At 48.9% G+C, this 134,670-nt stretch overlaps 2 protein-coding genes across 6 annotated transcripts; one reads left to right on the top strand and one right to left on the bottom strand.

The window, feature by feature from the left end:
* Nucleotides 1–25,802: 25,802 nt before the first annotated feature.
* Emp2 (epithelial membrane protein 2) lies at nucleotides 25,803–118,719 on the top strand. 3 transcript variants are annotated; one of them, XR_013344267.1, is made up of 8 exons: nucleotides 25,803–25,946; nucleotides 45,037–45,185; nucleotides 45,652–45,742; nucleotides 48,358–48,504; nucleotides 50,066–50,162; nucleotides 112,639–112,750; nucleotides 115,427–115,553; nucleotides 118,198–118,719. XR_013344267.1 is itself a non-coding variant. In XM_077802353.1 (7 exons), exons 2-6 carry the CDS (start codon nucleotides 45,108–45,110, stop codon nucleotides 112,706–112,708), a joined length of 483 nt encoding a protein of 160 aa, XP_077658479.1. In that variant the 5' UTR covers nucleotides 25,803–25,946; nucleotides 45,037–45,107; the 3' UTR covers nucleotides 112,709–112,750; nucleotides 118,198–118,719. The 3 variants fall into 3 exon arrangements, 2 of the variants coding, with proteins under 2 accessions (XP_077658479.1, XP_026235807.2); XM_077802353.1 differs by lacking the exon at nucleotides 115,427–115,553; XM_026380022.2 differs by lacking the exons at nucleotides 112,639–112,750; nucleotides 115,427–115,553; nucleotides 118,198–118,719 and having other exon boundaries at nucleotides 25,805–25,946; nucleotides 50,066–52,535.
* Nucleotides 77,140–107,843, bottom strand: Atf7ip2 (activating transcription factor 7 interacting protein 2). Of its 3 annotated transcripts, none has more exons than XM_026380025.2 (10): nucleotides 107,696–107,843; nucleotides 105,312–105,436; nucleotides 101,381–101,515; nucleotides 98,993–99,091; nucleotides 96,334–96,494; nucleotides 85,203–85,276; nucleotides 83,986–84,047; nucleotides 83,234–83,300; nucleotides 78,134–78,219; nucleotides 77,140–77,553 (listed from the first exon to the last, which is right to left on the bottom strand). In XM_026380025.2, the coding sequence occupies exons 1-10, from the start codon at nucleotides 107,841–107,843 to the stop codon at nucleotides 77,140–77,142; spliced, it is 1,371 nt and encodes a 456-aa protein (XP_026235810.1). The 3 variants fall into 3 exon arrangements, with proteins under 3 accessions (XP_026235810.1, XP_026235808.2, XP_026235809.2); XM_026380023.2 differs by having other exon boundaries at nucleotides 107,045–107,843; XM_026380024.2 differs by lacking the exon at nucleotides 83,234–83,300 and having other exon boundaries at nucleotides 77,476–77,553; nucleotides 107,045–107,843.
* Nucleotides 118,720–134,670: the final 15,951 nt, after the last annotated feature.

Here is a 134,670-nt window from a genome sequence, read left to right on the forward strand (position 1 = left end):
CAGAGGACACCTCTTTTTGCGGAGCTCCTTGAGGGAATCGATACAAACGGGAGCTGCTGGGGGCCAACTTCCCTGGCGACGGAAAGCGGTACTTAAACCCGATTTTGAAAACGGCATTTGAAGTTAGCAAAGGGGAATGAATCCTTCAAGCACCGAGACCATCGGCTACACATCTGGAGGAATATGAAGTCAGGTCCCTTCTCATATCACAAAGAAATTCTTGTTCAAGGAAAGAAAGAAGTGTTCAAAGCTAACTGTAGGGAGGTAAAATGCAAGGCAATATTTTTTTCACAAATCTGAGCATGGCCCCCGCTTTCCTTAGCAGCCACAGAATCCAGAAGCCACCAGTGGAACACATTTGCAGACTGACTATATGTCACTGGCTACACAGTGACACCACAGGAATCAGGAAGGCCGCCCGAGACGGGGAGAAGATGTCTGCAGTTTTCGTAAGGGACAGATGTAAACACCTTTGATTACAAAGGGGTCTTTGACCATCAGTCAGATAAAAGGAGAAGCCACTCAAGTGCCCACTGGGCCAAAGACAGGTACCAGAGACTCAGAGAGAGACTGATCCAAAGAAGCACCCGAGGAAAGATGTGAGGCAGAGTCTGCTGATGCAAGTGCTCTGCCCTGGCCTCGGAGCTGTGAGCTGTCTCCTCTTTACCCCACCACCCAGCCCTGAGTACTTCAGTGTGGCAGCAGGAAGCTGTCGAGAGGACGGGAGCTGGCCTGCCTCCCTCCTGGGTCCTTGTGCCTAAACCAGCTCCAGGGTCAGCCCCCAGACAGTGTCCAGGGTCCCCTTTGTCCTCTACTCCACCCCAGTCCAGGGCATGGCCAGGGAAGCTCTTGGTTGCCTGAGCTTGGGGGGGGCCTAAGAGGAAGACTCTGCACATACAGGTGTGAAGTCACAGCAGCTGTCTTCCCGCCCAGTGGCCAGACGCCTTCCTCCTCAAAGCTGTGGTTCCTCAAGGCCAGATCCCCAGCACCCGAGGAGCACCCGAGGAGTGGTTGATCACTGAACCTGACAACCGCAGGATGGCTGCCGGGCGGGGCGGGGCGGGCGGGGCGGGAGCTGTCCTCCTTCATGATCAGCCCTGGGCAGGTCCTTCCTCCTCTCTGGCCCCGTTTCCTCATTCTTCCAACTCGGGGGGACACAAGGGGCCCTCCCAGCTCTGAACTCCAGGCCCTTTCAGCGCAGCCACGCCAGCTCCTCCTGGCCCCTGACCGTGGCGCCCTCCGTGGTCCTTCCTTCCTGTCTCTGCCAGGGGCGGGCGGAGGTGACAGTGCCCTTGACCACGGCGACTAGGTTCAACATGCTGTGGGTTTCTTCCATCTTGGAATTCCAAGTTCCTTGTATCATTCGCTGGGGACGAAGGACCCCAGACTGAGCGGCTTGGGCATCAGAAATTCAGCTCCATAGTGGTGGAGGTTGCAAGTCCAAGGTCAAGGTCAAGGTATCCCAGGGCCGGTGCCTTCTGTGGTCTCCGTCCTCGGCTGGTAGACGCCATCTGCTCCCTGTGTCTTCACATGTTGTCCCTCTGTGTGTGCCGGCCTAGTGTCCTCTGCCCCTAAGGACGTCGCAGTGGATGGAGCTCACACCGATGGCCCTTTTTAACCACTTAGGCTCTCAGACCCCAGCTCCTAGTGCACTCGTACTGTGAGGTTCTGGGGGTTGGAGCTCCAGCATCTGGACATAAGGGGGACACGGCTCAGCTCATAACACTCCTCAGAGAGGACAGCTTCCCGTCCCCTGCACCCCTCATGGGGCTGGGCAGCCTCAACAGAGAACTTCAGATGATTTTTGTTGGAAATAAAAGTCGGGAGGGCACCAGAGGTGGGGGAGCCCGAAGGTTAGGGCCCAGGCTCACCCAACAGCACTCAGCAGGGGCCCAGCCTCCCCTGTGGCCCACGGCGGTGTCCACAGCCGAGGTCCACAGCCGAGTCCATGGCCAGGTAAACCGAAATCGCCTCCTCATCCTAGGCAGGTGCTGCCCCGGAGGACGCTCAGGAGGCTTCCCGGGAAGGTGCTGTAAGGAGGACAGCAGGTCACGGAGGCCAGGCAAGGGGTTTTCCAGCAGGTCCCAGCTGGTCAGCAGGAGAGGGTGTGTCTTGTGAAGGGGGCTCCAGGCAGCGTCCACTTCAAAGCTCAGTCAGCAGAGGCAGGAGGAGCTCAGACTTCACCTGAGAGCCTGGGCAGTCAGGGATGGATGTCACCCAGGGGGTGGAGCTCTGTGAGCCCGGTGGGTCTGTACCAGGTGGGTGGGACAGCCAGGAGCTGAGCTGTCACCAGCTTGCTCTGGGTTCCCGTTCCCCGCAGGGCCTCGAACTCACAATCTCACGCGCAGCCCAGTCTTCCCGTCCCTCTGGGCAGCTGGGGGCCTCCTCTCCCGTATCGTTCAGCGGGACCCTGCACTGTTCCGCCTCCCACCCCTAGTCTTGAACAATCACTTTGCAAATATGGTTCTGAGCAGTGTGGGGAAGGCCACTTCCTGACCAACCCCAGCAAGGACCGTGTGGGCACCGTGGGGCTCCCCTGGCTGGTGGCCTGTGCCCAGCAGAGGGTCTCCTCCGGCTGAGCCTGCAGAGGGTTGGGGAGGACCCAGGGTGCAGCAGGAGGCCACGGGACACTCAAAGGAGGCTACGTGGAGGGCACTTGTGACTCAGAACGCCCTTGCTTCAAGCTGCTTTGGCTGATAACAACAGGATAACGTTTACTGTGTGCTCTACAGAATTAGTTCACGTCCCCTTCCCGGCAAGCCCAGGCGACGGGAGCTATTCTCTGCTGTATTTTACAGGAGAGGAGGGTCTAAGTCACTTGCCCAAGGTCATGGATGAATGGCTTGGATCAGGAAAGGGAGCATTTTGCTGAGTAGAAGAGAGGAAATCTACCTCTGGCTCAGAGATGGTGACGTGGTCAGATTCTGGTCAATTGCTTCATAAAAACAAGAGAGTACAAACTGGCACCTCCACTCTTTCTTCACAAACTTTTGAACATTAAGAATTAGATGCCAAAGATGATTTTGCCGTAGGACAGGCCTATAATTCCAGCAACTCGGGAGGCTGAGGCAGGAGGATCCCAAATTCAAAGGCAGCCTCAGCCATGGCAAGGCACAAAGCAACTCAGTGAGACCCTGTCTCTAAAGACAATGCAAAATAGGGCTGGGGATGTGGCTCAGTGGTCAAGTGCCCCTGAGTTCACCCCCCAAACAACAAAACAAAACAAGTGCAGCGTCCTGGGCTCATTTCACAGAGGTTCCCATTCGGGGTCCTCCCTGAGGCCCAGCAACCTGGGTTCCACCGAGTTTCTCTCACCCCCGGGTTTCTCTCCTGGTGACCCTGGGACCACACTTTGGGAAACATCGCCTCACCCCTGGTCACTGAGGTGGCTCACACTGGACCACGTCCAAGGAGGCTGAGTCTGGTCCTTGGTCCCGGGGTCTGTCCTGACGCCCTGGATTCAGACATCTCCAGTGCTGAGCTGGGGCATCCGTCCCCAGTGTCGCCTGGCTCCCACATCTGGGTTTCTGGGCCTGGGAGCCCCAGGACTGCCCAGCCCCTCCCTAGGGCGTCGGAAGGGGCCTGTCTGAGTAGAACCTGTTTCCCTGCTGGTCGCACAGGTTTGGACGAAACAGACCTCAGGGTGGGGCGGGCTTTAGAGGGAATTAGCCTGGGGTCACCCAGGGACCCAGCTGGGCCGCCCACCTCAGCCCTCCACCACCCCACCCCAAAGGGCGGGTTGGTGATGGAGAACAGAGCCTGGCCGACAAGCACTGGGCTTCCCAGCCGGCGACCAGGCAGCTACACGGACAGCAAGCCAGGAGACAGGCCCTTCACGGTCGGACCCACATGGCCTCTGTAAGGAGGAATCTGACTGGGCCTGGAAAGAGGGGCCATCCTGGATCCAAGCTCACCCAGGACCAGAGCTGCCGGAACCTGCTCCAACACTCAGAGTCCTGACCAATGCTGGGCCTTGGAGGAAGGCCCTGGGCGACTTCCTGAGATACCCCAGGGGGGTGCTCAGCCGCCCGTCACAGGAGAGCAAGAGCGGGCTGTCCCAAGTGGGAGAAGGGCCTCCCCGCACCCGGCACGTGGCCACCCAGCACCCGGCACGTGGCTGATTGTAGCTTAGAGGTGCTCTAGACACCTAGGTTCCGGGAAAGAAGGATGTGGCGTGGTCCATGGGCAGGTTTCGTGCTGACTGCGTGGACCGTGGTGATATTCTGGGATACGGCGGGTTCCAGAAAACAGCATTAAAATCAGTCTCACCTGTTTATCTTTTTGGTGTTCCCACTGGGAACTATCGAGTATGTGGCCGGCCTTTTCCTTCTGGGAGACACCGTGCCCTTCTCCCTTTCCAGACGGCCCTTGAGATCCGAGGGCCACGTGTCCCAGCCGTGACCCTCCCCCCTGCAACTGCAAACTGGGGCGGGGGCTCGCTGCATTGGCGTCCTGAGTCCTGAGCCCCAGTCAGGAAAGAAAGAAGAGAAAGAAAAGAAAAAGAAAGGTATCCCCAGCCGCCCCTCGCCCGGCCCCTGGCGGCTGGTAACCATGGCCACGGGAAGGGAACTGTCTTCGTCTCTAGGGCTGCTGTCACAAGTCACCACCATCCAAGTGGCACTGGTGACACTGTTCCATCCAGCATGGGGACCTACCTGAGTACAGCAGAGAAGGCCCTCTTCCACGTGACCTGTGACGAACGAGCAGATGGAAAGAGGCCCCTCAAGGGCACGGCCACTGGACGAGGTTTGTGCCAAGGCTCCCGGTGCCCAGCAGGTCCCTCCCAGGAGGCCTGGAGGCCAGCGCTGCCCCTGCCCGTGAGCAGGAAGCCAGGAGGCTCAAGGGACAGCGCCTCAGCTCTGGGGCTGCCAGGCAGTGGGGTCTGAGACCTGTCCCCACGAGGCCCCCCATGGCTCAGCTGGCTGCCCGAGGACATGGGAGCCACATGAAAGGGCTGGCTAGTCACCAGCTGTCGGGGACCTCCTGGATCACCACCCCCCACAGGGACAGGAGCCCGGCCACCAAGGCACCTCCTGCAGCACGTCCTCCATCAGAGCCGGGCGCCGGCCGAGGGAGCCTGGCCCAGTGGGCCAGACGGGCGGGTTTCATCTGGGAGGTCAGCATGACCCGGGCTGACCGGGACCCGCCTGCCCCGGGGCATTGGGCTTCTTAGGGAGAGCAAGGGGAGAGGCCATGTGCCCTGGGACCACAGTCTGCACACCAGGGCTGGGCACCCCAGATCCCAGGGAGGTACGCAGAGAGCGGGCTTCCACCTGAGCCCCAGCGAGCCTGAGGGAGCGTGGTCTCGCCAGGACCCTCGTCGACAGTTTGTCTTCATGATTCACCAAGGGTCTCAGGTGCAAATCAGAATCCACTCTGACTGGTTTAAACAGAAAAGGAATTTTCTTGAAAAAAATGTTAGGTAGCTCTCTGAATTCAGGGCCAGGAGACAGAAAACGGTGTTTGCTTGATAAGAACTAGAGGTCTCCACCAAGCACCCCGTGGGGGGATGTTTAGCCAACGTGCAACACTGGTGTCCCCAAAGATCCACCTGTCTCTACCACCAGGTCCACCAAGACAAGAGGGTGCGCGAGGGAACGGCCTACTCCTCACGGAAGTCTCACAGGCCACGTCCGATCCGTGATCAGCGGGGGCTGGGAAACGGAGCTGACCTCTACATTCACAGGTCACCCCATGGCCGAGAGGGGAAATCTCCAGAATTGGAAAGATGTTCCAGGTTGGCGGGTGACCACAAATAGGAGAGATGCCCCCAGCACTCCACTCATGAGAAAACAGAGAGGCTGAGTAACTTTCCCAAAGGCCGCTCAGCAGAAATGGTGGGGCTTAGATTCAAGGCCAGTCACCTAGATATGGAGCTGGGGTCCCTGTGGAAAGCAGGGTGTGTCCAGGTGGAGACTGAGGGAGGTGGCAGGTCCTGTCAGGTGGAGAGCGTGTGACCGGAGGCCCAGAATGAGAGGCAGGTGCTTGGAGGATGGGGGGGGGGGGGCGTGAGGCCAGCAGGGAGGAGCCAGCCCCTGCAGCTGCAGTAGATGCTGGCTGGTACCCACTGGTCAGGCCGGTCCACTGTCCAGGACTGCCTGGTTGGGGTCCCCAGGGCAGCAGGCACTGAAGGGGGCCGGCGGCTCTGTGTGTGGCCTGCTCCCAGCTCCCAGCCCCGTGCCCCACGGGACCCAGCAGCCCTCTGGGAAGGGGACGTCCTGGAGTCGGCTGACACTGATGGTCAACAGGGACATTCCAAACCTGGAGGGATCAGGGCCCTGCAGACCAGGCTTCAGGCTCCCGAGGCCTCGCTGGCCAGCCCAGCTGTGGACACAGGAGTTCTTAAAAGACCTCTGAGTGCCTGCTGTGTGCACGTGGGGGCAGGGGCATTCCTGACCCCGCCCCCACAAACCGAGTGGCCCCGCCCACGGGAAGCAGGCAGTTTCATCCCCCCTCCTCTCCTCCAGGGCTGGGAGGGGCGGGGCGGGGCGATCTGAGCTGCCATCTCCCCAGTGCTGGGCAGGGACAGTATCGCCACCCCACCCCTGCATGCCTGGGGGACCGAAGCCAGCTGTCCCTAGGCTGGGCCAGAGACTTGAGGCCCTCAACAGCTCTCCTGGGTCCCGAGTGGCATTCCTGGAGGCTGGAATCCACACGGGGAAGGTACAAGACAAATATCTCCAGAAAGGTTTAGTGACTAGGCCCAGGTGGCACTGTGGTGACAGGGGTGGAGCTGGCAAAGCTGCTCCTGACCCAGAGAAGCTTCTCTAGAACTGGGAGGGCCCAGGGCACAGGTGCAGGGCCGGAAGGACACACCTCAGCCAAGTGGCCTCGGGTGGCCTTGGGCCAGAGGAGCTTCCCACTCCTGGCCCCCAGGCCCCTGTCAGGGGACACAGATGACCTCAGGCTATTGTCCTGGTGGCCCCCAGTGCTCCATCGTGTGGCCTCTGGGCAGGGTTGGGGCCCTGAAGGCAGCCAGCATCCAGGTGCTGGTATCCAGAGGGTGCCCCGCGTCCCTCCAGCTGTGCGTCCAACACTCTGGGTCACCAAGCTGAGCGCGGCCTCCAGAGGAAGGGTCAGAACCCGCGTGGCCCTTAGCCTCTGCCGGGACCTGCAGACCCAGGTGTTTGCTGCCTGCTGGGAAGTGCTGGTCGTGGGGGCAGTAATCAAAACCGCCAGACGCTCCCCACCCAGATGGCTGCGGGAGCCTGGAGCTGGGAGGCTGCCGCCCGTGGGGGACGCCCTGGGACCTGTCCCGCTACTGGCCTGGCCTCCTTCCCTTTAGCTCGATCTTTGGTTTCTCTTTTATTTTGGTCCTGGGGATTGAGCCCTGGGCACTTTACCACCAGCCTCACCCCCAAGCCTTTCTGATTTGGGGCAGAGTCTCACTAGGGGTATTGCTCAATTGCTGGGGCTGCCTGCGTCTGCAGTCCTTCTGCCTCTGCTGCTGATGGCTGGGGTTCCCGCGGGCATGTGCCACCTTGCCCGGCTATCTTTGTCTCTCTGAGCTCAGACCTCCTGAGGCACGGGGTCACCTGCCAGAGCTGGGGGACGGGGAGTGAGTGTGGTCCTGCTGAAGTCTGGTGGTCCCCGGCGTCCCTCGGTGGACCTGGGGAGCCTGGGGGTGCGGAGGGGCTGCCCCAGGAGGCAGCTGGCTCTGGGGCTCGAGGCCGGCAGCGTCTGTTCTCCCAGGTGCTGTCCTGGGCTCCAGACTGACAGGGCAGCAGAGGGGAGGAAGCCGGGAACTTGGGAGTGACCGAGGCAGATGGAGGAGGCCTGTGGGAAACACAGCAGGTGGCTGCCGTGCGGAGCCATGGGGCAGCGGAGCCACTGCAGGCAGGGCACCGAGCAGCTCTGGGGGCTTTGGACCAGGAGGGTGGGTGGGCACAGTGCCCCTTGGAGAAGCCTCTCTGGTCACTCACCTGGCCCCGCTGGCCTGCACTCCTCTCCTTGGCCAGGTGCTCTCTGGTCAGGACTCTGCAGCTCTCCTGTCTGGAGCAGGTGGAGGGGTACCATGTCCCCACAAACTCAGCACCAAACACCTGGCTCCTCAGCTCCCAGCCCCGCGGGCCAGAAGCCCAGGCAGGGGTGAGCTCGGGTCTCTGCCTGGTCTCACAAGGCTCACCACGCGGCGGTCACTGGGCTGGCCTCTTCCCCGGGGCTCTGGGGAGAAGCTGTTCCCAAATTCAGATTGTCAGCAGAGCCCTGTCACCTGTCCCCATGGGTCTGAGGACCCCACTTCCTGGCTGGCTGTCAGGGCGCCTCTGTTCCTGGAATTCTCCTGATGTCTTCTCCGGGGGCTCCTCCGCCTCCAGAGTCACCAGGGAGGGTCCTGCCCAGGGTGCTCTCTCTGCCGCTCTTTGGCACTGGGGTCCCACCATGTTGCCCAGGCTGGCCGTGAACCCCTGGCTCTGCCTGTCGCTCAAATCGCAGGGACTCCAGAGTGAGTGGTCCCCGACTTCTCCTTCTGCCACCAGCCAGAGAAGACAAGTCTTTATTTTTAAAAATCGCCGTCTAAACTGTGTGTATGTGTCCCGGTCCTCTGAGGGGCAGGCGGTGGAGTCCAGCTGATCACTCGGGTGGTGTGTTTCTGGGGCCAGGAGGCTCCCCACGGCCCCGCGCTCCCCACGGCCCCGCGCTCCCCACGGCCCTGCGCTCCCCACGGCCCTCTGTGCGGTCAGGGCTTCGCCGTGCGGTCATCGACCTCCTGCACAACTCCTGACTGCCCAGCTATGTCCTGTGACCCTCGGCTCCCAACTGGCCTCCCCTCTGAGCCCCCTGGGCTCTGGCCCCGTTCCACCCCTTACTTCTAAACTGGGGTGCGGGTAGGTCCACCCCCTTTTAGTGGACTCACCGTCCACCCGTCCACTGTCCCATGGTTTTCGCCCAGGGAGGCGCCAGTCGCTGGAGTGACGGGTCCCACCCTGCTCTGGGGATGGCCCAGGCGAGTCTCGGGGTCCTTCTCACCATCCTGCCTGCCGCTGTCGGCCACTGTCCCCCAGATGTGCACGGTGGCTTCATCGAAGCCTCCTTTCCAGAGCTGAGCCTGCTTGGGCTTCTGGGGTCTGGGCTTGGGGCTCCGCCTGGCCCACTAGCTGGCCACAGGACCCTGGACCAGTCACACCTTTCCCTGGGCCTCGGTTTCCCTACGTGTACACTGGGAGATGGGACTTTGCGAGCTGAGAATCACCCAGGGCAGCTTTTAGAAAATACCAGTGGCCCAGGCTTCATGGTCCAGGGCAGGGCCCAGACAGGGGCTCATCACCGTCTCCCCAAGTGACAGGGCCACGGCGGGAGCAAAACCCAGGCCGGAGCCTCCGTGAGGCAGCAGGGCTCAGCCCTGGCTGCACCTGAGGGTCCCTGGGAGGTTCTCCCCTAAGGACTTGGACCAGGGCCCCTCTCCAGGGCCCCCCTAAGTTGCCAGAGGTGGGGTCCTGGTCCCTGCAGCTCCCACAAGATCCCAGGTGGATGACGACTCCCTGCTTCCTGTCACAGGGTGGGCCGGGATAAGAAGATTCCAGGTGAAGGAGAAGGGTGGGCCCTGGTCTTCCCCGGGAGTCCCAAAGGGTCCAGAGGCCTGGGTTACAGCCTTTGAGCCTGTAGATGCCTGTTTCTGGCTCTTGGACCAGAGGTGGATCGCGGCCCACTTCCAAGGGCTGGGGTTGCAGACGATCTTGCCCCTGGGCGTCTCCAAGGTGTCCCAAACTGCCACCAACCAGAAACTCTGGGAAGCCCCCGGGGCCAGGCAGAGCGGCCTCATCAATCCTCGAATCCTCCAGCCACAGCCTGGGGGCCTCCTAACTCCTCAGGATCTCAGCCTCTGGCTCTCAGCTTGACCCTGGAAGCCAGGCCCAGCCCTGTCCACACTGGGCCACCCGGCCACCCCTCATTCTGCACCATTTCCTTCCAAACAAAAGGCTTCCCCTTGGAGCAGATTACAGTGTGGTGGCAGCCCGGGGCAGGCAGGGCCGGATTTCTGCCTTGGCCACTCCCGGAGGTGGGAAGGGGGCCAGAGGACAGGGCTGGGCCGGGCTGAGGGCCGGTGGCTCCTGGCCTCCTGGGGGGAGTCCAGGCCAGGCAGCTTGGGCTCTCTGTCCAGGGAACCTGAGGGTCAGGAGTTTCCTTTCTTTCTAGGAATAAAACAGCCCTGCAGGTGAGCTGGCCCTGACCTGACCCCGACCCTGAGCGGCAGGCCCTGTAGGGCCCCAGGAGCACCTCTCCAGGTTCGCCCTGAGTGCCCGGGCCTGGCCAATGCTCAGGAAGTGTTGGAAGATGGACAGAAGAAACCCACAGAGCACTGCAAAGCCTGAAGGGCATGCCAGACGCTGGCGGGCCTGGAAATGACCCATCCCCGGCCCGAAGGGCATACTCCATCAGGATCCTACGTGCTCTCTCCAGGGGAAGTCAAGTCTGCAGGGACCCCGCTGAGCAGCAGGAGTGCTCTGTGGTACCGATGAGCAATGAAGGCACAGAGAGGTCAAGGCCCGGCAAGGTCACACAGCCCTAGGACCGAGCCCAGCTGGCTGCCTGCACTGTGTGCCTACGGAGAAACAGGGGCCGAACGCCCACTGCTCAGCTGGGTCACACCAGGAAGGGAAGTCCACCTGGGGACACTGTGGTGGCCCCGGCCTGGGGGCAAGAAGGCTGAGGACGGGGCAGGGGGACAAGGGGTCCCCGCGGAATCTTTAGGGAAGCAGCAGACTCCACAGTGAGGAAGATGCCAAGCCCCAGGTCTAGGCCCTCTTCTCACACCCAGGCTCAGTGTCCTCAAAGTGTCACCGTCTCATCTCCATCTCCGTGGGGCAAGAGGCAGGAGCATCACAAGTTCAGAGCCAGCCTCAGCCGCCTAGTGAGGGACTGAGTATGTGGCTCAGTGGGCGAGCACCCACCCTGTGTTCCCTCCCTGGTGTCAGGAAATACTGCGTTCCTGGGGCTGGGGCTGGGCTCCGCGGTGGAGCCAGCACCCGCGAGGCCCTGGGTTCCATCCTCAGCAGCGCATAGAAATAAATCCATGAGGTAAAGGCGTGTGTCCAGCTCCAACTAAGAAAGCCACCTTCCTGTAGTCCCAGGAACGATGCTATTTATGACTCTAGTCTGGGACGTGTCACAGAGGTTTGGGGTCGGGGAGGCTCGGACCCAGGGACAGGACCGGAGTCACCGTCAGACCAGGGAGACCGGGCCACGTGGCGCGCACAGCTGTGGCTACAGCTGGCTGGACATCTGGTCCCTCTCTGCCACGCATTCTTCTTGGCCATCCATGTGGATGTGGGGGAGGTCCAACAAGGGGCCAGGCCTTGCCCTGGCCACGGAGGAGCCTGTGACCCACCAGACCATCTGCAGCCCCAGGAAACCAGGGCGAGGGGGCAGGCAGCCAGCCTGTGGGTCCCTCCACGGCCTGCCAGGCGCATAGCTCAGGGCTGGGAGCCCCAGCAGCACTGTGGTCCTCAGAGGGCTCTGCCTGCCCCTGCCTCGCCGGCTCACCCCACTCCCTACCACTTTTCCACTCCACAGTCCAGCCACCTTCCACCCCTCAGCAGGCCAGCCTGTTCTCACCCCAGGACATTTGCACTTGCTGCTTCTTCCACGTGGAGCATGTAACTCTAGACCCCTCTGTCCACGGTGCCTCCTCCTGGTCATCACAGCTTCCGCCAGGGAGAGGCCTTCCTGCTGCCCGTGGAGCCCTGGGCAGGTCAGGGTCTACCTCACCTCCAGCTGCACTTTCTTTGCAGCTACGCGTTGCCAGCTCTAGGGGTCTGGCCAACTTATCTGCTACGGTCCTTTTGTCCGTCTCCCTGTGAGGGAGTGACAGAAGCCTGCACAGGGCCCTTCTGGGTGTCCCGCCTCACTGCCTCCCTGGGCCAAGCAGAGCTCCTGACACTTGGCTGGTGCCAAACACACACAAAACCACAAAAAAGTTAGTCTGAGTGGACCAACGGGATGCGGGGGTGCACCCGCCGCAGATGGTCCTCCTGGGTGGGGGCACCACAGAGAGGGAGCTCTGTCCTGGCTCCGGATGTCGGGTGAGGCCCGGGGAGAGGAGAGGAGGCTGCACACAGCTCACCAGCCCGGCCTCCCTTCCCTGGGGCAGAGCTAACTTCTCCGGGCCCCTGGGTGCTGGGCAGGAACCTGGGCTTTGGGGGAGAACCCTGTGAGCAGGGCAGGGAGGGAGCCCACTGTGAAGCCCCCTCCCCCCCTCCCCCAGCATCCGGGAAAGTCCTGGCCTCTCTTCCCGGGAGACCCTCACTGGGGACGACGTGCCTCTGAAGGCCTGGGGCCCTGGCAGCGGGAGGGGCGGACGAGCCCGGGCCTGCGTCTGCCGGTCCCAACGGTCCCAGCTGGCCTGTGGGTGGTGCGGTCCGACGGGTCGGGCGAGTGCCGGGCGTGGGCGGTGAGCGTGCCAGCGACACCCCTGCCCCCAACACGGGAGGCTCTCCTGGGGGACCTGGCCTCCCACCCTGTCTGCAGTCCATCAGCGCTGACCCCGTGAGGCCAGCCCAGGAGACGTGGAGACCCGCACCTCTCCAGGACCAGGGCGGGCGGGCGCAGGCACCCGAGCTGGCTCCCAGGGGTGCCACCCTTGGGGTGGAGGAGGGAGCGCTCTGGGCTGGAAAGGCACAGCCCGGAGGCCAGGTCTTGGGCTGAGATGGTGGATGAGGCTGGAGAGAAGCCTCCAGGGCGGAGCAGCGAGTTGGGGGGGTCATTAAGGAGGAGGAGCCCCCAGACCCTAGAGTCTGGCTCTGGCCACCGGCTTCATTACCTGAACCTCGGTTCCCCAAGCTGTCGAGTGGAGATCACCGTCTGCTTCCCGCAGGTCTTCAGCACGTAGTAGGTGCTCACTCATCAGCCCAGGGCCAGGAGCTGGGGAGGCTGAGGGCAGACCCAGCCCAGGACTCTTCCTAAGTTCCACTGGAAGGCTGGCGGGCAGTGGCTCCGCGAAGGTGTCAAAGGCTGGCTCTAGCTAATGAGAGAAGGACTAATGGGGTCCCCACCTGGGGACATTCACACTTCACCAGTGGCAGCCTGAGAAGTCAGTCCTCGCGGAGCCTGGGTGGTGGTGTAGCAGGCAGATGGATGGGGCACAAGGGACTTGCTGAGAGGCCCTGGGGGCATCTGTTGGCGTTGGACACAGAGGAAGGAGGGGATTCAAGTCCCTGAGCAAATTTCCTTGGGGACCCTCTGCCCTGGGGACTCTTTGTTGTCCGCGAGGGACAGCATTAGCAGATGTGCCAGGAGGTTGTGGCTGTGCCCCAGAGGCCCGCGTTCACCGTCCACGTGGTCTGTCCTCGAGGCTTGTCCTAGAGTAGGGTCTGGACGGGATCGCCCAGGCTGTGTCTCGGCACCTTGGACCTTTCAGAGGTTGGTTAATGTGACCTTCAGGCCGACCTTGACCCCAAGACTGTTCTGCAGGGAAGCATCATGGGAACACAGCCCCACGGGCGTTTACAGGCCGCCGTGGTCCAGGCTGAGCAGCCGCAGAGCTAAAGGTCTTTGCTCCCCGGCTCCTTACAGAAAAAGACGGCTGACCCTTAATTTCACTGCACTAGAAGGAAGAAGGAAAAACATGTGTTTTTAACTTAAATTTATATGAAAATGGTTTCCCCTGTTTTTGAGGGGAGGGAGGCTGGGGTGGAACCCAGGGGCATGTTAAGCACATATTAAACCACTGAGCCACGGTCCAGCCCTAAAGTGGACTCTGAGCACCGCAGAGAAAGCCAGAAGGTTGTCTGAATGGGAGGAAGCTGCAAAAATAAACAGAGCCAGAGCAGACCATTGTTCCAGTCCTATCTGGAGGCCGCTGCCTGACCAGCCCCTGCACCAGCCCCTGGACCAGCCCCTCGACCAGCCCCTGGACAGAGCCCCGTGGCTCTCCCTGGAGAGGAGACAGTCGGGTTCCCCGTCACTTGACAGCGATCAACGTAGCCCCTGCCACGTGCCAACCGTCCCCTCTACGTGCCAACCATCCCCTCTACGTGCCAACCGTCCCCTCCTTAGATCTGATTATATTTTATTCTGCACAACATTTAAAAATTTGTTTAAAAAAAAAGATTCTGATGATTTAAAAAGAAAAAAAAAGTTGAATCCAACCGGAATAAGGGAAAATCTGTGAAAATCAGGAAAAGTGCTTGGTTCTCACCTGTGCTGGCCCCTGAGCTGCCACATGACCTTGAGTGGACCAGGCCCCTCCTCTGGACCTGCTCCTTCCACATCGCCTGGTCACGGTCACCTGGGCTCCGCCCGCCACTTCCCCAGAGAGGAGGACTCAGTGAGGTGGGGGGCCATGTGTGCATCTCTACCAGGCGCCCTCTCGCCCTCCCCAGGGAGCGCCTTGGCTGTGGACACCGTGGTCCCTTCTCTCACCTCTCCAGCTTCCCTGTCTGTCTGCAGCTCCTGCCCACGGCTCCTGCCCATGGCTCCTGCCCATGGCTCCTGCCCACAGCTCCTGCCCACGGCCTCCTGCCCACAGCCCCCTGCCCACAGCTCCTGCCCACGGCCTCCTGCCTACAGCCTCCTGCCCATGGCTGCTGCCCACGGCCCCCTGCCCACGGCTCCTGCTCCGGGTGGGGGCAGTGTGGTGAGCAGGGAGGAGAGCCACAGGGACCCCACCTCAGGTGGCCTCACCAGCAGGACGGGGCGGGGGACGAGGGTGAGGAGCTGGGAAGGGAGGGCTCAGGAGCCATCTTGGAAATCACGAAACAGAGCCTGTCGGTCCTCCATCTTTCCCACAGTCTCACTCTCCGGCTCTCGGGATGATCACAGTCATGGGACTGACGTCGACAGGAGCGAGGCGTGGGCCCGGGGACCTCGGCAGACGGCCTGTGTGCTGTGATGACCTGAGGCCAGCGGAGGGGACCCCGGTGCCTTTGGAAGAGGTGGAGCCACTCCCTGGAGAGCTTGGCGCTGACCTCTTCACCGGGGCCTTACCGCCTGCGCTGGGGACTTCAGCTGCCAGTTCTCAGTGTGATCCTACACCACAGTTGGTGCCCTTCTAGAATCTTCTCTGTCTTCAAGGACCACCTGTCTCCCAAGTTGAAAATCACGTCTCCTGAGAGGCCGTCCATGGCATCCCAAGTCCCTTCCTCCCTCAGACCCTGAGCTGTCCCGTCTGTAAACACCCTCTCCTGGTCTTCCGGTCACCGTCTGACACGTTCACACCTTTGTCCTTCCCTGCCCCTGAGTAGTGGTGGCCGTGACTGTGTCTGTGTGCTCTTGACTTATCCGTCCTGGCTCCTTCACCAGGCTGCCCCCTGCTAGGGAACAAGGACCACGTCGTCCATCCCTGTGCCCCAGCCTTAACCCGGAGCCGGGCTGGAGGCTCTCGGTGGCTGAAGGGAGGAATGAGGGCAGCGGTGGCAGGTGAGTCACCCGGTGACTCTGGTTCAGTAAGTCTGGGCAGGGCCTGGGAATCGGCATTTCCACGAGATTCCAGAGATGCCGAGGCTGTGGGCCGGGGACCACCCTTTGAGGAGCAATGACCTGGGGGAGGTCTGTCCTGCCGATCCTCCGCCCCAACACGCAGGGTCTCCTTTCCCATTGCTCAGAAGTGAGGGAGGGTCACTGAAACCCAAAAAGGGTTGACGAAGGAGGAGGGGAAACTGCAAGGAGCACGGAACCGAGGGGGCTCCAGGACAGAGCTGCACAGCCCCAGGCCCCAGGGTGGCAGGCCCCGGGGACCCGTCTGTCAGGCCCTGGGACTCAGCACAGCTGGGCCGGGCTTCTGCCCAGGGTCTCTCCCGGGAGGGGGGGGCTGTCGCAGGGCTGCAGATGCCATCCCTCACCTCCTCTCCAAGCCCCGGGCTCCACGCACACCCAGTTGGCACCCTTGGCCTGGCTGCTCCGGTAGGTGAGCTTCTACTGTCTCAGGGACAGCTCCGTCCCCCTCTGCACCCGAGGACTCACCAAGGTCCTCTCTGCACCTGACAGATGCAGCCAGAGGTCCAGGAGCTTTACCAGCTAATGATACCCCCCGGGGTCCCCTGTGAGCCTGGGTGGTCCTCTATGGGCCAAGGGACCCTACCAGGTGCCAGGTCACCGTTCAGCCTGGGGTCAGCACGTTCCATCTTGGATGAGTTCCCAGTCACGTTTTCCTAGAGGACTAAAGCAGAGTTTCTCAGCATGTGTCTGTCCCCCATCACAACCACTGTGCCGGGGAGCAGAGCTTTCTAGATACGCAGACTCCTGGGCTGCACCCCAGACCTACTCTCGGGCGCCTTTGGGAGAGGACTCCAGGTGACCGCGGGTTCATTTACGGGTGCAGAAGCGCCTACATTTGCGTCCTCCTCCGTCTCCATAGCTCTCATGTCCCTTGGGTGAGCTCCATTATGTCTCCTTTGATCACAGCGGCAGTAGCCCCCCTCCGGAAGCCAGAGAGGCAGAGGACATTCACGCGGCTCCGCACGTGACCAGGTGTTCCGGGACCTCCTGTCACCTGGATGCTCTTCTGACCAACCGTCCATTATCAAAATGCGGCCAGCCCACGGTTGCCCAGAAAACCCATCTTTATGGCCTGAATGGAGGCCCGGGTCTCCAGGGTCCAGTCCCCCCTCAGCTTCTGCTTCTAAGAAACATGCGCATCAGCAGCCGGGCCCCGGGCCACGCCAGCCCTCCACATCTGGCCCCGACAGGTGCCCACTCCATCTGGACCCGGGCTCTCCAGACCCCTGTAAGTAGGTCCTCTCTGTGGACGTCCCCCACCCCAGGGCCCTCCAGACCCCTTGGGTCCTCCTTCTAGCATCCTCCTAGTTCTTTCTATTAGGGGTTGCCCGCCCAGCGCCCTGGGACGGCTCTGTGTGCTGGCTGTCCCTCTGAGCCGTCCACAGCACCCCCACCTCAGGGTCCTGCCTTAGTGAGCAGTGACGGCCAGCCCAGTGGTCTGCACCCACCAGCCGTCAACTCCGGGAGGCAGGAGCCAGCTCGTCACTGCTCGGTGCCCGTCAGAGCTCAGGAGCAGGCCCCCAGGGACCTCAGCTGAGCCGCGGGGTCCTTCATGACTGGCTGGAAGCCACACAGTCACCTCCTCCTTACTCCGTGGTTGACCAGACACTGACGACTGTGAACCCCTCCACGGACCGAGTGCCAAGGAATTGGCAGACACGTTGAAACCTCCCGCACCTCCAGGGCCTCCGGTCAATCAGTCAGTCAACCAATCAGCCACTATTTATTGATTCCAATGCTCCTGCGCCCGGTTGCTAGTTTGGGCACCCGGCTCCCAGCCAAGGGTCAGGGGTGACTTCCGCCCAGGGACTGCTCCCTAAGCCATGAGCCTGGCTTGGGGTTGTGTCTTCTCTCCTTATTTGCACAGGCCGCGTGTCCTGCGGGAGCCACCTCTAACCCTGGCTTTGAGGGGGAACCTTTCCCTGTTTCATGAAGCACCGTGGAGACCTCATAAAGCACCCACTGTGCGTCGGACGCTGGTAGACCCCGCCTCTGCTGCCAGGAGGCTGGGTTCTGTTAGGGAAGACAGGCCAGGAGAGAGAAGTGTATACACGAGGAGCCTAACAAGTACACTGCAGAGTGGGAACAGGTCACCCAGGAGCTGGTGTGTTGGAAGCGTGGTCCCCAGTGTGGCCACGTTAGGTGGTGGTGGGACCTTGCGGGGAGCCCAACGGAAGGTCATAGGGTGCTGCCCAGAAGGGACAGGTCAGTGCTCATGGGACCCCAGTCAGTTTCTATGAGAAGGTTGTTATAAACTGAGCCAGGCTCCTTCCCACACCCTGGCTTCATGGGGCCTTTGCCAGAGCGGAGCTGATACTGGCACCAGGCCCTGCCCCGGGAGCTTACAGAAAAACCTTGTTTCTCCCTCCCTCCTTCCCTCCTTCCTGCCTTTCTTCCTTTCTTGTTTTGAGACCTCTTTTCTTCCTAAGTTATCTGGCCTCAAGTATTTCATTACAGTAACAACAACAAAAGACCAAAAAAAAAAAAAAAAAAAAAAGCAAGTGTTAAGGAAGAGAAGTCCCCTGACTGAATTCCTATTCTGTGTGGGCTGCTGGAGGCAGAAGCCAGAATCTGGAGGCCAAGCCTGTCTCTTCCGGGACACCAATCTGTCAGGGAAAAATGAACAGGGAGGAATGGGCAAGAGCAAACAAAATGGCTGGGTCCAGAAGGATTTTAATGTCACCTGGGGACGGAATTCCAGACTGTCAAAGGGAGTCTAGTTTGGCCAAGAATTTCTAGGTCTCAGCCTGATCCCGTGGCTCATGCCTACAATCCCGTGGCTCAAAAGGCTGAGGCAGGAGGATCACAAGTTGAAACCAGCCTCAGCAACTTAGCAACTTGGTGAGACCCTGTCTCTAAATAAAGTAAAAAAAAAAAAAAAAAGGTTGGGGATGTGGCTCAGTGGTTAAGTCCCCTGAGTTCAGTCCCCACCAAAAATAAATAAATAAATGCAAAAGAATTTCTGGGTCCTCTCTGTTAATCCTGGAATTCTGAACTGAGGGGTCCTGGGGGGGCTCCCAGGGGAAAGGGCAGTGTCCTTACTTCCTCAGACCAAAGGTTTTACAGACTCGCGGGTCAGGCTGGGTTCTGAGGCTGGATTTGCCCAGTTGGCCCAGAGGTTGCTTGTTTGAGGGGCTATTTCCGTGGCCTTTTAGCCTGAGAGACAACTCACCCACACAGATACCCAGGAATCTCGGAAAGAAAAACACCACACCTACCCGTGTCAAGCAGGATAACAAGTAGAACAGGGTTCGTTAGTAAGTTCCATGAGATGAAGAGGTTGGGACAAGTTGGTTCCCTGCCTCAGAGCCGCAGCGGACGGCTCACAGGAGACCCACACTCAGTGGACCTTAAGTGAGGGACTGGAAAAATATCATTTTCCTGAGCAATTGTTTGGCACAAAGGAAGGAAGGGGAGGATTTTGTTATGAAAAATTAAAAATATTTAGAGAAGTACAAAGGATGGCCTCATAGGCCGCAGGTACAGTATTTAGGATAGAGCTGAGATCCCGGGCACCGGGGGTCCACCCAGGGGACATTACTGACCACAGGGACGCTCTTCCCACCCCTCCTATTCCGCCTTTCCCGGCCTCCACCCTCCCGGCCTCCACCCTCCCGGCGTGCTGGGGAACGCCTGAGGCCCTCCTCCTGTCAGCCCTGGGGTCCCCACGTTTGGGTGGTGGTGAGGTGGAGGAGGAGGGCAGACCCCCACTTCCTGTTTGCCCTCTGACCGTCTTTCAGGAACATTCCCACTGGAGAGCCTGGGGCTGAGCTCTGTGGTGCCCTCGGTCCTGATGAGACCAGGAGCCCGTGGTGAGAGGCCACAAGTTCGGGGTCCCCGAGGACACACGCTCCCAGGCCAGGCTGGCCCTGGACCTGCCCCGGGTCTTTCCTATTCAGGTGACTTTGTCACACGGATGGCCTCAGAGGACAAGGAGGAGCCCCGACAGGATCCGGGCGGCTTCTCCGGGGCCTGGGAATTCTGTGCTCCTGGACTCTGGTCACTAGTCTGTCCTGAGTCCAGGGAACCATGTTTATGCTGTCATCATGCTTCCTCCTCCTCCTCCTCCTCCTCGCTCTTCTCTTGGCTGAATTTTTAGACTTTATGGAAAAAGCGACAATTGATAGCTGAGACCAAGCCTCCAAATCTGTCCCACCCCGGGCCACTGGGCCACCTTCCCCTCCCCCACGCGAGGACCTCAGTCGGGCACTCTGCTCCAAGCCCTCGCGCTCTGGGGTGCTGGGTTCTCAGGGCGCTCTGGGGTGCCGGGTTCTCAGGGCGCAGTGGGGTGCCGGGTTCTCCGGGCGCAGTGGGGTGCCGGGTTCTCAGGGCGCTCTGGGGTGCCGGGTTCTCCGGGCGCAGTGGGGTGCCGGGTTCTCAGGGCGCTCTGGGGTGCCGGGTTCTCAGGGCACAGTGGGGTGCCGGGTTCTCAGGGCGCTCTGGGGTGCCGGGTTCTCAGGGTGCAGTGGGGTGCCGGGTTCTCAGGGTGCAGTGGGGTGCCGGGTTCTCAGGGTGCAGTGGGGTGCCGGGTTCTCAGGGCGCTCTGGGGTGCCGGGTTCTCAGGGCGCAGTGGGGTGCCGGGTTCTCAGGGCGCTCTGGGGTGATGGGTTCTCAGGGCGCAGTGGGGTGCGGGGTTCTCAGGGCGCAGTGGGGTGCCGGGTTCTCAGGGCGCTCTGGGGTGATGGGTTCTCAGGGCGCAGTGGGGTGCGGGGTTCTCAGGGCGCAGTGGGGTGCCGGGTTCTCAGGGCGCAGTGGGGTGCCGGGTTCTCAGGGTGCTCTGGGGTGATGGGTTCTCAGGGCGCAGTGGGGTGCCGGGTTCTCAGGGCGCAGTGGGGTGCCGGGTTCTCAGGGTGCTCTGGGGTGCCGGGTTCTCAGGGTGCCCTGGGGTGATGGGTTCTCAGGGTGCTCTGGGGTGATGGGTTCTCAGGGCGCAGTGGGGTGCCGGGTTCTCAGGGCGCAGTGGGGTGCCGGGTTCTCAGGGTGCTCTGGGGTGATGGGTTCTCAGGGCGCAGTGGGGTGCCGGGTTCTCAGGGTGCTCTGGGGTGCCGGGTTCTCAGGGTGCTCTGGGGTGCCGGGTTCTCAGGGTGCTCTGGGGTGATGGGTTCTCAGGGTGCTCTGGGGTGATGGGTTCTCAGGGCGCAGTGGGGTGCCGGGTTCTCAGGGCGCAGTGGGGTGCCGGGTTCTCAGGGTGCTCTGGGGTGATGGGTTCTCAGGGCGCAGTGGGGTGCCGGGTTCTCAGGGCGCAGTGGGGTGCCGGGTTCTCAGGGCTTCTGGGGTGATGGGTTCTCAGGGTGCAGTGGGGGCAGGGGAGCCGCCCCGGGACACAAAGTGAGAGAAGCGGGATCCTTGGCGGAGGCCGGGCAGCCGCAGGTGGGGACCGACAGTGTGGGGGCCTTCTCCTGTCTGCAGAGGTTTCCTGGCCGCGGTTGTGGGTGGCCATTCTATCAGTGACAGAGGAGGCTGAAGAGTCGGATCCTAAACTTCGGCTCTGTCCCCGACTCAGGGAAGGAAGCAGGGACCAGGTGTGAGCCGGGGACACCAGGGTTTCTTGTGTGGCTGGAAACCCCCGTCTCCGTCCCGCCTCAGCCCGCTCTGTGGGCCCAGGAGAGCCCCTGCCTCAGGCCCTGCTCTGGGGGGCAGATCTCCCTTTCCCACGCCACAGAGACTCAGGGGCTGCCGAGGGTCTCTCCTGGGGCCGTGGGCAGAAGCGCGGCTGGCTGGGGCGGCTGGATGGGAGTTTGGCCCAGCGCTGGGCTTCCTGCGGCTTCCACACCTGGGTCTCCCAGGAGCCCTCATGGGAGGACCCTGCTGCCGGTGTCTCTGGAAGAGGGGCCAAGAGCCAGGGCCGGGAGGCCTTCAGGAGTTCCTTACCCCGACCTCCAGGAGCGCGAGGCTGTGGGCCCACCTCAGACGGTGCTGGATCCTGGGAGATGAACCCTGTGCCAGGATTAGGGGAGAGTCTTGTTCTTGGTCTCCTGGTTGGCTTTGCCCCTGACACGAGAGCGGGCAGAGGCTTTGACTAACTGGTGCGTGGTCCTCATCAGCCTCCCTCTTCCCTGAGGCCAGGAACACTCCAGATAGAGCCTGCTCCATCAGCCTGTGTCCTGGAATAAAGAGGCTACAGGCACATGGTCCCATCAACCCACAGTCCACATACACCAGGAGCCAGATGTGTCAGCACTTGTAAGCCACCAGATGTGGGGACCACTTTCTACCACAGATAACCCAGCCCCGAGGCTACAGCTAGAACCTGCCCCCCCCCATTTAAGGCACCAAGGTTGATTCTAAGTTTGCATGTTAGTTATCCACTGCTGCGTAACAAATGACCCCACAATTTAGCAGCTGACAGCAGCTCACACTTACTGTCTCACAGCTTCTGTGGGCAGGAGTCTAGGCACGGCTTAGCTGGGTCCTTGCCTCGGGTTTCCCACAGGCTCTGGTCCAGGTGTTGGCCAGAGCTGGGGTCTCATCCGAAGGCTCCACCGGGGAAGGCCACGCTTCGAGCTCACCTGGCTCGCTGGTGTTGGCAGCAGTGGTGGAGCAGGCTGTGGGGCTGCAGGCTGCAGCTCCTGGAGGTGCTGGCTGGAGTGACCCTTGACTCTGTATCACGTGGTTCTCTAACAAGGCAGATGCTCCACGCAGACACGCAATCCTACAAGGCTCCAGAGAGTCGGGCAGTGACCCCGAAGTCACAGAGTCACCGTGCTGTGGAGCATCACTACGAAGGTGAGAGCTCATGACTTCAGTCTGGGCATTAAAGCAAGGTGTTAGGTGCAGCCCCTAGTTGTTCGCTCCTTCCCAAGGGAGTGCGACTTCACCAGGGCATGAGTACAGGGGGCAGGGCCATCACACCAGCCCCTCCCCAGACTGTTAGCAAAGGGAATGGCCCTGGATGGAAGTCAGTAGACCCCCGGGGCCCGTCAGGAGTCACCGACCACGGACCTGAGGTTGGTGGCGTTCATATCTGATCCGTGCCCACGATGACCTGTAGACTTTGATCATATTTTCTTTACTTCTCCATCCTTCTTTTTTTAAGTATGTTTTTTAGTTGTTGAGAGACACTTATTTTATTTATGTCTTTCTGTGTGGTGCTGAGCATCGAACCCAGTGCCTCACACATGCCAGGCAAGTGCGCTACCGCGGAGCCCAGCCCAGCCCCTCCCCATCCTTCCTGACAAGAACCCACACTGTCTCCCGCAGGATTTATCCTGCTACAACTCGGAGATCTGTCACGCTGTCCCAGGCCTGGATGACTCCATCATTTCTTCTGAGAACAGAAACATAAGAAAAGCCGACAGGATCAGCGAGGTCAAAGTGGCAGAACTCTGAAAGGTGCTAGACAGAAGCACACTCAGAGATCTCTGCACCCTCAATCATCTTCTTTCCCCAAACCTAAGCCAACGCCCCCCAGCCCCAGCCTTCTCCATGGCTCCACACCTTCAAATGCACACTGTCTCCAAGTAAGACGACCCTTCTATCAGTCAGCTCTGGCTGTGTAACAAACAGCCATGAAACCTCGGGGCACACAGCAAGAAGCACGTGCTTCCCACTCACCTGTCTGTAGCTCAGCGGGAGCAATTCTGTGCCCCAGACAGAGGTTCTGCAGGCCAGGGCTTCCCACAAGGCCAGGCCCTCCCAGCCCGGTGGAGCTCTGCTGTCTGTGCCTTTCATTTCCGGGGACCAGTGGCTACCAGCTGTGTGTTCTGCTCATGGAAACGGCCATGGTGCCAGAGGGCAGCCCACCGCCCAAGTGCCTTCGCCGTCTTTGTGTGTGTGTCACGGCCCAGTGGCCGAACTGAGTCACATGGCCAGGTTCAAGATCAAGGGGGTGGGGGATGGGCTCTGTCCTCCAGGCGGCTCTGGCTAGGATGGGGACGGGCTGAGGTTTGGGGGCCAGAACCCCATCCGGCACACTTTTATCTCCCCCACACCAGGGGGAGGTTTCAAGTTTATTATTATGGAAACATCTGGAGCAGGGATCCAAGGTGGTGTTCGGAGGTCTCTGCCTCCAGTCTCACTGGAGAGACAGGAACATGTTTAAAGAGAAAATAAGGGAAACAGGGAGGGGCAATGGGTCTGCTCCTTCCTTCACCTGGTCCTGGGGAGGCCCAGGTGTGTGGGCAGGTGCTTCCCTGTGAAGGACACACCCCACCAGCAGGAGGCCCCGGGGCCCAGGGCCAGGAGCAGTGGCCGGCTCTGAGTCACCGAGCAGAGCACCTTCCCCTCCGACAACAGGAGGAAGAGTCCTCTGTGGCGCTTCTACACCTCCCTGATGTGCCTTTTCACAGATCGCACACCTCAGGCGACAGGACGCGTCTCACCGATGCCCTTTTATTGGGATGATGTTTCTATTTGTGAGTTTCTCTTCTCTTTCTGATGGATAGCCCTGGTTTCCTTGGCAAGACCGGATTTCCTTTTAAATAAATCTATTAAAATAAACAGTTGACTTCCAGAGAAACAGAGCAGACAGTAAGCGGCTCAGGCGGCAGGTTGTCAGGCGGTCATCCAGGTGCCCGTCCACACTGGGTCACTGGCGCAGGGCCTTTGGGCAGGTGGCCTTGCAGATGCCTCAGTTTCTTCATGGATAAAACCAGGGTGAGTCCTTCAGCATGGCTCTTGTGCTACGTTGAAGGTGATACTTATCAAGGAGCCAGCACTCAGTAGGCGCTCAGCACATGGCAGAAGCCCACCTACTCTCTCTCCACCTGGACTTTCCCTTTGGGTTGTCCAGGTGGCCACCGACAGGCAGGAACCACTGTCCAAGCAGGTCCATGTTCAAATTCACACCTTCCTGCACCTCTTCAGACCCAAAGAATCTCACTTGGGGGACGAGAGTCCATGCAATTAAAAGGGACCTGGCAAATGAGACCCCAGACTAACTGAGCAAGCTCAGGGCCGGCAAGGTGGGATGTCCCTTTGGAGGGGGTCTCAAATCCCCCAGGATTTCTAGTTTCGACCCAGTGAGGCCCGCCCACCAACGCTCCTCAAGGATTAGAAAGAGATGCTCATCAGAGAATCTACACAGTGTCCCGGCCAGACCACACTCTTATGCAATAAATCGTATTTCTTTTCTTTTTTGTTTTAAAGATTTTTAAAAAATATCAATTTTTTTCCAAGTAGTTGGACACAATACCTTTATTTTTTTAAATTTATTTTTATGGGGTGCTGAGGATCAAACCCAGGGCCTCACATGTGCTAGAGGTGTGCTCTATCGCTGAGCCACAACCCCGCCTCAATAAGTCGCATTTCTTAAGAAGGCGTTCTGATTCCCTTGGCAGCAGCATGAACGAGTTGCCTGTGTGCCTGAGTTTGTCCAAATAACATCAACCCATGACATTCTCAATGTGCTGCAATATGTCCTGACCCAGCTTTGGAAGTTTTTCAATTTTTAAAATACGCCTTTCAACACACACGATGGAGCTCGGACCCCCCCTCTGGCCTCCTTCCTCATCCTCCCCAGAGCCTCCCAGGCCACCAGCCCTCGACTTCCAGATGGGGAAACTGAGGCTGGAAACAAAGGCAGTTTTTTGATGTCATTTTCAGGGGTGGGTCCAAAACATGGGGCGTGATTTTTCGTGACGTGTGTGTGTGTGTGTGTGTGTGTGTGTGTGTGTGTGTTGGCGCCCCGAGTGAATGGAGGAGAGTGGAGACACCTTCAGACTCATTCCTGGACCTCCGCCTGAGACAGTAACGATGCTTAACCTTCAGAGCCGAACTCGGAGCCGGGCAGGTGGTGCCTGTGAACTCCCCATCATGAGCTCTTCCAGCTACACACGGCGCAAGGAAGGGATTCTGCTGACTCCCATTTCCAGAAAGGGCAACCGAGGCAGGTGAGATGGAGAAGGAGTCCCCTGCCCCGGGGCGCGGTGGCGACGCTGGTAATTCCAGGAGGATCGAGAGTTCGAGACCAGCCCGGGTACTTTGGCCAGGCTTCTTAAAATAAAGAAACGGAAAGGTCTGGGATGTCCCTCAGTGGTGGCGCCCCCCGGGATTCCGCCCCCAGAACCAAGGGAACAAGTTCACCAAGTTCCAAAAGCGCGGGACGAGGGATGCCAAAGAAGGCGCCGGATTCCAGGGGATTCCGGGACTCCCCACCCGAAGGAAGGGAAGAAAAGGGGAGAAGCCCGAGGACCGAGGGCGGGCGACCTGCGGGAGGGCGCCGCCCGGACGTCCAGCGCCCGGAGCTGTCCCTTCTCGCGGTCCCGGCCGCAGAGCCCCGACTCCGCCCCAAACTTGGCCGCAGCGTGCCCGGGAGGCGGCGGGGCCGGGGGCGCGGCCCGGCCGGCCCTCCCCTCGGGTCCCCCCGCCTCCCGAGGTCCCGCCCACTGGCTCCCGGGCCCTGACATCACCGCGGGAGGCGGCCTGGAAGGAGGGGGCCGCGAGAGGAGGCTCGGCGCGGCGCCGAGGGAGGAGGGCGGCGCGCGTCCAGCCCAGAGCTTCAAAACCGCGCGGCCGCCTCCCCTCGCGCCCAGCCCGCGCGTCCGTCCAGCCGCCAGCGCCGCCGCCAGCGTCCGGTGAGTGGGTGCCCCCGGGGACCGCGAGCAGGGCGCGGGTGACCCCGGGGCTGCGGGCCGCGTGCGCCCTGGGCCGCCGGCGCGATCGTCCTCTTTAGGGACCGAGAAAGGCCCGGGGACGGGTGGGGGGCAGGGAGGAGCCGGGAGCGCCCGGGGGCCTGAGGTCCACTACTGCCCCGGACCCGCCCGGCTGGCCACCCCGGACAGCTGCCTTCGCCTTTGCGCCGAGGCGGGCGGGAAAAGTTCGGGGAGGAGTCAGGGCGGCGCCCCTCACCCCCGCCAGCCTCAGCCCGGAGTCCGGGGCACTCCCCACGCCCCGGGTGGGACCCCAGCGCGCGACCCAGCCGCCAGGAGCCGGGCGGGGCACGACGGCGCCGGGCGGAGTCGGCGTCCTCGCGGGCTGCGCGCCCCTGCGGCCCCGGCGCGGCCCTGTCGCGCCCCCCGGCGGCCGGGATCGACGTCCTGGGGACCGTGGCGGTGGCGGAGGCTGTGACCCTTCTCTCCGCTGGTCCACCACCCCAGGGTTGAAGGGCTGTAGGGGGAGTGCCCTGCCCGTGGATTCCAGCGGAGGGGAGGCTAGAACTCGGGTGTGGACCCTACGTCCCCCAGATCCAGAGACTTAAACACCCCACGGAGAGCTCTGAGGTCGTCGTGTGGGGGTGACACGGAACCCGGGGGCCCCAGGGAGCCCCTACAGAGCCAGGCTTCCCTCCAGGACCCAGCTTTGGGGAGGCAACTAGCCCCGCAGCGCTGTCCCCTCCCAAGCGGTGGGTGCCCGGGTGAGAGGCTCGGAGACCTCAGAAGTCCCAGCCCGCCGCCGTGTGGTTCCACGTCCGGCCCGGAGCGCGCAGATTCCTAGTTAAGGAAAGTGGATGACGTCGGCGGCTCGGAGCGCGGCCTCTTGTTTGTGGGGTGCAGGATATCTGTTGGGGAGGATGACAAAGTTTTGGGTGTAGACAGAGGTAATGGTCACACAACTTTGTAGGCGTGTTTCAAGCCGATTGGACACCAACACGGGGTTAAGATATTTACTGCATGTTTTACCACCACGAGGGGGGGGGAGCGACACCTGAGGCCACACCTCGGCACTTGAGCCCCATAGAAATTCCAGGACCGAGGCGGCGTCGGTGGCCACCTGTCCCTGGAACTTTGCCTCCAGATGGGGAAGGGATGGAGGACGAGGAAGGCGCAGTTTGCCCAGGAGTCAGCCGGGCAGAGCGGAGGTGAGCGGTGGGCTGCGCCTGCCCCCTCCCCTGCCCCTCCCGGCTTCCTGGTGAGGCGCGCCCTGCGCTGTCCCCAGGAGCCTCTCTGCCGCAGGTGGCGAAGCCTGGCCAAGCAGTGACTCAGGGCCAGGAGCCCCACCTGCCTCCCCTCCAGCCCCCCTCTTTCCGGCCTGGCCAGGCCTTGGTGTGCGTGGGAACGGGGTGGGGTGCGGGGAACAGGGCGCAGATATCCGCAGGCGCTCGCGGGTAGATGCCCAGCCCACAGCCCCGGCAGGGCGTGGGGTGGCAGGGAGGCGCGGAACCTGTTTTCCCACCGCCCCCAGAAGAGGCTGGAGGCCGAGGCAGAGCAGGCCACGGCGCCTGGAGCCTCTTCTGTCCCTCAGGAGGAGAACTGGGTGAGCCTGCCGTCCAGGGAAGGGTGTTTGTGTTGGAAGCCCTGTAGGTGGCCAGCGGGGCCCGGAGGGAGGGCCAGGAAGCCGGAGCGAAGGGGTTGAGCTCGGGGCTGCGGCCCCACCCACAGGGGAGGGCCCCCCTCAGGCTGGCGCTGCCCCAGATTGGGCCTCTTAATTGTAAATACAAGGTGCATCCATTAAGCACCCCACACACACCAGGAATCACACCCTGGTTTCTTTTTCCGGCTTGCAGTATCTTAACGCGGGACCTCCACCCGGGCCTGTGACAGCACAGGTAGTTCAGCACAGGTAGTTCTGGATCTCCAGCACAGGTAGTTCACCTGGAGGACCAGTGTTTTTCCACCCAGGCCTAGATGCGGCCTCCCCACCCTGTCCTCTGCTCTGTGCCTCCCTGGCCGGTGGGGCCCAGGGAAGTCCCATTCTTTGTCATGACCACACTCGAGTAGACATGGCCAGAAAGGGAAACCTGTCAGACAAACACACATGAACACTTGGCCGGCCAGAGGCCTGGCCTCAGACTGCCCACTAGGTGTGGAGGTGTGTTTGGGAGGCGGGAATCCAGTACCCTGGGGGGGGCAGCTCAGGGAGCGTGGGGGGGGCAACACCTGGCTCACGCCCAGCTCTTGGCCAAGTGGGGCCTGGACACAGGCTTTAGCCCTGGGGGAGGGGAGCCACGGGGAGCCCCCGAGGGTGGAGGTGGTGGCTCATCACCCAAAGGTGGGCTGGGGTCCCAGGTACTGGCCCTGGGGAGAGTGTGTGTGTGTGTGACAGTGACAGGGTTTGGGAGAGTAGGTGACCGACGGCGGCTGGATTGGGGGAAAGGGCAGTTGGCATCCTAGGAAGAACTGGCGCTGGTGGCTTCCGCTTGTCTCCGGAAGGCATGGGGCTAGGTGTGGGGTAGCGCGACCAGGGGGCTCCCTCCGGCCCCCGCCAGCGGCCGGGGACTCTGGCTCTGTGCAGGAGTTGCCCAGAGGGTGCCGTTTGGGCAGGGCTCTGGCGGGAATCGGGAATCAGATGCATCTGGCTCTTGTTAGGCCAGGCCCAGGGGCTTGTCTAAAAATATCAGAGGCAGCGCTGCCACCCAACCAGAGTGGAGCCCGGCTGTAACCCGATGCCCAGGGCGGGGGCTGGCGGTGACACCAGGCCTGCCGTGTTCCAGAGTCCCTGGGACTCCTCCTGGCAGCCCAGCCAGGGACGGGGCAGCGCAGGAAGGGAGAGGAAGCATTCAGGGCAGCCATGGGCTGGGGGACATCAGGACCTTAGGAAGTCCCAGTCTGGTGGCTGGGGACCCTCAGAAGTGGAATGAGCTGTGCGGCATCCACGGGGAGTTGGCAGCAGACCCAGGGCCAGATCTGGGTGTAGGGCTCACCCAGCTGAGGAGCCCAGAGGCTGGGGAGGGTCGGGGGATCCCAGCCCTAGGTCCCCAGGGTGAGCGACCCATCTGTCCAGGCTGCTGACACCCTAGGGGAATGGCGGGCAAAGAGCTACGATGGGTGCGAGAACCTGAATTCCTGGCCCTTACCTTTCTTGGGAAGCCGGGCTTCAGTTGACCTCTGGGGACCAAGGGGAGGAGGGGCTGCTCCAGGTCCTGCCCTCCATGGACAGGCTGGACGACATCAGCTTCTAGAAGCTTCCTGGGACTCTGGGTCCAGAACGGAGGGAGGCATCACCAAGTGACGTTGGTATGATATTTGCCCTCAGAAACCTGGGACATAAAGTAGCTCTCACCATGCAGGACGTCGAGACGGCCAAGAGTCCCTCCCTACGCAGGGCTCCTGGTCTGAACTCAAGGACTTTCCTATAGCAGAGTCCCTCGCTTGAGATATTTTTTTTCTTATGTGCTAATCACAAACTTCTCCGGTGAACTGTGTTTCCTTAGAAGGAAAAAAATTTAAATATTTTTTTCAGTTAGTAAATATGATCCCAAGGATCTCATTAATCTTATTTTTTAAAAAATTTTTTTGGAGGTAATAAGGATTGAACTCAGGGGCACTCAACCACTGAGCCACATCCTCAGCCCTTTTTTGTATTTTATTTAGAGACAGGGTCTCACTGAGTTGCTCAGCGCCTCACCATTGCTGAGGCTGGCTTTGAACTTGCGATCCTCCTGCCTCAGCCTCCCGAGCTGCTGGGATGACAGGCCTGTGCCATCTCACCAGGCTTCATCAATCTTATTTTAATGAATGTTTCCCAAGGGGTGTCATTATTGGTGGCACCCAAGATGATTTTTAAAGGTCTGCAGTGGAACATTAAAAAAGAATAGATTAATTAACGTATTTTTCTTGATAGACATTTGAGAAAGACATGTAAACCGCACACAAACCCTGGGTTTCACAAATACTCCTGCTTAAGTTCCAGTGAATGCTGAGGTTTTACACTTGACATTTTTAAGTATTTGAAGAATTTCCTTAATAGGCACAAGGGAGACGGTTTCTAATGAGGACTGGAATGTACACATTTCATACCTTCTACCATGGGTCTGATCTGGAAAGATCTTTAGCTCCCCACTCCAGCTCCCCTCTCCCCACCCCAGCTCCCTTCTCCCCAGAGGCCCCAGGGGTCAGCTCCAGACGGAGACCGGCGGCTTGGCTTAGCTTCTGAGAGTCTCTGTGATGCAGGTCACCCTCTGCCCCCTGGCCCTCGCTGCTGCCCTGAGGGTCAGAGGAGATGACATACCCATGTCAGCAGGTGGAAGTGGCTCGAGGACCTGTGGTCTGCAGGCGGAGAGGCTGGCCGGCCCACTTTGGTCTTGAAGGAGACTCTAACCATCAAAGCAGGACTTCCCTGTCTTCAAAGGAAGGTGTAGTGCAGTAAAGGGCTGATGAGCATCAGATGAGCGCTCCAGGACCGGGCCACCACGCGCGGTTTCAGGGAAGCCAGCACGACACTCCTGCAGCCTTTAGACAGGGTGGGAGGAGCCCTTAGTCTCCCTGCCCCAGCACGGTGGGGATTCCAGGGAGAGCCACCTCATAACTATGAAAACACGCTTCACCATGGGTGCCAGTATGGAAACAGCTGTGTGGCCTTACTGAGCTAAAAAAGTCGTCAACTGTGCATGAAAAGGCACTATTTATATAAAAATGGACCTTCCTGCCTCGCACGCCTTGTGTGTGTGCGAGGAACAGTGCTTGGAAGGGTGGCCGGTAGAGGAGCGTGGTTGCCTCTGGTGAGAGCCAGGGGTGCCCAGTGGGTGAGGGGACTCCCGTCCTGTCTAGGACAGGAGACTGTGCCTGAGTCCCCTCTGTGCCAGACCCCACTGAAGAAGCCGCTCCTCCCAGCCTGGGGACATGCCAGCTTTCCCAGGGTGGTGGGCCGACCTTTAGACGTGAGTGTGGCCGGGGCAGGCGGATGGATCGTGAGGTGGAGGCTCTGTGGACAGGACCAGTAGGGACAGGCGAGGGTCCCATGGACGGTCCCCTAGGAACCTCACGAGGTCCACAAATGTTAACCCTGGTCTGGAGAGGAGGGGCAAAGTGGGCTCCCTTGGCTGTGTCCATGGGGTGCTGTGAGGTCCAGGGGGAGGCCTCTGGGAGACCACTGGGAACGGGAGTCCAGGGCCTCAGAGGGAATGCGAGGACCCAGGGAGACCTGGCTCACGCGGTTTTAAGTCGGTGTTTCAGGGAGGAGGAGGTGACGTTGTACCGTCGGAGCCTCTCCGTAGCAGAGCAGTTTCCCGGCCGCGGGCGGGACCTGGGTGGGAGAGGACAGCGCCCCCGTGGGGCAGACCCTTCTCACCCCTGCTCTAGGGCTGCGCGAGCCGCGCTCCCACGCCACAGCGCGCAGGGCCCGAGTGGGACTGGAAGCCGAGGCCCCTGGACTCTGTTGGATATGGCTCCTGTGATTCCCAGAAAACATCAGCGTCTTCCTCTCCTCCGGATAATCCTGGTCTCTGGGGCCCAGAATATTCCTTCACTACGGAAGTTCTGGTGGGCATCCTGCCTGTCCTTCCTGCAAAGTCGGCGGTCTCAGCCCTCGAAGGTCCTGGGGGACGCGATGATACGGACCCCGCTTTCCCCGTGCCTCTGTCCCTTTATGAAGACACGGAGATCCTCACATGATGTGATTTTTTTTGAGTCAAATGTGGCAAGGGGACCACATTGAGTCCTCTTATTAATGTGGAAGGTGTCCTGACCGCCAGGTGGATGGTCAGGAGCCTGAGATCTGAAAAAGGCCCCCCGTGACAGTCCTCAGTGAATGCCACCACAGGCCGCGGCGGCCCTCTGCCTTGGTGTCTCTGGATTCGTGTCTTCTCTTTACTGTGGCCACCGTCTTGGCCCAGGCCACCTCCGTCTTTTGCATTGACAACTGCGCCAGCTCCGTGGCCACTGTCCCTCCAGCCACCCTGTCCTGCCGACCACTTCCTACCAGGGGGACGGTGCAGAGGGCAAGCCCCACCTGGTGACTCTCGCTCAGCTCACTAAAGACTCCTGGGTGGTCTCAGTCACTCCTGAAGTGAAGAAGGAAAAGAAGACCCGGGTCTTCACCATCTGCCCCGGCGTCCTTGCTGGCTGCCCATCCGGTGGCCGGGAGCTTGACCAAGCGCCAGTCCCAGCCCCCACCTGCGAGGAAGGACGGCAGACTCTCACGGGCCGGGTGGGGTCCTGCGGTCCCCGGGCCCAGGGTCTGGCTGCTCTGGGCTCCCCCCGCCCCCCCTTGGCCTTCGGGCTGCGGCCGGCCTCAGTTGGTCCAGCTCTAGCGCCCCGCCCGCGGCTGCCTCCTTCCTTCCTTCCTCTCCCTGCCCAGGCTCGACCTCTCGTGAGTGAGCTCTCCTTCCAGAGTCCCTCCGATTCCCTGGGGAAGCTTCCTGACCCCAGGTCCCTTCAGAGCTGCACACTGGCCACGAGGTCCCACGGTATGTGAGGTGGCAGGGGCCGGCAGGCACAGGGACCGGGCGTGGGTCACTGCTGAGCTGGCCATCGCAGCCCCAGGCACCCAGCCTTCAGCAGCCCTGGGGGAGGGGTCCAGAAGGCCACTTGCCTCCGTGAGCTGGGACCGGGCTGCAGGTTGGCCGGGAGAGAGGGGTCAGGGCGGCCGTGTCCTCTCCCTGCAGTAGCCCCTGCAGCTGAAGGTATTTGGAACTCATTTCTGGAGGCCAGACCGTGTGAAAAGCCTGAAGTGACATCCACCGTGGTACTGGGACACGGCGGGCCAGCAGGGCCTCTGCTCAGCGTTAGGGCCCCAAATCGGGGCAGGTTGGGAAGCAGCAAGGCCCCGCGGGGACGAGCTCAGGGACACTGAGGGACGCTGACGGGCGCTGGACGCTGAGGAATAGCGCAGGTGTCAGTGGCTCTACGGACGCCGTGCCTTTCAGCTGAGATGCCCAGGGAGGACTCCTGTCGGTGAGCGGTGGGAGGGGGAGCCGGGCCTGGGGCTGCCTTTCTTCCCAGGTCAGAAGGGCCCCCTGGGCCGGCTCACCTCCCTGACCTGAGCGTCTCTGCTGTCCCCAAGCCCTCAGTGAGGGGGCAACCCACCGGGCAGAGTAAGTCGGGGAAGTGCAGAGGAGCAGAACCAACCGCATGTGACGCCGCAGTCCCCTCATCCAAGGCTGGCTCTGAGACACCTGGAGTCTCAGACGGCACGGAGCCCTGTGGCCAAGCACAGGAGCGGCCATGGTGGGCCTGGTAGATAAGAAGGCTACTGAGAAACTCACGGGCAGGTGGCACATACCCAGCGGATACACTAGACGGAGGCTGATTCACGTCTCAGGCGGGACGCAGGGGATGGCTTGAGATGGGTCACACCACTCAGGACAGTTCATGATGTAGACCTCGTGGGTGGTTTATTTCTGGAATTTTCCACTTCATATTTTTGGGCTTTTTGACTTCAAGTAAGTGAAGCTGGGGGTGAAACTGTGGGCTAACGGGGTGGAGAGGGGGGAGGGGGAGGGAGGTAGAGAGAGATTTATTTTAAGGAACTGGCTTGTGTGACTATGGAGGCTGCCAAAGGCAAAATCTGCAGGGCAGGCCAGCAGGCTGGAGATCCAGGGAAGAGCCAGTGCTGAAGTCCAAGTCTGAAGGCCATTTGTGACTCTTCTTGCTTAAGAAAGCGACTTCTGATTTAGCCAGGTCTTCGACTGATGAGATGTGGCCCACCCCCTTAGGAAGGACTCTGCTGGACTCAAAGCCCAGCAACTCAGATGCAAATCTCATCCCAATCTCCTTCCAGAAGCCCTGGGGCCAGCAAGCAGACCCTGACCAGGACTAGGGGAACAGACCAGGATCTCTTTCCGGTCACTCCCTTTTCAATTCAAAGGGGAAATCTCAGGGCTGGGTTGGGGCTGGGTTGGGGCTGGGTTGGGGCCCAGCGGTAGAGCACTGGCCTAGCACAGGCGAGGCCCTGGGTCCGGTCCTCAGCACCACATAAAAATAAATAAATAAGTGTATTGTGTCCAACTACGACTCTATATACAATAAAATAAAGGTCTCGTGTCCAACTACAATTAAGAAATAGATATTTAAAAAATAAATAAAGAGGAGATCTCGGTCTGGGGCTGATGAGCCCTTAGAACGTCCCGAACTCGTGCGAGACCCTATTTCAGCAAAGAAGTGGAGAGCTGGCCTTGGCCTCCAGCAGCTGGAGCTGGAATGCGTAGCGCTGTCTCTGTCCCTGGTCATGGCGGGCGCTGGCTTCCCTCCCAGTTGTGGGGTAGGTCTCCTTTTAGAAATCGTCAGTTTGATCACTTGTCTGTTGGGGGAGGGCTGAACCCGGGGTGCTGAGCCCCTGAGCCCCCACCCCCTGCGCAGCCCGTGAGTGAGGTGAGCTTTGCCCTGAGGGGCTCTGGGTCTGATGGACCCTGCTGCTCCACGTGGCAGTCAGGCTGGGTGACCAGCCACCCCAGAAGGTGACCCTGGAGGGCCTTTGGGCTGGACTCTTGGGTGGGCTCCTGACTCTGCTGGGCTCACTCGGGCTGTGGTCAGCGGGCGAGTCAGCAGGGCCACCGTGGGTCTCCCCGAGGCCAGCTGGGGTTCCTGGGCGGGGATGTGAGTGACCCCTGTCTGTCTGCTGGCGGGTCAGGGTGGCGCTGGCCTTGCAGAAGGACTTGGGAGGAGGGTGTTTCCTCCTTTCGGTTTCCGGGACCGGTTTGTGGAGTGGGATTCTTCTTCCTAAGCGGGAGGAGGAGCCTGGCTACATCTCTCTGCTCCTCCGTGTGCCCGGTTCCTTCCGTCTTCCTCCAGCAACATCCGCGGGGCTGGGAGGACGAGCTGCAGGGATGTGCAAGTCCCCGACCCCCCGCTCGGGGTCACAGCCCCCCCAGGAGACGCCTGCAGCCTGGCTTCAGCCCACAGGGGACACTGAGAGGTGTCAGGGCGCCAGCTCATCTCACTGAGCTGTCCCACCCCGTGCCTCTCCTGGTCTCTCTGGAGGTGGAGGTGGCCGGAGGGGGCTTCTCTGCCCTCGTGGCTTTTCTCCCCAGCCCCTCCCCCCCTCGGCCTCTCTCCCTGGTAGCTTCTCAGCTGCCAGTGGCTCCATCTGCCCCCCGCAGCCGTCCCAGCTCCCGTGTTCTCCCGAGGGACGCTCCTGGCCCTGCTGCGCCTGCTGCCCATGGCCTGCACCCATTTCCGCCATGGCCCTCCTGAGGGGTCTCAAACCAAACCAAGTCTTCCCCTGGCCCCCAGGTGTGCCTCTCGCCCACCTGGTGCAGACGTGGAGGACCTCCAGGGTCCTTGGGCACCCGCCTCTCACCAGCCCGTGGACGCTCTGCCTGGGGGAGCTCTGTCCCCTGCCCGGTTCCCACCTGGGCCAGGCCTGCGCCCTTTCTCTCCAGGGCGCCCCGGCTCCCCAGCTGTGCTCCTCCTGCTGCAGAATGGTCCCCATAGAAGCGGGTCTTGGTCAGTCCTGCCTAAGAACCCTCCTCAGGGTTCACGTCCACCCTGTGCTTCCCGCCCGGGAGGTCCTGGCTGGCCTGCCTGGCCCAGCACCCCCCTCGCCTGCGGCTGCTCTGTCCTCCCAGGGCTCTGCTGCCCCTTCCTCTGCTCCGCCCGCCCAGGGCCAGCCACACCACAGGTGCCGCCCTGCGCGGTGGCCAAGGCCCGTCGGCTGTTCACACACCGTCCTCCACACGCCCAGCCGCTCCAGGGCCACAGTGTGCCCTGCCCCTCTGGGTGTCCCTGGGGCCTGCTCCTGGTGCTCAGTGACTGTCCCTGGCATGAACAACTGCTCCATTTTTAAAGAATGAGCAACAGTTAGTGGTTGGAAGGCTGAGGCCGAGTCCCTGCCTGCCACCAGTGAAGTGGCTAATGGGAACATGTCTGTCACTGTGACCCTACAAAGTGAGCCACCACAGCCGTGCCTGTCCTTACGAGAGGCCCGTGACCCCTCCGAGGGACGTCTGTTCTACACCCAGTGGTGGGAAGAGCTCTCAGCCGGAGGACGGGGCGTGACCGTCACCCTCTGCCCCCTTTGTCCCCGGGGGGCTTCAAAGCCGACCCAGGACCAGGCCTGGGGGAATGGCAGGAAGCTGTGGCCAGCATCTGAAGCCCCAGGTGGACCAGGACTTGGGTGGATCCCACATTAGGCCTTAAGGTGACAGGACCCCAGAAGGGAAGGGAAATCAGGCTGAAGCTGGACGGCCTGATGGTTTGGGGGTGGACGCCTGGGCTCAGATCCCAGCCCCAGCCTTTGTTGGCAGGTGGCCTCTGGGTCGTGTCCCAACTCCCTGGCCTCACTTACTCTACCTGTGAGATGGGGCTGACCCCAGCCTACATCAGAGTTGGGTCGGGGGGCACACCCGGGGCAGTCATCCTGGCTGTCCTTAGAGTGGACATCCTGGTTCTCACTGTCCCGTGGCTCAGACCCGCCACTGTGCAGACAGATTCTGACAGAGTCGTCCTCCCTGGCTTCTGCCCTGGAGCACTGCCAGATCCCACTGTCCCGCCCGGGCCGTTTCCGGACAGAACCAGCGGTTGGCCCTGTGCCCGGAGCCCTGGCCACAGTGAGCACCAAGCTGGGCCGCCCAGGGCGCAGGGGCTTCCGCTGTCCGGGGGCATCTCGGAAGCCTGGATGTTCCTGGCTGGCAGGTGTCCAGACACCGGGGAAAGAGGCTGCGCTGACCTCTGCCTTCCTGAAAATAGAGGCCAAAGCCACTGTCCCCTCGGAGCGCAGGGGCAGTGGGAGGGGCCTGGGCTCCGGCCAGCCTGGGGTCGAAGCACCAGCCCCACGGTGGCCCTTGGAATCCCGCTGGCTGCCGGGTGACCGCACGGCTGCCCGCCTTCCCCAGGGGCCGTGCCAGGGCTGCTGGGCGCTTTGCGCGAGCCCCGGGGGGGAGGGACCCGGGGGACTGGGGGGGACCCGGGGGACTGGGGGGGACCGCTTCAGTTGGAGGACGGCCCCACCCCCAGACGGTCTGGATAGAAGGCTGCAGCCTCGAGATCGTCCTTTGCCTGCGGTTCCCTGGAGGGTCAGCAGAGGCTGAGAACCGGTGGCTCCAGCAGGAGGAAGAGGTCTTCGTGACCAGGGGGTGGACGGGGACCCTGGACGGCCTGGGCGAGGCCCTGAGGCCTCCCTTCCACCCACAAGGCCCTGGTGGACTTGTCGCCCCACCGATGACAGACTGGATATTGCCCCTGGGAGTGGGAGGGCCAGCGAGTCACGGTGGACAGACTTGTGCTTCCCCACACCCAGGCACAACGGCTCGGCGCATGCGCGCCCGCGTTTCCAGCACAGTGGACAGTGGACGAGGCCCGCAGGGCCGCACCTCCGCCTAGGACATAATCAAGCTCTGGTTAGCCAGCCCTTGGGGTACTGACCACCACCCTGTCAGCTGTTAGAACTCCAAAGTCACTGAGTCCCCAATACTCCTTGTGTGTGTGTGTGCGCGCGTGCGCAGAATTTCCATAGCTCCACGGAGACTCCCAGGGCCTCGCCCCTTCCTGCTGCCGGTTATTCCTCCTCCTCGGCCTTTCGCCGCTTCTCCTACTGTGGTCCCCAATTTCTTTTCCTAAAATAAAATATCCACCGGGCAAGGTGGTGCACACCTGAGACCCCAGCTACCTGGGAGGCTGAGGCAGGAGGATTGCAAAATCAAGCCAACGTGGGCGACTTAGAGAGGCCTCGTCTTGAAATGAAAAATAAAAAGTAAAGAGGGCTTGGGTGTAGCTCAGGGTGCTGGGGGCTCCGGTTTCAATCGCCAACACCACCCAAACCAAGCTGAACTAAACCCCCGCGGCTCCAACGCCCTGCTTTGTAGGCTGGTTTGTGGGATTGTTTTATGGGTGTTTCACAGACCTCGAGAACTTGGCTTCAGTCCTGGAATGTACCCAGTCGGAGCACCCAGGTGATTTACTGCACCCAGTGAGCTCCGTGCAGAAGGGAACACACTGTGATAAATAAAAACCGCGGCCATGCCACCATGTCTGGACAGCTCTTTTAAAAAAGATTTTATTTTTTAGTTGTAATTGGACACAATACCTTTATTTTATTTATTTACTTTTATGTGGTGCTGAGGACTGAACCCAGAGCCTCACACGTGCTAGGTGAGCGCTGTACCGCTGAGCCTGCCCCAGCCCTGGAGAGCTCTTTTCAATGATCAAGTGAAACCCTGTTCACAATCCATAATCCATAATCCACCCCAATCTCCAAGTGACTGGAGAAGGGCTTCAGCCTGGCCAGGGAGCTGAAGGATGAAGAGTGCAGGAAACCCTATTTTGGGTGCCAGGGAAGGGTGAAGTGCAGTTCTTAATCAGGCCGGGGCTTGATTCGCCCAGTTCCACCTCAACTTGAGCTGCTGGCGGGTGCAGGAAGAAGCCGCCCTCATAAACCCTCCTGCCTGGTGCGAAGGTCAAGAGCAGTCAGCCACAGGAGATGGCAAAGTGGTGACCTGACGCCTTGTGTCCTCCGGCCTGCTTTTCATCAGTCAAGCGCGTGAGTATGAAAGGGAGGGCAGCCAGTGTCCAGGGTTTGGAACTGCAAAGCCAGGGGTTGGAGTCCAGCTCTGCCCACGTTGGCCATCCCTGGAAGGCTCTGGGAGCCTAGTTCCTCATCTGTAAAACGTGGCTAATGACCCCTTGCTCTGCTGGCCCCATCCAGCTGACATAAAGACCCATGCAGGACACACCGGGTAGACCGCAGCTGGACCTTTAATCGTGACGCGTCTCGCCCTCCTGGGGGGTGCCCCTCCGGGCTCCGTCCCCCGGCTGTGCTTCACCTCCTGCTTGTCTGGAGTCAGGCCAGCCCAGGACCGAATCTGCCTGTCCTCCCTGAAGAGTGCCATGTGTGGACTGCTTGTCCTCATTGTCCAGGGTCAGTAGCAGCTGCTGAGGCTGCACGCGGCCGAGGGCCGGGGAGGGCAGAGTCTGGAGAGGGAGTGGCTGGAAAATGAGCACCACAAAGGCAAATCTAACCCATGAGCTTGGAACCGACACCGGGCATGTGCTTTGCACCTGGGATTCTGCCACAGAAGGCGGAAGGAGAAAAAAAACTGAGGCAGAGCTTAGAAAGAAACATGGGAGAGAGATGGAGCCACAGAGAGGGGAAGAAGAACATTAAGAAGAGAGAGAAAGACAACAGAAATGGTCTAGAAAAAGGATTTGTCAGAAGAGTGACAAACAGCACACTGTTTGGCTCTGCGGTGTACATGTTTACATGGGGATGACCGAGGGGACAACGACTGACCTTCTGGGTAGAGACGGAATGGGATAATGGGAGAGGAGACGGGAATAAATGGCAGTAAAAGAGAAAAACTCTTCCCTAAGCAGGAAGATACCGATAACAACTAGAAAACACAAGAGCACAGACGCTGCCTGGAAGTACCGGGGGTGGGGGGTGGCCGGAAGGGAGAGTGATGATTTAGAGGAGTGCGACCGAGGTGGGGCAGAGGCTGTGGGTTTTCATCGCACGCCTTTTGGTTCTGTTTATCTTTTTTATTTTTTTTAAACCATCACATTATTATACAGGACAAAACGTATGTTAAATCGCTGCGATCAAAACAGCAACAACAACGACCACTGCAGGCTGGGGACACAGCTCAGCTGGTAGAGGGCTTGCCTTGCTCGCACAAGGCCCTGGGTTCAATCCCCAGCACCCCCAAAATCCAAGCAACCAAAACAAACAACCCCACTGCAATCACAGGATTCTGGTTACTAGACAGGAACTGGGAACGTTCCCCTCGTCGGTCCCCTGACTTGAGGCAGGTGAACGCCCAGGCTCAGGAGGCCTCTTTAGAAGAACATTCCATCCAGCCCCTGGGGAAATGGTGAAGGGAAAAACAGTGTGGCTCAGACAGAGGCTTTGGGAAATGGCGGTGGATGTCTGACAGATTGTCGGGAGCCTTCCGAGGGGCTCCATCGAGATCCAAGCGGATTTCTAGGCCTGGTCCTGTCCCTGCTTTGCCGTGGGACGGGATCCAGTCTCGGCGCTCCCTGGCCTCAGTTCTCGCTTCTGGACCATCAGGGCCTTGAGTTGTCCAGAGGCCTTTGCCGTGCGACCTTTCTGTAACTGTAATGGCAGCCTCTGCACAGCGGGCGAGGCAGAAGACAGAGGGGAGACAGACCATAAATCAGCAGAAGAGCAAGATGACTTCCGACTGGCAACTCCTCCCAGAAAAAGGAACTCGGGGCAGGGGCCGGTGCTGCAGGGAGGAGTGGCAGCTTCCCGTGGGTGCTCCGAGGCTCTTTTCTTGGGAGGGATGTTTGAATTGAGACCCAGACTACGTGAGAGTGTGAGCTGGGGGAAAGGAGAGACTGCCCAAGGGACGTGGCCAATGTGGCTCAGTGGGAGAGCCCTGAGGCCCTGAGGAAATGGGGCGGGACAGAACTCAGCATCGTGTTTGTTGAAGGGAAGATGAGTTTGAGGTCAAGGAGTAATTCTGATGTCACCCTGGGCTCAGTGGGCCGTCTCCATCCAACATGGAGCCCAGGGTCTCCAGAGAGGACAGGGGGTGCTGTGGGGGTGCTGTAGCCAGGGGACAGAATCACCTCCGAGGAAACCAGAGGATGTTAAGGATCAGACGGGACGTCCAGGCTCCTCCACCCGCCCGCCCATGTCGTGTGTGAGCTGGCCCGGGACTCGGTGCCCCCTGAAGACCTCCAAAGGTCAAGGTCAAGCTGGCCCAGGACTCGGTGCCCCCTGAAGACCTCCAAAGGTCAAGGTCAAGCTGGCCCGGGACTTGGTGCCCCCTGAAGACCTCCAAAGGTCAAGGTCAAGCTGGCCCGGGACTCGGTGCCCCCTGAAGACCTCCAAAGGTCGGCTGAGGTGGCACTGATGGGGTCCTGGATGCACTATATGAAATGGACATTTACACTAAGGTAGAACAGCTTTCATGCGCGGACTCTGCTCCCGCTCCCTGCCCAGGGGTCCGCCGGGGTGCTCTGACCCAGTGTGGGGGAATGAGGACGCTCCCGGGGCAGGTGGCAGAACTAAATGGCGTCCACGGGCAGCCAGGGTGGTGGAGCGGGCACTGCCCCACAACAGAACCCCAGGCAGCCACTCCAAGGACGCGGTGGACTCGCCCCGTCTCCGTGGGGTTGTCATCAGAGGAGAAAGGAGGGAGCCTGGGGTTCGAGGTCAACCTCAGGAGGCCAGGGCCCGGAAGTGTTACTCGGGTGCTGCTCCCTTCACGCGGAAACCGGAGGGGGAGGGAATTAAACGTTCCTCCTAACGAGCGTCTCTGGAAGGCTGCGTGGGAAACTGGAGGGTGGTGACCTCGAGGAAGGGACTGGGGGACTGGCCAGGGGAGGTGGTGGGGCCAGGAGACTCACTTGCATCGAGACGCAGGAGTAAAGAGACACTTTTATTCCCTCTTACAGACTGGTGGTGTCTTCTCAATTTATAAGTGATTTCTCCCGCAGTTTGGGGTCAGGTCACCAGCAGTGTCCTGGGTTGACAGTTCTGTCACTGGTCTGCACCCCGGCTCTTTGTGTTTGTTTATTTATTGACTTACTTACTGGAGCGCTGAGTTCCAGATGTGATCCTGGGAGAATTCTAAGTGGGTGACGTCGACTTCTCTGTGCCCTGATTTTCGCGGGCACCCAATGGTCCAAAACCATCTCAAGTCCCCCTTCCACATATGGACCCCAGACCTCCCCTTAGGCTGGACTCAGACCTTACTTGACCTCTAATGAGAACTTACCCTTTTTCTCTGCAGGAACCTATTCCTGGTGTCTGAGATTTCCAACCAAAATCATTCCCAGGGATCAAGGCAGTACCTCCCAGCATCCAGCATTTGAGAACCACCCTCAGGGTTTTTGCTAACACTGAGGTCCCCCTCTTTTTATTAACATAATATTTTTCTTTAATGACTCACTTTAAAACTTGAATAAAATTGTTTTGAAGTGTCACTTTATATCATTACTATAAACCTATTACTATAAAAAGAAAGAACCTTGAAAATAAATACAATAAACTAAAAAATGTTATCAAATTCTAGTTACAAACTATGGTCTAACAAAGCTCTGTCTTTTCTTTTGAAAAAACAAGATTGGTGTGACAGACAGACTGGCACTGTTTCTTGGTGTAGTCAGGAGCATTGGGAGGGGACTTTCTCATCGTGTGCTTGAATGCCCCCTGTCAATGCACCATTCAGGATAATCCTTGTAACATTTGGATTTCATGCTTGGGGAAAGAGTGGGTTAAAGCCTCTTTTCCTTTTCTAGAAAGTTTTGGTTTTGTGTCCATATGCTTTTGTGTTGTCTAAGCTGGACAGTGTATAAAGCTATCATCATCCAGGAGTTTATGGCCAGAAGAACTTGGCCTTTTGACATTCCAGCCCATATTTAAGTGACATGGCCTTTAGATGGTTTGTGAGCTTTTTTCCAAGGGTCAGAAATGCATCTATTTGGAGGCAGCGTACGATGGCAACTGGGAATGACGCAGGCTTGAACAAAGGGGAATTTGTCCATTTGAAAAGAATTGGAAGAATCTCTGAGCTGGCTCACTGGGTCCTTCCAACTGGTGGTGCACAGCATGGCCGGGGCCTCCCAGACCCAGGGGGCAGCCACGTAGCTCCTGGCTCATTCCGGAGAGTCCTGGGTCTCTGGGAGTAGCCCCTGTGTGAGTCCAGGAGCCTCAGTGAGTTCCAGGAGGGGGTAACAGAGGGAGAGTGGTCATGGTCCGAGGGAAGAGCTGGCAGAGAGGCGGTGGGGGGGCTCCCGCAGTGGTTCCTGCATGTTCACCGGAGAAGGGAGAGAAAGGTAGCCAGAGAAGGGCCGTCTTAAATGACCCTATTTTGGAAATGAAAGTTCCATGGAGAGGGTCTTTGCGTGGTCTCAGAAGAGCTCCCCATCTTTCAACAGGCATGAACCCTGAAACATGCTGAATGAGAGAAGAGGCCACATATCGTGACTCCATTTATATGAAATGTCCACAGCAAGCAGATCCTTAGAGACAGAAAGCAGAGTGGGAGGGGAAAAGGAGGAGTGACTGCTTAAAAGGTGCCAAGTTTCCGTTAGGATGATGAATGTTCTAGAACCGGAGGGGGTGATGGATTACTAAGCATCACTAAGGGCAGGTTTTATAATGTGTGTGTTTTACCACAAAAAAAAAAATTATCTCCCCCTGAAATGACTGTTGAATTACAAAAGAAAATGTGCAATGAGTGATCACAACCAACCAGAGTCGGCACCATCTATCATGAGCCCGTCTGACACCGTGCTCCCTGGTGGGGTACACAGGGGACATTGCCTATGAAGTGTCTGTCCTGCCAGGAAAACAACCCCACGGACCATGGGGACACCTCAAAGGCACGTTCGCCAGGCATTTTCCATGACAATGGCCAGCAGTCTTCTATCGCTGTCATGAGAAGAAAAGAAAGTACCATTCCAGCCTAAAGGAGACTAAAGAGTCTTGAGGGCAAAATGCAACCCACCATCTTAGACTGGATCCTGGGCCAGGAAAAGAAGCTACATGAAATATTATTGGGATAATTAGAGAAGTCTGAATAGACTGTGAGGTAACAGCGTTGTATCATGTTAAATTTCATAGTTGTGGTTATCGTACTGTGGCTATCTGAGAAAATGGACTCGCTTTTTAATTTTTTTAATTTTTAGTTGTTGATGAACCTTCATTTTTATTCATTTTTATGTGGATTGAATCCACTTGGGAGGCAAGTGCTCCACCACTGAGCCACGATCCCAGCCCCTGGACTTGTTTTTTTTTTTTTTTTCATTTGTATAATTTGTTTTATTGGACTTGCTTTTGAGAACTGCACTGAAGTATTTAGAGAAAGAGGTTTGGTTTAGACAAGTGGTGGGCAAAAAAATATGTGTGTGTACATGTACATATGTTTTATTCCATTTAAAATCGGGCAAAAATTTTATCATGGTCAAAGCAAGGTCTGATTTTTAACTATTTTTAATTGATCTTATGTTCTATCAGATTTGATAATAGAATCTGATTACAAATTACAGGAATGAAAGAAGAATGACCCCTGTTGATTTTGGGGTTGACGTGACATCTTCACTTGACATTTGGCTTTTGTTGAGCAAGCCGATGGTCATGTTTGTAAAACTGTTCAGACTTCGTCAACATTCCCCAGTGGGACTTTTAACCCCTGATATGGAAATCGCTCTTTTCAATGCGCTCTCCCCACATCACCTAGGTTTATTTTCCCCGTCTTTTATCGTGAACCAGCCCAGCTCCGACGACAAGTTCTCACGCGTTACGGCCTTTGGTCCCCTTTGAGAAGGATCCAGTGTCGCCTGTGGGTTGAGAACAGCCCGAGGTCTTTTGCCAGGTCTCCAATTTCGTTTTGCAATCACTTCCTGTTGTATATTATTCAGATTGTCTTACCAGAATTAAAAAAAAAAAAGCCACCCTGGGATCTCAGTGGCTTAACATTCAAAGGCTTATTTCTCAGCCGCAGTCCCTGTCCAGGGTGTGAGGCTTCAGCACACCACAGCTGCGCTGTCCCCAGCTACTCCCTGGGGGAGGGAGCACAGAGGCTTCCCACAGAAATGACCTTTGGCCCCAACCTAGCTGCAAAGGAGTCTGGGAAATGTAGTCTCCTGGTGTGCTCAGAGAGAGGGAAGAGAAATGGCAGCTGTGGGTCACACAGGGCTTTTGTATGTTACGGGCCAATGTTGTTCAAATGGTATTAAGAGGAGGGATGTCTGAGTGGGGACTGATTTCAGAAGTGGCCAGATCCTCAAGGACTATTTTCCTACCGCGATCATTCTGCTTTTTCCTAAGCAGGGCCTGTGGGAGTGAGTGCTCACCGAGTTTCTGGGACAGAGGGGTGGGGAACAGCGTTTAACACGCAGAGCCCCTCCTGCCTGACCTGTGCCGCGGTCGGCTCAGCCGCAGCTGAAGCACCCTTCAGAATTAGAGATTCTGACTGGTCCCCGCCTCCCTGTGGCACCAGGAACTCTCTGCTGCTGGGTCTAACAGGGGACAGCTCCTCCTGCCACCTTTGGTCCAGTGTACCCCGGGCGAGGAAAGATGACAGAACTGGCTTGATTGTCCTAAGACCCCACTGAACTGTATTGCTGCGTGACAAATCTGAATCTGTCCCCCCCTCCTTAGCGCACCCTGCTTGGGCTTCTCCGTGACCCTCTCCGTGACCCTTGGCCGCCCGCCTGCCCTGCTCGGCCACCATGCTGGTGCTCCTTGCCTTCATCATCATCTTCCACATCACCTCCGCAGCCCTGCTGTTTGTGGCCACCATCGACAACGTAAGTCCCCTCCCCGCCCGCTTGGAGCCCGGGCCAACATCCAGTGCCCTCAGTGCTCTGAGGCCCCCGGTGCCCTCCGTTGGCTTGATGGCAGTTTGGAGGCGTCCTCCCTGCCCCGTGGCCCCGAGCCCAGGCATGGAGACTCTGGCCTCAGCATGGGGCTTCTGGAGCATCCATGTTCAGGTTTGATTGGCAGGGCCTGGAGGACACGACCCCGTTCTCTCCTCGATTCCCCCTTGGCCCTGCTGAGCCTTTGCAGAGGTCCTGGGAATTCGGATCTCCTGCGGACCCGGTTCCGTTCAGCACTGCCGGGGCTTTCCTGTGTGTTGTGCCTGGCTTAGCAACATCCCGGCCTCTGTCTGGATGCCAGCAGCACCTCTGCCCTTACTTGGAACAATTGAAAATGTCCTAGTAGGAGGTGCAAGGAAGCGCCTCTCTGACTGCCCGTTTCCCTGTCTCGCTGCAGGCCTGGTGGGTGGGAGAGGATTTCTATGCCGACGTCTGGAGAGTGTGCACAAATGGCACCAACTGTACGGAAATCGGTGACCACTTTGAAGGTGAGCGTGGATGGTGGGAGCTGGCCCAGGAGGCACAGTGGAGAGGAACCTGTGCCCCTGCGGAGGCCGGCAGGGGGTCTGTTCACGCCCAGCACAGGGGGAGGGGGACCCGCCCTGCTGAGCTGGGCCTCTCCTCTTCTGCTTCCCGCCTTCCCCTTCCTGCAGCCTCAGCCCGTCTTGGTCCCCTCTGCCTCTTCCTGGTCCACGCCTGGCCCCGTCCCCTATCGCAGCCACCCACTGTGGCAGAAACCCAGAGCACTTCTGCCCCTTGGGCCGGTCACCGGTGTTCGAGGACCCCAGTGCCCTCAGCCACCCTCACCTCTGTGTATGCATGGGATTAAACTCGGGACTCCACCCCCGAGCTACAGCCTGGGCCTTTTTATTTTGCATTTTGAGACAAGGTCTTGCCAAGTTGCTGAGGCTCACCTTGAACTTGTGATCCTGCTGCCTCAGCCCCCTCCCTGTCACTGGGCTAACAGGGGCGGGCCACCACACCCGCTACACGTCCGTTTAAATGAGCTCAAATATGAAAAAGGGCTTTGGAGATACAGAAAACTACATTTTAAAATTTAATTCTGTGGTGTTGGGATTGAATCCAGGCCCTGGTGCATACGAAGCATACCCCCCAGCGCTGAGCTGCACCCCCACCCTGAAAACCGCACCCCAGCCGCCGTCTCTCACTCATTGTGAAGGGCAGCTGTCCCGGTAGAACCAAGTCAAGATGCGCTTTGGGATCCCCCGTATCTGACAAAATACAGGACGCCCTGTTACGTCGGTGTTTCAGATAAACAGTGAATCCTTTTTTCTTATGAGCATGTCCCACGTATGACATGAGACAGTCTCAGCCTAGGATCAGTCACTGTTTATCGACACTCAGGTTCACCTGGGCACCCTCTTTTGGTGCTGACAACTGATTTCTGGTTTGGGAGCAGGGGATGCTTCTCTCTGGGTCCCAGGGTCTCACTGTGCACGAAGAGCAGCATCAAGGGCTGGGGCTGGGGCTCCGTGGTGAAGTGCTTGCCTGGGGACAGCACCCACGTTCACATCACTGCAGCAGAGATACCAGTGGCCGGCGTGGTTCCCCAGCTCCGCCCCGAGCAGGGCCTGAGCCCTTTATGCACAGCCTCGCCAGGCGGGAACCATAGGGAAACTGAGGCCGAGAACAGTTGTGTTGCCGGAAGTGGCCCAGCCTGAAGCAGTCGATGGAGCCGGGACTCCTTCTAGACATGACCATGACCAACAGCCAACCACACGGAGCCGTCAGTGCCACCTCTCTCCCGCTCTGTTTGTCACGCTGAACCTCAGCACAGGGACCGCCATTCTTCCTACCTGGCAAACCCAGTTGTGGCCAGTGTGTGCCCACGTCCCAAGCAAGCCTGTGTCACTTGCTGGTCTGTCACAGCCTGTGGGACCACTTGCTGTGGTTGTCCCTAAGGCAGTGGTCAGGGAACTGCTGGCCAAGCTCAGCTGAGGCCGGTTTTGGAGTGGCCCTCAGAGCTGAGATGGGTTCTTACATTTGTAAAGAGCAGTTAAAAAGAACAAGAACCCCAAACCAGAACAGAACAGAGAATAAGGTCCGCGAGCCGGTGGGCTTCACTGTCTGGCTCCTGCTTCATGAGGGCCCACTTTGTGACCCAGGGCGCTTTCTGTCTCTGCCCCTGACCCAGCCAGCATCACCCACAGGAGCCGGAAAAGGCTGCCCTGAAAACCAGAGGGAATCCAGCCTGCCGACACCCTCCCTCTGCAAGCTCTGAGCCGGCGTCTGGTTCTTTCTGGTTCAAACCAGAATAAAACCCAGCCCCACCCCAGGTCCCTAGTAGCTGCAGGGCCCTGGGGCCAGGACCCTTGAGCACAGCATGGCTTGCAGATGCCCAGGTCCCCTCTATAAAGTGGTGCTGTCTGCAGAGATGTCACCTGCACACGGCCTCCTGCGCTTCAGGTCACCTCTGGATTCCTTGAGACCTGAGTCGGTGCCCGCGGGTCACCTGGTTGGTGTGGGCTCCGCGTGGTGCCAGGGCCAGGCAGGTCCAAGGCTGGCCCTCTGACGCCCTCGGGCTGTTTTTCCTGAGTACTCTCCACCTGTGGTTGTCGGGTCCCCGTCCAGAGGACTCTGTCTGTCCGAGGCCTGTCCTCCCGGCACCGGAACCTCTCACCCTGTTAAAGCTGGTCTCAGAGAAAGGATCCCCCTCTTTTCCCTCGTGGGGATCCCGATGCTCGTCCTCTCTCGGGTGCCTCGGGGGCACACTGGGTCCTCGGAGCGCTGTCAGGAGCTCCTTACGCAGTCCCCGGGCCCGAAGAGCACCCTCCCAGGCCCCGGCCTGGCCTCTTGAATCGCATCGTCCAGGGTGATGTGACGATGGCACTTTAAGCCCCCTGCGAGCCGCAGGTGGGAGCCGTGCCCCAGCCCGGGGCCTGCACAGGGGCTCCTCCTCCACCTCCCAGATAAGGGCGTCGGGGCCTCCCGTCAGGGGTGCGTGTGGCTGTCGGGGAGGGGTCGGGGGGCTCCCTGCTGCCCCTGGGCCCAGATGCCCAGGCGCATCCTGGGAGACGGCTGGGCGGCTCTCTTGGTGGCTGTGGGTCGCGTCCTCAGCCTGGCCCTCGGCCTCTGCCCACAGGCTATGCCACGCTGCAGGCGGTGCAGGCCGCCATGATCCTGTCCACCACCCTCTGCTGCATCGCCTTCCTCATCTTCCTGCTCCAGCTCTTCCGCCTCAAGCAGGGAGCGAGGTTCGTGCTGACCTCCATCATCCAGCTGCTGTCGTGTGAGTGAGGGCGGGCAGCGGTCCCCTCCGGTCCCCGGGGCAGTGTGTATGGAGAGCGTGGTTAGTTGGGGTCAGGGAAGGCCCCCCAAAGGCACTAAGTTGAGCGGGGGCCTGTCAGGGTGCAGGAGCCGTTGTCACCCCTGTGCTGTGTTGGGGCAGCTGGGAGGGGACAGCGCGCTGGCCGGGGAGCAGTGTGGCCAGTGGGGAGGGGAGGTGTGGGAGGTGGGCCAGCGGGGGTCCAGACCCGTGGGGTCCTGTAGGCCATGGACAGCACTTGGGGTCTTCATCCTAAGCTGGCGGGAGCCACCAGCAGAGTTTAGGCTGGTCGGTGGCAGAAGTGCCCACCTTGGGCCAAGCCCCTGCTGCCCGCTGGAGGTAAGAGGTGACCGCCTGGTCCCTGTCCTGGAGGAACTTAGAGAAGGTGGAGGGCGCACAGCACTTCTTGTACCTATGAAGTTTAGCAAGACAGAAAGTGGATGGAGACGTCCACTCCACGACGTGACCATTCATTGTTATAAGCTGCCCAGAGGAGTCTGGGCCCTGGATGGACAGTCCCACAAAGACAGCCTGGCCGGACCAGGGCAGGGTCCTAAGGACAATCAGGGAGCTTAGCCTCCCGTTGGCACTGACCTCTGTGAATGTCATCAAGTGTTCAGCCACGATTCTGTGGCTGTGCCTGAGAGAAAGTCCAATTATCAGTGACTTTAGCCATAAAGACAGTCATAACAGTAGCCCGTAGGTTCCAAGTGCCAGAGCTGGTTTGATGGCTCACAGCATCAAGCACCCCGTCTCTTCCCATCCTTCTAGTCTGTCACCTTCAGACTGTGAGTGACAGCCTCTTCATGGCCCCCAAAGGGCTACTGTGAGTCCAGACACTTCATCCTGATCTAACAGTATCTAAGGCATTCAGCAGGGGAGAAGGAAAACAATCACAATATGCTTTTCCCTCCTTCATCTCTTCTCAGGGGCTAACATCTTTCACTGATGAATTTTCTCTGGCCAGAACTAGGGTCACATACAGTTGTGTCCATGAACTTTAGCTAGTGAACTGGGGTGACAGATAATCTGGCCTGCCCTGTGTCTGTGTAAATAAAGTTTTATTGGAACACAGCCACTCCCGTTTTTTAATGTGCTCTCCCTGGCTGCCACTATGCTCCGGCCAGAGTCGAGCAGTGGTGACTCCTCCAGCCCTTGAAAGCCTGAACTATTTACTTCGTGGCCCTTTGCAGGACAAGTTTGCTGGCCTCTGGCTTAGACCAAGAGTGACGTGACCTCTGGACTGGGTTCTTGGCTGCCCACACAAAACAGGTTCCAGCTAGTAAGCAATGTGGCTTTAGGGTAGACGGCAATATTGTGCTGTGAGCCAGGCAGGTGGCGCATTCAGGAGGCTGAGGCAGGAGGATCGCAAGCTCAAGGCCAGCCTCAGCAACTTAGCAAGACCCTGTCGAAATAGAAATATGAAAAGGGATGGGGATGAGGCTCATCCCTCCTGTGCGCAGCTCCCGCGGCTCCCGGAGCGCGGTGGACGTGGTTCACGGAGCCCCCGCTTTCTTTCTGGCAGGTCTGTGTGTGATGATCGCGGCGGCCATCTACACAGACCGGCGCCAGGACCTTCACGACAGCAACCCGCATTACTACTCCCTGACGTCGGAGGGCAGGTACGGCTACGCCTTCATCCTGGCCTGGGTGGCCTTCGCCTTCACCTTCATCAGCGGCATCATGTACCTGATTCTGAGGAAGCGCAAGTAGCCCCAGGCGCCCGCACCCTCCCTGCACCTCAGAGTCCACACTCAGATAACCGTTTTGTAGATAATCGTTTTTTTGTGGTTTTTCTAGCAAACATATTGTTTCCTTTAAAAGCCAAAAAAAGAAAAAAAAAAAAAAGAGAGAGAGAGAGAGAGGGAGAGAGAGAGAAGCGTTTTTGCATTCTTGGGATGAGAGAGGAGACTGGCATTCCGACTGGCATTCAGAACTGCTGCCCACCCAAAAGCCCGAGCAAGACAAAGGCCCATCCAGCTGCGGGGACCAGGAAAGGTGGCGGGTGCTTCTGAAGCAGGGCAGGGAGGGGTGTCGTGAGGGAGGAGGCAGCCTCCTCAGCTTCCTCCCAAAAGGGCCAGGCGGGGGGCGACCTTAACGTTGAGCCCGAGCCCCGGGTGAGAACCGCATGGGGCTGGCGTTCTGTCTGTGGTGAGCCGCCCCCGCCTCCTGGAGCAGGCTGGGCCGCAGCCCAGAGCTGCTGACAGCGTCTCTGCTTGCCTCAGGGACAGGGGTCCGGAACTGGGTGTCAGATTAAGGCAAAGAATCGCTGCAGAAAGTTCCTTAGGGCATCTTCAAATGCAGACTGGGGACACCCCAGCCCGGCAGAGCCAGTGTCCAGCAGACGGCCTGCCAGCTGCATTTCTAGTGGGCTCCCAGAGCCGGGTGGCAGAGCCTCTTGGACGTGTCAGTGGCCTGGTCATGTCAGATGGCCCCACCGAGGCCAGACCTCAGCCCCCGGCCCCTCTTGGTTCTCACCCTGGGCCACGGAGCTCCTCTCCCAGCCCCAACACCTCTAGAGGCTGTGCAGCCTCTTCCCCAGCCTCCCTTCCTGTCCTGCATTCTGAGGCTGGCGAGCCTCCCTGACCCCTGCCTGGAGCTCAGAGGACCCGCCACTGTTGGATCCTTCATTCATGCGTTCGTCCACATAAGTGACAGCACGCTTGCCACGCGGCAGGCGCAGGGGACTCACAGGGTCGTCATCTGGTGGAGCCGGTTACAGGCCGTGACGGAGCGGCAGACGACTGAGGAGCTCGGTGCCCACCTGTCCTGACAGCCCCGGGCGGTCAGCTCCCTCTGAACATAGCGCCCCTTGACTCCGACACGTGGGGCTCTGCCCAGTACCTGTCTGCGTTGTGGCCGGAGGACTCTTCCATGGAGGGTCGGGGTCCCCAGCCAGCAAGGGGCGCATCCCCCAGGGCCATAGTCCCCAGGCTTCCAGGGCAGGGGGCGGGGAGTGAGCCCTCCTGGTGATTCCGAGCGCGTCCTGGGGTCGTCATGGAGCACGTCCCAGGCAGGAGCCCAACCTCGTACCTCAGCCTCCTCCTCCTCTTGTGTTTGAGCACCCCCCCCCCCCCGGGAGGTGACCCTGGGGTGGCCTAGGGGATCGAGGGCTGTTTAAATACCTTGGCCCTGACCGGGTGGTCTGCCATCAGCCCAGCGGAGGTGGAGCCGGGGAGACGTCCCGAGTGAGCACCTTCAGGGTCACCCAGGTCCCTTCTGTGCAGAGCAGCGTCTCCACTCATTCGCGGGTTTCCACAGTTGGACTAAGTGCTTCCTGTGTTCCAGGCCCGGGGGGCTCCCGGGTGGAGTTTGCCGTCTCTGAAGCAGGACCCACTCTCTGTGGAGGGGTCACCGTCAGCCAGTGCCACGGGCCAGAGACAGGACGATGTCCCCTGCTGACCCCACGGAAAAGGGTCACCAGGCTCACCGTGGGCAAGGACGCGAGCCGCACCCCTGGGGGCGGCAGGATGCTGGAGGAGGAGGCTGGGTCTGGGCGCCCTCCCCTAGGCTTCCTCCCCAGGTGGCTTTTCTAGAACTTTCTGATATTCACAACATAAAGAATCAGAATTCCTTAGAAGCAGAGCTGTAGAAGGCCCAACCCCCATGCAAGGCATGAATCCCCCCACAAAATAACTCTGGGGCCACAGAGTGCCTGTCACCCCTGATCTGGAGCAGCCCGGGGTCTCTGTGACACGACTGTGGTGAGGCGTGTGGGAAGTCGGGAGGGTGCGGGCGGCTGCCCCTCGTCCTCCCGCAGGCAGACAAACCCACCTGGTGCTCCTCGTCATTGGCTCAGAACCACCACCAAATTAGCTGGACATCCAAGAAGCAAATATCAGGACCAAATCTGCTCCTGTGTTGGAAGGAATGTAGTCTGCGCATCTTATGACGTTTTTATAAAGTACTGTAATTCTTTCATGGGGGGCACGTGATGGGGACAGACTAACTTGTTTTGTTATTTGCATTAAAATTATTTTGGGTCTCTGTTCAAACGAGTTTGGAGCTTGCTTGGCGCGTCACCCTGCGGGACGTCTGAATGCAGGAGAGTGGGGCTCCCTGTACCCGCCCCCTGCCGCGGGTCGTGCCTGTGTGTGGCCAGGCTGACCCAAGGATGCCCCGCCGTACCCCACGGTGAAGACCCAAGGCGGCGGCCTCCTGCGTGGGGAGTCCATCACTAAACTCGCTGATAATTTACAGGTTACTCACCAAAGAGCACCTCGGGCCATTTTGTCCATGGGAAGGCGCCGGTGATGGGGAGGTTCCAGGGGAAGGCTGAGAGGTTACTGAAGAAGCTTGCTTTGGGGACACATGTGAATTTAGGGCAGTTAGAGACTTTCTGCTTACTGTGCCTTTAAAATAGTCCATTTTCTATGTTTTGTATAATCTGAAACTGTGCGTGAAAAATAAAATTTAAAACGAATTGCTCAGAGCCACAGACTCGGATGTTCCCTGGCGTGATGATATCTAGGGTCAAGATGCCGCCTCGGAGCGGCGGGGTCGGTGGGTGTCTCCTGAAGGTGAGAGCGCTGGGCTTCTTACAGCAAGCCGCTGATGACAGACGGCCATCAGGAGGTCACCTCCACTCCTCCTGCTCTCTCAGGGCTGGCGTGGTGGCCACCTCTGCAGGGCACAGGATCCCACGCCCCTGCCTGGCGGGTGATCTCCAGCACCGTCTTGAGCAAGTGGGAAATACATGATGGGTCCTGTTCTCTAGTTTACGTTAATAAAGACCTTGGCTTTAAAGGGTGGGTCAGGATGGAGATCAGATCATCGCGCCAGAGCACGCTCTGCCGAAAGCTGCAGGGTCCAGCCCGAGAGACCAAGGGCGCGTGCACAGGGCCTTTCATGTCCTTCCTCGCTCTCCCCCCCTCCACCTCCAAGATCTCTGTAATCTTTAAGGGAAGCCAAAGGCAGCCAGAGCGCTGTCTCTGGGGGACCCCTGTTTCCTGGCCTCCACATGGCTGTGACCTGAAGTTCCCAGGGGGATACTGTCCACGTTCTTTGTTTCTGTCTTCTGCTGCTGGCTGGGACCCAGAGCCTCCAGCACGCGGAGCCGCGCCCACCTCTGAGACACACCGTGCCCTGGTTTATCTGGTGTTGGTTTTGTTTTCTTGGATGCATGTGGCAGATGGGTGCTGGTCCCTGCAGAAGCCTGAGTTTCATGCCTCTGTCATTCATTCACCAAGTATGTGTGTAGCTGTGTGGATGCGCACTGCGCTGGGCGCTAGGTGCTTCATGACAACCCTGGTCTCTGGCCTGATCTCCACGTCTGAGACTCAACTCCAGCACCCAGAGCTAGTGTCTGGTGGCTGCGCCCGGCTCCTGTTCCTTCTCCGTCGCTCCCACACTTGGCCGGAGCCGGGAGTGAGACCCACTCTATCAACCCGAGGCCAGAGATGGAGGGAGGGAAACCTGTGGGAGGAGCCTGCGACGGCCTTTCACAGGGGACGTCCCGTGTGCTGATCTTATCCAGGACACAGACGAGAGCCCGACTGGCCGGATCTGCCCGGCCGCCTGTTTCTTTGACCCATGAACTGGACATGGCCTTTGCATTTCTAAGTGGTTGGGGGAAGGTGAAAAGAAGAGTGCTTGGTGCCTGTGGAAGGGTCTGAAGTTCTGATTTCAGTGTCCATAAAGTGTTATTGGAAACAGCCACGCCCACTTGTGCTGAGCGTGCGTGCTGGGGCCTGCCCGCCTGGGTGGGCGAGTTGCTCTAGCAACCACATGGCCTAACAGGCCGAAAATCCTGCCTGGACCTTCCCAGAGCTTCCCTGACCCTTGAGTTGAATTCACCTGTCCTTCAAAGCTTCCCGTCATGAGGTCACGAATCTGCAGCAATGAAGATGGCGGGTCCCAGGCAGAAATGGCTCAGCAAAGCCACATTCTGTTTCCGTTTTGCTTAATAGCGAACCACTGGGTCCAAGATCTGCTCCTTGTAGGATCTCTGCTGTGTTTTCACAATTTCTCCTGATGCAACGACACCCACAAGTTCATGGTGGGTATAAAATAAAAAGGGAAAGCTAAGCCAAGTCAAAACCTCCACCCGGGGCCAGGCCCAGCCCACCACCTGGTCCTGTGGATGGAGTCCCTTCAGGACACACCCACACCTGCTCACTTCCACAGTGTTCACGGTTCCGGAGAGGAGACAGAGTGTGTGAGCCACAAAACCTCAAATACCCCAGACAGCACAGGAGCAGGAGACACCACTGCCCCTGATGGTGGTGTCTGGGACTCGGCGTTGACACCCATCCCCGTCCACCTCCTCAGACCTGCAGCCCATGAAGGCTCCTGGGAGTTAGTCTTTGTTAATTTAACCCGTTACCAGAACACCGCTAGGTGATTTTTAAGGATCTCAGTTTATCAATTCTGAGTCATGTGATCTTTGTGCCTTTTTTGGTGACTGTTCAAGAGAGACTTACAGTTTAGGACAGGACCTCGGCGTGAGTCCACTGCACAGTGTGCCCTCTGTGTTGGTGAGTTTTGAGTCCTGGAATCTGTCGATAATGATGGAGAATATTCAGAAACAACAATCGCATCTGTACTAAACATGCTGGGCTTTTTCTTCTTGTCATTACTTCCTAAACAAAGTAGTATAACAACTGATTTCCCGGTGTTCAGTGCTGTGAGCATCTAGAGAGGAGTCGAGGCCTGCAGGTGGCTGTGCACAGGCTGTATGCAAGCACGGTGCCATTTCCTACGTGGGAACCGTCCCCCAGGTACCAAGGGACAACGGTACTCACAGGAGAAAAGGTGTTTCCGGTACCAACTCCCTTTGAAGTCACTGTAAGTAGACGACATCGTGGAGAGTACATCTCACCATCTTCTTTAGAATTTCTTCCTTGTAGCAACTCACACTGACCCCTGGGGACACGACGACATTCCAGCTGAGAGTCCTCTGGTCTTCAGCGTGGCTGGCCTCTCCCCACTGGACGTCAATGGCACATCCCCTGCCACACTTGTGGCCACCCAAACTGTCCCCAGGGTGGATGAGTGCCAGGACTCCTGTGCCCCCTGACGAGGGGGCCCTCGGGGGCTGCTGGAACTGGGCAGCCAACGGCTCTCATCCCCAGGGAACAACAGGAGGAAGGTGCACAGCGTCCCCAGCGATGGCCCTGGGCATCTGAACCCGGGAGAAGGGCCCGGGTTTCCCCATCCCACGCTGAAGGGGCCAGGGGACCAGGAAGAGGCTGCTCCGTGTTCGGGAAGTGTCCTTTCAGCGGGGGTGTGGACACAGGTGGGCCGCTTCACCAGCAGATTTGGGGCCGGGGCAGGAGGAGCAGGTGAATTGCCACCACCTGGCGCTGCCTCATCAGGTAGGAGGCGTGCCACTAAGGTAGAGCCTGGCAGGAGAGCTGGCCCCAGGCTGGGGTATTTCTGAAGCCCTCCTCTCTCCCGTGCCCTGTCTACCAGCCTCAGACCATGATCTTCCAGCCCGAGAAGAGAACCCTGAAAGCCAGAAACTTCAGACCAGGTGTGGACCTTAAGGAGCTGTCCTCCCAGAACCTCAGGACCTCCACTCCCTGGCAAATCCTGCCCACTAAGCTGCCTCTCCATTGTGTTGGGGAAATGCCTAGCAAATGTGGCCCCATAATTTCCTGCTGTGTGACCTGAGACAAATTACATGGCTTCTCTGGGCCTCAGCTTCCTGGATCACCATGGCAGCATCTGCAGGGGCAGTCTGCCCGTGCTCACGGAAGGCTGTTCATCTTTCATCACTGGCAAGTCCCCTACGGGTAAGTGGCAGATTCCAGGCTAAGACTTGGATTTGCTGACTTCAGATCCTGGGTTTCCACATGGCCACACGCTGGAACCACTGGGAAGCTCGCAATTCCCAGGTTCCAGAGGTGAGATTGGATTTGTCTGGGAAGCAGCTTGGGCAACAGAGCTGTGAAGTGAGATTCAGGTGGTTCTAACACACAGCCGGCATGGAGAGCCCGTCCCACTCCACGTTCCAACCTGAGGACAGTCCAGTGAGTCAGGGGCGGGCCGCGTCTCCCCTCCGGGCCTGGTTCCTGCAGTGGGCACAACGCCCTCCAGGTCAGCCCGTGGCAGCTGGTGTCGGACCCCCTTGTTCTTGTGGCTGCGAACATCCCATCGCAGGGATGGACCCCATTCTCTCCGCCCACCTTCGATGCACAGGTAGGTCATTTCCGCCTCCGACTGCACTTACACAAAGGTGTGCGAAGGAGTGAGACTCCTAGAGACAGAGCAGGGTGGAGTGGCCACGGGCGGAGGGAGCTGGGCAGGAGTGAGGGCTTCCAGAGACCTGCTGTTCACGGTCCTGCTGGAGTCAACTGTCCGGCACACGTGACATTTTATTAAAATATTTTATTTTCACGGTGCAGGTGGACACCATCTCTCTATTTCATGTTTATGTGGTGCTGAGGATGGAACCCGGTGCCTCCGCCTGCCAGGCCAGCGCTCTCCCGCTGAGCCTCACCCCAGCCAGCCCAACAGTTTTAAGAGTTAGATTTCGTGGTGTGTGTGTGTGTGTGTGTGTGTGTGTGTGTGTGAGAGAGAGAGAGAGAGAGAGAGAGAGAGAGGGGTGGGGGGACAGAGAGAGACAGAGACACAGAGACAGACAGACAGACAGACACTAGGGTTTTCTAAAACGACAAGTTCAGGAAAGCGCTCAAGCCACCACCAGTGGGCTTCCTGGAGGAAGTGGCAGCTAGTCTTCCCCCGGGAGGCGATGGCAGGGGGAGGCGAGGGGACGGGCAGGTGCGGTGGTGGGTGGTGCCCCGGGCACGTGGGGCGCTGGCGGGGTCTCCTGGGGGTTAACGGGGAGCCAGGCGGCTGCGGGGAGTCGGAAGGGTCTGGAGCCCGCGCTGGAGGCCAGAGCCGCCATCCTGGGCTCCCAGCCCAGCGCCACCTCCTTCCTGCAGGAGGCCGGTGCCGCGGGTGACCCCCTGGGGCAGCGGGTGACCGGCGGGCAGGACGCGCTTTCTCCTGCTCCCTCTCCTTGTGCCTGGGTCTTTGTGGTTCGGTGGCCGGGGACACGCTGTTACAGCGCGGGCCTGGACACTGGAATCCCCTGGGACGTGTCGGGGACGAGGTTCCAGGGTCACCCATGCTGCATGAATCCTCCAGAGCTGGGCCCTGGAACCGGCCACCTGAACAAGTCCCCCAGGTGCCGGAGGAGGGGATCTGCCAGTGGCGACTGGGAACCTTGGTGGGCCACCAAGTGTGCAATCGAGGCCAGTCCCCCAATGAGGGGTGGCCCGGACTGCTCCTCTCCCTGAATGATGAGCCCAGTGGTCTTCAGAGGAGGTGGGAAAGGACCTCGTCCAGCTGAGAACGCCACCTCACAGTTCAGGGATTTCCAAAGGTCACGCTGGTTTCCTGGGTAGGTCACCTTCGGCCACTAGCCACCAGGCCACCTTCCCTTTGGAGAATGCACCTCCCTCCCTGGGAGCCATCCCCTAGGGCAAAGTCTGGCAGTGACTGGAGCCAGGCTCCCAGGGACTAGAGGGACCTCAGGGGCCGACTCCGCTGCAGTTAGACCCTCAGCAGCTGCATCCTGTCTGGCTCCTCCTGGGCCGCCTTTGGTGGCTGCCTTTGGTGCCCCTGTCCCATCCTGACCCTGATCTAGCAGAGGTTCTGTGGGTCACTCTGTCCTTCCTGTGAATCCCTTTCCTGGCCATCTGACAACTCTGAAGATTCTTTCTCTTAATCTAAGTCTGCATCTTGCCGCCACCTTCTGGAGACTTTCATCCTGTGAGGAGAGGGGAGGGCAAAGTGCTGGGTGCTGAGTATTTGGGGGAGGTAAACCCATCCCGAGGAAACTTCCCAGGTTCGTCCAGGACAACCGAAGCTGATGGCTTCTACGCTCTTGGTGAGATTTGAGGTTTTCCCACTTGTGATGGATGTTCACCTTAAACAAATTGGTTTTATTGGTTTTAATCTGTCATTCGATTCCAATCTGGGGACTTGATGAATGGGTGCCTGAAGAAGGGAACAGTGTGCCTGTTGATAAGATCCACTATCAAGGACTTTCATTTCAAGTAGAACCCAGGCTCTGGGATCAGCAGGGAAGAGCTTGGGACTTCAAGTCTGACCTGCAAGGCAATTCTAGTGAAGACGTGTGACTCAAGAGCCCAAGGCAGCGGAGACCCACATGGAAGCCTGGGAAGGAAGGTCACATTATGTTCTGATAGTAGCTAAAATACTTGGCACATTTGCACAGTATCTTATTTAGCAGTTTTGTGCAAATCTCTTCTTCCAACATTGAAAAGGACAAGAGCATGTTTAAGTCAACTGCAGAAATTACCAGAGGCACCACTGCCACCTGGTGGCCACAGATTGTTGGTTCAGGACTGGATAAAATTTGGTAACGTGGAGTTCAGTTACATGCGCCAACCCCCTCCACATTTGGGTCTTGCTGTAGCGCTGAAGTATAACACCAGAGAAGCACGTCCAGGCGAGTGGAGGTGGAGAGTGGAAGCTTTATTAAGGGATAGCAGAGGGCTGGGATTGTGGCCCAGCGGTAGAGTGCTCACCTGGCACCGGTGGGACCCAGGTTCAATCCTCAGCACCACATGAAAATAAAGGCATTGTGTTGTGTCCGTCTACACCTAAAAACAAATACTTAGAAAAAAGGATAGCAGAAAAGATTCCTCCCAGAGCAGAAGGGGACCCAGAAGGATAAAGGAGAGGTCTTCCCTTTTTTGTGTCTGAGGTCCTGGGTTTCCCTCTGTCCTGCAGTGAGAGAAGGCAGGTGGGGAGGCCAGAAGGTGGGACACAGAGGGGACTGGAGGAGTAGTCTGGGCAGGAAGGACCTGGGGTGGTTTGATTAGCACCTCCCTGTTTACGGGGAGCTGCTTCATTAACAGTTTCTTAGGATGGGCTTCGGGCCTCGGGGACATCAACATTTCAATTTCCCCTGGTGCTCTTCTGGTTTCCTGGGCTCCATTCTCCGTAATGGTCTCCATTTTCTTTATCTTACTCGATATTAGACCGGATTTACCTAACTACACTAACTACCTGTCTTTAAGTCTGGCTTCATTGTTCCCTGATCTTGACTTGAGATGTGTACATTTCTTTTTCAATTATATATATTTCTGTTTTCAATTAAATTCTCAATTTAGTTTGGCCAGAAAAATGTGCCTGTCTCCCTGCTGATGGTAGACTAGGCTGGACTTGATCATTTGCTACTATTACAGAACGTCCCCTTGCCATCACTCACCCAGCCCCACGGATCACTCACTTAGGAACTGCTCCTTCACGCTCAAGCCCCATGCTTTCTTGTAGGGGAATTAAAACTCTGCACCACACACCACAGTCCATTTGCTTGGGTCCTTCCCAGCTTGGCCATTTGCATCGTTATGGTTCATGTATGAGGTGTCCCCCAAAAGCTGATGTGTGGGAGACATGAGTTGAGAGGTGCAGTCTTTGGGTCGTGACAGACTCAACCTAATCAGTGCCTTGATGCCCTGTTGGGGATTAACTGGGTGGTCATTGCAGGCAGGCAGGGTGTGGCTGGGGGAGGAGGGTCACTGGGGTGGCTTTGGATGTATATTTTGTTCCTGGTGAGGAGCTCTCTCTTTGCTCCCCAGTGCCAGGTTCTGAGCTGTTTTCCCTCACCTGGGGTTCTTCTGCCTCACCTGGGGCTCTTCTGCCTCACCTGGGGCTCTTCTGCCTCACCTGGGGTTCTTCTGCCTCACCTGGGGCTCAGGCAGTGGAGTCAGCCATCTCTGGACTGAAACCTTGGGCCCCTAGTAAACTTTTCTACCTCTAAAATTGTTGTTGTCAGGTCTTCTGGTCACAGCAGTGAAAAAGTGATTAAACCATGCACTGATGATACTCCCTGGAGCCTGATCCACAGAAACCGTGGGGAGTTATGAACAGTTTTAAGCTGGGTGCTATGGTGCAAATCTGTAATCCCAGCGACTCAGGAGGCTGAGGCAGGAGAATCTCAAGTTCAAGGCCAGTCTCAGCAACTTAGCAAGACCCTGTCTGAAACAATACAAAGGGTTGGGGATGTAGTTCAGTGGTAGAGTACTTTCCTAGCATATGTCAGGCCCTGGGTTCCATACGCCAGTGCAAGAGGAAAAAACAAATCTGGTGTGTAGAAAGACCGTCTTCACAGATAAGACGTCACGTACCTCCGTTAAAGAATTTCCATCGCTGCTTTTGCCCCAGTGGATCAGTCAGAGCATCTCTAGATAAACCCCTCAATATCAGCCTTATCCATTCAACTTACTGCAATCTTGACAAAATTTTATTTCACTGTCATTGACAAATGGTTATCCCTCCCACCATCCCCAGCCCTAATTTTGAAAGTATAGGAGACTGTTCCTTTCAAAGACTCGAGAAAGATACTCCATGCTGGTATATGGGTCATTGTTTCACTGTCTACATGGAAGGGTTCTGCTTGTTGACCAGTGTCCATCCACATAGCTTATCTGCTGAGATCTTTGCCCATCTGCTGGGATTCCTGTGATCACCATCTCTTTTGACTTTTCCTAAGTTTTTTTGATGTCTGGGGCCCTGTGGGTGAGGCCCTTCACCCCAATGTGGCTCTACCACCTAAAGGGTCCATATTGTAGGTGCCTTATCCCCAACAGTCTTATAAGGGCAAGGGTAGGACTGACTGAATGGATCTGTATGCTCTTTAGGGCTCTTTCTTTTCAAGTTTAATCCTGGACTTGTGGAGGGGTGGAGTGGACAGCCACTGCTCCGACTGCCTCCTGCTGTCAGCCTCAGGTCAGGCTCAGCCCAAGCCCTGGTGCTGGCACATCTCATGGAGGGAAGGCCCTTGGGAGGACTGGTGGAGTTCTGCACCTTCCTTATTGGAAGGGTGGACACCTCCAGGGTGGAGAGTCCAGCCATGCCCAGGAGGCCCACCTCCATGGAACAGGGAGTCCGGGCCTAGGGTCAGCGCTTTACACTCCTTGTCCATCTCCTGGGTCTTCTCTGTGTGTCTCTTCGGCACCTGCCATTGGCTTTAGGGCCCATCTGGATAATCCAGGATGATCCTGAGACCCCTAACTTAATTACACCCATGAAGACCCTTTGTCCAAATCAGGGCACCTTCACAGTCTAGCTCATGGACACATCTTTCAGGGGTGGAAGAGGATACAGATAAATGGTGAGAGGTCTCAGAGAAAGCTTCTTGTGATTGGCCAGAAATCGTGCACATTTTTAGAACAGTGTTCCCTTCCACTGTCCCATTTCCAGTCCCTGTCTAAGCGACGTCTCTTCCATCCTTCAGAATCAGGTGTAGGAGTGGCCCCATCATCACCACCACCAGGTGGCAGCCAAGAACACAGTCAGCATAGGTCCTACTAAGGCACAAGTTCAAGGTCTCAGCTCCTGAACTGATATCCAGTTTCCCAGAGAAGGACAGAGGATAGGGTTACGCTTCTCTGGGTATTTGCAGTGATATATCACTTAATAGACAGAATATGTCATACACAGTGGTGCATGCCTGTAGTCCCAACGACTACAGAGGCTGAAAAAGGAGGGTCACAAGTTTGAAGCCAGCCTGGGCAATTTGGAAAATGCTGTCTCAAAATAAAGAATAAAAGCTGGGCATGGTGGTGCACAGCTGTAATCCCCGTGGCTTGGGAGGCTGAGACAGGAGGATCATGACTTCAAAGCCAGCCTCAGCAACAGTGAGGCGCGAAGCAACTCAGTAAGACCCTGTCTCCAATAAAATACAAAATTGGGCTGAGGATGTGGCTCAGTAGTTGAGTGCCCCTGAGTTCAATCCCTGGCACCCACCCCCACTCACTCCCCCCAAAAAGAAAGAAAGAATAAAAATGGCTGGGGATGAGCTTAGTGGGAGAGCTCCTACCTGCGTGGCACCTCCTTCCCCACTCTTGGGTAGCAGGACCCAGCATTCCTAGAGGGCACTCCCACATTTCACACAATCCTGGCGGGAACGTGAATCACATTATCCCATCCCACAGCAAGTCGCTAGTCAAGGACAGACAAGAGGGAAAGTCCATCAACAGAGAATTTCGACTGTAGGTAAGTCCCCACGGATTATCTGGTATCTTTGGAGGGGAGCATTCCAAAGAGACTCTGCTCAGATTTTCTTTTCTTTCTGGGAATTAGCCATGGATTTCCTATAAAACATTCCCCAACACACTTGCTGGCAATCAAAGGGCCCTCCCTGGTACAATATGCTTTAGGTTAACAGTTGGTTTTGGTGGTCAATTCTAGCTAAGGCCAGGTCAGAAGTCAAGAATCCTTCGTTACTCATCATCCTAAATGGATTATGTAAGAAACTGACTTTATTCAAATCTTTACATCTATTACATAAATCACAATGTTAAAATATAGCCAAAATATATCCCTGGATTATTTCTAAAGCTGAGAGTCTTTGTAAAAATGGCAAGAGGAAGAAGTGAATCATGAATGCCTGAAGCTGCAGAGGTGTTTTTAAAAGTCGGTCTAAGACATGTCGGTGTTTTAAACATCCCCAGGGGGTTCAAGGTGGTGGATTAGAGGAAGGCTGTATTTCCAGGTGTTCTGTGCTTTGCAACTCAAACAGTGAGAGTACCGCATCTCAAGAGGTGTGACACCGTAAGTTCACAGGGTAGGGGCTGCTGCTGAGCTGAACCCAGTCAAGAGACAGTGCACCCCAAACTAACTACCAACGAGATCCCAAGTAGGAATGGCTACGGAGGCCCTGCATTTCCACTTGTGGACATCCATTCCTACAGCAAAACCAGAGAGGACTGACAGACGTGGGCACCTCACCCGAGAGGAATCTCAATCTGGATCACACCCCTACCCCTTTAGAATATTCAGAGCTGGTAAATGAAGAACAGTCACAGCATGTGCACCCTACACCCTCCACTGAGTACAGCACAATTCCCAGATCTCCAAGAAGGATCCTCCTCTTTGAGACCTACAGGGAAAATGGAATCTCAAGCCCTGACACAATATAAACTGTATCAAAATACACGAACCATCACCCAAGAACTAGCAAAGAAACTTACACTACAAAACCCATCGGAGCCAGGTGCGGTGGTGCTCGCCTGTAATCCCAGAGGCTTGGGAGGTTGAGGCAGGAGGATCGTGAGTTCAAAGTCAGCCTCAGCAAAAGTGAGGTGCTAAGCAACTCAGTGAGACCCGGCCTCTAAATAAAATGAAAACCAGGGTTTTAGGGGTGATGCGGGCTGAGGATGTGGTTCAGTGGCTGAGTGACCCAGTTTAATCCCTGGTACAAAAAAAATTTAAATATGTTGAAAAATTCACAAAAACCTGGTTTTTTTTTTCATTTTTGTGACCAAAAGAGCTGATAAGAACAATTTTAGAGGAAAAGTTCATCTGGGGCTCACAGCTTCAGAGGTCTCAGTCCATAGGCCACCAAGTCCATCGCTCTGGCTCCAGTTGAGGTAGAACATCTGGGCAGAAGGACAGAGTCAGGAAAGCAGCTCAGGCCGTGGCAAAAGAAAGACGGACAGGCTCTGCTTCAGGGAGAAAGCGAAGCCCTCGAGGCACAGCAGGCCTCCTCGGGCCACAGCTGCCTGCTCCCGTTGCCCTAGTTGACCCCATCAGTGGGTCAGTGCAGGGCCTGGCCACACCTCTCAGGACCGTCTCACACATGAGCTTTTCCGTGACACCTCCTATCTGAACCAGGACCACCTGATAACACAAGGTGACGTGACACCCTAAAGCCCACCAGTCACCACCAGTGGCTCCAAAGAGACTGAAGTGGTAAAACACCAGATAAAGAATTCAAAAGAATAACTGTAAAAGGATCAATAAATTCCAAGAGAACACTGAAAAACTGCATGAATTAAGGAAGTCAGTACAGGATAGGAATGAGAAATTCAATGAGGAGAAAGAGACTGATAAGAACCAAACAGAAATCTTGGAAAAGAAAGACACAAAAACATCAAATAAAACGTCAGTTGAGGGGCGGGGTGCTGGGGCTCAGTGGTAGACGCTCGCCTAGCATGTGTGAGGCACTGGGCTTGATCCCTGGCACCACATAAAATAAAAACAAATAATAAAATAAGGTATTGTGTCCATCTGCAACTGTGTGTGTGTGTGTGTGTGTGTGTGTGTGTGTGTGTTAGAAAAAGAAAGTTTTTTAAAAAGTCAGTTCAAAGTCTCTCTAAGAGAGTAGACGATGGTGAAGACAGAATCTCAGAGCTAAAAGACACAGTGGCTGGCCCTGAACATTCAGACAGCATTAAAGAAAAGAAACTAAGTAACCATGACCAGAAGGTTCAAGAATTCTGTGAAAACACAGAGACACCAAGTTTAAGAATCACTGGAGGGGCTGGGGTTATGGTTCAGCGGTAGAACACTCGCCTCACATGTGCAAGGTCCTGGGTTCAATCCTCTGCACCACATAAAAATAAATAAAAGTTATTGTGTACAACTACCAAAAAGTAAATATTAAAAAAAAAAAGAATCACTGGAGCCGGGTGCGGTGGTGCACGACCGTAATCCCAGCGGTTCAGGAGGTTGAGGCAGGAGGATGGCGAGTTCAAAGCCAGCCTCAGCAACAGCGAGGAGCTAAGCAACTCAGTGAGACCCTGTCTCTAAATACAATACAACATAGGGCTGGGGATGTGCCTCAGTGGTTGAGTGGCCCTGAGTTCAATCCCCAGTACCCCCCTCGCCCTCCAAAAAAAAGAATCAATGGAATCAAAGAGAGTTGAGATGTAGGCTAATGACATGGATGGTCTCTTCAAGGAAATAAAGAAAATTTTTCAAAACTTGGAGTGAGATGGACGTCCAGATGTAGGAAGCATTCAGAACCCCGAATAGACAAGGTAGGGAAAGAGCCTCTCCAAGTCCTATTACAGTTTCAATGTCTAATGTACAGAACAAGAATAGGGTTCTAAGAGACTCAAGAGAAAAATGTCAGGTCACATTTAGAGCAGCAAATTAGAATTACTTCTGAATTCTCTACACAAACACTAAAATCCAGGAAGGCTTCAAATAACCGTCAACCAAGACTGCTGCTATTTCTTCAGAATCAAAGAAGAAATAAAACCTTCCAAGATAAACAGAAACTGAAAGAATTAAAGACTACTAAGCTGATACTACAGAAAATCCGTAGAATCCATAGAAGAAATAAAACCATCCCAAAGCACACAGATGAACAAATCTCATTTGAAGAGCAACTAAACAAATGAGAAAGGGACCAAATTAAACATTACAAGTAAATCAAAATGGCAGGAATTAATAAACATCACTCTATAGTAACACTGAACCCAAATGATCTCAATTCTCCAATCAAAAGAGACGGACAAAATGTATTTACAAACAACCAGGAGTGGACTTCTACTAACAAAGCAGACTTCATGCCAAAGTTAATCAGAAGAGGCAAAGAAGATCACTTCATAAGAGTAAAGGGAATGATCCAACAAAAGACATAACAAATGTAAATGTTTATGCCCCAAATGTCGGTGTACCTAATCATATAAGACAGACCCTCCTCAACAAAAGGACTCAAATAGACCACAGTACAATGATACAGGTGATTTCAACATGCCTCTCTTACTGATTCTCTTTTCATCCCACAGTGTATTTTAAAATAATTTTTAGATATGATATTTTATCCATTAATAGTACAGTCATCTACAGTACAGTCATCTCCTCTTATCCTAAGGGATGAGATATATATGTAAGTTTTAACAAACATATCCAAAATACCATTATACTATGCTAGTTAGTTTTCTGTTACTATAACAAAATACCACAGATAATCAACTTAAAAGGAAGAAAGTTTCATTTTGGCTTATACTTTTGGAGTTTTCAGGCCAAGTTTGATTGGCCCTGTTGCTTTTTAGCCTGTAGAGAGGAGTGTATCATGGCAAGGGTACATGGCATCAAAAGCCACTCACCTCACGGTGGCTGGGAAACAAACTGGGAGAGGGAGAGATCGGGGTCCCACAATTCCCTTCAAGGACATGCTTCCCATCACCTAAGACGTCCCACTAGACCCCATCTCCTAAGAGTTTCCACTGTCTCTCAATAGCACCAAGTTTGGGGCTAAGCCTTTAATATATGAGCCTTTGGGGAACATTCCAGATGCAAACTGTAGCACATACCTAAAAAGATCGATAATGATTTCTTAAAATCTATGATCCTTAAACACAAAACAAATACCTATTCAATGTTCAGATCTCCCCAACTGTCTCACACAAGTCTTACCAGGTTGTTGGAATCAAGATCTAAACAAAATCCTTTTTGCTTTATGCTTTTAGTATATAAGTCTCTTATGGTGTTTAAAAATGTTTACAAAAGTCCCTTCCCTTTTTATTTGTTGAGAAACTGAGTGATTTATTATATAGAATTTCACACACTCTGGATTTGACTGAGTCCCTGAGCTGTCGTGTAGAGTGCCCCTCTAGCCCCCATGTCACCTGTACACCTGTCGTTACATCTATTTTTTTAAGAGAGAGAGAAAGAGAGAGAGAGAGAGAGAGAGAGAGAGAGAGAGAGAGAGAGAGAGAGAGTTTTTTAATATTTATTTTTTGGTTTTCGGTGGACGCGACATCTTTGTTTTATTTGTATGTGGTGCTGAGGATGGAACCCAGTGGCCCGCGCATGCCGGGAGAGCTTGCTACCACTTGAACCCTCCCAGCCCCCTGTAGTTACATCTAAAGGCCTGCCAGGAGCCAGGATCAGGTGTAATCAGGGGTGAGGGGTACTGAGGACAGAACTTAACCCCTGAGCTATAGCCCCTGTCCTTTTTATTTATATTTCTTATATTTTGAGACAGAGACTTTCTCACTAAGTTGCTGAGGACGACTCCCTGCACACGGGGACCAGGCCAGACTTGACATCTCGGGGTACATGGAACTTCCCTTCAGAAAGGCACAAGAGGCTGCACACCTCACCGGGAGAGACCTGGCTGCAAGGTCACAAACAATCAGGGATGAGCTCCTGGGACCCACCAGAAATCCAGTAGGTATCTGAGCACAGTCGAGGACTTTCCCAACATGTGCTAGTGTGACCACCACCTCCACACCCACGGAAACTCAGAGGGAAGCATCCTCTGAAGGTGCCAGATCCTGATGAGACCAAACCAGGAAGACTCAATGAGGAATCTCACCACCTCAAAAAGCTCAACACAGAAAACCAAAAATAGTTCTCATGTCATCTTGATCTGACAGATGGTTTTTCATATTGAATCTACAGGGGTTCCCTAATTATTCAATACTATAGTCCTCAATCAAATACAATATATTTCTCCTGATGTTTTAAAGCATTAAGGAGAATCATTCAATCAATCAATCAATCAATAAATAAATAAATAAATAAATAAATAAATAAAAGTTGCTGGCTTCGGCCTTGTGATCCTCCAGCTCCCATCTCCCGAGTGGCTGGAATCGTGGCATGCAACCCCACACCCAGCCAGATGGAACATTTTGGCAAAACTACTTTGTCATTGGTGCTACATGGTTTTTACTACATCACCCTGATTAACTAAAGAGATGACATTGAAATAATTATATAGCTTAGATAACTAGATTACTTATGTGAAAAAAAACTCCCAACACATTTCTTTTTAATAAATTGAGGCCAGACGACAAATGCTGTCTGCAGAATTCTAGTGGGAATATTGACCATATGCCACGTTATACCCAGCTGAGCACAACCCAGAGCAGGGTGGTGAAGGTGTTTGAGACACACGGCTTATGGGAGAATAAAATACTGGTCTCCCCTAATCAAAAGGAGAAAAGTGAGGAATAGAAGGAAAAATGGTGAGGACAGACACTGGGTAAAATGCCAGGAAATCACACAAGATGCCCACCGGAAACAGTCATGATTATCTGTTTTTGTTTGTTTTTTGAAAGTGGGTCTAAAACTCTATATGGCCATGTATCTAGGGTAAGGAAATTGAAGTCGAGGCATGCTATCCTTTTCTTGTTTGGAAAGATGACAGAAGTATTGAAAAACTTTGGACAATGTTGGAAAAATGTCAATATTAAAATATTATGAATAAAACTATATGTCACAGGTCTGCAGCACAATAATTGTGTAGCTAGTGGGGGCTTGGGAAGTTATCTCAAGTTTAGATGAAAGGAGGTTGGCATGAGCTGGATTTTTTTTACTGTATTTATATGGGTTTATTATTAAGCTCAATTGCTTTAAAGGTCAACAGCTACTCTGATGTTCAGAATAGGATTTCTGAAGAGGTCATGTGTTGGAATTTTTTTTAAAAAATTTTGTTCGAATGAATTCTACATGACAATAGAATGCATTTTGACACTGTGTACACAAGTGGAGTCACACCAGTAGTGTGATCATACATGGATATAGCATAATAATGTCTGTCCATTCTACTGTCCTTCCCATCTCCACAGCCCCACCCTCCCCTCTGCACAATCCAAAGTTCCTTCATTCTTCACGACTCCACTTCATTATGGTTCAGCATCCACTTATAAACATTTGGCCTTTAGTTTTTTGGGACTGGTTCATTTCACTTAGCATATTTCCTAGTTCCATGCATTTACCTGCAAATGCCATAATTTCACTCTTCTTTAAGGCTGAGTAATATTCGATTGTGTATATGTACCACATTTTCTTTATCCATTCTTCTGTTGAAGGGCATCTAAGTGGGTTCCATAGTTTAACTACTGTGAATTGAGCTGCTACAAACATTGATGTGACTATGTCACTGTGGTATGTTTATTTTAAATCCTTTGAGGAGTGGGAGAGCTGGGTCAAATGGTGTTTCCATTCTAATTTTTCTGAAGAATTTCCACACTGCTTTTCAGAGTGGCTGCACCAATTTGCAGTCCCACCAGCAATGTATTAAATGTACCTTTTCCCCGACATCCTTGCCAACACTTATTGTTGCTTGTATTCTTGATAATTGCCATTCTGACTGGAGTGAGATGAAATCTTAGAGTATCTGTTTTGATTTGCATTTCTCTAATTGCTAAAGATGATGAACATTTTTCATGTTTGTTGATCAATTTTGTTTCTTCTGTGAAGTGTCTGTTCAGTTCTTTAGCCCATTTATTATTTGTTTTTTTGGGTGTTTTTTTTTTTTGTGTGTGTGTGTGTGAGTGTGTGTTAAGTTTTTTGAGTTCTTCATATATCCTGGAGATCAGTGTTCTATCTGAGGTGCATTTGGCAAAGACTTTCTCCCATTCTGTAGAACCTCTCTGTTGTTTCCTTTGCTGAGAAGAAGTTTTTAGTTTGAATCCATCCCATTTATTGATTCTTGATTTTAGTTCTTGTGCTTCAGGAGTCTTGTTGGGAAGTCAGGTCCTAAGCCGACATGGTGAAGATTTGGGCCTACTTTTTCTTCTATTAGGCGCAGGGTCTCTCTGGTCTAATGCCTAAGTCTTTGATCCACTTTGAGTTGAGGTTCATGCAGGGTGAGATGAGCTGGGATTTGTTAAAGGTGAGGGGTGCTGTCAACATTGAGCTTTACCTGGTGTTCATTAACTCAAGCTCAGAAGTTTTATTTTGGTCTTAGAAATTGCAGCTGCTCTGTTCACCATAAGGTCATGGCCTTGCAGACTTGGCTGGGTTCAAAAGGTCACATTCCCCTGGCCAGTGCAAAGACCCACATTCCCAGGCTGCAGCTCCAAGGTGCCCAAGTCCTGACCCTTTAATGGCCTCGATTCCATTAGGAGATGCTCTTTTAATGCCACGAAGGCCACAGACAATATTGCTAAAAACTTTACAAGGAAGTGTCTGTTCTGCCCCAAAGGAACCACATGGCATCACGCAGACCAGAAGTGGAGGTGGGTGAGGGAAGGGGCCAGTTATCCATGAAGGAAAGCTGGCAACTGTCCCCAAGGAAGTGGCAGGGGAAGGAGGAGGAAGATGCATCCAAGAGGGTCAGTCCCCAGAAGCTGAAATGGTGAGGACCCCAGAGCACAGCAGAGGGGAGCAGGACCACAGCGACCTTCTAGAGGTTAGAGGCCTGGGAGGGGACGACACAGGGCGGGGACTGAGGGCCTCAGAAGACATCACAGAGACCACACCACTCCCAGAGCACCCGCAGGCGTTGGCACCAGTGTCCTTCAGCCACTCCCAGAAGGGGTCTGCATCTTGTAGCACCAGGAAGTGGCCAAGGACAGTGCCCTCCTCTGGCTTCCTGACACCAGGCTCCTGCCACCTTCCTCCCCCCCCCCCCAGGCTCTGCCACAAACTCTTGGTGTTTTAAGAGGTTGTAATCTAGATTGGGCTGAGTTGGCAACTCTGATGTCCATAATGGTTCCTGCCACCCACCCCTCCCATACCTCAAGTCTCTTACAACTTTCTGGAAACGCTCTTTTGATATGGCTTTTCCTGACAACTTTCTCCTGGATTTCACACTGGGCCCTGAGACTCTGGAGAACAGTGATGATTAAGAACCCCTCCCTCCATCCTAGTGCTCAGGAAGTGGCTGGCTGCACTTAGGGGAGACTGAGATCAATTTGGTGACCTGTGACAAGGCCAGACGCAGACCCTCCAATTACCCAGATTTCCATCCCACAAATGATAAGTCTGTCCACTGGCCAGTCCAGACAAACCGCCTGCTGACAGGCCTCTGAACATTGGCCGACCCTTGAATTTCAGTGAGAATTGGGTCTTTAACCAAGCAGTGGACTATGGGGTCCCTCCCCATAGCCTGAGTGGAAACCTTTTTTTTCCAAGTGCTGAACCGCCCACGCCGCAGGCCAGTTATCTCTAGACTTCTCTTCTCCCTGTTAGAGAAAGCCCTTCCAGCCCTTTATCCGAGCGCCTCGCAGACCTTGTGGTGTGGCCTCTCCCTGTCACACTGAGTACTTTTTAATAGGTTCTCTTCTTACCTGAGGCTAGATTTGATTTTTGACAGAAAACATGGGATTTTATTTTATCAATCCTTCCGCTTTTGTATGTGTTTGGAAATTTCCATAATGAAAAGTTTTATGTAATATATGTTGACATTTGAGGAAAGTCACTAGAAGAACAGAGAAACAACCAAATCGCTCAGATAAGCAGAATTCCAGCAGAAGGAAGGCAAAGAGAAAAATGAGCCATCAAAAAGGCTTATTTAAGGGCTGGAGATGTGGCTCAGCGGTAGCGCGCTCGCCTGGCATGCGTGCGGCCCGGGTTCGATCCTCAGCACCACATACCAACAAAGATGTTGTGTCCGCCGAGAACTAAAAAATAAATATTAAAAATTCTCTCTATCTCTCTCTCACTCTCTTTAAAAAAAAAACAAAAAACAAAAAGGGTAATAAATACAAAAAATACGAATACTGTGGCTCCAGTCTCCGTGCTGCACACTCCAGCCACCTCCATAAACAGACACTCAGGATCCATCCTATTGGACTGAAATAAATGAAATGTGAAGCAGACCCTAAGAACCTCAGTTTCCAAATCACGTTCTGACTCCTCCAATTCTGATGTAATTTTTATGTTTTGTAATTTTTGAGGGTTGAAAGTTGTGTCCACAATCCAGTTGTGCTTGGACAGTGGGCTAGTTTGTTGAGAAGTCAAAGAAAACCCCTGGAGACAGCATGTGAGTTAGGATTTATTGAAAAATATGGGAAGGTCCGGACAGCACCAGCATGCCTCGCGATGCCACTGCAGAAAGTCCAGTGGTGACAGGACAGACCAACAGCACCTTTGCTGTCACGGTGAATGCCAGAAACAGTGCTTCCATCCCGGATGGCACTCTGTTCAGTGGTGGGCAGCTGGACAAGTGTCACTCATCCTGTGCACTGTGTCCTCAACTCCACACAGTGACCACAGGGTAGGGCTTTATAAGCTAGGCCACAGAAGCAGTGATGGCATCAATTTGCTTTGTTCCCTGTGTGAGCAGCAGTCCTGCTATGCGTGCAAGACAGCAGCTTTCTGCAGACAGCACCAATTTGCCCTCATTCCCAGCACACGTGAGCGAGCCAGTGTCTTTCTTTTCTTTTTTTTTTTTTAATTTTTAATATTTATTTTTTCTCGGGGACACAACATCTTTGTTGGTATGTGGTGCTGAGGATCGAACCCGGGCCGCACGCATGCCAGGCGAGCGCGCTACCGCTGGAGCCACATTCCCAGCCCCAAGCCAGTGTCTTTCAAGATAATATTTATCTGGAAAATTGCACCAGGCTTGCTTTCCCCATCCCCTTAAGTTGGCTCGGTTCTTGAAAACAGAGATGGGGATGGTGTTTTACTGTCCTCCTTTTCTTGAGAAATGGCTTACTGACTTTAGAGATCTGACTAAATAAATTCTCTCATCTTAGTTGAGGAGACGCATTCAGAAAGGTAAAGCCACCAGTACCAGTAAGTCAGCAAGACCTTGTCTCAAACTAAAATATAAAAAGGGCCGGGGATGTGGCTCAGTGGTAAATTGTCCCTGCTTAGATCCCCTGTACTAAAAAGAAAGGTAAAGCCACCTTCTTATGGATACATATTAAATGATACTAGGAAAACTGGAAACCAGCTCTCCCAACCCAAACTGACACCCCAGCCCCCCCGAACCCGTGAGTCCCAATTTATCAACAGCAGGACATTACTTCAGGGGATTAATATCCCATTTGGTCACTCCTATGTGCAAGCCAAAAAAGTTGACGTCACAGAAGTGCAAAGTAGAATAGTAGTTACTAGAGTTGAGGAAGGGAACAGGGAGGAGAGGGCTTGGACAGAACACCAGAATACTCTGTAGCCAGTAGGATGACGATTCTTCACAACCTACTATACATTTTTATAAAGAAATAGAAGGGAGGATTGCCAAGGTTCCCATCACAAAGAAATGTATAAATTGTTAATTATCCTGATTTGATTATTGCACATTATATGCATGCGTCAAATTATGCTGAATCCCATATATGTACAATTATTATGCAATTAAAATTAAAAAAAAAAAACAAACACAAGTCTTGAGAAGATCCAGAATTTCTGGATCACCTTACAATTAAAGACCAGTGTTGGGGAGGGTGTACTCCATGCTGTTAGTAGAATGGGGTGGTGGAGCTCTGAGGGCCATTTGTCAGGACCCTATAGACACATGCATTGTAAGAGTCTTGAAGGAAATACATTAACCCGCTAACAGTGATTACCTCCTCTGCAAGGAGAGAGAGTTGGTGGTAAAAAGAAATTTTTGATTTGTAAGTGCCTTGTTTATACTTTTCTACTGGGAATTTGTTTACATAGTTTTGAAGGATATTTTTTATTTCCATGGATATCTGAGTGACACATCTGGTGACCACCTTGTCACAGTGAATTAGCAGTTAGGAAACAAGGTACTTCTAACCCTTAGTCGCTGTTTTCTATGCTTGCTTTCATTGTCATGACTGGTTTTCATCACTTACCCATAAGGACTTGCTTGTCCGTGGTATTTCATATTATCTCACTGTTGCAATTTTCCTCTAATTCGGTCTTGAGGTCTCCCCCAAGGGACAGTGGCTAAACCCCAGCCCTGGCCTCAGCGGCCCACAGAGGTACCTGTAGATTTTTGCTGTGCCGTTCACAGGAAATGGCTTCCTCCTAGAGACAGCCTGGTGCCTAAATGTCTGGACTGGTTTAGATCTGGAATGTCCCGTCCCTGAAGGCCTGGTCCCCAAACCATGCGCTACTGGGAAGTGGTGGAACCTTTAGGAGATGTGCCCTAATGAAGGAAGTGAGGTCACTGATAGTGACAGGAAGGGGACAGCGGGCCCATGCGGTGAGCAGTGTCCTCTGCCATGTGCTTCCACCATCATGACGTCTTGTCATAGGCCCAAAACAGTGGAGAAGGACCATGGACAAAAACCCTCAAAACTATAAAAAAGGGAAGACTGACTGTGTCTCAAAGTTTTAAGGCATTCTGTCATAGCCACCAAGAGCTGACTGGCAGTGTCCAAACCGTGACCAAGGGTCCCTCTCCCAGGCATCCTACGGCTCTTGTCTGACCTGCTTGGATTCTTACCATGAGACTTGGTCTCTGGGTGAGCCCTGACTGGGCAGAGGGACACTCTGTGGTGTCCATCTAGTCCCCACAGGTGAGGCACAGGTGCAGCACAGCCACAGGAGAAATGAGAAGCACTTTATTACTTATAGGTCTACAAGACAAGAGGGGTGACTGTGGGGCTAGTGTGAAATGCAGAGTCTATAGGGTGCTCCACCAGTGACCGGGGAGCAAGAAAGCAAACGAGCCACACATCAGAGGCCCTCAAGGGGACCTACTTAGGTAAATGTACTGGACCCCGTTAAATACGTGAGGCCCAAAGGTCCTTTGCTCTGACTCCCAAGCACTGGCAGTCTGGATCTCTCACTGGCCCTTGTGGTCACCCTCTTCTCTTGTGGACCTGTGAGTAATAAAATGCTTCTCATTTCTCCCATGGCTGTGCTCCCTCCTCCGCGCCTCACCTGCCAGGTACACCTGAGGGAGCCGCAAAGAGCTCGTCTGGAGAGCGGCTCAGTCTGTGCCTGACACCACTCCAATCAGACACATGGCCGAGCACGGAGCTGCCCCCGCTATGCCTATTCCTCGAGTGGCTACAGTCTGCTCTAGGAGCTGCAGGCAGCAAAAGATGTTTCACTCACCCACCTTTCACTGAGGACAAATGACAGGTTTGCTTCCCTAGTTCACCTTGTGAACCAGGGCTTTCCACGCAGACCCAAGGCAGCGGAGACAGTGTGCGCTCTGCTGGGTCCACCTAGTCCCCACAGGAAGCACATGTACCCCAGAACCAAGAACTAGATTTGAATTCCAGCCCCACTTACTCTTTGGAACTTGGTGACCTTGGGAAAGTCTTATAAGCTCCTTGGGCCTACTTCCCCATCTTTAAAATCTATTAAAAGTATTTTATTAAAAGCATTATTTGTTAAAAGCATTATTTTATTAAATGTACTAAAATGCATTATTAAAGTATTGCTTCATTGTGAGGCAGAATGCCAAGGTCCTTGTGAATTATGCCTGCCTGGTTCCCAAGCCCAGATCTCTGGGACTCCCGGGGATTCCCTGAGCCATTCCCCGAGCCAGGTGAGTCGTGTTTGATGCTGGCTTATGTTTCCTCCTGTAACTTGATGGAGGAAAGAGCTTCCCACTAATCTGCAAGCCCAGGTGGCACCTTGTGGGGTGACTGTGCTGGCTGGCAGGACTTCCTTGCCCTGGGGCTGGCTACCTTCTGGTGCCACTGACAGCTGAGAGTTTTGTCCCTGCCTCTGCAAAAGGCAAGAAATACCAACGCTGTCTGAGCCACTCACATTCAGATGTCTGCTTCCACATCAGCCTCCCTGCTGGTCCTGAAGCCTGCCTGACGCTCTCTGCTGGAGCCTGCACACCTCACTTTCCAGATGGCCTGCTGCAGGGGCATGCAGTTTCACGTTGGCGAAGGGCGCCAGAAGCTTGATAGGGCGTCAAGTCTTTGGGCTTCGCTTACCAGCGAGCATCTAGTCTACCTGAGGGTGACAAATTCACTTGGGGCGAGCTCCTCTTTCTGTGCTGCAGGACCTCCTTTGCTGCCGAGTTCTATACGGACCTCTCAGGGAGCAGCTCGTCCAGGGAGATCCACTTCAGAATATGGCTCTTTTTACTGTAATGTTTTGTTAAGACACAGGCAACTGAAAAAAATAACAAGATATCACTGAAGATGTGCAGTCATCCACAAAATGCCAAGGAAACCATAACCTGCTCAGGTTTCCCATACAAAGTCCTAGCAATGGAACCCACAGGCCCTCCATTTTTGAGATGGGGCCTTGCTAAGTTCTCCAGGCTGGCCTGAAACCTGTGATTCTCCTGCCTCAGCCTCCTGCCCTGTTCAGTTATATACTTTTGGAACTTTTGATTATTTGCCAGGAAAGAATGCCTCTCTTTCAGACAATCTTTTATTTTCCTGTTTTCCCAACATCCCGGTTATTAGCTGTCCACAAAGTCGGTCTCCCTTGAGCCTGAATTCCACGTCTCAAGTCTGTTCTCTCGCTCCATCTCAGGGGTGCTTGGGGACAAGCACAAGGAGACCTAGCCATTAGGGCTTTAGTGTTATGTCCTCTGAGTAGTAAGGGCAGCATTTTGGGAATCAGCAAATTAAAGCCTTAGTCTGCAGTGGACAACTCCACAACTGAACCAGTGTAGACAATATTTTTTTTATAAGAGATGTTGTAAGATTTTGTGTACACAGCACACAATGTTTAACACATTTTATGTATATAAGTATACAAATACACTTAGGGAAAACCTCCAGGCTATTTCTCCAAATGACTAACATAGTCAATAAAATAAAATAAAATAGAAGGGGCAAATTTATAGCCCTTAGAATTTAAACAGAATGGAAAGACATTTATTTTTTATGAAACTTTAGCGGGGATATGCCCCAAGGATGATCTGGCCTCAATAAAGGGCCAATTTTTTCTGTACCTAAAATGACCCAAGCAAATCATCAGACTTAGTGGTCAACAGTGGAAATGGTGGTCACTTGTGCTATAGAGCTCCACTCTCCAAAGGACTTGTTCCTAACACACCTTAGCAAAATAGGTCCACCATAGTGTATGTTTGAGAACACATACAAAGAACACACTGAATGCAAATAAAAAAATTAGTGAAGCTATAAGCCACTTACAAATACATGAGAACTGTCCCCATACAAAAGGGTTCACAATCTGAAATGGCCATTTAAAATGGCAAATAGTGTTAAGGGTAACATTGTAAACCAACTCAAATATGGGGGAAAATATGTACTATACAACATAAAGTTTTTGAAGATTTTTCTTTTAGGTAAGATTTGTAGAAAACCTAGGGACAGATTTTATGTCAGAAAATGGTCCATATCGCCCAAAAATGTCTTTCGACTGGATAGTAAAATAATACTTGTCAGAAGTCAATAACTGAGACAGAGTACAGGCCATTGGGAGTGGAAAAGCTTTGATTCCTCCAATTTTCTTCCAAATCAACTTGTTAGCTGAGTTCCCGTGGCACAGGAAGAGGTGGTAGCTCTCCACAGGAGCACACCTAGGGTCGACTTCGCTGATGTTCCAAGTCAGGGCGATGCCCATGGGTCTCCGCACACGCTTCACTTTGAGCTCTGGCTTCTGGGGAGGGAGTGTGTTCTGGATTTTGTCCACCAGTTCAGGGAGCAGTGGTGGTGGTTCTGGGAGAGGTGGCAGGTGCTCAAAGGAATCAAAATCCTAAAAGCATATTTGTAAAAAAGTTTAGCAAGCCAGTTGGCTGGGAACTGACTATTTTAAAGTGGTCTACTGCAGCTGTTCAAATATATATTTCCCATTCTTCACTCCTTTTATCGAAATAACAAACAGGATATTTCAAGAATATGTGAGGCTGAATCCAGGCTGTTTAAGCATGAGGCTCTTTTGCAGCTAAGATGTCTACATTCTGGAATATCACTGATCCAGAATGGGATAGGTCTCAAACATTCTGGATAAATATCACATCTTATTTCCAAATTGTTTCCAAACACTGAACTGATTTACATGAAAGTATTAGTATGAGAAAACCAATTAGCCTCAACCCTTTTCAACAATGGCTATGACAAAACAATTCTTTCTTAATTTGTTAGATGAAAAAAGGATTTTAATATCTATAGTTTCTGTAAAATTTAACTAAATTATTTTAACTAAGTAAATAAGTAGACTCATGATAGCACAAATCTAAGTTGAAATGTGAGCCACATGTTTCTTCAAGAGTAAAACAGATACTTCCCACTCAATTTGGAAGGAAAGTCCCTGACAGGGCATTTTATATTAGTACCTCAGCTGTATTTTCTGCCACTGGGATTATTTCTTTTGAATTTAAAGCAGCTTTCGAAGGTGACTCCCGGGTAGGTGCTGGAATTTCTGTGAATAACACAAGGTTTAAAAGAAGAAATATTTAGGTTGGTTGGTAGAAAATCTGCTTGATATACGTGAGGCCCTGGGTTCAAGCCCCAGCAATATTGCCCCCCTACACCAAGTGAAGTTTATAACTGAGTGAGTAGATCAGAAGGAGAGAGCTTCCCTCACATGTGTAGGACCTGGGTTTGATCCCCAGAATTACAAGAAAAAAAAATTTAACTTCAATAATCAATTCCATGGCTTTTAAGCAGTTTACATTTTAGGTGGTAAATATGAATTAAAATTATAAAACTGTGAAATATGAAGAGACTTCTGATATAAGTTCAGGATTCAAAAGTACCAATATAATTTTCCATTGACAAATATTTTCAATATATATTTTTTTGACACGAGGTCTTGCTATGTATGAAGCTCAGGCTGAATCTGGACTTGGGGGCTCAAATGCTCTTCCCACCATCAGCAACCGCCTCCGCAAAACGGAGCTCACCATCACACCCAGCTTCAAAACATCCCTCCTGGGACGCCTGCTATGTGCCTGGAGGCGGGTACATTTCCACAGGGGAGAGGGATGGCCGTTACGTGATGTTGGACAAAGATGTCTGCAAACCTAGAGCTCTTTGTGAACACTGAGTATGTAAGGCCCACCAGGCCTGAGGATCCAAATTAAAAGATCTCAGAGGCTGGGATGAGAAGAATCTCTACCAATGAGGTCTGTGTTGAACTGAAAGAAATCAGATATAAACTGTGGAAGGGAGAAAGGGGGAGGAGAGGAAGAAGAGGGCGGGAGGGGACTGAGGAGATGGGGTGGAGGGAAGGGTGTGAGAGTGGATGAGAACACCTGGGGGAGTGGAAGAAAAGGAGCCATGCTGGAGCACTAGGGCGGCGTGACGCAAAGTTCCAAGAGTTTTGACCACTTAGGTCTGCTGTTTCCAGTGGTATAATTGTGTAATATACTTAATGAATCCTCCAAATGAAATCAGTATTTTCTTTTAATTTAAAGAATAAAATTCTGCACTACATTTCAAAGTTCATTTATCAATCCCTTCTTTTTACTGGTGTTAAAAACCTTTCAGGAACAGGTAATGGCTTTATGGTCTGAATGCTAAGTGAGTCTGTACAGACTTTACACTGACTTAATTAAACAGAACTGGATTTGTGAGAACATGATCTGCAGATTGTCAACAGGTCAGAGGTGAAGCAACCGCCTTAAATTTCCAAGGAAACAACTTAACAAAAAGACAAGATTCTAAGAAACATAACTTACCATGCATAATACCACTTCCTTCAGGAAAATAAGTCAACAAATCCTTAGCAAATTAAAACAGACTCTCAACTTTGTGTAGATAAAAAACAAAAAGGACTGTTATCCCAATCCCGCTGATGTCCCAAGTGATACCAGTATTGATGTCTTATACTCTCCAGCTTTTATTCTTATCATGAAAAACTATAATGGTATCTGGACACAACATCTTTGTTTGTATGTGGTGCTGAGGATCAAACCTGGGCCGCACGCATGCCAGGCGAGTGCGCTACTCCTTGAGCCACATCCCCAGCCACATTATTACTTACACTGTAAGAATTATTTTTAGGGCTGGGGATGTGGCTCAAGCGGTAGCCCGCTCGCCTGGCATGCGTGCAGCCCGGGTTCGATCCTCAGCACCACGTACCAACAAAGATGTTGTGTCCACTGAAAACCAAAAAAAAAAAATCAAAAGAATTATTTTTAAAGCTTCTACTTTACACTGAAATGACCAATTGAGAAATATAGTTTTACAAAGAGTAAAATCTATCCATTTTAAGCAATAAACAAATAAACCATCACCAAAATCAAGACACAATACTGTATTACTCAAACACCCAAAGGTTCCCTCAGTAACCCTTCCCCCGCCTTCTTGTTGTGGTTTTAGGGATGGAACCCAGGGCCTTGTGCATGCTAGGCAAGCACTCTACCAACTGAGCTACAGCCCAGCCCCTGGCATCCCTTCTCAAACCTCCACCCACACCTGTTCCCATGAAACCACTGGTTGGTGTCACTGAACACCAGGTTTCGGGCCAGTCGTGGGGGTGTACAGCTGTAACACCAGCTATTCATGAGGCTGAGGCAGGAAGATCACAAGCAAGTTCAAAGCCAGACTAATTGAGATCATGTCTCTAAATAAAATAAAAAGGGCTGGGGCTAGGGATGAAGCACAGTGATAGAGCACTTGCCTAGCATCTGTGAGGCTCTGGGTTCCATCTCCACCACCAACTAAACAAGAAAAAAACTAAGGTTGCCTTTTCTAACACACATAAATTGAATTACCATAGCAAATAGGATTCTTTTAACCCAGCCTGGTTTTTCTGAAACTTATACACTAGTAACACATCAATATTTTGTTTGTTTTTGGTTCAGTGTTCAGTTGTATGGATGTGAACTCTTATTTGTGCATTCATCTGTCGATGGATTTGGGCTGATTCTAGTTCTAGGCAATATGAATAAAGCTCCTGTGATAACTTGTGTGGATGTAGGTTTTTGTTTCTCTTGGCAAATAGGTGAAAGAATGGATTAACAGAGTCATGATAATACTATAGTTGGTCAAGAAACTGCCTGACTACTTCTTAGTATACTTGCTTACCCACAGCATCTATGGTAAAAGTATTTAATTGTTCATCATTTTAGACCTTTTATGTTTTCTAATATGCACATTTAATCCTAATAATTTCCCCTGTCAGCATTGTTTAGCTGTATTGCATACATTCTAATATGCTATCTTTTAATTTTCATCCAGTTCAGAACATTTTATAATATTCCTTTAAGGTTTCTTCTTTTACTCATAGGTTTGAGAAGTCTGTTTAGTTTCCAAATATTCAGGGATTTTCCAGCTACATTTCCATTATAGATTACTCATTTACGTCTTATTTATTTTATGATCCAGAATCTGATCTCTTATTGCATGTTACATACACTTAAAAGAATGAGGGTTTGATCATATATTCTAGACCAACCTGGGAAACACAGCAAGATCCTGTCTCAAAATAAAGTCACAGATCTGTAAAAGGCCAGGAAGTATCTCTGTGATTGAGGAGTTATTTACCTGGCATGTGTGAGGCCCTGCGTCCCGGCTACCAGTACCCCTGCACACACAGAGAATGTGTATTTCTGGTTTGGGTTAAATATTCTAGAAATGTTGACAGTTTAGATTTCTCTAAAGCCTTACTTTCTTTCTACATATTGATTACTGAGGACTGTTGAAATCTCTAATTATTACTGTTCATTTTCTATTTATGCTTTGTTCCTCTGCAGTTCTGGCAAGGGGTGTGCAGTACTCAGTGATCAGCAGCCTTCTTCCTCATTCACTGGTAACAGCCCTTACCTACTTGCCCGTAACAGCAGCACCACCCCAGCTTTCTTAGGACTAGCCCTTCCATGCTCTCCCACGGCTCACCCTCCACCCTCTTACCTCTAACCGATCGGTGTGTTTATATACAAACTGCATCTCTCATGACTCCCATAGATGAGTCCTTTGTTATTTAGTCTGACAGCATTTGCTTTCTCATAGAGTGTGTAGACCATTTATTATCAACAGAGCTTTAAATCTACCATTCTGCCTTCTCTTCTTTTTTAATCTTGTTTATTCTTTGTACGCTTTTTTTTGTAGCTTCTCTTACTTTAGAACTCGATCTCCACTGTTGGGTTATTTGCTCTGCTACTCTAGGCATTACCATATGTTAAATCATAATCCATCTTTGAGTAACACGGTTCCACTCACATAGTGCTGGGCCTTCACCCAGCACCCCCGCACGCCTCTAGCGGTCTTTTGCGCTGTGGTTATCGTACATTAACCTTGGCATATATGACAGAACTCCACAAACTGGTGTTCCATTTCTTAGCATAGCTCCACTTTCCATCTCATATCATTTTCTTTTTACTTGGAGAATTTTATTTCTCATAGTGAAAATCTGTTGGCCACATATTTTAGTCAACTTGGGCTGGGGCTGGGCCTCAGTGGTAGAGGGCTCGCCTGGCAAGTGTGAGGCACTAGGTTCGATCCTCAGCACCACATATAAATAAATAAAATAATGTACTGTGTCCATCTATAAATGAACACACACACACACACACCACACACAAACTTTATTTTCCTTCAATTTTTGAAAGATATATGCTAGATACAGAATTTCAAGTGGACAGTGATTTTCCCCAGTCTTTTAATGATGCCATTTGATTTTATTTAGAGACAGGGTCTTACTGTGTTGCTTGGCACCTCATTTTGCTGAGACTGGCTTTGAACGCTTAATCTCCTGTCTCAGCCTCGAGCGGCTGGGAACACAGACCTGTGTCACTGCGCTCAGTGGTATGCTTTTCTTGATGTTTATCTTCTTTGGAACTTCCTGGGCTTATGACTCATGCTTACTAAAATAACACTAATTCCCAGCCCCAGATTCACTTTTTTTTTTGCTTAAGCTGGAGAAAAAGGGCACTGCTGTCCCTCTCCCTAAGTTTCTCCCTTCATTTCCTGTTGTGTTATGTCTTTTCAACCCCTGCTATCAGGGTTAGGGAAAAGGTATGTGCCATGAGGAGAAGAGATCCATAATGGCCCCAAACAACGCAGATGTCTTTCAAAGGGTGGATGGATGAACAAGCTGTGATACACCCATGTCATGGGCTACTACTTGGCCATAGAAGGAACACACTACCGATATACAACAACATGAGCAGCACTCAAGAGAACTGTGCTAAGTCGAAGTCAGTCTCAGAAGGACATGGACTCTACCATATTTTCATAACATTTGTGAAAAGACAATTAAAGTCATGAAGTAGTTGCCAGGGGTTAGGGACTATGGGCAAGAGGCAGGTGTGACTATAAAAGGACCATGAGGAAGTCTTATGGTGACAATTATACAAATCTACACATGTGATAAACTGCATAAAACTATAAATATATGTACTTTAACACAAAAAACACACTTCATAAGTTTCAAAACGACATTTTGAGTTATGCTTCCTACTTTCTTAAGAAAAGCAAAAAACCTTTACCTGTGTTGAAGTTGGACAGGGCTTCTTTGGTCAAATCAATAACAAAATCAAGTTTCTTCTTTACACTCTGAAAAGTCATTGTTAAAAAAAGAAATAAGTAAGGTTTTGCTTTAAAAGCAGAGAATCACTTTTAAAAGATGAAACACAATTTTAAACTAACGTTTCCCCACCTTTTGGCAGTGCAGGAGATGGAAAGGTCTGTGCATGTTGGAAGTATCCTACGATGAGGTGTACCGAAAGACCTAAATTATCATCTAGAAGCTAGAAACTGAACATTCTCTGAGTTTCTTATGGTTTAACTTAATTATACAATAAAAGAGAAGCCCTTATAAAATACTGCATGGTTTCTGAGAATGATTAAGAATCCACATGTACTGGTAAATGGGTAAATGGGTATGGTCAGGAAATATGTTCATCACTAGCCGTCTGTTATTCAGTGTGTGAGCTGTACTGGAACCAGGTTAGGCTAGTTAGTTGGAACCTGACTATATGAACTAGCTGGATATTGATTTGTGTGTCTGTCTCTTTCTTTCTCTCTCTCTCTCTCTCTTTCTCTCACACACACACACACACACAAACACACACGTGGAGGTGGTGTAGGGGGAGGGTACATGGGATATACTACCACATTCCCATCAACTTTGCACAAGAATCAACGACAAACACCAAGGTATCCCACACAGAGCAACACTAAAGATCCTAGAACAAATTATAATTTAAGTGAACAATCTAAGACAATGATTATTACCTACCCTGACTTCTGGTGTAGTATTTGGTGAATTGTTGAAATTTCTTGATGCTGTTTTTCTAATATCTGAAAGAAAATTATATTTTTAAACTATTACACATTTAAGATCTTTGTAATATATGAATTATGAAACAATAATAATGGGGACACTGATTAACTTTTAATTAAGTAATCATAAAAATTAACTATTGACTTTACCTATTCCCAAATCTGATGATCTAGTTAAAAAAGTTAATTGGGTGTTAAAAGAATCTTTTCTTTCTGTAACTCTACAACATAATAGTAGCTCTGAAAATTATTTCAGCATTTGAAACCCTACACTTGACTATGGAACTATTTATTGTTTTAACACTGGGGATCAAACCCAGAGCCTTATACACAAGTTATGTGAGCGCTCTACCCCAGAGCTACACCCCAGACCCTCTTTACAGATTTTTAATTTTGTCTAGTCTGGCCTGGAACTTGCCATCTTCCTGTCTCAGCCTCCCAAGGAGCTGGGATTACAAGTGTGTGCCACCATACTCAGCTGCAACTGTTTTTAAATTCATGATATTGTTAAAATAGACTGCCCAGATGGCTGAAAGGCATTCTTCCTGGAACCAGTTGGAAGACTCAGTTATAACACTTAGCATCTTTTGTAGCTCTTTGATTTACAAACTGTGGACACAATTAAGTAGCTTCATAAATGGAGGCAAACTTTTTAAATTAAGATTCACTACTCTAATAAAGTAAAAACAGGAATTTTGGATAAGAACTTATGGGCTGAAAAATACGGCTATGTTTAGAGAAATTTAAACTAATAAAAGTGTTAAAAAACAAAGAAGTTAAAAAACAAACCTGACAAACTTTAAAAGTAAAATAAAGTGTAAGACAACTTAATAGGTAAAAAGGCAAGAAATAAAACACCACCAGCACCAACAGAAGGTCAAGGCAAACGATTTAAAAAATTATATGTAATTTTGTAACTTGAAAATCATTAGATAAACACAGTAAAAAAACAAAAGGATAGAAATTGATAAAATATAAGATTAAAAAGAAACATCAATTACATTAAAGAGTCATGCATTTATTTAGGTATTATTAATCACAGAAATCAAAACATTTCCAGAGTAGGCACATTTTTTATTTTAGAAAAAGGTACTATTCAGTTCTTTATTTTTAACAAATATCTATTTTAAGCTTTCTAATTTGATAGATCATATTCTAATCATGTTAAGATACCTGTTGGATTTGATGTAACTGGAGTTGTCAAATTAGGACTTTCCACAGAAATCAACATAACATCATCATTGTTACTAAAATGATAAAGAAATTAAAAATAAACTAAACATGCATTACCAGGCTTAAGCATGCAATTAGTGGTTAGAATTCCTTTAAGTTATTATTTCATAACATGTTTTAAGTGAACAACCATTGGATGGAGGAGATAAAAATGAAATACTTAAGGAACCCAAGATTTCCAATTCATTTATATAAACAAAAGGACATAGAACTTCAATACAATATATCCATAATAAGTTTTATGGGTCTAGCAGCTCAGTGTGACCCTGCCTCTGAATAAAAAAGGTTTGGGGATGTGGCCTTGGGTTGAACAAACAAACTTTTGAGATCTTTTCAAAATGACTCCAAATATATATATATAAGTAGACTACATAAAGATATTCTCTACATAAATATGTAAGTATCACTCTAGACATGTAGGTACTTTCATAAAAATGAAAACACATAACTGAACGAACCCCATTAAGACTCATAAAGACACTTCTGACTTTTGAAGATGCAGGACCATAATAAATAATATTATTTTAAAAAATAACAGCAACAACTCTATATTAAGCCATAATTTACCAAAAAATGTTCTAAACTCAGGCAAGGATAGTGACTGATGTTTATGGTTAGAGAATATCTGAGCCAGAACATCTTTTTCTGCCCTTTTCACTCCAATTTTATAAGTTCCACATTTTACATCAGAATTTTCTTAAGAAAACCTTGAGGCAAATTGCATTAAATTAATTAAATGCTAAAGGAATTTTCCAGCAGAATTATACCATTCTCTAGTATATGTCTTATATATTTTTAGCGTTTGTATTTAGGTCTATAATTCATTTTAAGTTAATTTTTATATATGGTGTGAAGAGTTGAGGTTTATTCTGTCCCCCCTCGTTATCCACACATATCTGTGGAAAAGGAAATCTTTTCCCTATTCTCTTGACACCTTTCCACTACACCAACGGATGACATCTGTATGTGTCTGTTGATTTATACACTTAGCCTAGACCAATACCGCTGTCTAAATACTGCAGCTTTACAGCAGGTCAGGAACTCAGGCAGTTGTCTTCCAATTTTTTTTTTAATAACACTGTTATTCATCTGGGTTTTTGCATTTTCATGGATGTTTTTAACCAGTTTGCTACTTTATAGAATAAAGGTTCCTGGGAGTTTTGGATTGCATTCAATGTAATTCAACTCTTGGTGGGTGGGAGTATCATCTTTATAATGGATTCTCTTAATAATGATTCAAAAAATGTAGTATATCCCACCATTTATTTACATCTCCTTAAAAAATTTCAGCAATATTTTACAGTCTCTCTCTCTCTCCTTAGGAACCAGCCCAGCCCAGGGCCTCCCTGGCACATGGTAGGCAAGCACTCTACCAATAGGCAACATCCCCAGCCCACTTTGTAATCTTAAAGGTTTTATACATATTTTGGTTTACCAAGTATATCACATTCTTTGATGATATTCTAAATTCCCATTGTTAATTGTCTGTATAAAGAAATACTTGAGAGAAATACATATATAGAAAACAGAAAGATACTTTTACTTACCCATATTTACAATTTCTGGAAGTTTACATTACTTTACGTAGATCTAAATTTCTCTCCAGTACTATTTTCCTACTGCCTGAAGAACTTACTTTAAAATTTCCATTAGTCCAGGGCTGCTGATGATCTATTCTCCCAACTTTTTTAGTTAAAAATGTCTGTTTTTCCCCTATGCTTTTCTTTTTGCTGGATATAAACGTTTTATTTTTAATATTTATTTTTTGGTGTAGTTGGACACAATACCTTTATTTCATTTATTTTCATGTGCTGCTGGGGATCAAACCCAAGGCCTTACATGTGCTAGACGAGTGCTCTACTGCTGAGCTACAACCCCAGCCCCAAGATTTTTAAGATACTTCTCCATTTCAACATTTTATAAATGTCTTCTAGTTTGAAGTCAGCTGCCACTGTAAATCTTTGTTCCTTTCTATGTGATGTCTTTTATCACTGGTTGTTTTTTAACGTTTTCTTTACAGAGTTCCAGCCATCTGAAATATGCGACAGGTTGTCACTGTGTGGTCTCACATTCCCTCCACTGGGGTCTGTTAACTTTTTTGTAAAGTTTCCACCAGACACTGTATGCTCCACTGCCTTTTCCGCCCTTCCTTAGTGATACTCCAAACACACCTACACAGAGGTGGTGGCGGAGGACTCTTGTCCGCAGCTCTCTGAAGCGCTGTTCATGGCTTTTCCGGTCTTTTTCTTCTCCGACTCTGCACCATGTGCTGAATCCGTCACATGCATTGGTTCTAGGTCCACCACTCATGTTCCTCCTCATGACTGGGTCTCATTTCTGCAGCTTTACATTTCGGGCAATTTTTTTACTTGAACTGTGCTGTTTGGATGGGGACATTGCTTCATTCCTTCTGCACCTTTCCTATTTCATTGATTTTTAGAAACAATAATTAACTACTCTGATGTTAATTCTATCCAGTCTACTTTTTGAATCACTGTCTTTTTCATTTCTGAGAGTTCAGCTGGGTTCTGTGTCTTCCGTCCATTTCTCACATCTTCACATTCCCCTCTATACCGTCGAGTGTGGAGAGCAAACTGAGGGCTCTGCTGTGGTGCTGTCTGTCTGCTCAACCCGCCATGTGCAGTGGCTCAGGTCCATCACTCACCTTCCTCCTTGTTAATGGGTCCCACTTCTGCAGCTTTGCATTCCTGGCCATGTTTTTAGTAGCTGTGTGCTATTGAGCAGGGGATGTTTCATTCCTCAGCACTGGATTTTCTTCTGGCTGGCAATTAAACTTTTGGGGATTATAAAGAATCTTTTGAAACTTGCTTTTAGCTTTTAGTGTGAGGTCCTTTGCAGTCTTTAGTCGAGGACTAACTTAGCCCCACTGAGACAGAGCCATCTCTGGACTTTACCAATGGCTTCTTAAGTCTATTCATCTTTCTTAGTGGGAAATCAAAATATTGGACTTTCAGAAACTGTTTGGTCTTCTTTCCAGTAGTCCTCTCTTGCGCCTCAGGTTGCTTCCGTCTTGTGTGCATGGATCCATTTCTAGGCAATGATTCAAGAAATGTCCTCCGTGGACCTTCAGAGCACTGTCTCCGCACTTTCTTCTCTGGGCTCTTCTGAGGCACAGATTCTACCAACTCTCCGTCTCTGGGGGACCTCAGCAGGACCACCCAGCTCTGGGTGACTCCCCTCTCTGCTCTGCCCCCTGGAACGCGCCTCCAGGCAGTAGGCCTGTGTCAGGGTTCCTCACTGTTGCCCTGAGGCCCCTACTGGACAGTGTGTCCCCACAGACTCCCTGTTTTTAGACTGCTTTTCCAGGTACTGAACAGCTACAGGAACTGAGCTTTTACCATAATGTTTCATGGGCAGAAGCAGAACTTTCTACATATTTATTTTCATTCTGTGAAATGAACTGTTTTTATGCACATTTTAAAATGTGGATTTAACAATTTTATGTCAAATTTATCAATGAGGGATTCTAGTGTTTACTATTATTTGTAAGAAAGAAAATTAACATTCTTATCTAAATTTCAAGTAGATCTTCTCAGAGGCTCATTACACTATAGTCAAAATCCCTTATCCATCTCAAAATTCTTCAGTAAAGTCTTCTTTACTTGGTAATATAGTACTTCAACTATAATGCTATTTAGGTGTATAAGAAACTAAAGGCGGAAAGTTTAAGACCCTGTATGTAGGAGCTAAGTATGAACACTGACACCCATGAAGGTCAGGGAGTCAGGGTGAACTGCCAAGCTTTCAGGTGGAGTCTGTGAAAGACCAAGTCTCAGGCTGGGGAGGTGGCTGGCTCAAGCAGTAACGCGCTTGCCTGGCATGCGTGGGGCGCTGGGTTTGATCCTCAGCACCACATAAAAATAAAAATAAAGATGTTGTGTCCACCGAATACTGAAAAATAAATATTACAAGCTTCTCTCTCTCTCTCTCTCTCTCTTAAAAAAAATTGTTTTTTAAAAAAAAAAGTCCAAGTCTCAGGAACCATCCAGAATGAGAAAGAGGAAGAGACATACTCAGATCACAACAAGCCTCAAGTCACACTCAACAGGCGAGGGGATTAGACCAGTTTATCAGACAAGCAGAAGAAAGGATGAATGTGTATACACCAAAACATTATTTAGAGCCTTAACAATTTCTCAGGGATTGTCAAATATGCCAACAGACAGACTAAATGACTGGAAATTGACAGAAAAAGAATAGAAACAGATACACAGGTGATCCAAATACAGGAGTTATAAAACAAAGGCATTCAAATAACTATGATTAATAGTATTAAGAAAATGGAGGGAAGCCAGGTATGGTGGTGCCTACTTATAATCCCAACGACTGGAGCTAAGGCAGGAAGATCAGAAGTTCAAGGCCAGCCTGAACAACTTAGTAAAGCCCTGTCTCAAAATAAAATAACAAGGGGTGGGGATGTAGCTCAGTGGTAGAGAGCTTGCCTAGCATGCAAAAAGCCCTAGGATCAATCCCAAGTAACTAACACACACACACACACACACAAAATGAAGGAAAAGATGGTGAAGATACTTAAAATGAGACGGAGCATTCATCAAAAAAGTAGAATACATGAAAAGAGGGCTAACTGAAATTAAGTACAGTATATACAGACACCACTAAGGAAGGAAAGAGACTTGGGAATTATAAAGATATTCATACTAAATACATCAGATAATGAACTTGAGAAAAGGCAATTCAAGAAGGAATGAAGCAGGTCTTACACTTCATGAGGGACATACAAGTGGCTAACAAATATGAGACTGTGTACTTAGTTTCATTCTTAGAAGGAAAAACAAACTAAAACCACATTGTGATACCATTCAGTAGTATATCTAAAATCAGACGGATAATACCAAGTGTTGGCAAGGACAGGTGGTAACAAGAATCGCACACACCTGCTGTGGGAGTACAGCTTGATGCAACTGCTTTGGTTGTAACAGCTATTTAATCTAGAAATACATATACCCTCTAGCCTCCATGGATATGTCCCATGTGTGTATATATGTGTATTCATGAAAAGACATGCAAAATAATGTTTGTAGCACCACTACTTATAATTCCCCCACCTGAAAGCAATTCCAGTGCCATGGACAGAATGGGTTAACTGTGGCATATGATATAAAAACAGAAAACAGCCACGAGAATGAGAAAACTATTGCTGCCAGGCAACAGCGGGTGGGTCTCACAAAACAATGTAGGCAAAAGCAGCAACACACAAACGTCGCCTGAGTCTGATTCCACCTATGTAACTGTGAAACACAGGCAGAAACAATGAGACAGAGGAGGTGGTGCTTACAGTCCACGTGGGGTGGTGAGCCTCCTGACTGGCACAGAGGATTGAGGAAGGTGACATGTCACTGTAGTTGTTGATCTTACTTATACAGGTCCTACCTATATAGTTATGACACGTGAATCTATACAGCTATTAATGCTTATCCTGAGAAATCCATCCTTAAATCTGAAAATGAAAGGACTTTTGGTATCTCACTTTGATTCACTTAATGATATGCAGCTTTTATGAAACTGCTCTACTCACTGCTACTAACAACATCTCTTTTTTCATAGACCATATTGGAAGGAAATTGGATAAACTGAGATGATTGTCATGGTAGTGCAAATGTGTGTAATGTTTTTCCCTGATGCTAAGGATCAACACAGGGCCTCATACAGGCTAGGCAAGTTCTCTACCCTAGGTACATCCCTGGCCCTTTTGATTTTATTTGGAGACAGGGTGTCACTAAGTTGTCAAGGCTGGACTCAAACCTATGATCTCCTCAGCCTTCTGAAAAGTGAAGTCTATCATGATTTCTGCTTAGATTTTATCTGGAGAAAATTTTTGCATATAAAATTAAGAATTCAGGTAATGATAAAGCAGTTAAGAATGCTGAGTTCTTGGGGCTAGGGATGTGGCTCAAGCAGTATCGCACTTGCCTGGCATGCGTGCGACCCGGGTTCGATCCTCAGCACCACGTACAAACAAAGATGTTGGGTCCAACGAAAACTAAAAAATAAATATTAAAAATTCTCTCTCACTCTCTTTAAAAAAAAAAAAAGAATGCTGAGTTCTGGAGACAATGGCTGGATCTAAATTCTGGCTATGCCATTTACTAGCTGAGTATTTTGGAGCAAAAACTCTGCTTTGGCTTTGACTAGAAAAAACATATAAATTTATTATTAAGATGAGATGAATTTCAACAAAGAATAAGTAGGAAGAAACACATGCCTATTTCTCTAGGCTACTATTAGCCAGTAACTTGTTTTCCCCCTTTGTGTCTCTGTAAACACTTATTCATATGAAATTCAATCTAAGACATTTTGGGCAGTATTGACATTTTGTTTAATCAGCATTTGTTAAGTGGTCTGTTCTTAGGTACCGAAGACCTTCATGTTTTATCTTCATTTTTGGAAAGGACTGTACATAAAGCCCTTCTCCTCCTATTATTAAGCAAGATTCTTCTTTATCAAACAGATATTACAGTCATAAGCCTTCTGTTCTACAAGCTTCTACAGATCAGTTATTACTGTCTTTTCAATTTTCTTCACATTATAAAATGAAAAGTGCTCAAACTTCTAAATCTAAAAGATACCATAAAAACAAATACCATTACTAACACCACTAACTCAATTCTAGGGCATCAGAAATCAACAATTATAAAACCTCCTGGCTTTCAGAAACCAGGTTGAGTTTGAAATTTTTTTTTCTTTCCTTACTGGAAAAAAAAAATGATTCTAAATACAGCTTTTCAAAGTTGTTGGAGTGTGAAGCCTCCATCATAGTTTTTCTACATATCAGTTTATATACTTTGCACACACATAATTTATTTCTTAAAGGATTTAAGAAATAAAGGAATTCTTTAAAAAGAAAGCGAAAAAAGAAATGCATGGTTCCTCATATTATTATCCTGATGCTAGAGAAAGCCAGGACATTTTATTTTATTTTTTTAAATAGTTATTTTGTAGTTGTAGTTGGACACAGTACCTTTATTTTATTCATTTATTTTTACGTGGTGCTGAGGATTGAACCCAGGGCCTCGCTCGTGCTAGGCAAGCGCTTTACCACTGAGCCACGACCCCAGCCCAAGCCAGGAGTTTATATAATTGTTGTTTTCTGATGCCCTAGAAGTGAATTAGTGCTGTCAGTAATGGTATTTGTTTTTCTCCTTTGTTTAATTTTTTTTATCTTGTCAATGGACTTTATTTATTTACATATGGTGCTGAGAATCAAACACCAGTGCCTCACACATACTAGGCAAGCGCTCTACCACTGAGCCACAACCCCAGCCCTTCTCCTTTGTTTTATAGCAACCTTAAATATGAATAGCAATTAGTTGGAAAAAGTGTTCTTCTTCAAAGAATGGCCATAATTTAATATTTCAAATAAAAATTACAGAGAAGATCCAAAAAAGCAGACTTCTAGAGCTAATAAACAAATTCAGCAAAATACCGGGTTACGAAACCAACATACAAGTATCAATAGCTTTTCCATACACAAAACTGCTGAAAAAGAAATCAAGAAAAAAATCCTATTTACAACAGCCTCAAAAAAATAAAAACACCTGGGAATGAATCTACCCAAGGAGGTGAAAGATCTCTATAATGAAAACTATAGAACACTGAAGAAAGGAACTGAAGAAGACACCAAGATGAAAAGACGTCCCATGTTCATGAATAGGCAGGATTGTTAAAATGGTCATGTTATACAATCAATACCCGATTCAGTGTGATCCCTATCAAAATATCAATGGCATCCTTCAAGGAACTAGAAAAAACAGTCTTAAAATTCATTTGGAAGAATAAAAGACATAGAAGAGCCAAACCAATTTTAAGTCAAAAAAGCAATGTTGGAGGCATCACAACATCTGACCTTGAATTATACTACAGAGCTTTACAGTTTAGTACTGGTACATGGGAAAGCTCTGGTCCTGGCATAGAAAAATCCCACATAGACCATGGAACAGAATACAAGACACAGAGACAAACCCACACAGACACAGTCATCTGATCCTGGAAATATATTAAAGAAAAGACAGCCATTTTTTTTTTCTTTTTAGCAAATGCTGCTGGAAACACTAGTCATCCACATGTAAAAGAAAGAGTCTAGGTCCCTGTCTCTTGGTGTGCAGAAGAGCCAACTCAAAATGGATCTAAGTCCTAGGAATCAGATCGAAAACTTTGCAACTCCAACAGACAGGTGCAAGCAATGAATTCCTCAACCAACTCCGAAACCTCATAAAATAATGCCAAGAATAAATGGAGTGGCATCAAATTAAAAAGCTTCTGTACAGCAAAGGAAACAATTAAGAATGTGAAGAAAGAACATACAGGAGATCTTTGCTCACTACTCTCTGACAGAGGGTTAACATCCAGAATATATAAAGAACTCAAAAATTTAACACCAAAGAAACAAATAACCCAATTAATAATGAAGTAAATACTTTTCAAGTATAGAAATACAAATGGCTAAAAGATACATGAAAAAAAATGTTCAATATCTTTAGCAATTAAGAAACTGCAAGTCAAAACTACACTGATATTTCACTCTTATTAGAATGGCAGACATCAAGAATACAAACAGTTCTTTATATACTCTGGAGATTACCTAATGTGCTTGTGGTAAAATCTCTATTCACATCACTGATGGTTTCTTTTCCTAAGGACCTTTGTAGTATGAACCCATCCCATTCACTGATTCTTGATTTTACCCTTGCACTACAGGAGTCTTGTTAGGAAGTCGGGGCCCAAGCCGACATGGTGAAGATTGGGCCTACTTTTTCTTCTATTAGGCGCAGGTCTCCGGTTTAACTCCTAGGTCCTTGATCCACTTTGACTTTTGTGCATGGTGAGAGACAGGGGTTTAATTCATTTTGCTGAACAGCCCCCAAAACCAAATAACCCAATCAATAAATGGGTCAAGGAACTGAATAGACACTTCTCAGAAGATGATATACAATCAACAAATATATGAAAAAATATATGAAAACATCGCTAGCAATTAGAGAAATGCAAATCAATATCTACTCTAAGATTTCATCTCACTCCACTCAGAATAGCAGCTATTGAGAATACAAACAGTAATATGCGTTGGTGAGGATGTAGGGAAAAAGGCACACTCACACATTGCTGGTGGGACTGCAAATTGGTGCAACCAATCTGGAAAGCAGTTTGGAGATTCCTTGGAAAACTGGGAATGAACCACCATTTGACCCAGCTGTATCCCATTCCTCGGTTTATACCCAAAGGACTTAAAAACAGTATACTACAATGACACAGCCACATCAACGTTTACAGCAGCACAATTCACAATAGCTAAATTGTGGAACCCCCTAGATGCCCTTCAGTAGATGGATAGATAAAGAAAATGTGGTATATATATACACAATGGAATACTACTAGTATTAAAGAGAATAAAATCATAGCATTTGCAGGTAAATTGATGGAGTTGGAGAATACTATGCTAAGTGGAGTACGCCAATCCCCAAAAAAACAAATGCTGAATGTTTTCTTTGAAATGAGGACGCTGATCCATAATGGGGAGGCGGGGTGGGAACATGGGAGGAATGGAGGAACTTTAGATAGGACAAAGGGGATGGAGGGGAAGGGAGAGAGGATGGGGTAGGAAAGACTGTGGAAAGAGATGGACATCATTACCCCAAGTAAAGAATGAAGACAAGAAAGGTGTGACTCTACTTTGTGTACAACCAGAGACATGAAAAATTGTGTTCTATAAATTGAAATGCTGTCAGACACTTCTGTCATATACAACAGTTTAGATAAGTAAATTTTAAAACAAACACAAACAATAATTGCTAGAGGATGTACAGAAAAAGAAACACTTTTACATTGGCTGTTTGAATTATAAATTAGAAAAACTGTTATGGAAATCAATATTGAGGTTTCTCAAAAGACTAGGAATGGAACAACCATATGATCCAGTTATGTCATTCCTCTGTATTTATCCTAAAGAATTAGTCAGCAAAGTACAGCAACACATGAATACCCAAGTTTACGCAGCACAATTCACAACAGCAAAACTCTGGAGTCGGCAGAGGCTTCCCAAGTGAATGAATGAATAAAAATAAAATACGGTATGTATATAAACAAGTGGAGTTTTATCAGTCATAAAGAAGAATGAAATTATGTCATTTACAGGAAAGTAGATGGAACTTGAGAACACTAGCTTCAGTGAAACAGGCTAAAGTCGGAAAGTTATGGGTGGTGTGCTTTCTCTAAGTTAGAAGTTAGACAGGACAAAGGGAAAGGCAGTGGGAGTCTCATGAAAACTGAAGGGAAATGTGTAGAGAAGGACCAGCAGGAAGGAGGGTGGGGGGAAGGTGAAATACTGGTGAATGATTTGGGCCAAATTATGTACCAATAAAAAAGGATGAAAATTAAAAATACAGGACATGTAAAGAGAAATGTTAAAGAAAACTCAATTAGAAACAGAAACTTTCTCATCACCCGTGATGAGAAAAGAATTTATTAATATGCCGCCACTCCTCCCCTTGAATATCCACCTAGGCCAGGACCACCAGATGTATTTCTTTATTGAATTATAACCATTCCCTATTTCCCCCAAATCTTTTAGACTAGATTAGAAAATAAACTTCTCAGTTGTTTATGACCCAATTAGACAAATAAGTTAACCTTTCACTCTGATTTGAGGTTACCATGATACTACTTTCAATATGAAGGGAACTAACCTTAGGTACTTCTTTCCTAACCCTAACAACCCTTGGGCATAATTGTTTCAACTACTGTTTCCCAGGGGCCTTGACTTTTTCATGCGTAGAACTGCAAATTATGTTAGAGTCAATCATTCTACCAAAGTCGGGAAGTATCAAAGGAAAAACTTGATCACCTCTCCATTTAAAAATTTAGAACTATTAAACAACAATCAAGCTTTAGAGAACCAATTGTGTTCTTTCATAATGGACAAAAGTCTTCATGTATGAAGTTACAAGTTATTTTATGCTTAATTAAGAAAAGGGTATATTTTTACAAAGTATTTGTTTAGAAAAGAAAGTTTGCTCATTTTTGTAGAAACACCTACCTTTCAGAAACAAACTCAACACAATCTGGTGACAAATTAATGTTTTCATTTGCTTTCTTCAAGGGGTTAGAAGATTCAGAGTTCACTGAAGTTACTCTTTCATTTGGATTATTAATTGATTCTTGATTCCTACCAAAATTCATGGTCTCTGAATTTGTAATCTGTTAAATGGGTGAGGAAAAACAGTTAAGGAGTGGGTAAAATTTATGTCAGTCAAAATTTCACTTAAAAATATTTTCAAAATATTCTCACATGACAAAACATTATATAATCTGTATTTCAACAACTGATGACCACAATTGTGATTTCTCTGCCAGAATAAACTTTTAAAAACTTTGAGGAAAAAAAACCAAAACTTCAAGGAAATAAGTATAATGTTACCAGACAGCACTCAACTTCCTAGGTTGGATGATAAGGAGGGATATTAAATACTTTAGACAACATTTTATTTCCACCAGCTGAAGTTTTAGAAACTAAAAAAATAAGACTTCAACTTTTTACTACTGCCATATTTCTAATAAAGACCAGAAATAAATCAAATTGCAAACTCACTTTTCCAAGTAGTGAATCTATTTAAAGCTTAAACATGTAGTCTGCGTTCTGGCTTGAGAACTTGCAGCATTTACAATATGTCTGCATATTACCCAATAGGAAAGGATCAACTGATTGTCTAACTCAGGAACCATTCTCTGGTACAGTATACACACAAAAAATGCAGATACACTAAAGCACAATTCTGCAATATTATTGTATTAAACAACATTGCAAATCAGGAAAAGATGGCCCAATCCACTTCAAAGTCTGGATGGTCAGCGCACCACACGAGGGACAGTAATAGGGCCTGCAACACTCACACATCCACATCACCCCTGCTCCCCGCCCAGGCAACAGCAAGCCCAGGGCACTGCCTGACAGGGTCCATGGGCCAACATCTCCTGAACTTCCATCCAACAGCACTGGGAACCATGGTAGGACCCATACGAAATGAACAGGACACCCAGGGGAGCCACAGGAATGAAGGCAACTCAAGTAGCACACAAAATCTCAGGGAAAGAACACTTAAGAGAGGAGAGCAGGACCTACACACTAAACCTAAAGGGGAACTGCCTACTGAAAAGGTATATGCCACATCTCTTCAAAGAACCCTTGGTTTGGCTGAACACTGTCACCTTTTGCTCCTCTGGGAGAAGCAAAAGGTTGTACAACCATGTCTTTGGTTTTTTCTTCACAGCACGCTTTTTTGCCAATAAACTTCCTAATTTTAGGATCTGTTGTGATCTGGATAGGTTGAGAATTTTCCAGTGTGCAGCACCCTTATTACTCAGCACTTTCTCCTTACAATTGTTTCTTTCATGTTGTACTTTAATAGAAGCAAGAAGAAATACCCAAAACGTTCCTTCAACACTTGCTCAGAAATCTTGTCAACCTAATAAAAATCCAAGTCCAGGGGGCTGGGGTTTTGGCTCAGTGGTAGATTGCTTGCCTAGCATGTGTGAGGTACCGAGTTCCATCCTCAGCAACACGTAATAAATAAATAAATGAATGCATGTGCTGGGTCCAACTTTAAAAAAAAAATCCAAGTCCATTGCTTACAACTTTGGTTTCCCAAGACAACTGTAGGACGATTCAGCTATACCGTGACCTCATATATAAAAAAACAATCCCCTGAGCATGCTGCAGTGGTGCACACTTACCATCCTAGCCACTAAGGAGGCTGAAAGTAGCAGGACAGAAAGTTCAAGGCCAGTCTCAGAAACTTACTGAGATCTTAACTCAAAATAAAAAATATTTTAAAATGTCTGGGGAAGTAGCTCAATGGTAGAGCACCCCTGGGTTCAACTCCCAGTACCACACATGCCCACACAAAAAAGCGCAGAAATCTAATGTATGTAAAGAAAGAATGAAGAACAGAAATCAATGAGAAAAATGAAAGAGTAAAACTTCGAAAGCTCTAGACTTGTCAAGAAAAAAAGCAGATTAACCATATCAGAAATGAAGCCAAATACTAACATACATTATAAAAAAAAATAATTCGGGGTACATGCACAAATTATAAGTTGTATATAAAAATATAAACAGCTAGCTGGGCATGGTGGTACAAACATGTTGGGAGGCTGAGGCTAGCCTCAGCACTTAGCTCATTAAGCACTAAGCAACTTAATGAACTCTGCCTCTAAATAAAAACTGAAAGAGCTGGGATGTGGCTCAGTGTAAAGCCTCCTTTGGATTCAATTCCTAGTATCCACTCCCCAAATAAATACACACAAAAACAGCCATTAAATTGTACTTAATCATTTTATATGTAATATTTTGAAACGTATGTTTCAAAGTTTATTTTGACACAAAATATACTGGCATTCTGAATGTATCAAATATACATGGCTTACTGGGGATGAATATATATGACAAGAATAAGTTAGCAAAATATTAAAGTTAAAATCTAGGTGCTCGGTATATGAATACTCACTGTAAAATTCTTTCAACTTTGCTGTATATATTGACCGTTTTCAAACTAAAGAAATGCAAGTGGTACAATTCATAAGAACATTCTAAGTATAAATTAATTTATGTCCAAGTTAGGAAATAAATTCATTTCTTACAGTCCAACTACTTATAGGAGTCATCTAGGTTATTAAAACTCCTGAGTGTTTATACCAACCTGACAGGCTATATTACTAGATAATGTGTTTGGTTCCAAACCTTTCCTTTGAGATAATAATACTGTTTTAATACGTCTTTGAAGTCTTGCTATTTTTGCCTGGAAGAAAGAAAAATAAGTAAACACCAAACCAAAGAGCTAAGATAATATATAGAAAAGTCATTCAAAGTAGTTTTGTGAGACTTAAGCATATAATCAAATAAGAAGTTCTTATTTAGTTATCCCCTGGTATCATGGAATTGGTCCCAGCCCGGGTGTCAAGGAGAAAGTCAAACTTGCATCCATCCACCTGAATCCACACCCTGGGTTCCTGTCTATTGATCATTGCGGCCGGGGGGGGGGGGGGGGTGCAATGACCCAAGGCTCCGTCAATTGATTGACATGTCCAGAAGGTCAGAGGATTCCCTGGCCATAGGCCTCCTGCGGGATCTAGGATAGTCAGAGCCCCAATGACCATGTTGTTGATTTAGGGCATGGGGTATGCAGAGTGCCTGGTGCGGGGCATGCCCTGGCACAATGTCCCTCTCATTGCCACACTTGAAGCAGGCACTCGGGGGTGGGGTGGGGTGGGGTTTGACCTGCTGTGAGGGGCAGCAACCTGAGCAAGCACCCTGCAGGGCCTGGGCAAGCATCTTAAATTACTATGTTCAGCCTTGTGAAAAGCCGTAAAGGCTACCGCCAAGATCTCAGTCTTGGGGGTGGCAGGGCCTTGTTTGAGCTTTTTTAGTTGGCCCGGATGTCGGGGTAGCTCTGCAAGAGGAAATATGTCATAAGGACATGATGGCCATCTGGGGTTTCGGGATCTAGGTTAGTATACTGCTGAAGGGATTTTGTAAGCTGATGCAGAAATTCCAATGGGGTCTCCTCTCGCTTTTGAATAATCTCTTGTAATTTTTGGAAACTGATGGGCTTAGGTGCTGCTTTTTTGAGCTCAGCAATAATAAATTCAGAGAATCAGTCCCTACTCTGTATGCCAGCTTGCGTATCATAATCCCAGTCAGGAGTTTGATCTGGGGCAGCAAGTGGCCCTGGAGGGTGATTGGAATTAACTTGGTGAGTTTCATCTGCATGGGCTCTGGCAAGTTCCCAGACTCTGGTATGTTCCTCAGGAAGGAGAGTATTAGCCAATAACATGTATATATATCATGGTGAGTGAGGCTATAAGCCTGGAGGACCCATTGAAACTCTTATGTAAGTGGTAGGATCTGTGGTGGATGAGCCCAACCTTCGCTTGTGTGAGGTCATTACCCGAATAATGCCCTCAGGTCCAGCAACCTTTCTTAAGGGGGGCACTGGTTTGTAGGATTAGGGAGCGGGACCTAGTTTGGGGGGACTAAAGGTGTCAGCCTAGTCAGGGGGATCACCTGAGGGGCTGGACAGAGCCGACGGGGGAGTCGGTAGGCGGGGGGATGTTCATCTACCGGATAGGTTGGGGTGAGAACAAAGAAGACAAGGAGCCTCAAGAGAGGGGATCTCCTTCCACTTTTTCGAAGGCTTGCAGAAGTCAAACAGATCTCTGAGAATGGCGACTGGGTTCCAGAGAGTCCACCGTGACCGTGAAGGTGGTGGTGGGGTGCGTTCTCTCCTCCAGATTGGGCGACAGAGGTTTGCCGGACGTTCACAGTCAAAGCCCCTGAATAGCCCGTCTGAAGTTGGATACCCGATAGGGGAACTCACCTACTGAAGAGCCCGTGTTGTGCAGTGTTGTGCAGTGCTCGAAAGAGTGGACGAGGACGGCCAGCCTTGAGAGAGGGGCCCTCGAGCAGTGAGGCATTCCCCCTCCCAGGTTCGGAACAAGTGCCCGATTACAGAGGTACAGCTCTGCATATTTATAGAGCAGGGGGTGGTTTGACAGTTATGACAGTTTAACGGTTTAATGGTTTGACAGTTGGCATGGGGTGCTTTCTGATTGGTGGCTAAGGATCATGTGAGTCAGCAGGGCTCACCATTGGGCGGCTCTTCTGGGGGGGATGAGGAAGTTAGTCTTTGGAGCCAGGGCGACTCCCAACAATCAGTCTTTTAATTGGTCCACTATAAAACTGATGCTGATAAAAACACCAATCAGCAAGTGACCCTGGGGAGGGGGGATTCCAAGAGGTTGAAATAGGCTGTTTAGCTCTAACACAAAACAAACTTAAAATGAAAAGAAACAGTGCCTAAGAACTAAGCCATAAAGCAACCTAGGATGTTGATGGCTCTGAGTACTTCTCCAAGGCCAATACTGCTGAAAAGTATTAAGTTCTTGTCTTTTCTATGCCATAGTCTTATTAAATAGGCTTGTGGCCAGGAATCAAACTTGGGTCTTCTTCCTTCACTGTTTGCCTTTTCTAACACATAAGAGCACTAAATTTCACTGTTTTAAAAGGACTCAAATGAAATCAAACTTACGAAGAGTTCATCAGCTGTTGCTTCATGCTTATTCCTGCACTGCATCTTCCCAATGCGTTCATTCAATTCTTTCAGTTTTTTATCAAATAGTTTGTGATTTACACTACAGATCTCATGACGAATCAAATGTCTGACCTAGAATTTTAAAATAAAAACAAAAACATCCCAGATTTCAAATTTCAAATAACTTTTTTACTTTTTAAAAATAGCTTTGCTCTTTTTCTGGATTAACTAAGATACTTTTTAATGTTTCCATTTATATTACTGTAGCAATAAGTTATATAAAACTTGAATATTAAGCTCAATAGAACATATCCAGCACTCTAGTGTCATGTATAATTAGAATAAAAAAATACCATATACAATATATAAAGATGTTAGAAATTAAATTTATTCTCAAATTGCTTCTTGTAGTTCCAGTTGACTATTATTCTATAATATCCATTATAGAAACAATTACAGAGCTATATTACACACATACACACACACACACACTTTTTCGGAGGTTGGGGGGACCAAGAATTGAACTCAGGGGCACTTGAACATGAAGCTACATCCCGAGTCCTCAGTCTCACCGAGTTTCTTGGCGCCTCGCTTTTGCTGAGGCTGGCTCTGAACTCAAGATCTTCCTGCCTCAGCACCCAGCTCCATTTAGATTTTTAATTATCAAACTTACAAATTCGTAGTCCATAAAAAGCAGCTCTACTTATCCGAAAACCAGAGCCTGATGAAAATGGTTGGGTGGTCTACGGTAGATACAGAACAAATTGCCCAAGTTTGAAACAAGCCATATGGTCTTTGACAAGTCACAACACCTCTGGGCTTTGTTTTCTCTGTCCAAAATGGATAGAGGACATAGAAAAATGTTTGCTGAATGAGGAATACTTAAAGGATTTTATACAAACAAAATAAGATAACATGTGAAATAGTTCCATATTGAAATGAGAGAAATAAATATGCAAGAAATTCACCATTATTTCCACAGTGTTTTAGGGGTAGCTTTGTTATGTTAAAATGGAAAAAAGCCAGGGACAAATATGCAATGACTCACACTATCTGGAAAAATGAATGCTATTCTAACACTTTGTAGTAGCTATTACATGAAAGATTAATGCACTTTATATAATCTGCACTTTAAACCAAAAAACAAAATAGATTGGCCTAAAACAAAACAGATTGGCCTATTTTCAGGACGCATGATTAATCTCAATGGCCACTGATCAGCACAGTTCTGCTGAGCCATACATTCACAAACACTATAGTTTTTCAGTGTATATTCTCCTGTAAACAAATTTCATAACAAAGTTAAGTAGTCTCTTTTAATAAAGACACCAGTCATGATACATTTAAGGTGTTTATTAGCAATAATTATATCTTGCTACATGGTGCTCAACTGAAATGCATAGTTCACATGTTGAATTCTTTTATATTGATATCACCTGATGATCAGTTTTAGTCTAATTTTATTTGATTATTCCCAAGATTTTTCCTTTTCATTTTCAATTGTTTTCATTATTCAACATTGTCTATGTCTACTTGGTCTTTGCCGTAGTGCTTATTAAACACACACACACACACACACACACACACACACGTACACATACATATGTATGTATATATATATCTACACATATATCACTCAAAATATTATTGTAAAAAAAAATTCTCAGAAACACATACTATTTTTACTGACAGCCTTTACCTGCTACCCATGTGTGGGTTACTGGGTGCTTGCCAGTTCACTGGCTGGGGTAATATGTGAAGGTCATGCTCAGATAAATCTTAAGAGAAACATATCTAAATGCTTTGAACATGTGTTTCTGAAAAACTTCCTTAGAAAGGAATAATCAAATGGAACATATGTTTAAATCACAACTACTTGGCCTCATCCTGAATCCAAATAGAATCTCCAGGAAAGAGGCTTAGAAAATTGTACAATTAACAGGCACCACCAATGATTCATACTGGCTACATCTGAGAAAACAGTAGGCAAAAACAATGATCTTCAACTATAAATGAGCTCAAAAAACCTCTATCTGAGGGAGACCCTTAAACTTGATGACTTGCCCACTAAGGAGTAATTGGACTTTTGTCCTCACTTGGTGATGAGGTTTATTGTACAGAGGCACAATGGATTCCATAAAATGCCTATTTTTTTTTTTTTAAAGAGAGAGTGAGAGAGGAGAGAGAGAGAGAGAATTTTTAATATTTATTTTTTAGTTCTCGGCAGACACAACATCTTTGTTTGTATGTGGTGCTGAGGATCGAACCCGGGCCGCACGCTTGCCAGGCGAGCGCGCTACCGCTTGAGCCACATCCCCAGCCCCATAAAATGCCTATTAAATGTGTTTTACCAATGGTAATGTATGTACCATTATGGAATCTGGTGGAAGGCCTACCTGCAGTTTGCAGGTGGCAACCAAATTGGCCACAAGTTTGTAGAAAATCTAAATTTACAATCTGCGCTCACTTTTTTTAAGAGGGTAGTTAGAGTGAATAACCTCGACTGTGGAGGAAAAACCTTCCAAGCCTCTAACCTAATGGAGTCAGCGGGGTCCCGATCCTTCCTAGATCTCAGGAGACAACAGCTCTAGGACTCAACAGGGAAAAAGACTGTCAGCATGGGAGGGCCTTGTATCTATGAGATTCAAACAAGATAAACAGAGACAGGCTTAGAGAGAGAAATGTCTGGACAGGAATAACACGAGGGGAAAGCTAGCTGTTTTGACATAGGAAAAAAGGACTGCGAAATCCAAGTTGTCTCTGGAGAATGCAAAGAAACTTGATGCCTTCAACTCACTGAGAAGAACCCTTTTGTGAAGTAGACAATGGTACTGACAGCTCTATGCCAGTGAAATTAAAATGTCCAAAGTCTAGGATACATTTTGTCCATTCACACTTTGTTTCTGAATGCAGCCTCAGTCTTCTTCCTGATAACATGGTCCTTAGGTTTGATTGCCCCTTCTCTGCCAGCAATAGAACAATTACCTTTTATTTTCCTTTTGGTGATCCTGGGGCTTGAGCCCAGAAGTGCTTTAATACTAAGGTATATCCATGGTCTTGCTAAGTTGTCTACATTGGCCTCAAACTTGTGATCCTCCTGCATCAGACTCCCAATAGCTGGGATTATAGGAGTGGACCACCTTGCCCAGCTATTACATACTTTTTTAAATTAGTGTCTACTTTGATCTTCTTGGAAGAAAATAGGAGATAGAAAGAGGAAAACTGCTAATTTACCTTTGAAGCTGGTTCTGCATCAATCTTTTAAAAAAGTTTTCCTTTAATAGGTAATACGTGGTCCTAGGACATATAGCTATATAATTGTAATGGTCTGTTTTACAATGCAGTAGTGCTTATTGATATATCTATATCTATATCTATATCATCTATATATATATATATATATACACACTATTGATAGATATATATATATTTTTTTTCCCCTGAAACACACCGATCACTTGGTGTGGAAGATTCTGGCCCACTGTGGCTGAAACATGTGCTCTACCACATACTTTCTGATAGTGATACGATGCCAGTGATGGTGGAAAAGCAAAGCCGGATCATCAAAACAGGATCTCATTACAGCCACAGAATTGGAGTTCAATAAACCTCATTTCAGAGCTGAGCAGACATGTGTGGAGGCCACAAAACAATGAGATGAAATGGGGAGAAATGAGAGCAGCAGGTCAGATACTGCAGCAGCACATCCATGTTACTGTGGGAATGTGAGTAAGTGAACCTGAATTCAGAAGAACTCTGCAATGGACTCTGGACAGTCTGAATCTAAACTGAGCAATTATGATGAAGTCTACAAACAGCCACCTGCCACTAAGGAACCCATAACCAGCAGAAAAGCTCCCGTCATTTGGCAGAGTTCAAGATTGCTCAACGTCAGACTCACACGCATCTGACTGTAAGGTTGACTTACCTGTTCCAGTACTGCTGTTTGCTTTTCCAGAGCTACACAAATGTCTTCATTAATTGGCTCTGAAGTTTTCATGCGTTTAACATTTTCTTTGTTTTCTGAAAGCGTCCTCTTCTTTTGATTATGGCCTTGAGGAGATGGAAAGATTAGAAATAAAAATATTCTTTCTTGAGAAGAAAATGGGAATCCCTAATTTGGGGACACTCTAAGCAAATGGAAAAACTAAAATGTAAAAAAATTTTTAAGAAAATTTGATGCATAAAAATGTTCCCACAAACTTGTTAAAAAAAAAGACTATTTTGATAAAGTATGGTTCTGATCTCAGATACACTCCCACTCCAGACTTATTACATATACATATACATATACACATATACCAACAAAAACCAGTCAAACTACATCATTTAATCCTTTGCTTAGCTAATTCAGTGATCCTACATTACTTTTACAATTAATTAATGCTATATATTTTTTAACAGGTGAACCTATCATTTTTAAACAATTTTAAATTCATCCTTTAAATTATTACTCTGTAGACTAGAAAAAAAATCTCAAAATTCTATAAGTATTTTCTTCTATTTCAACAACCAACATAAACATTCAAGTTTACTTTTGCTGTTTGAATAATTTTACAACTTAGGACTTCATTTGTTAACTATTTGGTGTTTCTCTCCTCTCTCCACACACAGACACAAGGATATATATGTATGTGTGTATATGACATTATCTATCATCTTTTACCTACCATGTAATTCACAGGCCAAGTCCATGGAAGGAAATGAGTTCACCAACAATTTTGAAAATCCACTCTTTCTAATAAACAAAACTTCAAAATAACAAGAGACATGATTGAAATGAACCAAAGAACTGCCATAAGCCACATTTTGAGATTGTTTGCTCTCTCAGGAAAATGATTCCTTCCTTGTCAGGAATAACTTCCTTTTTTTTTTTGGTACCAGAGATTGAACTCACAGGCACTTGACCACTGAGCCACATCCCCAGCCCTATTTTATATTTTGTTTAGATACAGTGTCTCATTGAGTTGCTTAGTGCCTCGCTATTGCTGAGGCTGGCTTTGAACTTGCAATCCTCCTGTCTCAGTCTCCCAAACTGCTGGGATTACAGGCTTGAGCCAACTCGCCCAGCAGAACATGCCCAGCAAAAATAACTTCCTTTATATACAGCTAAAATGAATCAACTTTGGTCTAAAGCCACTTGTGTAGTTAAGACGGCCTGAACATTTTTGGATGTGCAGTGAATTACAACCTAACTTGATGTGTTGAATACTCATGTAAAAAGTACCTGTCTGGAAAGCACAAGGGGCCACCTGATGAAAACTGGACATGAGCTACAGCCAATCAGATCAGGCTGTCTCTTGCACCTCACTTCATTTTCTCTATGTTGCTCCCTTTTATTTGGCTATAAATACAACCTGTTGTGTAGTGGGAAAGAGCTTCTTGAAACATTTTTGGTCCTGACTGCTGCCTAATTCAAGAACTGGAAATAAAGCCAATTGGCAACGGCACAGCTAGATTTGTTGAAAGTCTCTTTTCACAATACTCTTCCTCCTCCCCACCAAAAAGAGTTCATAAACACGTTACTCTGAAATAATTATAATCATCATTTACTTTTTCTTTAAATATAGTCTATACAAACTCACCTACTTGTATATTTGAGGTTTTAAAATCCCCAAAGAAAAATTAATTTCTATAAAAGAGGCAAAAATATACACTTACTGTTATTACCATCAGTGTCGAGTAATGACTCCCACTTTGAGTCTGTACTTTCACAATATGAAATGCTGGAACGACAGGTTCTACTGGATTCTTCTGTTTTCAAAATGTTAGCAATACAGCTGGAGGAATTAACTAAATTTACCATGCAAGATGTTTTCTCAACAGGCAGAAAATGTGAGTTTGGACTTAAAATGTCATTTTGCTTCTTATCAAGTGACTCTGAATTGGAGTTTCCTTCTAAATTGGAAACCATCTTATCGATTCTCTTATCATTCAATACGTCGGGCGGGCAGCAAATAGGTTTTAGATTATAATTCTCTTCCAGTTCAAAAAAAGATCCTTTTACTTTTGTCTGATATTCAAGATGAGTTTCAGAAGTGTTCTGGGAATCTTCTGCCCTTTGTATAAACAATTTGCTGGGAGAATCTAATGTTCTTCTTGGCTTTTGGTAATGACACATAACTTGTTCATCAATATGATCCAGTCTTGTTTTTGAATCAACAATTTCTTCTACTGGTTTTACTATATTCTTAGGAACCACTATACTTTTCTGTGAGAACACTGAATTTTTGTTAGAATTGAGTGAGGAATCAACATTTTCAGAATGTTTACACTTGCTAGTTATAACCCCAGTACTTAAATTCTGACTACCACTCGGAACATTACTCCCAATTTCTGCTGTTCTCAGAGCTTCGACATTCTTAGACTTATTCAAGATCTCTACTTGCTTCCGGCAACTTGTAGGCATTGTTTTTTTGGCTTTTAATATTTTCCGTTTACTTCTATCTGGACTTGCCATCTTTCATATCCTAGAATTTAAGATATCATATTTAAATGCATTTCTCCACTAAGTTTATTTACAATATTAAAAATAGTGTTAAAAGACTATCTCTACAGATTTAATTAATTATATTTTCATCTGTCAATGAAAATAAAAAAATAATTTCAATATTTATTTACAGTCCAAAAAACAAGTATGAGTTTTCTTTTTCTTTTTTTTTTTTTTGAGAGAGAGAGAGAGAGAGAGAGAATTTTTTAATATTTATTTTCTAGTTTTTTTTTTTTTTTGGCAGACACAACATCTTTGTTTGTATGTGGTGCTGAGGATCGAACCCAGGCCGCACACATGCCAGGCGAGCGCGCTACCGCTTGAGCCACATCCCCAGCCCAAGTATGAGTTTTCTTTAGCAACATTATAACACCCCATAAATAGAAAGAATCCACATGCCAATCAGTAGCACACTGGAATACTGATGTATAGGATAGTTGCACAGTGAAGTATAATTAACAATAACTGCTCTTTCATTATATACAATAGTATGAGTTGCAAAAGCCTAGAGTTTAAATGAGCTAGACCAGTGTGCACTGTCCAATTTCATCTTAACAAAGATCAAGAACAATTACTGTATGTGTTAAAAAAAAAAAAAAAAATCAAAGTGAATATCGACCAGAAAGAGAACCGGCTAGACCTCTTTAAGTTTGGGGAAAATTTGTTTGTTGATATAGGTGCAGGTTTTATGAATGTGTTCAGTTTGTGAAAATTATCAAACACAATGAGAATTTGTGTGCTTTCTTATTATGTACAACATTTAAGAAAAAGAAAATCTGATAGTTTGCTCTGAAGCGACTTAAAACATATAACAAAATAATTGTAGACTTGGCTCTACAGCAGAATTAAACATAATCCAAAGTTATTCTTGAATGTGTATGTAATATAAAAGTAAGGTAAAATCTGGGGCAGAAAATTCTAAATTAAATGAACAAAGATGCAAAAAAGGATAAGGTTGAAAATAAGGAAAAGGTAGCTTTCTTTACTTCAGATAAGGATACAATCAGATGATACTGTTTCACTCTTGACCCCAATCATCAGCGAAATGCTCTCAAAGAATGCTTTTAGGAAATCTCCCCCTGCCTCACACTGGTGATTGAACCCACAGGCACTCTATCACTGAGCTACAACCCTTTTTATTCTTACTTAGAGACAGGGTTTATATCTTCCAGATTATAAATTCTACTTTAAGTGGATGGCAACCCAAGAATTCCAATCCATCCACATAGCTGAGAGCAATGTCTACCTCCTTTAGATAAGTCAAAATGAAACATTTTACACTAAGCAGGGTCATTGTCCCATGCCAGTCTCAAGTTCCCATAGTAAATAAATCTTCACCCTCAAAAACCCTTAAGATAAAGGGATAAATGTCTGAGAGGTATGAATGGGATAGGAATTTGGGAATAAAGAAAAAGATACTGAGTCTCAAAGGAAACACCCATGAACCACTGAGATGCAAAAGTATCTGGGAAAAATTGCCCACCTCCCGATCCACATGCCCTTGCCCACACCCTTGTAACACAGGAAAATGCTCAAGTCCAGGGAAAACTGGCATGATATTGTGTAGCTCCACTCTACATCCACCTCTAGTGTTGGGGTCATCACAGTGACCTCAACGACTATCTCTATAACACTGAGTTATAGAGTTGCTCTCTCCCCCTTTGGAGAGAGCAAACATTCTCTCTTGAATATCTACTCCTTGCTTTACCCTAAAGGCATATCCTGAGACTGCCCTCATTCTCACTTGAATATAGATCTACTTTCCTAAATAAACAGTTGTCTATGCCTTTATAAACAAATAAATGAATGTATAAATACATAAATGTCACTATTGTATTAAATAATAGAGAAAATAACATAAGAACAATTGAAAAAAGTAAAACAATAACAGTGAATAAAACTCAGAAGGCATAGAAATCAAAGATAAAGATTTTGTCATTTCTAATAAATGTAAATGGGTTAAATTCTACTAAAAAACATGAGGTTAAAGTATTCATATTGTTTACAAAAGACAGCTAAAAAAGCAAACTGATAAAAATGTTAAAAGGTAAAAGGATGGGTAATATTAATATTCAGCAGATAAAAAATTAATTAATATTACTTTATGTTTTTAAAATTTAAATGAATGGTGAAGCTGAATCAGTGGCACACATCTGTAATCCCAGCAACTCAGAAGGCTAAGGTGGGAGGACCACAAATTTGCAGCCAGCCTCAGTCATTCTGATGCAGGACAGATAGGGCTGGATGTGGGAGACCAACCTTGCACGTGACTGAGTCATACTCCCCAGCTGGGTGCTGAGGCGCTCAGTCACAGAAATGTGGCAGAGCTTCCCCCACCCTTCTTGGGTTCGAGGGTGCATGGGTGTGTCTTGCTACAGCCCCATGGGTGGAGCTAGGCTCACCTGTCCCTTTGTAACATAACCCCTTGCCCTGTTTAGGATAGAATCTTCCATGGAAGTGCCTTGTGTGTGTCCCCTCCCCTTACTCTGCCCTTGGGTGTGGCCTACCCAGGTGTCAGTCAACTGCTGACAGTGGACATCATGAAGATAGACTCAGCCCCCTGAAACCTGACCCCTTGCCTCATTTAAATAGCTTCTCCTCAATAAAAGGGGTCAGCGCGTGCTCTCGCTCACTCTCTTCCTTCGGACCCTTAAGGTCAGAGGAGCCGTCATAGCAACCCCAAAGAAAAAGGTATTTGTGTCTCTTGTGTGGTTATTTCGTGCAGCCCGGTTAGCCCAGTTTACCTGGAGTGACCCCTGAGCCTTTTAATCGAGAGAACAGAAACCCAGCAGCTGGATACCCAAGGAATTTTCAAGAAGCAGGCTTAATTATGCTGCAGTGTTCCAGTGGGGCTGCTGCCAAAAAAATCTATGGACCCAGAGTCTGGAAATTCTTTGACATTTATACTTAGGGGGTGGTTACATAACAGCGACCCTTTGTTCCATATTCTTCGATTGGACAGAGGTTTCACAAATTTCTACCAAGGAAAATAGAAAGGGAAAGCTTTTACAAAAAAGAGAAAGCTTCAATCCACAATGAGTTCTCTACAAGTTTTGTTTTTGGTTTAATAATCTTGCTTACAAGGAGAGAAACTTGTTATGATTGTGGTAGGGGTCTTCTGGACTACATTAATTTAGCAAGGTCCTCAGCTATCTAGTGAGATACTGTCTCAAAGAAGGGCTGGGACGTAGCTCAGGGCTAAAGCACCCCTGGATTCAATTCCCGATATCAAAACAAAAACAAACAGAATACAGCAAAACAATTGCACACCTAAGGGGAAAAATGAAACTAGATCCCTGCCTCTTTCTACATGCTAAAATGAATTCTTAGATGATTAAGACAAACCTCTTAAACTTGAAGAAAAAAATATAGGAAATTTATCTTTTACACCAAGTACCACAGGAAAAGTATCCTGATTCCAAAGATCTCTGAAAATGTGCCTTATGTGACAGCAAAGGATTTAAGCTGGCTGAAAAGAATCAGAAATTCTGGTGATGCACAAAATTAGACCAACTAGTTGCTTTTTATTCTCCCAGAAATAAGCAGAATTTTACTAAATGTTATGTAACAGTTACCAATATTTACATTCCCTATGCTTTTACTGGCAGTTTTACTATCTTCTGTAAGCAATCTCCTGCACAAAATTTTCCAAGTGAATTACCTCTCTCCTCAATACCCTAAATTTGATCAACTATCAATTATAAACACATTAATGATTAGTTTTTTCACATTGTTTGTGAACTTTGGCCTAACTATAAGTTAAGCAGACATTCTGCATTACTATATATTTTTGTCATTGCACAGCCATGATATATAGCAACATAACCTAAGATAAACCAGATCAGTAAGTGCTTCTGTACTTCACAGGTCATCATATGGTAAGAAAAACAAGCATTGAGAGGAAGAGAGATAGAGAATAAATTTGACAATACTGAAGTTAGGAAGAGCAAAGAGAAACCAAAAATGCACAGAGATACCTGTAATTCCTGTTCATTAAGTATTGTTTAAAAATAAATGAGAGGGCTGGGGATGTGGCTCAAGCGGTAGCGCGCTCGCCTGGCATGCGTGCCGCCCGGGTTTGATCCTCAGCACCACATACCAACAAAGATGTTGTGTCCGCCGAGAACTAAAAAAAAAAATAAATATTAAAAAGATTCTCTCACTCTCTCTTTAAAAAAAAATAAAATAAAATAAAAAATAAATGAGAGAGCTGGGAGTGGGGGGTTGCTCAGTGGTAAAGTACTTGCCTAATGTGTGAGTCCTAGGGTGGGGTGAGGGGGTGTGGTGGTGCTTGCCTGAAATCCCAGCAACACAGTAGGCTGAAACAGGAGGGTCAAAAGTTTGAGGCCAGAATTGGCAACTCAGTAAGACCTGTCTCAAAATAAAATAAAAAGGGCTGGGGATGTAGTCCAGAGCTTTTCTAGCATGTGCTAGGCCTTGGGTTAATCTGTTTGCTAACCAATCAAATAATGAGAAAAGACAACTCAAGATAAAATGAACAAGACATAGCAGAAAGTTTTATAGAAATAGAAACATATATAGACAAAAAATAAATGAAGACATGCCATGAACTAGGGAAAGGCAAATTAAGACCGATATAATTCTATATCCAAATAGGTAAACTGGTAAAACCCAATACGGTTAATACTGAAGCTCAAGAGGGTATGGATCAGTGGTAATTCTTAAAAGAGATTCTTTAAAGAGAGAGTGAGAGAGGGGCGAGGACAGAGAGAGAGAATTTTAATATTTATTTATTTTTTCTTAGTTCTCGGCGGACACAACATCTTCGTTTGTATGTGGTGCTGAGGATCCAACCCGGGCCGCACGCACGCTAGGCGAGTGCACTACCGCTTGAGCCACATCCCCAGCCCCCAGTGGTAATTCTTACACATTGTTTTTTACGGTGTGAACTGGAGAAAAACTAATTCAGAAAACAATTTGGCTATCTTAAAAAGTTGAGCACTGTATACCTTATTGATACCCAACAACCCACAACAAAAGCTTATACTTATGTACCTTAACACAAAAATGTTCAGTTGGGAGTGGTGTTGCACACCTGTAATCCCAGCAACTCAGGAAGCTGAGGCAGGAGAATCATGAGTTGGAGGTCAGCCTGGGCAACTTAGCAAGACCCTGTCTCAAAAAATAAAAAGGGATGGGGGGTAGCTCAGAGGCAGAATGCCCCTAGGTTCAATCCCCATTACTATAAAGGGCAAAAATCAAAACAAATAAAACAGTTCAAAAGCAGCAATAATAACAACAACAACAACAACAAAAAAGAACTGCACATTATGCAAACAAACTTTAGATACAATCAGATAAACAAACTTTGGTATATTAATCCAGTGGATCAGTACAATGCCGTGAAAATGAATCAATTATTACTATATACAACCACATGGATAAGTTTTGGAAATATTTATGAAAAACAATTATTAGAAAACTATATTTAACTCATAAATACAATTAAACAATGTTATGTGTGACATTTATAATAAGATTACTCTTTATAAAAAAAAAATCAATGCAATATGGCAAAGAGTAGGAAGCATGGTATGGAGAAACAAGAAGGCAAATTCAAGTGATTGGTAGTATTCTACATGTTTGGGTCAAAGATTTTAATGTTTTATACTTCATAATTTATATATTATCTTTGTTACATTTTCTGCTGATAATAAAAAAATACCACAGACTGCACAAACTATAATCAGGTTTATTTTGGCTCACAGTTATGATACAAGGTCAAGAGTTCTTGTAGCTGTTGGAATCCAGGTGCTGCAGGTTATTAAGTGGCAAGAGACAGGGAATCAATGTGAGACCCAGCCCAACAGGCTTTTACAGCAAACCCAATCCTGAGACAACTTATTAACCCATTCACCTACTATGGTGCCTCTCTAGTTAGCCTTTTGAGAATGTCCAGAATGTTTTTCAAAGCATTTTAAAATTTGTTCTAGTTAGTTCATGAGAGCAGACGGACACAAATGGAGCACAATTTTTTTCATTCCTCTGGTTGTACACAGTGTAGAATCGCACCACATGTGCAGTCATACATGCACCTAGAGTAATAAGTTCATCTCACTCTACCATCCTTCCTGCCCCCATGCCCCTCCCCTTTTTCCAAGCATTTCGATCAATCTGCATTTATCTCAGGAGTGATTGAAAGTCCCAGTTTTAACTGGGCCTCACTGTCATTATGATTCGAATTTCTCTGATGGCTACTGATGTGATTAGCTTTCTGTCTTTGTGGCCAAATACCTTGGCTCACAGTTTCATGGCTATTGGGTGCCATTGTTTTCGGCTGGTACCAAGGCAGAACATGACGGCAGGGGGAACTTGGTGGAGCAAAGTGCTCACCTCATGGCATCCAGGAAGCAAAGACACAGACAGGAACAGGCTAAGGTCCCAATGTCCTTTTCAAGGGCACACGCAAATGACCTAAATTCCTTCCCCTAAACCCCGCCTCCTAAGAGTTCCACCTCCCACCAGCAGCACAGGCTGGGGACCAAGCCTTTTGCATACGGCCACTGGTGGATATTGAAGATCCAAACCATAACAGATGTTGAGCGTTTCTTCACATATTTCTTGATGACTTTTTAGATAAATGTCTATTCAGGCTCTTTTGCACGTTTAAAAATTGTGTTATCTGCCCTTTTTATTACTGATTTGCGAGAGTATTTTATATGTTACCTTCTTAGATGATTTGTAAACTTTACCTTCCATTCTATTGGTTGCCTTTTCAATTCCTGGTAGTGTGCTTTGAAGAACTAAACTTCTAAACTTTGATACAAGTTCACCTTTTTTCATGTTGGTTGTACTTTTTTTGGTGTCATATCTAAAAAAAAATCACTGTTTAATCCAAGATTGTAATAATTTGCCCATTTTTTTTATACCTTCTACTTTTTATTTTTGGAACCAGAATTGAACTCAGGGGCATTCAACCACTGAGCCACATCCCCAGCCCTATTTTATATTTTACTTAGAGACAGGGTCTCACTGAATTGCTTAGCGCCTTGACATTGCTGAGGCTGGCTTTGAACTCTTGTTCCTCCTGTCTCAGCTTCCTGAGCCGCTGGGACTACATACAGGTGCCACCATGCCCAGCCTATACTTTTAGCTCTTATGTATAGATCTGTTATGCATTTTGCGTTAATTTTTGTATATGGTGTGAGGTCCACATTCATTCTTTTGCAAAGTGAACAGCAAGTTGTTTCAGCACAATTTGGAAAGGGCATTCCTTCCCCAGTTGAACTCTTTGAATACTCTTGCACAAAAACAAATTGTCCGTAAATGTGCAAGTCTGTTTCTGGATTGTCCTTATACTTATTGGACAGTCTTGGTTTCTGCAGCTGTGTGCTAAGTTTTGAATTCAAGATCTCTGTGTTCTCTTAACTTTTTATTCTTTTTGGAATTGTTTTATGTTCCCATAAAAAATTTGGGACCAGATTATCATTTTCTGCAAAGACAGGTAGGATTTTTTGGAGTGGGGGTACTGGGGATTGAACCTATGGGCATTCAACCACTGAGCCATATCCCAAACTCTATTCTGTATTTAGAGACAGGATCTCACTGAGTTGCTTTGTACCTTGCCACTGCTGAGTCTAGCTTTGAACTTCTAATTCTACTGTCTCAGCCTCCCGAGCTGCTGGAATTACGGGAACACACCACTGGACCCACAGACAGGTAAGATTTTGTTAAGAATTGTACTGAGGTCAGGTGCGCATCTGCAATCCCAGCTACTCGGGAGGGTGAGTAGGCAGATGTAATATTAAAGGCCAAACCCAGCAATTTCTCAAAAAGAAAATAAAAAGGGCTGAGGATGTGGCTCAGTTATAGAGAGCTTGCTTAGCATGTTTGAGTCCCAGGATTCAATCCTCAGTAACACTGGAAGATAAAGAACAAAGAACTATGTTAAATTTGTAGAACAATTTAGGGAGTATTATTTTTTTTTTCAATTAACATTTTGCTATTTGTGGGCTGGGGATATAGCTCAGTTGGTACAGTGTTTGCCTTGTATGCACAAGGCCCTGGGTTCAGTCCCCAGCAACATATACACATACACACATACACAAACACATATAAAAAAATTTCACTATTTGTGAATTTTAACATTAATTGCCTTTGTTTAATTTTTTTCCCCAAGAATGCGTTGTTTTTAACTTGTAACCTAGTGTTATAAAATAGATCTTGAAATTCCCATTCTTTCTTTCTTCGAGACAGTGTCTAGCTGTTTCCCAGACTAGTCTCAAACTATAAATAAATTCCTGCCTTAGCCTCCAAAGACGCTGGGACTACAGATGCTTGCCACTGTACCTAGCCTTTGAACTTATTCCTCCTAAGTCTAATGATATATCTTCTCACCCACATCATCCAACTTTGTCCTCTCCCACAACCCCTCATAACCTTCTCTTTGCTTTTATGAGTTAAACACTTTTAGAGTCCACCTGTAAGCTAGATCGTACAGTATTTGTATACATATAGCTTATTTCACTTAACACAAAGGTCCTATTGGCTCATCAATGTTGTCATAAATAATGATTTCCTTCTCTTTTTTTTAAGACAGTGGTATATGTATACATATGTATATTTATATTGTATTATATTTATGTTTATATGTTCTGTGTAATAAATATATACACCAATACATCCCTCAAATTCTTTCTTTCTCTATTTTCTTACTAGTACTTAGCACTGAACCTAATGGTTCTCTACCACTGAGCTATATTTCCAGCCCTTTTTATTTTCTGAAACAGAGTCTAAATAGATTACCAGCACTGGCCTCAAACTTGTGATCTTCCTGCCCCAGCCTCCCGAGTAGCTGAATTACAGCATGCACCACCACTGCTGGCTCAGGTTTTCTTTATCCACTCATCTACTGATGGACACTTATGCTGATTCCACATCTTGTCTATTGTTAATGCTGCAATGAACACAAAAGTATAGTTATTTCTTTTTGACATCAGGATTTCACATCCTTTGGATGTATAGCAATTAGTGGGATTATAGAGTTAATATAGTAGTTCTACTTTTGATTTTTTTAAATATATATATATTTAAATATATATATATATATATTTTTTTTTAAATATATATATATATATATATATTTTTTTTTTTTATTTACATTTTAGTTTTCGGCAGACACTTTGTATGTGGTGTTGAGGATTAAACCCGGGCTGCACCCATGTGAGGCAAGTGCGCTAACGCTTGAGCCACATCCCCAGCCCCTACTTTTGATTTTTTTGGAGGAAATTTCATATTTCTTTCTATGATGGCTAAACCAATTTACAGTCCCACCAGTGCTGTTCAGGGTTCCCTGTTGTTCACACCCTGCCCAAGTTCATCCTTTATCATTTTGATAATACCCAAAATAACAGGTATGGGTGATATCCCATTGTGGTTTTACTTTCTTACCCTCATGACTAGTGATGTTGAGGGCTTTTCATAGACCTATTAGTTATTCATATGTCTTCTTTGAAAAGATGTCTATTCAAGTCCGTTAGTCATTTTTTATTCAGGTTATTTGGGTTTTTTGTTTTCTCACAACTGAGTTTTTTCAGTTACTTATAAATTTTTGGAATAATAAATGTTAAAATTATTGTGCAAAGTGATCTCCTGAATCAATGCAGCCTTTCAAAACTTCCAATGACATTTTTTCACAGAAGTCTTTTTAAAAATCCTAAATACTCAAAGGCATCCTAAACAAAAACAAAGCCAAGGCATCATACTGATTCCAAAATATACAACAAAGCCATAGTAATCAACAGTATGGCACTGCAGTAAAGAACAGACACAAAGACCAATGAAATGGAATAGAAAACCCCCAAATAAATCCACACATGGACAGTAAACAACAAATTTGACAAGTAGGCAATAACACACAATGGACAAAGTGCAATCTCTTCACTAAGCATTGGTAAAAATAGACAATCCACAAACAAAATTATGCTATCTTTTCATACCACACACATACATCAATTTATCAATTTATCATACACATACATCAATTGTCAGTGTGACGGCACATCCCTGTAATCCCAGCTACTTGTGAGGCTAAAGCAGGAGAATCACAAGTTCAAGGTCGGCATGGGAAAGTCATGGAGACCTTATCTCAAAAAACAGAAAGGAGCAACTATAGCTCAGTGGTAAAGAGCCTCTGATGTCAATCCAGAACAGAGAGGGATGGGGAGGAAAAAAACAAGAAACCTTAAATGTTAAGACCTCAAGCTGTAAAACTACTAGAAAAAAGTGGGGGAGGACTCCATGGCATTAGTCTGAGCAATGATTTTTTTTTTTTAATTTTTAATATTTATTTTTTCTTTTTTAGTTCTTGGCGGACACAACATCTTTGTTGGTATGTGGTGCTGAGGATCGAACCCGGGCCGCAGGCATGCCAGGCGAGCGCGCAACCGCTTGAGCCACATCCCCAGCCCTGATTTTTTTTTTTTTAATATGATCCCAAACACAGGCAACAAAACCACAAATAGACAAAGGCATGACATCAATCAAAATGCTTCAACAAAGCAAACAACCAACAGAGTGATGTGACAAGCTATAAAATGGGAAAAAATATTCAAAACCACGTATCTGATAAGGGGTTTATGTTCAACACATAAGGGAATATAGTAATCTTAATACTATCTAGTCTCCTGATCTTAAACATGGTGTGTCATTCATTTTTAAAAAATTTTAGCTGGGGGCAGTGGCATGCACCTGTAATCACAGCAGCTCAGGAGGCTGAGGCAAGAGGATGGCGAGTTCAAAGCCAGCTCAGCAAGAGCAATGTGCTAAGCAACTCAGTGAGAGCCTGTCTCTAATAAAAAATACAATATAGGACCGTGGATGTGACTCAGTGGTGGAATGCCTCTGGTTCAATTCCTGGTACCAAAAAAAAAAAAAAAAAAATTAATATTTCAGTAACAGAAATGAATTGCAGTAGATGGGGTAGAGAGAGAAGATGGGAGGGGAGGGGGGATAGTAGAGGATAGGATAGTAGAGGATAGGGGATAGTAGAGGATAGAATACAACAGTTACTAATATGGCATTATGTAAAAATGTTGATGTGTAACCGATGTGATTCTGCAATCTGCATACGGGGTAAAAATGGGAGTTCATAACCCACTTGAATCTAATGTATGAAATATGATATGTCAAGAGCTTTGTACTGTTTTGAACAATCAATAAAAAAATATTTCAGTAACATTTTATAGTATTCAGAATGTTTTACACTTCCTTTTAATAGTATTATAAATCCAACTGTTTTAATATCATTTTTATTCATTGTACAGATGGTCCCCACTCACAATGTGATATTCTGATAAACCACTTGTAAATAGAAAACACATTTAATACCTTGATAAAATTGCTATAATTTAAAAAACTTATATCATTATATTACATTATAATTACATAATATTTCCACTACATAACTTGAAAAACTGTAGATAGATGCTTACTTTCTATGAGGTTCTTTCCAATAAACTCATTATGAAGTCAGAAAATCATTGTTGGGGGCTGGGGTTGTGGCTCTGTGGTAGAGAGCTTGCCTAGCATGTGTGAGACACTGGGTTCGATTCTCAGCACCACATATAAATAAGGATCCATTGACAACCAGAAATAAAAACAAAATCATTGTTGGATTATTATAAGTAGAATGCTACTAATACATGCAATATGATAGGTTTTTGTACACTGATTTTCTTGACCTACAACTTACCTTTCTTACTTTTGAGTGTTTATCATCATGAAGACATACAAGATCTGGTATTTAAAAAATGTTTTGTGGTTTCATGGTTCATTACATTAAGAGATTCTTGAATGAGAAACTAACCTTGCATTCTTGGGATAAAACTCACTTGATGGGATGGCAAGTAATCCTTAATTTTTAAATACTAATTTTCATGCATTATGATTATACATAAGAGTGGGATTCATGTCATATTCATTCATGCACATAATGTGCGCAATCTGCTTCCCCTGTACCTTCCCTTTACCCCCCGACTCCCTCTCCCTGATCCGCTTGCTCCACTGATCTCCCTGTTATTATTAACCAGTACATGTTACACATACATGTGCGTGTGTGTGTCATATCTGTACGTGAACACAGCATCATTTGGTAGACTGCATTCCCCAGTACCTCCCCATGCCCTTCCTCCTCCTTCCCTCGTGATTCCCCCCTTCCATTACTCTGTTGGTCTCTCTGCTATTTTTCATGATACCCACTTTTTGTTTATTCCTGATTTTCTCTCTTGAGCTTCTGCAAATGAGAAAAAAACATTCACCCTGACTTCCTGAGCCTGGTTTATTATTTAGCATGATATTCTCCAGTTCCACCCATGTATCAGCAAATGATAATTTCATTCTTCTTTAAGGCTGAGTAAAACTTCAGCTTATGTGTATCATATTTACTATCCATTTGTTGGTTGAGAAGCACCCAGGCTGGTTCCATAACCTGGCTATTGAATTGTGCTGCTAAAAATCTTGGTATCCATGCATGTATCACTATAAAGTGCAGATTTTAGTTCTTTAAGATACCAAGAGTGGGATAACCAGGTTATATGGTAGTTCCATACCTACTCTTCTGAATTTGTGAAGAACCAGAATCTCTAAATTTATGGTACAATTCATCAATTAAGCCTAATTGATTTAGGCTTTTGTGTCTTAATCCAATCTTATCACTTTCTATAGGCCTACTCAATTCATATTTTCTTTATCATCCTTTTGTGTCTGGGGGTAGTTTACTGGGGATTAAACCCAGCATGCTCTACCACTGAGCCACATCCACAGTCATTTTTGAGACAGGGCATCACTGTGTTGCCCAGGCTGGCCTCAAAACTTGTGATACTCCTACCTCAGCCTCAAATAGCTGGGACAACAAGCAATGCCATCATGCCTGGCTCACATGTTCTTTTGCAGTCAGTTTTGGTAGCTTGTGTATTTTTAGGATTTGTCTGTTTCATCAATCTAATGGCCTGGCATATAACTGCATCATTTCGTATTATTCCATATATATATAGTTGTAGTTGGATACAATATCTTTAATTAATTTATTTTTATGTGGTGCTGAAGATCGAACCCAGGGCTTTGTCCAAGCTAGGTGAGCGTTCTACCTGAGCCACAACCCCAGCCCCTTGTATTATTCCTTTGTCAACAATTCTAAGAACTGGAAAATCAGTAGCAACGTCTTCTCATTTTTTCATTTTAGTAATTTAAATCTTCTCTCCCTAATGATTTCTTGATCAGTATAGCTAAACGTATATTTTGTTGATCTTTCCCAAACACAGCTTTAAGTTTCCTTTATTTTTCCTATTTTATTTTTTTGTTCTAATCTTTGATTTTTTTTCTTTGTGTTGCTGAGTCAAGGCTGTTTTCTCTCCTATTTCTGAATTATAGGTTAAAAATAGGTCTTAATTTGAGATTTTTCTTCTTTTGTAATGTAGGCATCTGACACTGTAAATTTCCTAAGGATTGTTACATTGCACTCCTGAGTCTTTTGTGTCTTCATCCTCATTCATCTCATAGTACTCTGTAATTCCCCTAGGGATTTAAGTCTGTAAATTTCTACACATTTGTCAATTTCTCAAATTCCTTTTTGGCACTATTTTATAAATTCATTCCAATGTGGTCAAATAATGCACTTTATTTTTTTCACTTTAATCTTTTCATATTTCTTGGTTTCATGGCCTAGCATGGCTATAATGGAGAAAATTCTGTGTATTCTTGAAAAGAATGTGTACTTTACTGTTAAAGGCATTGAGTGCTCAAAAGAAGTCACTTGATTCTAGTGGTTCAGTGTTGTTCAATTCTTCTCTTTTCTTGCTGATATAGATTTCCCTTCCACTACGAAAATGTTAAATTGTGTATTTCTCCCTTAAATTCCACCAATAGCTGCTTTATATATATTGTGATGCTCTTATTAGGTGCATACATTATCATGACACTTTCCTGAAGAACATTCTTAAAATGTCCCTCTTTATGTCACTAGAAATACTTTTTAAAATCTACTTTAATATTAGTACAGCCTTTCTAGCTTTCTAATGGTCGCTGATAACACATCTTTGTCACTTTACTTACAATTTTTGTAACTCTGAATCTAAAACGGTTTCCTTTAGACAGTATATAGTTGGATGCCATTTTTTCCTCCAGTATGACAATTTCTTCTATTTGACTGATTGTTTAATCCATTTATATTTGACATTATTGATAACTGCATTCATGTCTTCTAGTGTACTTTTCTTAAAATACAGTACTAGGAATTAAACCCAGGGGCACTTTGCCACTGAGCTACATCTCTAGCCCTTTTTATAACTTTTATTTTGAGATAAGATCACACTAAGTTGCTGAGGCCGGCCTTAAACTTGCAATCCTCCTACTTTGGTTTCTGGAGTTACTGAGTTTAGAAGCGTGTGCTCTAGTGCCTGGCTTTGACTCCTTTTACTTTTAGTTTAACATGCCTCACTGAGTTCTTTTTCTTTTTCTTTCACAGATGTAATCAGGGCTTTTTGTATTAATCACATCTTCAACAAATTCATTAAATTCACTTATTAAACAAATGAATTATATATGTCGAAAACCATGACATTTTCTTGCCAATCCTCCTGTTCATTTTTTTCTTGTCGTATTGCATTAGAACCTCCAATCTGACATAATTATCCCTCTCTCATTGCCAACCACAGACAAGATATTATATGGTTTTCATTGTTCTGCTACACTTTTTGCTTGTCTTTCTCTAGATGGTTTGTGTTAATGAATCATCCTTCTATTTCTAGCTAAGAATTTATCATAAATGCAGGTTCAATTTTATCAGATGCTTTTCCATATCTACTGAGATGGATCCATAAATTTCACTTCTTCACTAATTTGTATTATACTGATTAATATCTTAAAATATTAATTCTAGTTAATTTCTGGTTTAACATCACTTGATCATAATGTCTTCAATTTGGTAATATTTTGTTTAGAATTTTTTTATATTGATAACGAGAGATGGATCTACACAATAGTCCCTTTCTTGTCAATGGTCCAGTAATTTTAAATGGAAAATTCCATAAATTAACCACACATTGTACCTGGCAATAATCTACCTTTTTACCTAATTTTTAAAAGAAAAAGCTAAAAAAAATACTCAACTAATCTAACCACATAAGGTATTGTTAAGATACAGGACTGCATTAATAGGGAGTCAACAAAATGACAAAGCTCCTTTTAGGGGTCAACTTGTGCCAGGGGACATTCATGAGCATGACCTACTCCTATTCTCATGAGCACAGGCTATTTCTTTCTACACTATGTGTGATCCATAGAACTGCAGCATTGGTGTCACCTGAGCACTAGCAGAATTGTTCCTTTTCTGCTAAGTTTTATCAATGTAATAGTATTAAATTAATTAGTATAAAATGCTCATAACAAAATGAAGCATTTGTAGGCTGGGCATGGTTGCACATGTCTGTAATCCCAGCATCTCAGGAGGCTGAGGCTAGAGGATTGCAAGTTCAAGGCCAGCTTCAGCAACTTAGTGAGAACCTAAGCAACTCGGTGAGAGCCTGTCTCCAAATAAAATACAAAAAAAGGATGGGGATGGGGCTCAGTGCCACTGGGTTCAACCCAGCTACTAAAAAATAAATAAAGCATTTGTTTGCTAGCATAAACCTTAATGCCTAATGGCAATCACTTTCAATTAATTTTAACAACTTATTTTTTAAACCTGTCTTTAAATATGTTCACATTCAAATTTCTTGAGTTAAAAATTTACCTACTTCTAAATACAGCCAGTTCTCCATATCTCTAGGTTCTATATCCATAGTTTCAACCAATCATGGATGGAAAATAATTGCACGTGTGCAGAATGTAAGCATTCCTTCTTCTGCCACAGTCCCTTAGTATAACAACTATTTATATAGCACTTACATAGTATTAGATAAGATATCTAGAGGTGATTTAAAGCATACAGGAAGATGTGCGTAAGTTATATGCAAATACTTCACCATCTTTATTTAAAGGACTTGAGCATTTGCAGATTTGAGTATTTGTGTGGGAGTCTGATAACCAAACTACCACCAAAACTATGGAACTAATCCAATTACAAATTGATGATTTAGTTCTTTTCTGTACTCCACATGCCTGTTACAGCTCATCACACTTTCAGATGCATCCATACTTATTACGGTAAATAATTTTTATAAAACCAGACAATATCATGATTGCATTTTATTTCTTACATAATATTTCATTTTTCCTGGAACTGACCAAATCTTCCTTTTCTTCTAAGCTGATCAGAACTGTCACATATTAACAGGTCCCCCTATGCTACACTCCTTTAATGGTCAAGTTTAAGACCCTTCAAAAAATGTCTTCCCCAAGAGGACCACTTCCTTATCTAAATTTCCTGTTACAAATGCATTTTTATTCGCAAGCTTTCAGGGCAGAGATGTGTCTTTATATCCTCAGTGAAAAACATTTCACAATGATTTTGGGGGTGGGGTGGATTCTAGGTATTGAACCCAGGGGTGCTTTACCACTGAGCTATATCCCAGGTGCTTTAATTTTTTAAGACAGAATCTGGCCAAGTTGCTGAGGCTGACCTTAAGTTTGTAATCCCAGATACAGGAGTATCTGGGATTACAGGTGTATACTATAGCACTAGGCTCACAAAGTATTAAAATGATATTTAATAAGTATTTACTTATAAAAATGAACCTGTGGAAAACCACCTAGAGTTATTTATTTTTTCCTTCCTCCCACCCCACCCCAGTACTGGTGATTGAACCCAGGGCCTCTCCTTAATAAAGAATACCAGAACAGGCCTTAGCAACTTGTCATTTTTATCACACAAGATTTTTCACATTGGGCTGGGGATGTGGCTCAAGCGGTAGCGCGCTCGCCTGGCATGCGTGCGGCCCGAGTTCGATCCTCAGCACCACATACAGGCAAAGATGTTGTGTCTGCCGAAAACTAAAAAAAAATAAATATTAAATAAAAGATTCTCTCCTCCCCCCCCTCAAAAAATAAACTTAAAAAAAAAAAAAAAAAGATTTTTCACATCAACAGCACCATACACAGTAGAGCCTCAGAAGTATATTAATAGAAATTGCCACACTTAAAAAGTGCCTGTTTATAATTAATGGTTAAATTTAGTATAAATGCTTGATCAGAAATTCAAAAATCAAAGTTATCTCTAATTATCTCCCCTCACTCTTAAGAATTCATTCTCTCTAGATATCACCTGATGACAATCTCTCCAACCAAGGCAGAAACATGCAGTACAGCATACCTGCAATCCCAAAGCCTCAAGAGGCTAAGGCAGGGCGACTGAAAGTTCAAGACCGGCTGAGCAATGTTGTGACACCCTGTTTCAAAAGTAAATGGGGGATGGGGACGTAGAGCACCCCTGGGTTCAATACCTAGTTCACACACACAGAGGAAGAGAGAAGGAATGAGATTGAAGAATTTGGATCTTAATATTTTATATTATTCAACCTTGTGAGAACTAATCTAACACAGAAAGTTCTTTTATTTTAACTATCCATTATATTAAAAGTTTATTACATCAAATGATATACATCTGAAGGGCTGGATATGTAACTTAGTGACAGAGCACTTGCCTAACACATGCAAGGCCTCAGGTTTGATCCCCAGCACTGCCTCCCTCCACCCCCAAAAAAGAGAGAAACAAACTACAATACATGCAGAAAGACAAAAAGATCACATGATAGTTCCATGCCAAACTTCATAATATTAATAAGGAAATATAGTGGAATTGAAGGTTGAGATGAAGCAGAGTGTCAATAAGGTAAGCCGAGCAGAAACTTCAAGATTACACCAAGACTCTAGCAGGACAATCTTGAATTTAAAGTACAAGGGGTTGGGGTTGTGGCTCAGTTGCAGAGCACTTGCCTGGCATGTGTGAGGCACTGAGTTCAATCCTCAGCACCACATATAAATTTAAAAAAATAATAAGAAAGGTACATCAACTAAAAAAACATTTAAAGAAAAAAATATTTAAAGTACACACATCATTCGCAGCTCATGAATTTCACTGAGGCAAAAGTCAATCTTAGGATTATATCTGAATATTATCTGCAAATGAGACTGGGGGTTAAGTAGATTAATTTGATTAACTTTGGATACAACACTTCTAAAAAGGAACTGAGGAATAAACAAGCTAAGATGAAAGGCATACTTACAAAAGCTGATCAGTTTAATTGTCTTTCATTCACAATAGCTTTCCTGTTATTTATACTTATCTTTATATTTTCACCCACCTGTTTTGCAAACATTTATATTGTAGGTCATTTACCAGCTACAAGTAGATGGGCAAAAATCATGAGCATAGTCTTAGCCAATTTTGTCTCATTGTCCCAGATGTTGAATGCTTATAAAAACTTAACAATGGCACAAGATTACATAATATATAATAGTTATATTATACTGTAATAATTATAAGCTTATATATAAGAACTCTATAGATTATGATTTCCAAGTTATTTATTTGGGCACTGGGGATTGAACCCAAGGGCATTTCACCCCTGAATACACATCTCCAGCCTGCAGGCTTCCCATTCCCACCCTTTTTCTCAACCAGGAATTGAACTCAGGGTTGCTTAACCACTGAGGTACATGACCAACCCTTTTTAACTTTTTTGAGTCCGGGTCTCACTAAATTGCTGAGGCTGGCTTTGAACTCGGCCATCCTTCTGCCTCAGTCTCCTGAGCCCTTGGGATTATAGGTGTGAGTCACTGCGCCCAGCCTGTTTTGGAGACAGGTTTTTTGTCCTGTTGCCTAGACTGCCCGGGAACTTGAATCCTGCCTCAGCCTCCCAAATCGCTGGAATTACAGGAGTGAGCCATCATGCCATGCCCAACTCCAACCTATCTGAATGAACCCATTGTCCATTTTGTTGAAATATTAACAGAATCAAAAGTTTTGGAATTAACAGGTTAAGTTCTTTTTTTGAGAGAGCGAGAGAGAGAGAGAGAGAGAGAGAGAGAGAATTTTCAATATTTATTTTTTAGTTCTCGGCGGACACAACATCTTTGCTTGTATGTGGTGCTGAGGATGCCACCCGGGCTGCACGCATGCCAGGCGAATGTGCTACCGCTTGAGCCACATCCCCAGCCCCAGATTAAGTTCTGATCTGGAATAAGTCCATTGAAATTGCTAGGACAATTTGTATATAAATTATTTAATAAAATCGTCTTTTTCTTGATATTAACAATACCATAAAATTATTTTTTCCACCATGGATTGATCCCAGGGCGCTTAACCGTGGAGCCACATACCCAGGCTTTGTTTAAGACTTTGAGACAGGGTGTCCTACATTGCTGGGGCCTGGCCTTACTGCCGCGGCTGGCTCGCAGGCGACCCTCCTGCCTCAGCCTCAGGAGCACCTGGGATCACCGGCAACAGCACACACACCTGCAGGGGGTGAAAGCTCACCGCACGAAACCAGCCACTAGTGTCGTCTTACGGAGTGAGAAGGTCGCCCTCCACGTCGGCACCACTGGGCTGGCCTGGAGTTTTCTGAAGGAAGACGAGAGCGGCGTCGGGGGCCTGGGGCAGACCCATTCTTGGGCCTCCCAGGGCTGGCCGGGCCGCCGGGAACCGAGTCGGGTCGCTCTGAGATCCACAAAAACGCACGTGCGCGCCAGGGCTCGCCGCGTCCCCGCGTCCCCGCGTCCCGGCGGCTGAGCTCCGCAGGGGCCACTCGGCCTGTGCTCCAGGTGCCCCGGTCACTCCGGCCTCCACGCACCCCGTAACCACGTCCGGCCGCGGGGAGGGCCCGGCGCGGCCAGCGGCGACCACCCGAGCCGAGGTGGCCGGGCCGCGGGGCCGCGGCGGGCTGGGATGCGCGGATGACTCGCCAAGCACTTCCGACGGGCCCCGCGCTCCTGCCCGCCGCCCGCCTCCCCGCGGCCCGCTCGCAGGCGGTGCGGACGCGCCGGCCCCTCGCGGCCGGATTCCCGGCGCCCCCCGCCGACTCCTTTCTGCCCCGGCGGCCCCGCCGCCACCGCCCGTCGCTCCGGTCTCGCGACGGGTACGTCCGCGGGGCCCCGGAAGCCGCCGCCGCGCCAACCGCCACTCGCGCGGGACTCTCGCTCGGGCGCCACGTACCTCGAGCGGCGCGGCGTCCCCGCGGACTCCGGCTACCTCTGCGACCGCAACCGCCGAGCGGAATGACTCGGGCGCCGCGGCTGGCGGGGGGAATCTCCGGCGCCCGCCCACGCCTGGCTCCTGGCCAATGGCAGCGCGAGCGGGCGGCGGCCCCGCCAATCAGAGGCGGCCGGGCGAGGTGGGCGGGGTGGAAGAGGCCCGGCGGGAACTGGAAGCGGGCTGCAGGGCGCCGGCCCGCCGGCCGGAACGCCGCTTCCCGGCCCCCCGCGGGCTCGGCGCCAGGCCGGGGCCTCTGCACCGCGTCCGGAGCGCCGCTGGCCCACCCCGTCCAAGAGCCGCGGCCGCGCAAACCAGGCTGTGCAGATGAGAAGGCTTTAAGCTTCGCTCTAAAATATCGATTTCCTAAAGGCGCAGGGTGGCGCAGGCCTGTGATCCCAGGCACCTGGGAGGCCGAGGGAGAAGGATCTCAAGTGCGAGGCCAGCCTCAGCGATTTAATTTATAGTTTAGCAAGACCCTGTCTCAGAATAGAGGTAAGAAGCGCAGCCATAGAGCTCAGCGGCGAAGCGCGTGACTGGGGTGCAACTCCCAGCATGCCAACAAGCAAAAAATGTAGGAATGTCATTTGTCTTTCTTACTGCCCCTCACTGTGACTCAGAGAGTGACCGGCGGCCTGCATCAGGGAGCACCAGGTTGGTAAGAAGGTTCCCCCAATGGAGCCCAACGTTGCAGGGGCTCTCACCTCCCTGTCGTGAAGGTGCCGTATGTTTTCAGGTTTCGCAGTCAGGCGGGATGTCCTTGGACCTGCTGGAAGAGTGCAGGGTGTGTGGAGCAGACTGAATGCAGGAGCCGCACGCAGGGCACCGTCGCCTTCCCGCTCACTGCACAAATGGCCCCAAACGCGTGGGCTCATCCGGAGGGCGCGCGCCTAGCACGCACCCGGCACCGGGTCCCATCCTCAGCACCACGTGAATATAAGATGAAGACATCGGGTCCACCTGCAACCACATACTAATGTATATATGTCCCACTGCCACCAGACCACGAGTTCCGACTTAGTCAACACGGAGCAGCCTTTAGGAGTAGTAGTATGTCTATTTAGGGTAAAAGGTTGTCTAGAGGGTCCTGTTAGTTATATGGAGGATTGAACCCGGGACCTCACACATGCAGGGCCAGCACTCTACCACTCAGTACACCCCACCCTGGTCATTTTTAGTATTTATTGGACATTATGTTAATTAAGTCTATGATGCAATCCCCCCCTTTATTTCTACCTTTGGACAATCTGCATTCAAAGCCATGATGAGTCACTTATTAAGAACACGGTCTTGAGCAAGTTGGATGTCTTTTCAGAGTCACTGTTGATTTTTTTTCTAAACTGGGAACAACCAAAACAATAATAGATGGTTTATTATGTTCTTAATGATTTCAGGCCCTCCAGGAAGCACTTATCCATTAGTATTTAAGTTAATTCTCAGTACTCAAGACACTTACTATAAAGTCTCTCAATCTGCAAACGCAGGGTGCATGCTCACCAAGTCTTCTACCTCTGAGCGACACCCTCCTTTATGAGAGTACCACATGGACGCACTTGGGGTGGGGCAAACCAGCAATCCCAGCTACTCAGCAAGCTGAGGCCAGAGGACCACAAGTTGAAGGTCAGCCTGAGCAACTTAGTTAGACCCTATCTCAGAATAAAAAATAAAAAGGGCTAAAGATGTAGCTCAGTGGTAGGGCGCTTGCCTCACATGTGGAAAGCGCTGGCTTCAATCCACAGAGAGGACCACAAAGATAAGCCAGATAATTAAAGAAACACGTGGGATAAGGAGACACAGCTTTTTGTACATTTCTTAATGTGAGAGCAGACATTTGATGAAGACATTTAGTATTAAAATTTACAATGCTGAGCGCAGCATAAGTGACCTTGAGCAAATCTTTTAGCTTTTCGAATTGGAAGTTTATTTGCTTTTTTCCAGTGAGAACTAGATAGGCTGAACTTGGACCACCCTGAACTTGGTCCCCTAGTATGCCTCTTCTGCTTGTTCAGTTACAGGGTAAAAGGAATTTTGGAAATGTAATTAAGGATACTAATCTGCTGACATTAAAATGGAGATTAGTCTGGATTTTGCAGGGAAGTACAGTGTGATCCCTTGAACTCCTCAAGGCATGAGCATAAGAAAGACTCATCCCATAGGTGCCACCTGAAAGATGGAGGGACCACAGGGCAATGGGAGGAGGAAGTAAATTCACCAATAACCTGAAGGAGACTGGAGGCACATCCTTCTCAAGTCTTGCTGGCTACCGCCTGGACTTGAGCCTTCTGAGACCCTGGCCAGAGCTCCCAGCAGAGCCTCCTGTATTTCTGTTAAATAACAAGTGGTGGCTGTTTCAAGTCCGCGGTTTCTGGTTGTTTTACAGCAGTAAGCATTCCTTTCCTAATACAAGCATTCCTTTCCCTGCAATGGGCGGTTCTCCCAGAGGGCAGGCTGCAGTCCTGGGAACGACATTCCCCACACATTTTTGTCCCCAGGATCTCGGATTCCTTTACATTTTTCTGAAGGAGAGGCACTTCGGAGTTCTGGAAAGTAGAGAAAGGCATTACTGTAAGAGGCTCTTCTGTCATGGTTGTTCCTTTTGTTTGGCTCTCTTCCTTGCTCATGTGTCTCTGTGGCCTCAGGCCACTGGCTCATCAAGAGTGGTTTTTCTGAGGGCTGGGGATGTGGCTCAAGCGGTAGCGCGCTCGCCTAGCATGCGTGCGGCCAGGGTTCGATCCTCAGCACCACATACCAACAAAGATGTTGTGTCCGCCGAGAACTAAGAAAAAAATAAAATAAAACGTTAAAAATGCTCTCTCTCTCTCTCTCTGTCCCTCTCTCTCTCTCTTTAAAAAAAAAAAAAAAAAAAGTGGTTTTTCTGAACTTTTAGGCCTTTGAGTCACAGCTGCAGCAGCAGCCTGTTTTCTTCACCACAGAAGCCAAGGTACAGATGAAAACCATGTGACAATGGCTTCTCCAGCCCTTCCAGTGTCTTGTAAGACTGAATTCTCTGTGCTTAGTACCACGAGGTTTAAGATCTCAAGTGGATCTTTATGTCTGAACCTCGACTGATAAACTTCTCAGTTCTACTTCCTAGTCTGTAAAGTAAAAATTAGAAGTGATGCCTGCCACAGTAAAAACTAAGCCCTTGGATTGCATGGATTGAATCCTAAGGACTCACGCCACATGAAGTGTTCAACACAGTGCTGAACACATAATAGGTGCTCAGTGTTTACTTTCTTTTTTTATTTTTATTTTTTTTTAAAGAGAGAGTGAGAGAGGGGAGAGAGAGAGAGAGAGAGAATTTTTAATATTTATTTTTTAGTTCTTGGCGGACACAACATCTTTGTTGGTATGTGGTGCTGAGGATCAAACCTGGGCCACACGCATGCCAGGCGAGCGCGCTACCGCTGGAGCCACATCCCCAGCCCCTACTTTCTTTTTTTAAAAAGGGCTATTCATAAGGTCACCAAATTGGCACTACCAACTGCAAGTTTATTCTACCTTTTCCCTAACCTGTTATCAATATTTCTTCCTTGAAAATACACACACATAGCTAGGTAAGGTGGAACATGCCTGTAATCCCATTGAGTCAGGAGGCTGAGGCAGGAGGATCTCAAGTTCAAGCTAGCCTCAGCAATTTAGAAAGAACCTCAGCAATTTAGTGAGACCCTGCCTCAAAATAAAAAATAAAAAGGGCTGGGGATGTGGGTCAGTGGTTAAAGCGCTTTAGGTTCAATCAACAGTACCAAAAACAACAACAAAAACAACCCACATATTGCCACTGCTTTATCTATTGAGGAATTCCAGCTGTCACAAGATACCCTATAACAAAAGAAGTCAGGATTATACATAGTTCTCTGCACTGTGAACTATGAAAACTCCAGGCTTAGGTAATTTATTTTGTACCTGTTTTTGTTTTTGTTGTTGTTTTGTTTTGTTTTTGTTTGTTTGTTTTTTATACTAGGGATTGAACTCAGGGGCATTCAACTACTGACCCACATCTCCAGCCCTATTTTTGAATATTTTTAGAGTCAGGGTCTTACTGAGCTTTTTATGCCTCATTTTGCTGAGGCTGGCTTTGAACCCTTGATCCTCCTATCTCAGCCTCCCGAGCTGCTGGGATGACAGACATGCACCACTGCCCAGCTCTCCCTGTTTCTACTGGATCTCTTTCAAAAGCCACGAGAGAAGTCTGGAAATACAGCAGTTGCAGAGAGCAAATCTACTCCTGGATAGCCTTGTGGTCTGTTGCCCCTCCTGGCTGCCCCTCCTCATTTCCAGTCTCTTGATTTCCAGCTTCTCCAGAAGATGCCCTGTTATTTTAAGACGTTGACAGTTGGCATTTGTGGCTCCAATATTTGGAGAAGCATTTCCCTTTTTTGTCACCTGGTTAATGTTTCTTAAATTGAAACGACTCTACCCGTAAACCCTGTCCCATGCTTATTATACTCTTGTCCCTCTTCCGCTTGTCCCTTCCTACTGCTCAAGAGCATCTTGAGTGGCACGTGTCTTTGAGGTACTGTGTGAATAATATGGTAAAGTGTTAAGGTCCGTAAACAAGTCAAAATAACACCTGGTATTTTGCCAGGGGAATGTTAGAGTTCGTAAACAAGTCTGGACGGTGCCTGGCAAAATACCAGAGGGAGTGGTTTGAAAAGTAACAAAAGCGAGCCATTAAGTGTGGAGATTCCTTATTGGTTGACTGATGTATCTAGTTTATGCTAATTAAGATAAGCTGTGCAAAATGTATAAATAGCTCTGTTGTCCTACAATAAACGCCTCCCACTCCTGCTGTATGGATCTACACAACTTATTCGTCACCCCCTGGTTATTCTGCTGCAGCTGGACTGCGGCAGATGGTGGCCCGTTACGGGGAGCCCCGGGACACTCGGGGGTAAGTGACGAAAAAAAAAGCTGCCCGTCCATAGATAGGACGGGAGCATTCTGCTCGTCCCTAGACAGATAGGGCGAGAGGAAAAATGGCCATTTCGAGAAAATGGAAAATATTGATACAGTATGTTTGTGTCTTGTTTTGTCTCAGTGTATTGTTTTGTCTTTATGATGAAAATATGGAAGGGGTGAGAAGTAAATTAATAAGGGAAAGAGACACCCCAGTGGAACCAAGAATAGTTAGGGCATGTATTGATAAGAGCCCAGGAACTCTAGTCAGAAAGAAGAAAAAAGTTCAGAAGAAGAAGGATTATCAAAAAAAAAGTTGCAACAAAAGGCTATTACTGAATACTTTTCGTTACTGGAGGGTGCGTGAATTGTTGCGGCGGCTGCCACGTGCACGAGCCAGTCATGGCACTGCAAGGGCTTTCCAAGCAGTGGCAGCCGGCTCTTCCACTACCGGGAGCCCAAATCTAGACCTGACCTGGAGGCACAGTCTAGCAGGCTCTTGCTCCCTGTGCCCGAAGCAGTTTGAGTCCGGGACACTCCCCAGGGCCATCCGGGGATGCCTGGGACACTACAGCTGGCAGAAGACGCTACCAGCGTCCCTGATGTTTGGTCATTTACAATGCCAATAACTAAGCTACAATGGTTCTCCCACACCTGGAAGCTAATGAGTAATGAGCACTATTAAGGCTTATTTCAAATGTAACAAAACCTTGAGATAATGTACTAAATTGTTCAGAAGGTTGTTTTCTTAGTAGAATGCTACAAGATTTTCTTTAGCCATCCGGAGTTCCTGCCTTCATCCCAGAGCCAGTGAAAACGAGAGTGGAAGAATTTCCAGTGTTGCTGAAAACCGGAGGAGATTTCGGCTGAAAAGCGGACGAGACTTCGGATCAAGCTAGCTGCCTGCAGAACTTACCTGGACTGTGATTTAAGCTAGCTGCCTGCAGACCTGGACTGTGATTTACCTGGACTGTGAGTTAATCTATTGAGACACTGCTTTACCTGGACTGAAACAACAAAATGTAATCTACAACAAATTGTAACTCTGTATCTTTGCTAACCGTGTCATTGCTGGTATAATTTTTCCAAGGGCTTCTTGCATGGAGCCATCAATTGGGTTGGTATTATAGCATTTTGTATCCTCCCTTTCTGTTTGTAGCAGGTTATTTATGGTGTTTCTGTAAAAACCACTATGGTAGTTATTTAAATTAAACAAAAGGGGGAAATGTTAAGGTCTGTAAACAAGTCAAAATAACACCTGGTATTTTGCCAGGGGAATGTTAGAGTTCCTAAACAAGTCTGGATGGTGCCTGGCAAAATACCAGAGGGAGTGGTTTGAAAAGTAACAAAAGTGAGCCATTAAGTGTGGAGATTCCTTATTGGTTGACTGATGTATCTAGTTTATGCTAATTAAGATAAGCTGTGCAAAATGTATAAATAGCTCTGTTGTCCTCCCACTCCTGCTGTATGGATCTACACAACTTATTCGTCACCCCCCGGCTATTCTGCTGCAGCCGGACTGCGGCAGTAAAGTACTTACAGGGTGCTTAGTGAAAAGGTACGAGTACTATATCAGCACTCATTGGAAAATCCAGACCTGGTTTCTTCTAGGGACCCAATTAACCAAGGGTTCCTACCTATTGGGTGGTAAGTAACTGGCTTGGGAGGCTGACTACTGCCTACTGCCTCTTGAAATGGAAACGTAAACGCCCTGTGCCAGGCTTTCAAGCCAGACTCAACAGATGCCTCCAAAAA

This window comes from Urocitellus parryii, chromosome 9, assembly GCF_045843805.1.
Source record: "Urocitellus parryii isolate mUroPar1 chromosome 9, mUroPar1.hap1, whole genome shotgun sequence".
Classification (NCBI taxonomy): domain Eukaryota; kingdom Metazoa; phylum Chordata; class Mammalia; order Rodentia; family Sciuridae; genus Urocitellus; species Urocitellus parryii.

Excerpts from the sequence above, each read along its gene's own strand:
- Emp2 (XM_026380022.2), top strand. The coding sequence starts at position 45,108 with ATGCTGGTGCTCCTTGCCTTCATCATCATCTTCCACATCACCTCCGCA. Across the intron at positions 45,743-48,357 it reads AATCGGTGACCACTTTGAAG|GCTATGCCACGCTGCAGGCG; the intron begins GTGAGCGTGGAT and ends CTCTGCCCACAG. Across the intron at positions 48,505-50,065 it reads CATCATCCAGCTGCTGTCGT|GTCTGTGTGTGATGATCGCG; the intron begins GTGAGTGAGGGC and ends TCTTTCTGGCAG.
- Atf7ip2 (XM_026380023.2), bottom strand. The coding sequence starts at position 107,843 with ATGGCAAGTCCAGATAGAAGTAAACGGAAAATATTAAAAGCCAAAAAA. Across the intron at positions 99,092-101,380 it reads CAACAGCTGATGAACTCTTC|GCAAAAATAGCAAGACTTCA; the intron begins GTAAGTTTGATT and ends TCTTTCTTCCAG. Across the intron at positions 78,220-83,233 it reads CCTGTCCAACTTCAACACAG|AAATTCCAGCACCTACCCGG; the intron begins GTAAAGGTTTTT and ends TGTTATTCACAG.